Genomic DNA, 144179 nt, shown 5'->3' with positions numbered 1-144179 from the left:
TCTAAGTTAATCATCAGAGCGTTTTATGAGGGCTCTAAGTTAATCGTCATGTAGCGTTTTATGAGGGCTCTAAGTTAATCGTCATGTAGCGTTTTATGAGAGCTCTAAGTTAGTCATCGTAGCGTTTTATGAGAGCTCTAAGTTAATCATCATGTAGCGTTTTATGAGAGCTCTAAGTTAATCATCATAGCGTTTTATGAGAGCTATAAGTTAATCCTCATGTAGCGTTTTATGAGAGCTATAAGTTAATCATCATGTAGCGTTTTATGAGAGCTATAAGTTAATCATCAGAGCGTTTTATGAGAGCTCTAAGTTAATCATCATAGCGTTTTATGAGAGCTCTAAGTTAATCATCATGTAGCGTTTTATGAGAGCTCTAAGTTAATCATCAGAGCGTTTTATGAGAGCTCTAAGTTAATCGTCATAGCGTTTTATGAGAGCTCTAAGTTAATCATCATGTAGCGTTTTATGAGAGCTATAAGTTAATCGTCATGTAGCGTTTTATGAGAGCTCTAAGTTAATCATCATGTAGCGTTTTATGAGAGCTCTAAGTTAATCATCATGTAGCGTTTTATGAGAGCTCTAAGTTAATCATCATAGCGTTTTATGAGAGCTCTAAGTTAATCATCATGTAGCGTTTTATGAGAGCTCTAAGTTAATCATCAGAGCGTTTTATGAGGGCTCTAAGTTAATCGTCATGTAGCGTTTTATGAGAGCTCTAAGTTAATCATCATGTAGCGTTTTATGAGAGCTCTAAGTTAATCATCATAGCGTTTTATGAGAGCTCTAAGTTAATCATCAGAGCGTTTTATGAGAGCTCTAAGTTAATCATCATAGCGTTTTATGAGGGCTATAAGTTAATCAAATTATTAGCAACTGGTAATGTTTAAAAAAAAAGATGATCTGGGCAAGTTAAACCACACATGTTTACTGCGTTCTGTTCTGATGGCTGCTAGTAACTAGTTTGATCCTTACAATGAATTTAGCTTTATTGAATTATATACATTTTGTATATCTATAGATATAACTTTATTGAACTATATATGAATATCTATAGATATAGGCACACGTTGTAATAGCATATGCCAATGGATTGCACTACCCAAGCTGACTTGAATTGTATTGTATGAAAATGTATATAAATCGTATCGAAGAAATGTATACTCTCAAGATTAATAAAGAATTGAATTAATAACTTTTTTTATTTCAATTTATTTATTTCACTCAGGCGCACTTTATATTGTGCGCGACAAGAGGTCAATATGAAATACAATGATAGACAGTAAAACACACATCTTCATCTTCTACACCCCTCAAAGATAGACGCGACATTTCAATATTCATAGTCAATATCCATATACTGTTCAAATTAAAACAATCATCCTAAAGTGATATACAATTACTGTATTACATTTTACAATAACAGAATGCGTTTTATTTCCACACACGTTGAAACGGGGGGGAACTACCAGTGCCTTATATGTTTACCGTAGTCTACGAAATTTAAATACCGAAAACGACAAAGAACTTATCACTGAACTTGTATTATTTAACTAAACACAGACCGAATGACAATTCATTTATCGTAACATCACGGATACAATTATCAAGATCTTTTAAACTGAACCAAAAAAAATCAAGCCAAATATGATCGCTGCATTGATGGAATATAACAAGACATTACTAATTACGTTGTACGTTATCTTATGGCAAAAGAATTAGCCGGTTTCTGAATCTGTGCTGGCGAAGGAAAGAAAATTTACAGCTATATGGTTTCAAAGTGATCAAAAGCCAGGATTCTGACCTGTCAATACCCTGATAAGTAAAAAGGGATCGATAATAACACCCTTTCAGCCCAGGAAGATAGTCCGATAATTGGATTATTTGTCACCTGGTGGAAGATCGAACGACGGCACGCGCCGAGCTGTCGACTGCTCGCTGCACACCAGGTAAGTTTTACTGATCGCAGTCATGGGGTCATTTGACGTTAATTAGTGGTCTTTGAGACTGTCAAAAGTGGCCGTAATTTGAGGTGGTCGTTGAGTGAGGTTTCACTGTACCAATGCACTACATTATTTAATATACAGCTACAAATGTTAAATTTCGAAAACTGTTACTATAAACGCTTATTACAATCTACGAAAGTCAAATTCCGAAAACGAAAACAGAAAAAGAAAGGGAAAAAAAGAAAGAATTTAAAATACTGCTACAACATACGTATATTACAGTCAACTAAAACTACCACTACACACCTTAAAAAGCCTTAAAATACCTTGAAATAGAGTGTCGACACTCAGTGTCGGAATCATTTTGGCGGCAAGTTTTCATGATTTTTCTCTTGTTCACAGCTATTTAGCATCACACGTAATTTGGAGACTGGCATTTACATTTCCAGCTAAAACGGCATCTATAACTAATTGTAGCTATCAGGTATTGTGAAGGAAAATAACTGTGTCATCAGTATATTTTTTCTAATGAAACAATATATCTATGACATAATGACCCCTCTCTTTACTCTACGATAATCATCAGGTAATTTAATGGCTGACATAATAAATGTACAATAATGTTTATCGTGATTTATAATCGATATCTGATTATGATATTTCCCAATGTCTTTATTGGGGGCGATATAACACATGTGGTTTTCGTAAAATGTCTCGGCATAAATTTACAGAGTATCTACAAGCATTACTCTAAATAGGACCATACACTAATTTTTCTCCATGCTATACATACCCCTTCTACTCGATTTCCTAAATGTTCTCGTCAGCTGAAAGTCCGTAAGTCCGTAATAGCGGACGTAAATCTCATTAAATAAATAAATAAACAAACAAACAAACAAACAAACAAACAAACAAAAATAAATAAATAAATAAATAAATAAATAAATAAAAAGTAAATAAATAAATAAAAATGAATAAATAAATAACCTGTGTCGTTTTGTCAGTGTTACACTATGTTAATTGTATTACCCACGTCATCGTCTCGTCCTCTAAGTGTGTCTCGCTTTGCTAAATTATAAAGTTAAGGGTCGTAGTGGCATAAAGGGAAGTAACTCCAGGTCCGTGATATTCTCAGCATAGCAATACTGTATGAATTTTGTATCAATATATATTATTATCGATTGAATTCCATTTATGCAACTAACTCCATTTTGTCGATATTGCCTCCCCTATACCTCCTGTCTGATTGCAAAGAGTATGTATGTACAACTGACCAAGTAATCTTGTTGCCTTGACAACTATTTTTTACGAGTTTTTTCATGAACGGCATGCTCTCAGTAAAGTTGACCAATACTTTGAATTTTATCGTCGGACGTGAGTCAAGCACAACTGCTGAGTGATCGTGATTACTGAGCTCGTGTAATCTCCATTTGGCATCAGCCAGCAATCACATGTCCAAGTTCGATAACGGATAATCTCTCAGGATTGATTCAATTCTCAGTGGCATATTACCAATGCTATCATTTCCGTGAGAGCTGTCAGTTACTGACGGAAAACGACTTGAGATCTTTGAGAGATCTCTACAGGTTAACGAATACAATGAGGATTTTTTTATCTATTGTCCACACTATGATCAGACTAAGAGATATTTCCTTGCGCAAAGTGAAATTTGACATGTTCGATACTCGATGGTTATGTCTTGTGAAATCGTCATTACCACCCCGGCTCACATTTTGAGAGCGTGGACTTGACCCAATAAAAGACGCTGTCGATTCCTGAACGTCTGGTCTCCTGTTATTTCTATATTATCAATGTTCCCTTACTGTTTTCGTGTCAAAATTTGAGGATGATTTCTGCTTCGACGAGTCAAGTCCCTGGTCCAATCGAGCGGAATCTTACAATATATGAGCATTTGCTCAATATCCACATACATGTAGATGTCTTATGTGTTCGAACACAATTAATTAAAGGAATCTTGTACAACAATTCCGCTCATTCCCATACAAAAAAATCTTGTAATTTCTTCGGATCATCGCCTAATTCTCAAATAAAGCATGTGATGGAATATTGCTCATGTATGCAGTCATGTGTTAGCCGTCAATAAATAAATCGCCATTAGCCAGAATTGACCACATCTGCACTACTAGGAGTGCTCCGTCTTGTACTAAGTCTTCGCCCCCGAAGACATTTGCAGCTCAGGTTCTAACTCCAGGAAAGCCCTTTAATCTCATATTGCTTACAATTGAAGCGGTCCAAAGTACCAAATCTCTTATAGGAAGGAGAAATGAAAAAATATCCCGCCGGGGTCTCGAGCTAGTGACCCCTCCTCTCGGAAGCAATCATCCTAACACAAGGCGAACGGGAATTTCTCGCTAGCATATACGTTAATTGGTTCGATTACATTTTTATTCACTCCACTTCCGCATTTTTCACAGGAAGATACATTTTGGCTTGAGTTGTTGCAGAATGAAATGAACACATATTGAGGATTTCAAACCTAACGATTGTTGTCTTCATGGGTGATTGACACTGGTTGGCGTTTTAATGAGGTTACTGAGTATCTCTTAAGAGACATTCTTCCCTTTTATTAAAATTGAAATGATTTGACGAGAAATTAAGTTGTTATAGTATCGCAATTTTTATGGCCTGTCAAACGTTGCAACATTCAATAATTCCACATTTATATTTAATATTTTATATATATATTCTTATTTTATATCAATATATAACTCAAAATATTTATGTTTTTATTTATATTTATATATAAATATAAAATATTGAACATAGATATGAAATATTGAATATAAATATAAAATATTGAATATAAATATAAACTATCGAATATAAATACATGTATATGATATTGAATATAAATATATTGAATATAAACATCAAATATTGAATATAAGTATAAAATATTGAATATAAATATATTGAATATAAACATAAAATATTGAATACAAATATAAAATATTGAATATAAATTGTTGAATATAAACAAAATATCGAATATAAATATAAAATATTGAATATAAATATATTGAATATATAAACTATTGAATATAAATATATTGAATATAGACATAAAATATCGAATATAATATAAAATTTTGAATATAAATATATTGAATATAAACATAAAATAATGATTATAAATGTAAAATATCGAATATGAATATAAAATATTGAATATAAATATATTGAATATAAACATAAAATATTGAATATAGATATAAAATATTGAAAATAAATATGGAATTATTGAATATTGCAACGTTTGACACGCAATAAATGTTCACGTTCTTTGTTAAATATGATGATCAGATTGCGTGTACATTTTGCTCTCCAGTGGTAAGACCTAAACAACGTCAGGGAAACAATGCCAAGATGATTACTATAAACTATCATTCAATTGTTTTAAAAGACGGATCGTCACACTAGGAAAACATAGGATATGTAAAGTACTATTACTCAGTGTGGAACGTTGATGATGGTTGATATTCCAGTAGAGCTTTTTCGGCATAGCCGTATACTTTTCGTTTGGTCCCGGATATGACACGACAGGTGGCGTTACTGGTTAAGATGAAGTATGTGATTGGTCAATGTAGCGGTAAATGCAAAATGCAGGTATACACTCAAAAACGAAACAAAGTTAAGATTGAATGCAAGCTGAAAAAGTCGATGTACCTTTCACATTACACGTCAATGAGAAAAATCAGTCGGATGTTTATGGTATCGATGCGACAAACGTTTCACATTACACGTCAATGAGAAAAATCAGTCGGATGTTTATGGTATCGATGCGACAAAGCGACAATACGACAATACGACAAAATTCACTCGCCAATGCGAAAATGAAACAACGCTACAAAAGGAACGTGCAATACGACAACTAAAAATCCAGAAATGGAAGTCACAGTCGTGTTTGTAGTGTCAAAACAATTTAAACACCAACGCCATTTCTCCAGCACTTCTAAACATTTTACAAGGCAATTCCGCGAAGTCAAAAACGAGAAAATGAAAACTCCAAATTATGTAGCTGTACGGGAAATAATAACACGCAGATTTCTTATATATTATATATTATCACTCACAAACAATGAGGAGCAGGTCGACGTCATTGTAAATTATTAATAGAATATGTCTGTATCCCATTGCGTTCATACCACCGTAAACGCAGTAAAATACCATTCAATTCCCTATTTATTATTGTACCAAGCCAGCTGATGAAACCTGGCATTACATTCCTTTCGACCAGCAGTTTTTGAAGTTTTAATCAGAAACTATTTAGACTTCATTGGACACCATTCATAAATATTTTTTAAAACTTGACCGCAACACTTGGAAGTATTTTCACATATCACTATTATAAAAGAAGCTATGATAACCTTTTATTATTATTTATCAGTAGCAACGATCTTTTTTCTTTTTCTTTTTAGAAGTTGTACATTAAATTACTTTTATATGTCTACTGGCCCACATTATAACTTCTGGCAAACTGCATCAAAATCCATATTTGTTTTGATTTCTCTTTAATTTTAACAATAAACCTACCCTGTCAGAAATTGTCAAGTATCTTGAAAGCTTATCTGTCACCCTGCTTTTCTTCGCCTGTAACGTGTTTTATTAGTATGATGCCCATGTTTTTGAGGAAATGGCCGGATACGAGTCTCAGACACTGTTTGGTCTATTGGAAAAATGAATATAAGTTATTACTTATAATAATGTGTTACGTTTCATATGTTTCGTAAATACAATCTATTATATTGTATCGTGTCTTTGACAAAAAAAAATAAAGTAGTAAAATATGTGCATCGGCCGGGAATCGAACCCGGGCCTCCCGCGTGGCAGGCGAGAATTCTACCACTGAACCACCGATGCGCTTAGATAACTTACAGTCATTAAAATATATAAAGTAAATGCTCAAATTTGTGACACTGTCAATTGATTTTTAATTTTTACCTAATCATTTTAGACAGTGTTTATTCTGATGTCATAATCCAACATCATTTAGATCCAGCCTTGATAATGAAAAAATATTATATTTTGACTCGCTAACAAAGCGCCATCTTGCGAGAGAGAAAACATATAAGTAAAGACCGATAACCTATGAACTCTTAGTTTGGAACTCTCTAAGTTAGAGGAAGATAAAGCTATTTGTAAACATGGACCCGTGGCAGACTCTTTTGCATGTGGCTGTATTACTCATCTTATTTAAGAGCAACATAAGCACTGAAACATGTTCAAAAGATGCGAATGAATGTCAGAAAGACGAGCCAAAGTCATGTGGATGTTCAATTAGCCGTGACACTTCCAAATACTCCGAAAATAATGAACCTTCTGGGGAGTCGCAGGATCAAACTCAAAAGCCCAAACCGGCTTCTAGTTCCTTTCCTCGGACGCATGGAATGGTCAGAATCCCCGGTGGATCATTTATGATGGGAACGAATGAACCAGTATTCGTCGCAGACGGAGAAGGACCAGAACGACAAGCTAATGTTAACTCATTTTACTTAGATAAATATGAGGTCAGCAATGCCGAATTCGAATTATTCGTCCATGCAACGAGTTACAAGACCGAGGTAATTATATATTTATGTAAACACGTGCTGGGTATTCTTGGTCAGATTAGAGCAGCCAAGTAGTTAGTGTAGCCTTACTTGTAACTTACAAAAGTATCAGTTAAAAAACGACATAAATTTAGTAGCAGACGACAAACTCCAACGTACTAAATAATGACCTTAAAAATACTATTATCACAAGATTTTACAAAGGTTATAAATTGGAATGCCCAAAGTGAAGATAGATAGTATCGGTCACGAATTAGATCTAAGAAGGTATGACTTTTTTTCCTATATGCAGTTAGGGATGGGTTCATGATGACATTAACCCTTGTTGATTTAGATGCTCATTTCCTAATAAATGCGATTACATCCACGAAAATACATATCACAGTGTTATTAGTAATTGTCGTAATTGGCTATGTACACTTTATATAAAATTTTTGGGAAAAGTGGCGTTTTGAAGATCCAAATTCAAAATTTCAAAAAATCACAGAAAATTCAATTTTTATGATAATATTGATCTGATTGCTTTTTTAAGGAAAATTACTCAAAAAAACCATCTGTAGGTCTGTGATTTTCCTTTAAAGTGTTTATTATATCCAGTACAATGCAAAGCCATTGTATCAATTATGTTTTTCAGTCATTAAGAGAAAGAAATCTTTATCAAAAACTGCAATTGAAATGATAATAGCTAGCCTGGTATATATACTGACGGTGTTATTTGTGGTCATGCAGGACTGTTCTTACAATATCACTTAATTCAAAATGCCATTTTCCGCCAAATCTGTTCAGGAAAATAGTCAAGAAATCAAACACAAAATGATGATTTTATTTCTAGCCTAGACTTTGACAGAAATTAACAATTTAATAAGTTGTTTTAATTTTGGCAAAGACATGAATATAGGTACAGGCAAGGTTTCTACCTTAAGCTTGCAACATCAAATTGCCAAGGACACTTTCTTATGATGTACGGGACATGTTTATTGCACAAAAGTCTTTTTAAGAACTATAAAATTCTGAGGTACCAGACTGGGACTTGAACCCAAGTCCTCTCAACTGAAGACTGACGCTCTAACGATTAGTCCTGCCTGGCCAGGGGCATTCAGCCCAGTCTATTTCTGCTACATCCCTCCCTCCTTCATTAAACTTCTGAAGACACACATGATACCCTAAACTGCCTTCATAGGTATTAAGTTGGGTGCAAAATGTCACTGGAGAGGAAAAAATGCTGTGACCAGACCAAGATGGAATCCAGACCTCTCGACTCTAGACGAACGCTCTAGCCACTTGAGCTACCTGGCCACCAGCGTTCAGCCCTGAGTCCAGTTCGGCTACACAATTAACTTCAAACTTTTATTTATTGCGAAATATTAAATCAACACATTATTTCCCATAGCCAACAATATGCCCACAAGCATGATAAGAACATGGTGTCTATATGACAATAATGGTGTATTTGTTGGATTCTTGGAACGTTCTTCATGGACCGTTCAAAATATTTCCGATTCTCCTTTGCCTCCAGTTATGTGTATTCTATATTGAGACTGATTGGAAGGTGGCAAACAGGTGGCCATTTTGAATTTTGTCAGTTAAAGTTGACTATTTCTCAGAAAAGTTTTCATGGATATTTCTTGAATTTCATTTAGATTCTGCTTGTATTAGTTGAAGTTTGTTAACATTATTTCATAGAGAGTTCTTGATGGATCTTTTCTAGATCTAATATGTAGGTTCAGATTGTTTTCAAATGATTAACAGGAAGAAAGAGAAAAGTAGACAAAACGTTAAGTTTTATAGAGACCTAATACTGTTTAATTGATGGTGGGTACCAAGATCCATCTGGAATTTCTTCTTTAAGTCTACTTCTTCTGTGTGGATGAAGGAGTTTTGATGAAATTCGTTCTACAGTAATCTTTAGTAATGGTATTCTATTGCTGTGTGATCTGGTCAAAACTTTGAGGTCATTTTCATTGTTTGCTGATGTTGAATAGGAAGGGATATTTGCTCAATGACGAATTTGTCAGCATTCTTGACTGAATAGGTGATAACAACGATACATATGAGATTCGACATTGTGTGGGAACTATTGTTCAGCCATTGTGGGAATCTTTCTGATATTGTGTGGAGGCCAGACAAGTGATTGTGTCAGTGACTGTAACACGTATGAATGATCGTCATTTTGTTGTGTGACAGGTCAGTCACACAAATTTATATGACTTTGCTGATCTTGAGGTTTCCTTCCTGTCTTCTGTGTACTGTCATACCCAGCATCAATCAAACATAATTCAGATCTCTGTAGTCCTTCATATTGTGAAATGTATTGTGTGAAACAATTTGCATTGTTAGACATTTTTTTCTTTCTTTTTATTGTATTTACATGTGTTAACATGCTATGAATAGTTGTTTCAACATGTAATGCTTGATTATGTGTTACTGGAATCTCTCATCTGTTTATGTCTTACAATAACAAGGGGATCCCTGGCTTAATGAGGTGACTAAATCTAAAAATAGCAAGGAGATCCTCGGCTTGTTGAGGTGACTTAATCTAAAAATAGCAAGGAGATCCTCGGCTTGTTGAGGTGACTTAATCTAAAAATAACAAGGGGAACCCCAGTGTTTTGAGGTAAATAAATCTAAAAATAGCAAGGGGATCCCAAGTTTTTTGAGGTGACTATACTGGTATGCAAGAGGATGATTGGGTTTCGAGGGAGGAAAAATAGTATTTCAACCAGATCCTATCTCCAGCAAAACCTCTCAATCTTCTTCAGCTTCCACTTGGAGTGGTCAACGGCACCAAATGTAACAGGAAAGGAAGTAGTGTGTCTCCAACACTCGGCTTACGAGTGTACCGCTCTACAGACTTGAGCTAAAGGAAAATTTCCAGAGAGAAGTTAGAAAGCAAACTTGTACACTATCCACAATCAAAACACGGCACAATTTGACGTGTCACCCTATTTGTTACAAACTGACATAAGCCATCACAAAAGACTGCAGAAAGCTCCTAGAATCCATTGGTTTTACGTTTGTGACTCCCTTGAACATTTTTAGCTGCAGACAGTAATATCCGTAGGTTAAACAGACATGAATATTGATTTGCTTTTTAGGGTAATTATATTTACATGTCAGTCTAAATTGACCCCAAAATTTTGCAATGATCGTGAGGGAAGTTATATTGATTTTTAAAAAACTTGTTCATTGATTTAACAATTAACATTGATTTTGTTTCCTTGTAATTGTTCCCAGCTTTCACTGCTCGTAGATTACCCGACTGATACCGTACTTCCTTCAGCTCACCCGACTGTCAGACATTGAGTAACAGTCACAGTTTATTGTTTATTTCCGCCGGGTTTATTTTAAGTGAAATGACAGTTATTTGGGCAGTCTTTGTTCAATATTGTTGTACCTCTTCCTTATCCAACAACATCCCTGCCAGGGCTCAAAGTGGCGCCTATTTTAGTGGCCATGGCGCCTTAAATTCACTATTGACGACCAGTTATTGACCTATAAGGCGCCTGCGCATGCATGGCCACTAAAAAAACAATTTAAATTTGCAGTTTGGTTAATTTATATATTAATAGATAGAGGAATTTGTGTGGGAAGTAGAAAAAGTGTCCATATTTTCCATGGCCTGTAGATGTCCGACATCTTGGATAGAGTAATTTGTGTGGGAAGTAAAAAAAAATGTCCATACATTCCACAACCTGTGTTTGACATTATGGACGATAGAATTTGTGTAATGATTCGTAGAATGAGAATCGAACATCAAAGATTACAATAAATTGATCAAGATCTGTTCATCTGCACAAATGGTCACCATTAAGTTAAACATTTAGGAAGCTAAATTGACTGCATCAAATTATAAAATCATGACTTCTTATCAAACCTTGAAAAAAATCCTGCAATAAAAAGTCCTTAGAATCAATTTAAGATATTATACTAGCACATATATATTGTAACATGACAAATTTTGCAGTAAGAGTTACCTCCCTTGCTATTGAGTAAACCAAGTGGTCACCTGGCTAATGGTTGTAATGAGAGCTGCATATAACAATAACTATTCAATTCAATTTATTTCCCAATGCAACATAGCATATAGGATTCCAAGATACATTTATATCGTACAACAACTCATGCATAAAAAATCGCAGAGAACACGGTTGAATTAATTCTGTCTTATACAGAAACACACAAAGATTATAAAATAAAGGTGACATATGTCTATAGCATGCTAATTACACTCCAACTTCTGGCTAACTTACAAATTTCGCCAATATTATTGACACACAGTAATTGGATAAGTTTATATATAGACAGTTTGCGCCATTAAAATGGTTTTATGTAAATTTGTTCTTAAATCATGAAAACTTTTGCATACTAGAATAAAATGATACTCGTCTTAAATATTTTATGTAAGGCCCCAGGAATCTCGTTATAAATATCTTGTACTATATATATACAACCTATACATTGTATGTATATATAGCTATTGTGACCAGCATTAGTGGTGGCCGAGTGGTTAAGGTGTCCCGACACTTTATCACTAGCCCTCCACCTCTGGGTTGCGAGTTCAAAACCTACGTGGGGCAGTTGCCAGGTACTGACCGTAGGCCGGTGGTTTTTCTCCGGGTACTCCGGCTTTTCTCCACCTTAAAACCTGGCACGTCCTTAAGTGACCCTGGCTGTCAATAGGACGTTAAACAAAAACAAACCAAATCAGCGTAAGTGAATGGTACAACATTGAATGATTTCACAAACTTTTTATTCCGTCAATATTCTATAATGATTGATTTGAATATGCAACATCTCCAATTGTTATATATATTGTAGGCCGAGACATTTGGAAACTCGTTTGTCATGGACAAACATGTGAGTGAAGATGTAATGAAGGGTATCAGCCAGGCGGTAGGTACCAGCTACAATTTGTAACTGTATTACCATACATAGTAACTGGGATGTATAATTTGTAACTATGTAATTGATCATCTTTGAATTTCACAGGGCTCGATCAGATGTGTTGAAAATATTAAATTACTTACTTTTAATTGGCTCATATACTTTCAAGGTCACAAGGGTCAGGTTTATAATGTCAAACAAGTCTGGGTCAATTACTGCTTGAAGGAAGGGGTACATAATTATTTAGTGACCTCAATAAGCTTTAAAAATCACATCATGATCTGCAGTACAGGTGAATGATACAGGTCTATTGGGACTCTTGTTCAATGTCTAATTGTAATTTATTAACAGGTAGAAGGAGCCCCCTGGTGGGTGCCGGTAGATGGGGCTGACTGGAGACATCCCTACGGTGTAGACTCCTCTATAGAGAAGATGTGAGTATATTCATCATCATACAAATACTATGCATAAAGATGGGGTATATTATAGAAAAAAAAAATATATAATATGTAATTTTTTTGTATATATATACTGTGTTCAGTACACGGGACAGAGAGGTCTTCAGGTGTTTACGTTCAAATTTTCAATTACATAGTTTTACCTATACAAGTAACAGTGGTATCATTAAGTGCCTCGATCCTATCTTAGATAGGATCATAGTCCTAGGGGTCAGTGAGTATCAAAATAGTGTTTCTCGATTAAGTCACCATTCTCAAGGTCACAGCTAGGGGTCAAATTTGTTTAAACGCTCACACAACTTGTTTTTAAATTCACTGTAAGGCCTATAGAATTGTATTTGGCTGGAAGCTTATTGGGATGAATCGGAACATAATGTGTGTTCTGTTTGAGATAACTACAGAATACTTTGATTTAAATTTTGTTTTCGACCATGCCTGTATTTATTAGCTCACCACCATCAAATGGTGGGTGTTTCAAATCCCCTAGCATACGTGGTCTGTGGTCAATCCATCTGTAATCAATCCTGGTTAACAATATTTCTTGAAAATGACTGTAAAGATTTTTTTAAAACTTCATATGTGAATTTCCTTTGGTCCCTAGTTCTGCCGATTTGATTTTGAGTTTGATCCAGAAAACAAAATGGCCACCAGGTAGCCATCTTTGATTTTGACAGTTGAAGTTTGTTATCACCATTTCTTCAGAAGTATTGGGAGAATTTTTCTCAAACTTCACTGATAGGTTCCCTTGGTCCCTTGTGATGTCTATTTTAAATTGAGTCTGATCAGAAAATGCAGATATTGGCCCTGACTAACCTCTGGCCCGGCTGATGGATGATACCAACGTGGGTCAAATGGACCGAAATTTCAAAAATCTTCTTCTCTAGACCCTTGGGATGTATATGAATAAATGTATACTCTTCATAGGTGAAAGTATCTTATGGTGCTTTACCAAAATTGTGAATTTCATGAACATGGGGTCTTACATGTCTCCCTCAGAAAGTGGAAGAATTTACTATAGTTTGTATATAAGGAAAGTAATATTTCGAGCATCGTTTGCAAACTTTGTTAGAATTATCAGCATTAATTCTTATGTATGCACATAATGGCCCTGATTGTCTCCCATGGGCTGATGGATGGGGCTAAGATTGTTCAGATATTACAGAACTCAGGTGACCGCTTGAATGCTTTTCTCAAATCCAGTTAAACCTGGCAATGCCAGGAAGGAAACATTGGGACAGGAAGACAATTTTAACATAAACAAATACTAATATCTAAGCTAGAAAAAATAATATATGATACTCGAACTGCTTAAAGAAAACTATCAGTGGTAATGTTGCATTGATATTCTCACATAAAATTGATCTTAGACTAGTGATCAGAAATTTGTCATTGAATATTGAATTATGAATTAGTGTTTGGGATTCATTGTTGTTTATTTAATGATGATTCATCAATTAATGTTTTGAATTTATTGTTGTTTATTTATCCAGCATGGACCATCCAGTGTTGCATGTGTCCTGGAATGATGCGGTGGCCTATTGTAAATGGATGGACAAGCGTTTGCCTACGGAAGCTGAGTGGGAATATGCCTGCCGTGGAGAAAAAAAGGACAGGTTTGTTTGTGTGTGGTGATACTAAAGGGGGCAGTGGGGCTACCATGGGGGGGCAAGGGGGCTATCATGGAGGCAGGGGGGCTACCATTGGGGTAAGGGGGCTACCATGGAGGGCAGTGGGGCTACCATGGGGGTAAGGGGGCAACCATGGTGGTAAGGGGGCTACCATAGGGGTAAGGGGGCTACAATGGGAGTGAGGGGCCTACCATGGGGGTAAGGGGACAACCAAGGGGGCTACCAGGGGGCTGTTTCATACATCGTCAGAAGTCAGGGTATAGAGTGGACTGTGGTCACCCAAGATCATGTTGGTAGAGTGGATTGTGGTCACCCAAGGTCATGACGGGTAGAGTGGACTGTGGTCACACAAGGTCATGTGGGGGTAGAGTGGACTCTGGTCACCCAAGGTCAAGTCAGGGTAGAGTGGACTGTGGTCACCTAAGGTCATGTCAGGGTAGAGTGGACTGTGGTCACCTAAGGTCATGTCAGGATAGAGTGGACTGTGGTCACCCAAGGTCAAGTCAGGGTAGAGTGGACTCTGGTCACCCAAGGTCATGTCAGGGTAGAGTGGACTCTGGTCACCCAAGGTCATGTTGGTAGGGTGGACTGTGGTCACCCAAGGTCATGTCAGGGTAAAGTGGACTGTGGTCACCCAAGGTCATGTCAGAGTAGATTGGACTGTGGTCAAGCAAGTTCATGTCAGGTAAAGTGGACTGTGGCCACCCAAGGTCAAGTCAGGGTAGAGTGAACTGTGGTCACCCAAGGTCAAGTGGGGGTAGAGTGAACTGTGGTCACCCAAGGTCATGTCAGTGTAGAGTGGACTGTGGTCACCCAAGGTCATGTTGGTAGAGTGAACTGTGGTCACCCAAAGTCATGTCAGTGTAGAGTGGACTGTGGTCACCCAAGGTAAGGTCAGGGTATAGAGTGGACTGTGGTCACCCAAGGTCATGTCAGGTAGAAGTGGACTGTGGTCACCCAAGGTCATGTCAGGGTAGAGTGGACTTTGGTCACCCAAGGTCATGTGGGGGTGGAGTGGACTGTGGTCACGCAAAGTCAAATGAGTGTAGATTGGATCATGATCACTCGAGGCTGTTTTATCTCCATCACCTCCCTTGGATAATCATCTGAGTGCTATGTTTTAACATCGATACCTTTGGTAATTTGAGATGTAATTTTGTGAATGAACGCACACCCTCTGATATAGCATTACACAGGAAATATAACAAATGTGGAAGGTGTATTCTGTCTGTGGCATGTAGGATAAAAGGAATTATATAAAATGTGGTGTTATTGTTACTACGGTGGCTGATTTGTGCCATTTCGTCCTTTTGTCAATATATTAGTTCTCGTTCTTTCGTCTTTAACCAAGTAAAAAAGACGAAAATAATGAACCCTAAAAGACGAGAATTTAAGTCACTAATTTGCGTGCATTTATTTCGTCTTTTTGCGTATGATGTTTCGTCTTTAAGTTTTGTTAATTTTTTGTCTTTTCGGCTTAGGACGAGAATTAAGATACTTGATTTTCGTATTTTCGGGGGAAAAAGACAAAAGGACGAAATGGCACAAATCAGCCATTGTATTTTACAGTAGTACCATTATTTAATTTGCTTTCACAGATTGTTTCCCTGGGGAAACAAAGAAAACCCTCATGATAAACACTGGATGAACATTTGGCATGGCAAGTTTCCCGACTCCAACACAGCAGACGACGGCTACGAAATCACCGCTCCGGTAAGTGACACTCTAATCAAGATGTCTGCATTTCCAGGTAATTTATTTAAGAGGCTACATCAAAATAATAACAGTATCCTGAAAAATGATCAAAAGTTATGTACCGTATTTGACCTAATAAGGGCGCCTGCCCTAATAAGGGCGCCCCCCCATTTTTTACATGAAAAAAATCTTTGGCTGCATATGGCGTCATGATTATGGTGTTCAGAATTAATAAAAAATATATATAATACACTTACCATTTTCAGATTTTTTTGTCCAATTAAAATCACAAAATTAAATCGCACAAGCACTTCACAAATTGTCATTAACGTTGAACGTATCAACTGCAACACAACCACGGGAAAAACTTAAATAAAGGCTAATGGCCAGGACTGGCGCAGTCGTAGTAATCATCAGCGTCGTTCATATCACTGTCGGAGTCATCACTGCTTTCAGAAAGTTCAATGTTTACATTATGCACATCGGCATTTCAGAAAGTTCAATGTTTACATTATGCACATCGGCACTTGTGTTCTCATAAACAGCTTGCGCAACATCAACATCAACTTGATCGAAGCCTTCAAACACCTCATTTTCCGATTCCGACTCTGCCATGAATATATCGTCTTCTGTTCCATCTAACACGTTAGTTATTCCACATTTTTTAAATGATTTCCGAATAATTTCTGGTGTTATATTTATCCAAGATTCTTTGATCCATCGGAGAATGATTTTTTTGGATGGTGGCCGCCGATTTCCATGTACAGTAAGGCTCACTTCTCCGTTGAACAACCACTCGTCATACTTTTCAGCGAATGCCGATTTAAAAGGTCTATTCCACGATACATCAGCAGGCTGTAACTGGCTTGTACAGCCACCCGGAATGTAGGCAAGATCAGTATTACATCTTTTCCTAGCAATATCTTTGACCTTTTCTGTGAGGTGACCTCTAAACGTGTCCCATAAAAGTAATCGCTTGTCCGTGTTATTTCTGCCCCACACGGTTTTCAGCCACAGCGAAATTGTGTTTTCGTCTGCCCATGATTTCTTACCGCTACCACACATGTGCACGATGACTCCACTAGGAATATCGGTCTTCGGTAGGGGTTTAACTCCGGGTAACAAGACGAAAGGTGACATTTTTGTTCCATCCGCGTAAGCTGCTAACATTACCGTTAGTCTTTCTTTCTCGTGACCCGTAGACATTACGCTTACACTTTTACTTCCTTTGATATCGAGGGTAGATTTTCCTGGCATTTCCATCCAAACGGGGGTCTCATCCATATTGCCGATGCATTTTAAATCATAATTACGAGACCGTCTCATTCTGTTAACGAAACGTAGGAAATAATCAATGCGGTCATCTATAGCCGATACACTTTTTTGGGCAATGTGTGTTGTTCGTCTCATACTGATATTGTGTCTTTTTTTGAAGCACCGAAACCATCCGCTTGAGGCTTTGGAAGACTGACAACCGTTTTCTCTATGTAGTCTAATCGCCTCTATTTTTAGGGCCTTCCCAGTAACCCGAACACCGCTTTCGCGATGTTCCTGGAGCCATTCCATCAATTTAATGTCAATATCCAGACTGTGCACTTTTCTTCCGCCACCTGTCAATTTTTAGCCCACCATCATCAGATGGTGGGCTATTCAAATCGCCCTGCGTCCGTGGTCCGTCGGCCGTCCGTCCGTCCTTCCGTCCGTTCGTCCGTAAACAATTCTTGTTATCGCTAATCCTCAGAGAGTACTGAAGGGATCTTTCCCAAATTTCATATGTGGGTTCCCCTTGGTGCCTAATTATGCATATTGCATTTTGAGACCAATCGGAAAACAACATGGCCGACAGGCAGCCATCTTGGATTTTGACAATTGAAGTTTGTTATCGCTATTTCTCAGAAAGTACTGAAGGGATCTTTCTCAAATTTCATATGTAGGTTTCCCTCAGTGCGTAGTTATGCATATTGCATTTTAAGACCAATCGGAAAACAACATGGCCGACAGGCAGCCATCTTGGATTTTGATAATTGAAGTTTGTTATCGCTATTTCTCAGAAAGTACTGAAGGGACCTTTCTCAAATTTCATATGTAGGTTCCCCTTGGTGCCTAGTTATGCATATTGCATTTTGAGACCAATCGGAAAACAACATGGCCGACAGGCAGCCATCTTGGATTTTGACAATTGAAGTTTGTTATCGCTATTTCTGAGAAAGTACTGAAGGGATCTTTCTCAAATTTCATATGTAGATTCCCCTTGGTGCCTAGTTATGCATATTGCATTTTGAGACCAATCGGAAAACAACATGGCCGACAGGCAGCCATCTTGGATTTTGACAATTGAAGTTTGTTATCGCTATTTCTCAGAAACTTATGAAGGGATCTTTCTGAAATTTCATATAAAGGTTCCTCTTGGTGCCTAGTTATGCATATTGCGTTTTGAGACCAATTGGAAAACAACATGGCCGACAGGCAGCCATCTTGGATTTTGACAATTGAAGTTTGTTATCGCTATTTCTCAGATACTTATGAAGGGATCTTTCTCAAATTTCATATGTAGGTTTCCCTCCGTGCCTAGTTATGCATATTGCATTTTGAGACCAATCAGAAAACAACATTGCCGACAGGCAGCCATCTTGGATTTTGACAATTGAAGTTTGTTATCGCTATTTCACAGAAAGTACTGAAGGGATCTTTCTGTAATTTCATATGTAGGTTCCCCTCTGTGCCTAGTTATGCATATTGCATTTTGAGACTATTCGGAAAACAACATGGCCGACAGGCAGTCATCTTGGATTTTGACAATTGAAGTTTGTTATCGCTATTTCTCAGAAAGTACTGAAGGGATCTTTCTCAAATTTCATATGTAGGTTTCCCTCAGTGCGTAGTTATGCATATTGCATTTTGAGACCAATCGAAAAACAACATGGCCGACAGGCAGCCATCTTGGATTTTGACAATTGAAGATTGTTATCGCTATTTATCAGAAATTGCTGAAAGGATCTTTCTGAATTTCATTTGTAGGTTGCCCTCTGTGTCTAGTTATACATATTGGATTTTGAGACCAGTCAGAAAACAACCTTGCTGACAGGCAGCCATCTTGTATTTTGAAAATTGAAGTTTGTTATCGCTATTGTACAGAAGGTACTGAAGGGATCTTTCTCAAATTTCATATGTAGGTTCCCCTTGGTCCCTGGTATTGCATTTTGGGACCAATCGGAAAATAACATGGCCGACAGACAGCCATTATCGCTAAATCTTAAATTTTATATATAGGTTCCCCTTGTTTGAAAAGTACTAGATCTAGAGGGCTGTTTCTGAATTTACACAGATTAGTAAGACTTAGAAGAAGGGAAAAGTAGAGAAAAGATCAATCTGACATGGAACCTATAAAGATCATTCAATGGTGGGCGCCAAGATCCCTCTGGGATCTCTTGTTTCCTTTTCTTTTCGCTATTGATGATTTTTTCCTCATTTTTTCGCCACCGCTGAACACATTTTCTATCAACACGAAAATGCTTAGCCGTTTTCCTGTTGCCATTTTCTTTAGCAAATGTAATTGCAGTTTATATCTATTTTCATAACTTTTCATCTTGCCAAGGTGACAGGTTGTCAATGAAAGACGGCACGCGCTAGAATTCTGTCTAGACAGCAAATAAAAGGATTTCGCGGGAAGTTCGCTATAGTCTGTTTCAAATTTCAACGTATATTTATTCTTTGATCTTAACACTGCCTGGTGCTGCCTATAGTCTGTTTCATAAAACTTCGGAATTTCTAACCTTAATAAGGGCGCCCCCGCCGTCAATTACCCGCGCCCTGCGCCCTTATTAGGTCAAATACGGTATGTATCAAATGTAGAGTATGTTAAAGTTTCTATTTATGCATCTATCATTATCTATTATTTATTCTCTTTCAATGTAAAAGATAAAAAGCAAGTTATGTAATTTTTGGTATTTCATGAAGTTATACATTAATCTTTTCTTGTTTTCAATCGATAATAATCACTTTCTTAGAGATGGCCGAGTGGTTAAGGTGTCCCGACACTTTATCACTAGCCCTCCACCTCTGGGTTGTGAGTTTGAAACCCACGTGGGGCAGTTGCCTGGCAGGCACATCCTTAAATGACCCTGGCTGTTAATAGGACATTAAATGAAATAAACCAAACCAAAATCAACCAAATGTCCTTAATAAACGCCATATAGATCAAATTCAAATTTGAGTCTTCAGCTCAGTGACGTGTGTGTATGGTCTGATGACCTTGGTTACACTTGGCTGGTTATGATATTTATACAACACCTCCAGTGATTCGTGATTTTGATTTAATATTTCCAGGTTACAGCATATCCCGAACAAAACAAGTATGGACTGAAGAATATCATTGGTAATGCTTGGGAATGGACGTCTGATTGGTGGGAAACTCAGCACTCCACGGAGCCCAAGGACAACCCTGTAAATATATATATACATTGTATATATCACTTCTGTGAAAAAGTCCTTGTCAGATTGGAGTGGGCAGGGATGGGGGGGCAGGGGCACTGTTTGTCCATCGCCCATTGTTAATACACCCATATCACTTTGTAAACATTCATTGCTATCACTACTTCTCAAGAAGTACCAGCAAAATCTTTCTCGAATTTCATGTCCAGGTTCCCATTTGTCTCTAGCTATTCCTATCTAATAAGAAAACTGATCTGAAACATGCAGACTTAGTTATTGCTATAAGTCAGAAAGTAATGTAAGAATATTTATCAAATGTTGGTCCCTGGTTGTGCTTGTCAGTATTTGTTCAAATAATTTTAAATATTAAGGAAAACAAAATAGCCAAATAGCTGACATCATGAATTTTGAAAATTGAGAAATGTTATATTTTATACATATTTTTTCAAATTACGTAATTATGTAGATTCCCATTGAACCCTAGTTGTACTCGATCAAATTTTACACTTATCGATTCCTCTAAATAGAATGGTACACATATGACTTTTGGCGTTGGTTATAACTGTAGCGGAACTAGACTGGGCTGAATGCCAGTAACCAGGTAGCTCAGTTGGCCAGAGCATCTGTCTTGAGTTTAGAGGTCCCGAGTTCAAGTCCCGGTCTGGTTGTTTAATTTTTCCTGTTACGAGCTGTTTCTCAGGAAGTCCTCCATGGGTCCTTCTTATATTATATATTTAGATTCCTGTTGGCCCCAACATGTACATGAACAATTTTTTTTTTATTGGTATAAGTGATTGTAATATTAAAATGGCTAAGAGGCAACCATATTTTAACTGTTATTACCATTTCATAGAAAGTTCTTGATGGGTCTCATTGTACAGATTAAATTTTTGGATGGAGGAACAAAAATTCATATTCAACCAATACAATGGGTCAATTTAGCAGGTCTTTAAAAAATGTATATCATAAAAAAATCTAACTTAACAAAAAATATATGTCACAAAATAAACTAACTTTAAAAAAATATATATCACAAAAAAAACTAACTTTAAAAAATATATATCACAAAAAAATCTAACTTTATAGAATCAATTAAGATCGTGATTATGGGTGCTAAGATCCCTCTGAGATATCTTGTTGATTTGTAAAATGTTAATAACTTCAATGATATTTTTGTCACAGACGGGCCCTGTGAAAGGAACTGACAAAGTCAAGAAAGGAGGATCGTTTATGTGCCATAAGGTAAGTTTTATCTCAATTGTAATGTTGACAATAATAAATGTGACCTCATCTTAAAGAAATAGAGGCTACGCACTCATGAAAAATATCAAAATATTAGCCCCACTCATGAAATATATTTGGTATTACTGAAGACACTGTTAGATATTCTGTTTATTACATTTTATAGCAAAATATACCGAGGCAGCTCAATCTCTCCCAGAATTCATTGCTGTCACCTCTCAATGGCTCATAAATGTACGCCAAATCATGACGTTATGTATTCTGTCTTATGACGTCATATAACATGACGGAGAGCTATATGCAAATCTTAATTTTCTCATTTGTAAGCTGTGATCTGATTGGTCAAATCAAAAAAAGTATTATTTTTTGATATTTCACTGGAAAAAATGTAATGAATATGCATCTGCTTGATGTTAGCTTACCTAGTCCAAAGGACCAAGTGAGTTTATGCCATGGTGCAGTGTCTGTCATCCATTTGGCTTTAACTTTTCCCTTTAAACAACTTCTTCTGAAACACATGAAGGCCTAAAATCATGATATTTGACTGGTAAGCCCTACAAAGTCTGCGAAAATGAATGACCTTGACGCGTATTCAGGGTCACAAGGGTCAAATTTATTAAAACATTCAACTAACTACTTCTGATTAGCCAAAACACATAGATTCATATTTGACTGGTAGGTTTCAGAGATGACATCCGACAAAATTTGCAAATAGAGTTGACCTTGACCCTGGCAAAAGGCTTACCAAACTTTCTAAAATTTCACATGATACACTTCGATATGTAGATGTGCTATAGAGATTTAGAAATGTTTCTACAGTCAAGATTGATGTTACTTAAATTAGAACCGGAAATATTATTTCCAAAATACCTTAAGGCCCGTACCAGAAGGCCAAACTTTCTTCCACATTTAAGATGTAGGATGATTGATGAAAGATACAGGTCTTTTTGTCCTCTTGTTAAAGTTGATATGGTTGTTGTTTTCAGACGTACTGCTATAGATACCGTTGTGCAGCCAGGAGTCAGAATACACCAGACAGCTCAGCAGTCAACCTCGGCTTCCGGTGTGCAAGCAATAAACTTCCGAAATATCTACAGTCGTAACAACCTTAGATTTATGTAACTGTGTTATGTTAAGTAGGGTTTTATATTATGAAGTGCAATAGTGATGTGTATAACTTTTGGGATCACTGAGAGCATTCTAGTGAGAGTATTCTTGTGCGAGTCACTGAGAGCATTCTAGTGAGAGTCAGTGAGAGTATTCTAGTGAGAGACAGTGAGAGTATTCTAGTGAGAGTCAGTGAGAGTATTCTATCGAGAATCATTGAGAGTATTCTTGTGCGAGTCAGTGAGAGTATTCTAGTGAGAGTATTCTAGTGAGAGTCAGTGAGAGTATTCTATCGAGAATCATTGAGAGTATTCTTGTGCGAGTCAGTGAGAGTATTCTAGTGAGAGTCAGTGAGAGTATTCTATCGAGAATCATTGAGAGTATTCTTGTGCGAGTCAGTGAGAGTATTCTAGTGAGAGTCAGTGAGAGTATTCTAGTGAGAGTCAGTGAGAGTATTCTATCGAGAATCATTGAGAGTATTCTTGTGCGAGTCAGTGAGAGTATTCTATCGAGAATCATTGAGAGTATTCTTGTGCGAGTCAGTGAGAGTATTCTAGTGAGAGTCAGTGAGAGTATTCTAGTGAGAGTCAGTGAGAGTATTCTATCGAGAATCATTGAGAGTATTCTTGTGCGAGTCAGTGAGAGTATTCTAGTGAGAGTCAGTGAGAGTATTCTAGTGAGAGTCAGTGAGAGTGTTCTAGTGAGAGTCAGTGAGAGTGTTCTAGTGAGAATAGTGATGTGTATGATATATGATTTTTATTTCTGATTTCAAAGGACTTGAAAAACTGGTTCAAAAACTATTTCTGAAAAAACTCTAAAAAGTGAAACATATTCATTTCATCATTGTTCAGAAAACCATTAACAGTTTGATTGCATAAGCATGTGATTTGCTGTGAGTTTTCATTTTGTAACAAAGATTTGAATTCCTGTCATAAGAAGAAGGGTTTCAATGCACAGTTTTGATATTACAATCTTTGTCAATTTTTCACAAAATATGATATACTTTTGTAAATAGTCTAATTATTCAGATGCTTGCCAGAAAGCAAAAGCCCACAGAGAATAAGAATTAAATCTAAAGGATGAGTCCATTAAATTACAGGGGAATACTTGTATATGATTTCTGTGATTTCGAAACATTTATTATTTCAAATATTGTCTATGATGATCAAATTATTTGAAAATACATTGTAAAATATAAGCAGAAAATTATTTAAACAGAGTTAAATATCAAAATGCTTTGCTTTGATTGCTGAAATATCTAGGTAAGAAATCCAGGCCCTCTGGGCCTCTTGTTTGAGATATATGTAAAAGTTATCGGAGTTTTAGGAATTACTGTGTATGTTGTACTTGTACACTGGTGTGTACATCTCTAGGTTTTATTAGTTTCATGAGGTCATACTATGAATTCACCCCCCCCCCCCTTTCAGTTTGAAGCTCACCCATGACTGAAGATACAGTTATATTGTACCATGAATTCACCCCCCCCCCCCCCCCTTTCAGTTTGAAGCTCACCCATGACTGAAGATGCAGTTATATTGTACCATGAATCACTCCCCCATTCAGTATTTTAAAAGTTCACCTGACTGAAGATTTGTACTCTGTTTTGTGTGTAATATCACAGAAATGAGGATGAATTCATGGTGTAACATGGTATGATATAATAAAATATGATATAGCATGATATAACATTTTATATAACATGGTATATGACCTTTTCTAACGTGGTATATAACATGGTATAACATGAATTCATCTTTATTACTGTGATATTTCTTGTCCCATTATCATCAATCTTATAATTGTGCAGAAACATGAAAATTATGATAGATAGGATGCTGTGACCTAGTTGTGACCTAGATTTCCACCTCTATAAGTTCTGCATGAAATTATTAGTTCACCTACAGGAATGGCAGGTGAGTTTATGCCATTGTACATCATATGTTGTCCGTCCGGTGTTAACTTTTCCCGATAAACAACTACTTGTCAATAACTAAGAGGTCCAGAGACCCGATATTGGGCCTGTAGCATACCGGGGAAAGGGCTACCAATTTTGTTCAAATGAGCGACCTTGACCTACATTGAAGGTCACTGGGATAAAATATGCTACAAATTTATGAAGAATTTTTTTTTTCAAAAACCAAGAGACCCAGAGACCAGATATTGAGTGAGTAGCGTGCTGAAATAAAGTGCTACCCAAGTAGAATAAATAAACCTAGAGTACTCTTATATTTGAATCAAGTGGATAATAGCAGGTGAGTGACACAGACCCATTGGGCCTCTTGCTTTTTCATGTTCTGGTTGATAGTTTGTAAGGGAGGTTAGTCACCAAACTCTGCATAATGAGGATATCATAAATTACATCACATCTCCTGCCCAGATATATAATGTACATAAATTACATCACATCTCCTGCCCAGATATATAATGTACATACATTACATCACATCTCTTTCCCAGATATATAATGTACATAAATTACATCACATCTCCTGCCCAGATATATAATGTACATACATTACATCACTTCTCCTGCCCAGATATATAATGTACATACATTACATCACATCTCCTGTCCAGATATATAATTACATAAATTACATCACTTCTCCTGCCCAGATATATAATGTACATAAATTACATCACTTCTCCTGCCCAGATATATAATGTACCTAAATTACATCACATATCTCCTGCTCAGATATATAATGTACCTAAATTACATCACATCTCCTGCTCAGATATATAATGTACATACATTACATCACATCTCCTGTCCAGATATATAATTACATAAATTACATCACATCTCTCTTGCCCAGATATATAATGTACCTAAATTACATCACATCTCCTGCCCAGATATATAATGTACCTAAATTACATCACATCTCCTGTCCAGATATATAATTACATAAATTACATCACATCTCTCTTGCCCAGATATATAATGTACCTAAATTACATCACATCTCCTGTCCAGATATATAATGTACCTAAATTACATCACATCTCCTGCCCAGATATATAATGTACATACATTACATCACATCTCCTGCCCAGATATATAACGTACATACATTACATCACTTCTCCTGCCCAGATATATAACGTACATACATTACATCACTTCTCCTGCCCAGATATATAATGTACATAAATTACATCATCTAACATGACTCTAAAGTCATTTTGAAATTGATCCATTGTCGGCCATCTGTCTATTTTTTCCCTTTGAACATCATCTGGTAGAAAACAATGAGAAAATCCAGTGCAGATCTTTGGTCAGTTGCCAACTGGAATATAGTGCTATAAAGTTTCCATCTAGGGCCTTTAGTATCAAGAGACCAAATATGTTAATGTGTTAATAATTTTCTTCTACAATTTAGAATATCTGAGGATCATGTCATTTGGCCAGCAGGTTTTTGGGATGGAGAGCTTTCAAGTTTCCTTGTCTTATTCACCTTGACCTACTTTCAAGTTCACTGGAATCAAATATATACAAAAGTTTCAAAAATCACCTTCTCCAGTTATGTAAGACTCAGGGACCATCTAATGATCTCAGAATTGGTGACCTATGACCTTGTAGTAAGTCAAGCTACATGTTATAGCTTGTCTAACATTATCTTAATTATAATGGGATTAATTTTTATACATTTCAGACTAATATAGGCCGCTGTCAACTTATATGTTTTGCTTGAATGATTTTTGTTAGACATACTATGTTTTGCTTGAATGATTTTTGTTAGACATTCTTTGTTTTGCTTGAGTGATTTTTGTTAGACATTCTGTATGTTTTGCTTGAGTGATTTTTGTTGGACATATACTGTATGTTTTACTTGAGTGATTTTTGTTGGACATATACTGTATGTTTTACTTGAGTTGTTGTTAGACATTTCCTGTGTGATATGATTAGACTCCTTGTTAATTATGTATAATATTAAATGTGTCATGTCTCATATTAAATTAAAATTTTAAATTTGTACATATATATATCACTATAGATTTGTATTTCATTATATCTATCATTAAACACAATTTATACAAACCCGAATGGTGCTTCAATGTATCACGCAAGACAATAAAATTTAACATAAAAATATTGGTTGTCATATTTTGTGCAGTCATTGTCATATGACTTCGCTGTGATGTGATCATCAGTCGTCAGTGTGGTGTCAAATATTCCTTAATAAAGGACTTCTCCTCAATAAGGCCCCGCGATTTTAGCTAAGCTGATTAAAATTTCGGCTAGGTAATCTAGAGGTGAAGATCCGAGGTGCATGGGTCAACAGTACCTACCCCAAAAAAAAAATTGTCGGTTAGAGTTTCTTAGGAAGCTGAAAAATAGGCCGGTCTGTGCTGTTGTGGTTGTGTCCTTTTGCAAGACGCTTTAACCTAATTGCTCTGGAAGACAAGTGACAGGCCTCCCATATGGTGTTCAATGAGGTAGTTACCAACTACTACAAGGAGACCTTTCCTTAAAATGACCATGGCTGTTCATGGGGTGATAAACCCAGCAAACAAATCTTCTCAATAACAAAGGGTCATAGTATTGGGCCAGACACATTCTGGGATGAACAGCTATCAAGTTTGTTGAAGTGAATGACATTTGACATACTTTCAAGGTCACAGGGGTTAAATGTGTAAAAACCTTTAAATAATTCTTTTCAATATCCAAGATGCCTAGGACCATATTAGGTCAGCAACATGCTTGGATGAAGACCTGCCAGTTGTGTTTAAATAAATTACCTTGATTTAATTAATACAAGTTTAGAAGGGTGAAATGTATGTGATAGTGGAAAAAGAAACGGCAACCCTTTGCTTCCTTCGATCATTTTATTTGGTCAAGAGCATCGCCACACATGATACTGGGAAATAAAACCCCTGTAAATACAAAAGCCATATTGTATAATTGACAGTCTGAAAAAAAACAATGTAATATGTAGTCACGTACAGTTATAAATTGGCAGTGTCCTAATGATATTTAACCATTAACAGATACATATTTGTAACACCTTTGACTAACCTCATGGTGACACATTTAAGCATTGAACTGCTTTCAGCTGAAAGTTATGGGCTGATGAATGCCAACTGGACAAAGGCAAATTTAATGAAGGGCACTAGTGCTTCATGTTGAATTTGCATAGCATAGTATCTGCAGAAATGACCTCAACTTCAAATTTGCTGAAGAGCCAGGTGAGCGATATAGGCCCTTTGTGCCTCTTTTTCCTTATTGCATTTTGTCCGACTTAGTCCATCAGCCATTTGAAACAATTTAAATTTCCAACCTCTTGGAAACCCTTGAATAAATTTGGATTCCTCCCTTAATATAGCCCCTTGCTAACTTTTATCCAAGCCAGCATGAGTGCTTAATTTAAGTTGGTATAACATGTTTCACAATCATCATAATATAAATAAACTTTGAAATATCAATGTATATTGCATAGTCATAATAAAATACATCTCGGAAATCTTAACCTGGCTGAGTGATTCAAAGATATACAAATGCACTTAAAATGGGTTATTTATGTGAAGTCTATTTTTTGATATGGAGACACCAGCAGTGATTTTTACCTTTGACATTTTTATTGTTTTTCTGGGCCATCAACATTTACTTTTAACGTAAAATTATTTTGTTTTAAGTTGATTTCCTAGAAATTAAGTCTCAAGAGTTAATATCTGTATTGATTTCTAATAAAATGTGAACACTGGAATTTGAGATGTTCTCGGACAATGTCCCCAACAACTAGGGAATCGCTCAGTATTTCCTGGAAGACGTCATTTAGCATTTATAGTGTTTTTTGGAATATCCTACTATTTGAGAAAGCTGATAGAATAAATGTCATTGGCAAAGACAGTTTATGTCTAATCGGTAGCTTTGAGAGTCTGCTGAAGAAAATCGGTTAAATCATCGAGTCTATAATATCCTGTACGTGTTGTGTCTCTAGACTGTCGGCTTCCCAGCAGCACTCAATCCTATCTCAGTAATCTCTACAATACCCTAGATGTCCGACTTAAGAATCTGAGCACGTCCTGTCTAAATCATAATCCAGTTCAACTGGCCTTTTTGTGTTTGTTAATAAGAGCAGACATAGAACAGGAGATGTTATTGACAAGGACAATATAGAAGCATGGTTATAAGATAATCTGTACATTTTCCATGTCACAAACACAGCCTGGTCTGCATGAGATGTTTGTTTGACCATTTCCACAGCATCTCTTTTACATGATAATCACAGAGTATTGATTTTTTTATATACAATATAAAAATATATAAATATTGATTTTTTACTTAGTTACATAGAACAATTACATGTCTGTTTAAAACGTATTTGCTGTCAATGTTTCAACAATAATTGTATTTAGTAATTTGTATGTTGGTACTATTTGTTTCTCATAATTAATGCCAGTTTTAAAAGAGAAAATTTTCTTTTTGAATACAGCAACAACTTGCTTGAGGCATCCTCCTCCTCATCATCATCATGGATCATCATCATCATCATTGTCGTCATTCTTTCTGAGAAACACACTGGTACTGTCAGTATAATAATATATATTTTACAGACAAGAGGCTCGCTATACATGAAGTAGGAGTGGAAAATGCACGGCTTGACCGGGGTTCGAACCAGGGACCTCCAAACACTAGCCAGGGCCCAGTTGTTCAAAATGTCATTAGGCTAACATGGTTTAACAACAATTTTAAAATCCTGATAAAATCATTTCTATAGTAAAACTAACTTGATAAAATTTTATAATTTCAGTCTTTTCCTACCTATTTCAAGGAATGTACATACATACATACAGAATGTACATAGATTTTGAAGTAAAGGAGAAATGAGATTTTCACTAATCAAGTGATTACGTAAGCTATTCACCTTTTGAACAACTGGGCCTGGTCGCTGATGATCGACCCGGTCCAGTTCTGCTACACTGTTCCCTCCATTTTAAATAAAGTCTTCGACCCTGAAGACCTAACAACTCACAACCCAGGTTCAGGTATCACCTTGTCAAGTATTCACCTCACTTGAAACAAGGTTTGGTCATGGCACCAAATGTTATAGGAGTGGGGAAAATACACAGCCAGACTGTGGTTCGAACCAGGGACCTCCCAACAATAGCCGGATGCTCTACCAATTGAGCTACCTGGTTGCTGAGGATCGATCTGATCCAATTCTGCCACATACATATGGAATCTGTCAGTATGATAACTCATCTACGTGTTTTCTTAGAGTTTTTCAAAGCTTTACTATCTTAATTCATTTCACTATTTTAATCTTGTTCAAACATCTCCTGTCTAAGGTTTTGAAACTTGGTTTGCTTTAAATTTATAACCATATGATATGCAAGCAGCAATCTTTCCTATTTTTATTTCATAATTTTTGAGGGGCCGGGGTGGCCGAGTGGTTAAGGTGTCCCGACACTAGCACTCCACCTCTGGGTTGCGAGTTCGAAACCTACGTGGGGCAGTTGCCTGGTACTGACCTTAGGTCAGTGGTTTTTCTACGGGTACTTCCAGCTTTCCTCTACCCCCAAAACCATGCACGTACGTCCTTTAATGACCCTGGCAGTTAATAGTAAACCAAACTATAATTTTTGACAGAGTTACTGCCCATTGATTATTTCAGTTTGATCTTACTTATCAGCTAGAAACTTACTTGGCTTTTAAAATCATAATATGCACTTGCTTTTTTACTGAGTAGCACTTTTATCTTATTTTGATTTCATAATTTCTGTAAGAGTTACTGCCCTTTAATCATTTTAGTTAAGTCTGTGAATTCTCTGAAGATCACCCTCTGTAGCACCCAACCACACGTGTGATGTACCATTGTTCAGATTTGTCCAATATTAATTTTATTGCAGGTTTCCTAATAATTAGGGACCACTGTGGCCAAGTGGTTAAGGTGTCCCGACGCTTTATCACTAGCCCTCCACCTATATATATGTGTTTCGGGTTCGAAACCTACGTGGGGCAGTAGCCAGGGACTGACCGTAGGCCGGTGGTTTTTCTCCGGGTACTCCAGCTTTCCTCCACCTCCAAAACCAGGCACATCCTTAAATGACCCTGGCTGTTAATAGGACGTTAAACAAAATAAACCAACTAAACCAAAATCTCATCATTTTCAAATACATAAAATTTGACTGTTGTAGCACATACAAAATTATCTGGTATCAATACTGCATTTCACAATCTGGAGATGACTAAAGTGTGAATTAATTTTCCATGAACAAAATGGACGACGGACAAAAGGCAATTAGATAGAGAAGGTCACATCAGGGTCAGGTAAACAGAACAAAGATTCAGCAGATGGATGAAATAATTTATTCAATCAAAATTTAAGTACTTTAAATGTTTTACATTAGCAATGTATAATTGACAAATAAAAATAAGCATCTATAATAACAATTATTCAACAATTATGTTTGGTGTCCAATGTGAGGTGTGTGTATCTTCCTTGACATGCCTGGTATTTATTAAAATCAACAGTTTTTAACAGTAAAAAACAGTCTCTTTTCTCTCCTACCAGCAACTCGTACAGAATCACAACCTTTCACCTTGATTTTCCTTTGAACTCTTATTTTCAATGTCTGGAAAACTATAAATGAAGGCGACGCCATGGAAACATCAGAATAGGAAATATTCCTACGTAACTGAAATACTTCGGGAAGACTAGGCATTAGGGGGTACAGTGGAACCTCTCACACAGACCTCGTACAGTACCGTCTGCTTGGCCGGGTAGTAGACTTGGTGGTAGTGATGGGAATAATATCTGTTAGCACAGATAGCCCTGCTGGTTTTAATTTGTTTATAACAATTTTGGACATCATTTTCCTAAACAATGAGTAAAATAAGTCCTCAAAAATCATGTATCTGAATTTGAATTTCATTATTTCATTGAAACTGCAGTTTACCTACTGTTTGAAGATAGGAAATTTACAGGAGGGGGAAATAATCGTGAACATTTTCTCCACACATATCATTTTTATATCAATTTGTGTCATCTTGAACTACAAACTGAGGTAGATCAATTGCCAAAATGACCCCCACGAGTATAGTTTACATATCGAAATGGCATAATTAAATTAAACACCCGCGCAAAAAACCAGGTTTACGGTATAACAATTTGAATCCATACTTTCATTTACTATGACAAAATTTGATTGCAGTTTTTACTGTATTTGTAACCTATATAGCTACACTACACTGGGTGAAGTATCACGCACCACCCTCTAACAAACCTCAGCCAAGCATCAATTATCACAAGTTTAACTCGACATCTCCACTGGTCCAACGCCATTACTGTTGACTAGCCTTTCTGGACGACCAAGACAACAACACAATACAAAATCCTACTTCCCTAACAAAATTAAATATAAAACATATACCTAGATAGAAAATCAGCCAAGCTCAGTAACTTACCAAGGTAAAATACATTGTTAATTGTGAATGAGGTTAATCGCATTGACTGTTCCAACCTTGGTCAGTAAAGCAAACAAATGTTTTTTTAACAATGGTTCCAACATGAACACCATTTTAAACAATGGGTCCAACATGAACACCATTTTCAACAATGGATACAATATGAACACCATTTTTAACAATGGATACAAAATGAACACCTAGGTGTGCTTCTCAAATCATCATCTATACACACTATCTTACTATGACATACATCTTAATGAACTTTTCGTTTTGTTCAGCATGGACATTACCAGTAGGTTCAAAACATATTGGAAAAAGTATAATGATGTTGTAAATATACAGAGAATGTCATTTCATCAAATTTCATTACAATACAATAGATCGGGTACTTAATACCATTATCTATCGACCTCTGAGCTGGACATGTTGCTCAAATATTCCCGATGTTATAAACTATGCCCTATGTATTGGCAGGATGATGCTTCCGATTGGCTTACGGTAAGTCCGGGGAACATGGAGACCGCTCCCTGGACTCCGGATCTCTACTCGAGTCCACATAGACCCGGGATAAAAGACGACCTGTTGTTGTTCTGTAAAAATCAAACCTGGCAAGAAAGCATATAAAATATAATTTCTGTCTCTACACTTTCCCCCTGTCACTATTGCTATTTGATAAATACTGATAATATAAATAATTTGCTACGATTTAAATACAATTTTTTTCTTAATTCTTTATCTCACCTATATGTACAACTAATATCATATTGTAAATGCCGTTTTTCAAATTACAAATTACGTATACAAGTCATGTAGAGATTTTACTTTTTTTTTAAATTACAATTAACTTCTCCAACATACCAGTAGATTTAATTGGTGTACATTATAATCATTTTTTGTGTGTCTTGAATGAATGTTTAAATGGACAAGTACCTCTACCCAAAAATATTATTCTGAAATATGGTTTAGCACTAATTAATTACAACAATTGGACACTTGACAAAAGATCAGGACAAAATATGTCATAGCAACAGTTCTGGTTTTGATACAGTCTCAAAAAATTCTCCACATGTTCACCACAAAAACAGGACAATATCGACACAAAGATATTCCACATGTTTCTATAGAATTCTTCAGAGAATCAATACAAATTCACACCGCGCACAACAGATTTACTTAAGTAAAATCCAATAATGATATTTTACAAGTCTTCCACTTTCCTCCAAAATCTCCAATATGGCATTATTGAACCAGAGTGTTGTTTTTCTAGACTAATTAAACATAAAATCCACAGATAGGAAGACTTCCTGAACTAAAATAAGAAAACTTTGTAAGTAAAATACGGATGAAGACAACTTATAGATCCAATTAGAGCCTGTGTAAGGTAGACAGATATAAATTTACATTTTCTTAGAAAAATAAACAATATCAACATCAGCTTATATTCTTTAAACTACTATATTTACTAACATAAGTAACAACAGGTGGAAAGGGCCTGCACCATTCACTACAATGTCCCAGCAAATATACCATGGAGACAACATGTCTTTTTCATAAAATGAATTTGGGTTTCAAATATTCAACATTAAACACTCAATTTTCATACAAATTTTGAATCTATATTTCCTAGATTCTCAATTTATGAATGAAGTCCCCTTGACCTGAATTTAGATGATAAATCTATTGATCAGTATAGAAAGAACAGGATTGAATTCAAACCTCTATTTCCTATGTTGGCGCCCGCCATTCTGAGCTGAGGGGGGCAGACACAGACTTATTTGAACAAATTCCTATGTATATATTATATCCTCCATATTAAATTTCATCCAGATCCCCTTCATCTGAAGAGAAGAAAGTGAAAGTGTCCCACCACTGCCCTTAGGGGCCCAGAACTTACACTTATTCAAAATTGAGCCTCCTTCAAATTAAGTCCAAATCCATTCAGGTGTTCAGGGCTTATTAATCCAACATTTAAATTAAAGTTGACAAAAGGGTGACAGATGATGTGCCCTGGCATAAGCTCGCTGGTTCTTTAAGGATTAGATGAGCTAAAAAGCAATCTCAATGTTAGATTTTCACTACAGAGAAAACAGGGTTGAATAGAGTATGTGAAAACCAACAGCGAAGTAAAATGGTGTGTGCTCCAGCAAGTTCTCTGCTTCTACGTGTTTCTGCACTATCATATTACAGGATAAAAAGAAAACTAAAGTTAGACCTAAGAGAGTATTGTTGGGTTGCTACCAATGGAGTATATGACTATATACACAACAGTTAGTTAGGAGACTTGGGACCACTTACAAGAAATGTAATATCTTTTCACAGGAATAGCATTGAGAGCATGAAATCTTTCAAACTTTTTTATTTTATACAGAGAAGTTGTGCATGCATGTTCACCTCGATTGTAATACAGAACATCATTTCTATTTGGAATATGTTTTCATTTGATGTCTAGGTATGAAGAAATGATATTTAATATTGAAAATATTTGTAATACTTTTTCATTTTTTACCATGTTTTGGACCAAACTTCTCTGAATTTCGATACTTCTATTAAATTACTTGGCTAACTAGACCTGCTATTGATTCTCTCTTGTAGTTCTAACACATCTTTATCACAACCTACCCTTTCGCTTTTTATGACCTTCTGAACCCAGATTTTATCAATTTTTCAATATCCTCTCTATAGTTTTACTCAAATACAGCTAATTTTGTGCGTATAAACATCAAAGCTTATAAGGGGTTAAAATATTTGTTGAATTGCTTTTCTTGATTTTTATCAAAGCACTTGATATATTGAGTGCAGGCTATTTTCTCAATACTGGAATAAACAAATACACCTATCAGCCGAGAGGAAAATCCCTAAGAGGGAGGGAAATCTCATAAAAGTTGTAAGAGTATTAATTTAAAGTGATTTGTTAACCTGAAACCTCTGTGGAATAGCGAGATGTGGAATTGACCAAACACACAAGGGGAGTGATGTGATGTATTATAGGCAGACAGGAATGCAATCTAGATTTACCCATTAATTTTTCTCCGTCTGCTCCGACTTCCTATAAGTGTTGAGTTTCAATCTACAACAATATTAATCAAAGTCACTATCTAATCAACACAGGCATATATACAGAGTTAACCTTGACCAACGTAATATTACCCATAATGCCACATTCTGTTACCGGTGTAAGACCATCATGGTCCTGCCTCCCCAAAGATTAAATGTCACTTGCAGATCTCACGTCAAGGCCTGGTCAGACCAATAACATTCACGCCACTTTCTTACCAAGATGATGACACTTATGAACGCCTCAGGTTTCATCAGTAATTGGATAAAAGTCGCGACAGAATCAGTGGATCTCCAATTAACATTAAAATGGTGTTGTTGGGTGTCTTTCTTACAGGTGTGAAAACAAAATCTGTTTTGTTCTTTTCTTGTTTTTTTGTTAGAATCGAGACAAAATAATTTACACAGCTTAAATTTAACATATTCTGTATAAAAATCTGAGTATATCAAACTTAATATGGCACAAAATAACTTTATTCAATGGTCAACGATGGAATATTAGAATCTGTAAAAGATATACACCACAAGGTAAACATGTCATTTATGGTGATCTGTTGATTAATAACAGATTCATTTCAAACTGTTCAATAACAGTGTTAGAGAAAATGCCCACCGACCAGAATGACCAACATATCTAAAATACAACGTACAGAATTTACAATGGAATTGATAACGCTACATCTAATTTTTTCCCACAAAAGCAGTTGACATGATGATGTGCAAGGTTTTTTTTTGTGAATAATTTTAGAAGTTTGTGTCAATTTCATCAAAATTTCATTCAACAGCTTTTGATAATGTCCCATCAAAGTCCCGATGTTTAACCTACTGTTGAAAATGTCTCTTAATGTCCCATCAAAGTCCCAATGTTTTACCTACTGTTGATAATGTCTCTTAATGTCCCATCAAAGTCCCAATGTTTTACCTACTGTTGATAATGTCCCATCAAAGTCCCGATGTTTGACCTACTGTTGATAATGTCCCTTAATGTCCCATCAAAGTCCCGATGTTTTACCTACTGTTGATAATGTCCCTAAATGTCCCATCAAAGTCCCGATGTTTGACCTACCATTGAGAATGTCCATTAATGTCCCTGAATGTCCAATCAAAGTCCCGATGTTTGACCTACTGTTGATAATGTCCATTAATGTCCCATCAAAGTCCCGATGTTTGACCTACTGTTGATAATGTCCCTTAATGTTCCGTCGAAGTCCCGATGATTGACTTACCATGGATAATGTCCCCCCCCCCCCCAAAAAAAAAACCTATACACCTATATGACTAGAGTATTTATATGTTATACAGTATTAAGGTAGATTTCTGCCCCGTTTATATTTCTTCTGATAAAACAGCTGAAAAATGAAAAATGCACAACTTATAAGAACCAAGTCAAATAGAGCTATGATATCTAACAGCCCGTCAAGTACTTTCTGGCTTAGTTATAAAAACTGTCAAACTCCAGGTAATTCAACTATTGGTTAATTTGTTTCTGAGATTGGGGCCTAAATTGAAAGTATACAAACGGAGGTCGAATGGTTGGGGAACAAACTCGCGAAATTTGATAAAGGTTTGTGTTGTGCTTCCTGAGAAATTACTTGCAAAATTTATTAATTCACTTTTTGGGCCAGACGAGCTAAAAATAATCAATGATAAAAAGGTTAAAAAATCAAAGTATATAAAAATTAAATGCGAGAAACAAGAAAACAGATGAAGTACCGTAATCCAAATTACAAGTATAAACTTTCCATTCACACAATATTTATTTCCTAGCCCACAGGAGTGGGTAAGTTTTCCTATTATATCTCTACACACTGAACTCATTCACCCCTGAAGTGTCATAATGAACTATTCCAATGTTTGAATTGGAAGAGTTCAAATGTGTCTTTAGGGGTGAATGAGATAAATCCTATGTGAACAGTACACTTATATATAATTACAATAAAGGACATACAAATGCAGTCATCTACTTCGTTTGTGTATAATATTGGAAATATATCTACTTCGCTTGTGATAACCGGGTTATCAAAATTTTACACAATATAATTATTATTCATGAAACAGCCAATTTAATATCTTGATACAAAATGAATATCTGGTTTTAATATATATATATATATATTACGATAATAAATTTTAACTGAAAAAACATAAGAAACAATAAATAAAACAATGTTTTGGAATTGTGGAATTTTTATTCTGAGTGGGTGGTATACTGAAGACATACACCACAAGAAATACTGATGATGTATACGTATCGGATCTGTGGAAATATGAACATCAGCTAAAATCGGGGATTTACATCATAAAACCAAAGAGCCTGTATTTGGGATCTCTGTTATTCCCATGTTATCACAGAAGGATTACATGTAATTCCCAAAGGCGATGGCCAGACTCCCATGCCAATCCTGTCATTTCACAGATATTTTTGGCTCTTAATAGCTATGTTTCTAGTTGTTTACAACCACGTGGAATCTCAAACTTTGAAAATAATCAAATTATTAGATTGACACCTTTCTCGTTCAAGAAGTCGCATCAACTTTATTCAAACCAAATATTTTTATAATCTGCAACAATTTGGAATGAGCAGAATGCTGAGGTAACAAGAGGTCACAGGGAGATCTATATAGGCACTCATTATCAATCAATCTTTATTTAGTTTGATGAATATTTGATCTTCTTTTACTTGTAACATTCTAAAATTCATTCTTCTGTTTTTGGAGTTGACCTTATTTATGCAGTTCCTCGCGAGAGAAAATGAGATTCTAGGTTACTACTCTCCCAGACTCCGACTCTCACCGACCCTGAATTTACATTATTCAGTTTCACATCTGATCTCTGATCCTATTGATGTTGAATACCTAATTTGGTTAAAAATCACCAAGATCTTCAGGAAAAATGACTTCACTCTGAGATCTGTCAGATTTCCATTTTTCTTTTCAAAACATTTGCTCCCCTGGTCGCAATGATGCACTATAGCATATTTTGATGATCAAGGCGAATCCAGAAACTGAGAAATTAATACAAAAGGATGAATGACAAAGATATGAGATTGATCCGTATTTAGAATTTTGGCTTATATTTTATTCAAAATAAATAATTAAAAACATGCGATTTTTTTGTGAAATGCTGACAGGAAAAATGAACACCCCGTTACTAGTGCCTCGGTACTGTGATGCTGCAATACCTTCAAACGGCTAGGAATATCACTGTATTTACATATCATATAAAATTATCTTTTAATTTATCATATAATTCAATCATAAAATTATATACTCTCCGTTTTAACAGTACACAATATATTAAAATTTACAAACAACTAACAAAATTTATTTGTAGCCTTGAAATCATAACCTTTCAAGTACCTGTTCGGTTCGTTATATAACAAAACATCTATTATATACATATAGCATAAAAATAGCTGGGCACACACTTTACGGTTTTTAGAATGTTTGAACACACCATAATTAAGTCAAGATTGACTCTAAACGTCTACCCAATCAAGTTAATAGTTTTGTAGACTCTACAACACTGCCAGCACTGTCACCAAAAATACCTATATCCAATTACAACCGACAAACAATTTCAACAGCTAAAATAATAGCTTATTACACTGAAATTTACATACTAAATATAGAGGCAATCAAATTTGTTCAGGATGAATTATCTATCTATTCCCTTTGAATTTAAAAGAGAAGCCCAAATTTTTGGAGTTTAGTAATAGTGTAAATCATGAAATTTGGTATTGTATAGAAATATATTCTTGTCTTCAATCGATCATGCCTTAATCTGGGCCTACGATGTACATGTGGTATCTTTAGAAGGAAGTCAACGTATCCGTAGTTACAAGTAAGTTCAGATAATTGAGAGGTCAAATCTTAAAAATATTGTTAGCTGAAAGTTTATGGAACAATTAATAAACATTTTGTGCAATCATGGTATAGTGTGCAGGTGATTAAAATCTCTAGTGATTTTAAGACACATTTTTAAGTGCAATGCTACCTCTATTGTCTCATTGTAAATCTCGCTTCATATTTATCTTAAATTCTAAAGGAAAATTTAGTTATGTAACACCTTTGAAAATCACATAATCTAGAGGGGGCATATAATCTGACTATACGAAACATTACAAATCTAGTTTGATTAAAATCAGTTCACCCATACCAGAGGAGTAGCATTTAAGATGATACATTTGTAAAATAACATTCGTCCATGTGAAATGATAGATATATAGATACAATAGCAGTATTCACCAATTGATGTAATTATCAAACAATGACTACAACAGAACGTTAAAGCAAAACCAGAAATATGTTTGTCATGTTTTACAGCAGTTTACATACAACTCTTCAGACAAAAAACTTATTTCGTAAGAAACAACCCCTCCTTCATCTCTCATTAATTTCTATCTTTTTTTTTTTTTTTTTTGCTAAAATCAAGAAAAAAAAATATAAATAAAAACAAATATTCATATTATATTAAAGAAAGATGAGGTCTGCAAACCAGCACCAAAAACCAGACTATGGTTTTGGAGTCCGGTGGAATAGCACGGCTGATAAGCCACAGTCGACACACATGTTAGTTGAGTTTTTGTGGTTGGACATGAGGATTTTGATATTGCAGGTGGGTAGGAGATGAGCACTCTTTGGTTTGGTAGCAGGGAAGGACGTTCATCTTAGGTCTGTGATATTGGCCTTGTCTCCAAATACCTGGACTAGCTGTTCCTCGTACTGGTCTATATTCCTCTTCATAATGTCCATGCATGGCCCCAGTAACCTCTCAAATGCCTGCACGTCCAGCACTGCAGCACAAACACAATGAGGCCTCTATAGGTTATATTTACACTTGGGTTGCACTGTGTTTAAATAAAGCTAATCAGACCTAATGTATGAAGTTATCAATGTTTACGCAGTGGTGATATAAGATGTGTGAAAGACTGCCAGAGACAAACATCTAACAAAAGTTAGACTTAAAAAAGAAAACATTAAGTACTGCTTATTGAGTATGATTTGAACTTACCTTCATGCTTATTGCATATATAGAGGTTACACAACGAGTGGTTGTTGGATATGGAATTTATTTCACACGAGTAAGTTATTTTTTAAAAGTTACAAAAGACACGAGCTTTAGCGAGTGTTTTTTGCAACTTTTAAAAAATAACTAACGAGTGTGAAATAAATTCCATATCCAACAATTTCGAGTCGTGTGACCTGTTTCTAACACAATAATATCGGCTTGAATCAAAGGGAAACGTGGCCAAGTATAATTTCGCGTATGCAAATAAAGTGTACCGTTGACGTCCGGGACCCGGTGATGTGACGTCATTAGATTATTGATGACGTCAATAACAATTGCAGCTTGGGTCAAAGTTCACCGTGTTAGCCAATCGAAATGCGTACAGAGTTTATACCACGTGTGGTATAAACAGATTGTTAATCAACGGCTGTAATGATTAACTGATGGTCTGAGAGTTGAATAGCACAGGGTATTGTGGTAGAAAATGTATTATTACCTGCACATTTAGTACTGCTTATTGAGTATGCAGTAGTCTTACCTGCACATTTTGTACTGCCTATTAAGTAAGCTGTAGTATAACTTGCACATTTTGTACTGCCTATTGAGTATGATTTAGTCTTACCTGCACATTTTGTACTGCCTATTGAGTATGATGTAGTCTTACCTGCACATTTTGTACTGCCTATTAAGTATGATATAGTCTTACCTGCACATTTTGTACTGCCTATTGAGTAAGCTGTAGTATAACTTGCACATTTTGTACTGCCTATTGAGTATGATTTAGTCTTACCTGCACATTTTGTACTGCCTATTAAGTATGCAGTAGTCTTACCTGCACATTTTGTACTGCCTATTGAGTAAGCTGTAGTATAACTTGCACATTTTGTACTGCCTATTGAGTAAGCTGTAGTATAACTTGCACATTTTGTACTGCCTATTGAGTATGATTTAGTCTTACCTGCACATTTTGTACTGCCTATTAAGTATGATGTAGTCTTACCTGCACATTTTGTACTGCCTATTGAGTATGTTGTAGTCTTACCTGCACATTTTGTACTGCCTATTGAGTATGCTGTAGCTGCTCTTGGTTTGTGTGTAACTAATGCCAGTTCTGTAACACATGAAAACAAACCACAAAATATAATACACGTTATCTAAGTCATAATAGTTTAATATACAATATGGACTGCATACATTATGACTTTTATAGTTTTCTGAAAAAGTGTTAAACTTCTTACAGTTGATGACAATGAAAATGTGTCAGAAGTTCCACTTTTCTTACTGAATGAGCAAAAAACATGCTGTATATGTCAAAGGACATTATTTTTTGAAAGTGTGAACACAATTTAAAGTCAATTTGGATATTTGAGTCATTGACGGCTAGTGCTCAAAATCTTCAGAAATGTCACCAAAAATTTTGATTAAAGAATTCTGAATCTCTGTTTAAACCCCCCAAAACACTCAGATAATGGAGAGCATAGATGGTTTATGTCCCGTTATATACAACAATGGTAAAATTAACAATGACAAAATGAAGCATAACTTGAAAATTTGTGAATTTTTTTTTTTCTAAATCTAATAATTATGTTGAAATATTTGTTTCTTACCTCCAAAGTAACCACCCTTTTCGTATCTTTTCACTTCTAATTCTTCACAATCCGGATCACTCTGAAATCAAGGGTAAAGCAGATATTTCAAACTACTACCACATCAGTACTAAGTCAATACAACACACTTCCCATAGAGACAGACAGCTGTTGAATGTCATAACAAGAAAACATCTGTCATCTAAATAGTACTCCCTATATTCAGAATGGCCTAACCAACGTGGTATGTTCTGGCACTATACTTGTTTTGATTTTAATCAAATCTACACCATTTCCCAGCATACCTCTGGCTTGTTTTCCAGTGTTTAACATATATATATAGCATAACTGAGCCAGGGTCACCAACCTGTAGTTTATATTTGGTCACAGCCCTACAAATCCATGAAAGGGTTCAACTGTCACCAAGTTAACCAATATTGTATCAATTTTATATCTGTCACATTTGTACAGGGCTTTCTCTCACTGGGTTGGGAAAGAGCCCTTTTGTCTCATTTTGGGAAGAAAATTGGTATTTTGAGAAAGATTTTTTCAGGAGTAAACTGCAAATTTTGGGAATTTGGTTTAAATATGAAATGATTTCAATTGGTAATGGGGCCCATTAACGGCCCCAAAAAGCTCCCAGAAAAAGCTCTGTTGTATGTATGCAGATAATATTATACTCTATATCTAAACACTTATCAAAATAATTTAGCTTCCAAAATTGATTTTATATTTGATCTCATAGGTAACAAGACTTGTAGGAAGACAACATAGCTTGCTGAGTGGGTTGAAATTTCAGAATTATTTTTTAGCAGAAGGTCAAAGGTCATGGTCAAGGTCAACAGGTCTGTCAATTTATGCCTTGTCACAAGGAACACACATGTCAGATATTGAAGCCCTATCTCACACAGTTAACATACTGTGGCAAAGGTTCAAGGTCACGGTCAAGGTCAGCAACTATGCAAATGTTTGGTTTGGTTTTATTTTATTTGTTTAATGTCCTATCAACAGCGAAGGTATTTTAAGGACAGCCTCCCTGCAAATGAAGTACCGGTGGAAAGGTCTTGTCTCAAGGAACACGCATGTCGAAAACCTAAAGTGTATTCTCATTAGAACTTAAACCTAGCTGTCTACGGATGCCTCTGACACCGACACCCACACTGGGGGCTTATAACATTATAGCAAAAGCTCCCCTGAAACAACTCCCAGTGAGCTTATTTAATAAGCCCTCCCCAAACTTTAATACTAAGCTATATCCACTAGAGAAGAGGGCTTATTTCAGGATAATTATGGTATAAAATGTGGTTATACATACCTTGTTTTTGACTGTCACTCTAACATTTCCTTCCTCAATAAAATACATACAGTCTGCTTCATCACCCTGTAACAGAGACAAATCCATCGACGTCAAATTGGAAAATACTAGCAATGTGTAAAAGCTACCTCAGGCTCCAGATGACCTGTCATCAAACCCTTGGTATTTCAGCAATCATTATATTAGGTTATAATGAACTAGGTTTAACTTGAAATATTAAGACGGTGGTTATGAGGGGTGTAAAGATGGCACACCTGTTTAATGATATGTCGAGATACATAGCCTTTCAAATTCATACAGTGAAAAAGAATCATACAGCATAATTTTAGCCTTATAATGTTTAAGCCTTATAACGAGAGTTCTGCAAACCTATCCATGCTTCCGAGATCATCTTGGTCTGTTAGACCCTTTAAAGTATAATACAAACATGTTGATATTTTGATACAGACACACACAAGATGCACTGATGTTCACTAGCTTATACACTGGAGTTCATACAATGGAAGGAGTCAATTCTTAAATAGGTCAAGGTCATTTCAATGAGGAAACTACACCACCATGTCCTCGGTTCTTTCCGGCAAAATATCTCCCATCAGATCTAGGCCTGCTCGAACTTGAGAAAATATCTTGAGAGTGTTTAACATGTTGGATCCCTGTGATCTAGAAAATATGTCAAGGTCATCTATATGAAAAAAGTTTATACCATTCTGTCAAAGGTACCTGCTGGCAAGGTATCAGGTTTCTGGGTCTTCAGGAACTTGAGAAAATGTCAATCCTGGTTCAGAATTGACATTTTCTCAAGATATTTGACCCCTGTGACCTTGAAAACAGATCAAGGTCGTTGCAGGTGGGAGAAGGTGAGTGAAGAAATTCACAAATGAATTTTTTACTTTTTGGCCCCGTCACCCTCAGACCTTCACTTTGTGCCATGTGAGCTAAAATAATGGTTAATACAAAATGTAAGAAGTAACTAATGTTTTGAATTCTGTATGTTCACAGGTAACTGGAAACAGGTCAGGTTGAGAAATACCAGGGCAGAAGTTTTGTAACTATCACAGCTCTAGTCAAAATACACCCTTAACTTTCAAATCCAAGATGCTGCCTGGTTGAGATCTTGTTCTTCATGCTTAAATTTTGACAATTTTGGTTTATTTTGTTTTAACGTCCTATTAACAGTCAGGGTCATTTAAGGACGTGCCAGGTTTTGGAGGTGGAGGAAAGCCGGAGTACCCGGAGAAAAACCACCAGCCTACGGTCAGTACCTGGCAACTGCCCCACGTAGGTTTTGAACTCGCAACCCAGAGGTGGAGGGCTAGTGATCAAGTATTGGGACACCTTAACCACTCGGCCACCGCGGCCCCTTGACAACTTTGACTCTGATACCTTTAAGGTATAAAAAAATCAATTTATCTATTTTTTATCAGATCGAAGCTTACCTGTGTTATGATAACCTCTCCGTCAGTAAATGATCGGGACTGCAAGGCATCTGCTACATTCATTCTTTCGTATGACTGAAATGAAAAAAAAAGCCAAATTATAAAACTGCTGTTATATTTAAAACTAAATTACACTGATATTCCACCCTAATATGTCAAGTCACATATAGCTGTTAGCAAAGACTTCAATGTTTACATTCAAGCCTATCTTTTCCACGAAATTAGGAAGGATAAAGAAATTTCATCCTTCAGTAGTTGCATCCATTACAGGGCTGTAAGATAAATGAGTTCTGTATAATTGGTTTGAATGGGGTAGTGTTACCTATCAGATAATCAGTACATTGATCAGTTGCAAATGACCATTTTGGTGTTATTTAATTTCAAACCATAAGTTTCCCATGTAAATTTACTCAATAAGATGGTAATAAATTACACTGTATTTAAAGTATTCAGGTTTGTGGAACTGCATAATTTTAATATAAAATGTAATTACAACTTCCAACTTATTCATATTCATCTGTGATTTATTTACATTAATTAACATATGTACAATATAATGTAGCCAAGATTTGAATACAATGTTCAGAAAATGCCAGCAAGAAGGTATTTAATGGACAATTATAATGAGAATTTGTAAAATAATTGGGCTTGATGCTTTGTGATTTATTTTAACTATCAACAAAAGAACCCATCGGAAATTTCCTAATGTAACCACACAAATTTTAAATCAACTAAAATATAAATATATCAAGTTAAAGTTTCATGCTTCTTATTTCCTTTTGTAAAGGATACAAGGCATTGCAGGTGATAATAAATATCACCTTGCATACCTGATGATATCCTGCAATTAATAAGCCCTGATGCCAACTCATTGGAGTTATTGTCGTACTTGAACATTATATCAAAATATGATTAAAAATGAAGTCACTACAACTTGCATGACAAAATATATTCCATAAATAGTAAGAGTGACCTTGTCCTTGACCTTGGCAGTCTGAAACATGAACTTGTTTGGGGTATACTCATACCTGACCAATATATGAAGTTTGATTGGAATCAGGGTAAAAGTGAAGTCGCTAGAGTGCTGATAAAGATTTTCTATAAATAGCAATAGTCATCTTGACCTTTACCAAAAACAGATAAGTAACTTATTGGACAGCTACAGGTAACTTATTGGACAGCTACAGGTAACTTATTGGACAACTACAGGTAACTTATTGGACAACTACAGGTAACTTTATTGGACAACTACAGGTAACTTTATTGGACAACTACAGGTAACTTTATTGGACAACTACAGGTAACTTATTGGACAGCTACAGGTAACTTATTGGACAACTACAGGTAACTTATTGGACAACTACAGGTAACTTACTGGTCAGCTACAGGTATAGCCTCTGAATTATGTTCGATGTAGCTAAATATGCAAATAACAAGAGACCCAATTGGCCTGTATCGCTCACTTGGCTCTACAGCAACTTTGAAGTTGATTGAGGTCATTTCTACAGATACTATGCTGATTACCACTTCATTCAAATATCAGAGTGGGCTAGTTATATTCATGTCAATAAACTATCTGGTCCTTCATTCCAGCATATGGTCCTTCATTCCAGCATACTATTGGCCTAATATCGGGGTCTCGGAGACTCTTGGTCATCGTAAAAATTATTGTTTACATATTTAAGCCTATTTCACTCCAATGACCTTGAATGTAGGTCAAGGTCATTCATTTGAACAAACTTGGAAGGCCTAATACCAAGTCCCTGGGCTTCTTGGTTGTTGAGGAGAAGTCGTTTGAAGATTTAAACCTATTTGACCCATGACCCTTTGACATACGGTAGGTCAAGGTCATTCATTTGAACAAACTTGATAACCCTTCACGCCAGCATGCCACAGGCCCAATACCAAGTCCCTGGGCCTCTTGGTTATTGAGAAGAAGTTCTTTTAATATTTTAGCCTATTTGACCCAAATGAAAGTCAAGGTCATCTATTTGAACTCACAGGAGTAAATCATTGACAGTTGTAACCATTGCTTTTGTAACGAGATTTCCTTAATGCTATCATAAACTAATGTTAAACACTAGTAAATGACCATGTCAATTGCCAGATAGTTGATCATAGTTCAGTAATTATATTATATAAGTGTAATATTCAACCTAGACACACCATGTGTTACTGACACCTCTGAACCCGAGTTGTTAGGTCTATTTTGTATACAGTATTGCTACCAAGTGCTGTATTCTCCTCATACTAGGTACAACAACCCTCACTGTGCTATAATGCAAATTTTCTAACACTGATTAATTATGAAGTTTTATAATCAATCGTCAACACCTATAAAGTTTTTTCAAATATTAATAGATTTTTGCCGATCATGACCAGAATATCATGACACTGCAAATCACAAGTCAGGAATTACGCATATCGATTTGGTTCAGTTTTAAGGTTTGAAACAAAACAAATCATGACAAGAAAGTCACAATGGGAGAATTGGAAACAGTTTGCCTTTCTCAATCTTACTGTCTCCAATTATTTGGTGTTTTTTTTTTTTCAGCTTTCAATAAAGGTAATTATAGTTGATTTACTGGGCTTTTTTCCTGAGAAATGATGAGTAATATTTTAAACCACATGAACCAATTAGCAAAAGAGATCCCTGAGGTATCTCTGATATTTTTTCTACTTTTCTTGCCTAATTTCCTCTTCATTATCTGTTCTTGTGATATATTGGTTGATAAAATATTTGATTTTAAGTATTTTGACTTTTCTGAGTAGTCCCATAATTGGACATACAAACCTCTAGCACAGGAACGAAGAGAAATGTATACCTATGAAAATTGACAAAGATTTACCAAATACTGCGGGATAAATAAATGATCACTATTTAATTTAAAGGGCATAAAAATTTGCCTATTTTAAGGTCGAAAAGAATTCCTGAATAGGGCATCCAAGTGATTGGATTTCTCGGTTGACAGAACAAGCAAATACATGATTTAAGATTTAAGCTAGCAATATCTGTTATATGAATTTGTCAAATATACAAATTGCCCTTTCCATTCACAAAACATTTGCTGCAGTTGTAATATTTTCTCTCACGTTTTGAAATGTCGATACATGAAAAACGATGTATTTCCCTCTGTATATTGACACTTAACCCCTCCAAGGTAAAATTATAACTGAAAATTAAATATAAAACACACCTGCTGAAATACGATATATACACAGAACATGTAATGTGTGTATCAGTTACTATTGGGTGTCAACACCACTTGACTTTGCTCGAGTAGTGAAGAGTATTGTTTACAAACAGATGAACCATGAACTTTCCACAATTTGATGGTTGTAGGGTGAACGCCGCCAACAAATGTCATTTGATCAATAGGTATCCCATCAGGATTCTACCTTAGATACATTGAGTAAATTATGTACCACATCGTGGATGTGATAAACTTTTCACCTGTAATTATTACCTGGCGGTCCATTGAGGGACTCACCTGTGATCAATATGGTAAGGTCACCAGAGATCATTCTGCTCTAACTTATATACCGTATGTATCAGCAAATAAGCCCCAGCCCACAAATAAGTCCCCTTATTTTTGGAAAATCACATACCACTTTTAAAATTGATTCATAAATAAGCCCTCCCCAAACTTTCATACTAAACTTTGACAAAAGGAGGAGTTTACTAAAGGATTAATACGGTACTGAACCTTTACACTAGGGGTGAGGGCCTATTTGAGAATAAATACAGAACTTAATTTTTACACTGATGAGGGAGCGTATTTGAGAATAAATACAGTACTGAACTTTTACACTAGAGAAGGTAGCTTATTTGAGAATAAATAAAGTACTAATATAAACTTTTACACAAGGGGAGGGGGCTTGTTTCAATATAAAGACAGTAGTAAACTTTTACATTTGGAGAGGGAGTTTATTTGAGAATAAATACAGTACTAAACTTTTACACTAAGGGAGGGAGTTTATTTGAGAATAAATACAGTACTAAACTTTTACAGATAAATCTATACCTGTATTCCTGTTTTCTACCTTCCAATCTCTAGCCAACAGATTATAATTACAAGTACGAACATCTATACCGTCTCAGTCGACAGTCCTCATCTTTGTCACAATTTTTATTATCGCCACAAGAAAGGAAAGAGCGTTAAGGTAAATGTCCCATTTTCAATGACCACAGCCCACATGGCTGTTCATGATCACCAGCATGAATGAAAGTTTCAATTATTTCAATACTTGAGCTTAATCAAACCCTCGGGAAGAGGAGAATCGATTCCGAGCCCAGTCTGCTATCTGTGTCATGAAAACCTTACACATGATAATGTGAAAGATCGCTATCTGTGAGATACATGAATAGACCATTCAGTGAAATCTATAGAAAACTTTCTGTGTGTGTATGTAATCCCCGACCTGACTTAATGAGGTTTTCTTCAATTACAGAAAACATACTGACAAAACTGTGCCATGACATATATACGCACAGGTAGGAAAGATTTTAATTTTTCAATAGATATCTACCTGCAGGGTCTATTTATAGCTTATGTAACCAAGACCATGAAAAAACAATATCATGTAACAATATACCATATTTGTTCAAATAATTGCTGGGTGGTTAACACAACAGGTCAAATTTAAATGTACCTGGCCTGTAGGGGGTGGGTTGTTAATGGAAACTTACACGACTGTTTACCAGAGTCCGAATACAATAACTAGTTACCTTAAGAACGATTCCCATACATACCCTTTCCCCCTCCTCTAAACTTGTACAGTATGTCGAGGGAGGGATACATGTATAGTCAATCTGACCAATGTCTGCCTGTGTATTACATTGAGATCATATTTTTCCATACTGCTAGCTGCTGTTTAATATGACTTACAGAAGCTGTTGTTTGAGCATTACATTAACTTACCAACTCTGACCTTGAACACAGACCAAATAGTCAAATATCTAGTTCTTAGGCTCACACACACCCACATTTTTTTTTTTTTTTTTTTTTACAAATTTTAAATTTGAGCTGTGTTGAGCTATTATTTTTAAACCCCAACAAGAAGCTTCAGCCCATACATGAAGACCCGATGGCTCTTTGGCTTAAGTGAAATAATAGATACACACATATATATATATATATATATACATAATGTAGTTCTATCTCATTTGTTCTTGCACCAGAGGTAATCACATCCTTAACTGAAAACATCCAAATTACAAACTTACTTCAAGAGTCTTGAGCATTGGCACATGTTCCAACAGTGCTTCGTACATTTTCCGCTTGTTGAAAGCATTCTTTAAAACTATTCTTCTAAATGTGGTTCTATCCTGAAATAACAAAACCAATTTTTTTTAATTTTGTGATAAAACATACCCCTTTAATTCATTCAACTTAAAATTCAACTTTCTACATTACAATACATGCATAATGGTAAACTCCTAATCAGTACATGTATTTGCAATTTCAATCGATTCACAACATCATAATGTTATCAATCCAATCTTTTCCTTAAATTCTGGGTCTAGATTTAGTTTGTACTCCATTCTCTTGTCTAAAAAGAATGTATAGACAAGCATTGTCATCCCATCTACCAGCTGGAATTCAGGAAATTGAACACGATATATTTTTACTTGCCCAAGACAATTATACCAACATTTTTCACTTGCAAGAGAGCACAAAAACTGGTTATTTCTGCATCAGAAAAGCAGATTACTAAACCACTGGTTGTGAAACTGATAACAAACTTTTTTTTTACCAGTCTGAAAAAATTAAACATACATAACGAGACATCATATGGAGTAGTTTTGTTAGTTTATAAGTCCAAGAAGTTAGCAATACCACAATTCACCTTTCTGTGACAGGTTTGACAAAGAATTTGATATCAAAATCCGTCAATATATTTTGTTGCTGTCCTTAAATGACCATAGCTGTTAAAAGCATGTTATACAATAAAAGACCAAAATTACCTGACCTATTTTTGTCAAGACCTTTTCAGAGTTGTTTTGTAAGGCTATTATCGCTTCCCCTATAAAACCATAAAAAGGTAAAAAAGAACCAATCCATAATATAGAAATTGAATAAATCCGCACCTTGAAATAATACTGATGACAGTCTCCGTAAACGGTGTCCCATTTTCTAAGGACCGTAGGCACAGATCTATTACCATCATTTAATGGCTGGTTAGCATTTCTCCCTCAAGGCACTAGTCGTAGCTGTTTAAGGGGAGATAATTATTTCTGCACAATTACATACAATTACACGACAGCCTATCCTACAACCTACCATTGCCCATAACGTCCCGTCGGATGTGGCCACGATCGTAGCAGCGCGAGGCATATTGTACATCAAAGCCAGCTCCCCAAAACTTCCTTTACTATCGTAGTTACCAACCAGGTTGCCATTTACAAAAATATCATATGTTCCACTGCAAAAAAAGGGAGAAAATGCCTCAGAATATCCCTGTAAGGAAAACATCTATAGAACATGAATTGTCGTTACAGACTAAACAAGCCTGATAATTGATTATTAGCAGTCTGAGTCAGGTTGCAGGAAACAATATTCAATATAACGAATGTGATAACAGATATCTAACGTATACCTATGTTGACCATTTCACCTGCTCTCTCGTGTTGTAAGAACACTATATCAACATTATCACTAATTGTAATGATGTATATATATGTGATGCAGCGGGTATTTCTGGCTAGGCGATTGGGTGCCGTAGATCGGGAGTTCGAGGCCTGGTCAGGGCACGAGTCATCAAGTTGTCTTTCTTCATCAATTGTGTTACTATGTTATATATATATATACTTTCACATAGACCGAAAGGTCCACGGAATAAAATGAACTTAAACATTACCAGTTTTAACTAAATTTAGACTGTGCATATTGCCTCAGGGCTTTTTCTGAGGGCTTTTTGGGGCCGGTAATGGGCCCCATTCCTAAATTATTTCATATTTAAGCCAAATTCTTTAATTTTGACGTTTAGTCATGAAAAAATCTTTCCCAATTCATCAAATTTCTTCCGAAAATGAGACAAAAAGGCCCTTCTCAAACCAGTGAAAAACAGCGCTGTGCCTTAATAGCTGGTAATATTTGTGGTGATTAAATTTAGCACGAAAATAAATATCCGAAAAAATGTTTTTATATTCAGAAATATATAGAAATGCTAACTGCAGAAATTTTACAAAATATGGTTACGCGGAATTTAATCCTCGCGAAACAGGTCGGAGTAGGACAAGTCCGTGGAATATCAGCCCCCATGAAATTAAACAAAAATACAGTAAATTTTAAATTACAGTTAATATAAACAGTGAATGATATGCAAATTGTGATGAGGCACAGGCCCTGAAGATGTACACGGTAGAGTGTTGGGCGGACATTACCTGTCTATAACATAAAAGTTGTCTCCATCATCCCCCTGGTCTATAACGTGTTCTGCCGGCTTTACCTGCAACATAAAATAGCACTTTATATCATCAAATCAATATTAATTTATCTCCATTACGGTGTTAAATAGTGCCAGGCAGGTCATGATATCTTCTGTACTTGTTATCAGGCCTTCAGCCTCAAGTTCTCTGGGTTGACAACAGTAGATGGGACAAGCTGATATCTCTGTAATTGACAATCTAACGCAACTGATTTATCTGAAGGCGGCAAAACAAATTTCAACAATGGGCACTAGACAAAGCTAGCAAAGCTGCTTACGGCTTCCCACGTACAGGAGTGGTGAAAAATTAGGTATAAACCTTGATCAATGTTAATAGAGTATTTCAGGGGTTTTTGTACTTTCTTTTCTTTTTCAAGATTTTCAATACAACACATCATCATAACAGTACATAGATACCATTTCACATGAATACATAGCAAAATTTGTCATCAAAATCATCATCATCATCATCATCATCATCATTTGGAATGTACGTAGGTTGTACTATTTGACCCAATTTTGTCACATTAATAACTAAACATATTTAGTAGTTATATCAATTACTTCAACAAGAGATCCCAGAGGGATCTTTACATCCACCATCCAATGGTGATCCTATCTCTGCTTTTCTCTCCTTCCTCTTAATCATTTGAAAACAAGCTGAGCCTACATATGAAATCTGAGAAAGATCAATCAAGAAGTCTGAGTTATATAAGAAATAATAATAAAAAGAAGTCTGAAAAATAAAGAAATAAAAAAAAAAGGAGGCTGAAAAATAAAGAAATTTTTTTAAAAAAATGTTAAAATCAGCTTCAACTAACATAAGAGAAATCTAAATGAAATTCCCGAAAAATCCATGAAGAACTTTCGAGGAAAAGTGATAAACTGATAAAACTCAATATGGCCTCCTGTTTGCAATCTTACTTTCCAATCAGTGTCAAAATGGAATATACACGACTGGGGCCAAGGAGAACCTACATGTGAAATTTGAGAAAAATCCATTAAGAACTTCAGAAATATAGCGATAACTTTGACTGTCAAAATCAAAATGACAGCTATGTCGTTCATTTTGTTTCCAATCAGTCGACAAATTCATTATGCACAGCTAGGGACCGTGGGGAACCTACATATAAAATTTGAGAAAGATCGATACAGTAGTTTATCAGAAACAGCGCGGTTACAAGACCTGTTTATGGACAGGCTGACAGGACAAAAGGTGACAAAAAGCTCACCATCTGATAAATGATGATGATGAGCTAAAAATACCAGAGTGTAAAGATATTTCTTAGGTGCAATATTTAATTCCCACAAATTGTTTTAAACTTTACTCAAATGAATATTGGTGACATGGCCACATGCTATCAGCACAGCCATCAGACTAAATTCCCACCCACTAGTTTGCCAGATCGGGTGAAAAAATTGGAAAAGTCATCAATATTTTGCAAAATCAATCAATGGATGAAATAAACAATCCACTCTTGGGATGAAATAAACAATCCACTCTTGGGATGAAATAAACAATCCACTCTTGAAGATTTCAATTTTCCAGAATGCTTATATTACAAAGTCCGACATGTATACACTTTCTAATAACTGGTAACGTTGATTGAACATTAATTCATTAACGAGAAGCCTGGTAGGTCCAAATGGTGAATCAGTGTTGCCAACCTCTCAGGATGAAAAATTATAGGTCATGACCCTTTAAAACAAAGGTGAAATGGTCAAATCAAGGGCCATTTGTGTAACGATATGGACAACATTTTCTTGGCTTTGTTCACACGAACATGGAATATAAAACACAATAATACACAATTCACAGTTCTATTATTTTAGAGCCCTCCCAACAGATTTGTTTAAACTCAACAAGCTTAAGCAGATGTGCATGCTTATAACACATTTTCATATGATCCACAACCTCAAGATTAACATTAACCAACATTTAATTTCATTGGTCTACTGTCTTGGATTCAAGGAAGCCATTGTATATGTAGCCTATTGTTTGAATATTCAATTCGGCTCCCGTGTATTCAGATATAACATATTGCATAGTCAAATACCAATTCAGTACTATTTAAATGTTTGGGAAATAATTATTTATTCGTGAATGTATGACCATTCCTGTCATCCAAGCTGTCACTAAGGCAGACTTGTATAAATATAAACATTCACCAAGTACCGGAGAAATAGCAATGATGTTACGTTCTGGACAGATATTGTTGGTACCTCTCACCCAACCAGACAACACCATAACAAACAGGTCCCTTCACAGACTATGGGATATCAAAACACAGTACACAGGTTAAAATGGATTTGGGATGACCCCAGGTATAATTCAATGTTATCAGGTTGAAATGGTTTTGAGATGTGCCTGGCCTGGTCATAACATAATACGTGTGTACACATGTACACAGAGTGGCCATCGAGCAGGTAGAGGGTTGCTGACCACCTGATAACGGTCCCACAACAGATTATTATTGTAATGTGAGTACAGGCACAACACAGAGAATCCATTAATGTACTTTAGTGTGACTTTAAATGGTATTATTACAGTTAATCTCCTTATCCACTGTCTGAAGAGCTGGGGCTGAACACTGCATTAGAAAATTACCGTAATGACTCTACTAAGCTATAAATCACACCTACACCTTCATTGGACACCTACACAATGTCACAATTTGACTTCGCTTCAATCTGGTGTAAACTTACGGAGTAAAAAACATTTGCTCAAAATTTACCGAAACAACTTTCTGTTTTAATAGAATGTTTTTTTAAGAAACAGTCCTCTTTGGAAATACTTTATACAAAGAATTTCAACGTTAAAACTACTGTTTAATCCCTCCTCCTAGACCTCTTATGGGCAATTGTGTATACCCCAATAAGAGGCCTTGAGGCCAGTAACCTGTGAGCTAATAATGGATATAACAATATCAAGGTTTTAGTTTAAGGTTTATTCAGAAGGCTGTTAGTCCTGAAAACAACTCCAGTCTAGTTAAAATAGTGCTGGCCTTCTTGTATAAGGCTTACTAATCTTAGTACAGTGTTTAACATAACAATATATATATTAAACTTGTTTTCTATGATGAATTCCTTTACACATATTCATTTAAAGAGTGTACATGAGCTTGTAAAGATATATACATGTAATATCAATAATCATGCCCATCAACCTGTCCTTTTGGCTCTTCTACTCCCTGTTTATATATAAAAACATAGTCTTTAATTATTGCCCCATGGGCCGAAATACGTCAATAAAGAAACTGAATTGAATTGTTAACAAGACTAGTGTACACAAACACAATTCCCTTCTTTATGACATGCTTAAACTTTTCTCTAAGTCCAACATCTATACTTTTTCCATCTATCTTCAAAATTCATTAAACCTCTAGAAACAGACTTAAAAATGCTCATTATCTCAGAAAACAATCTCGCTGATAATGGACGTATTTTTTCTATGTACATCTCGTATGTACCTTGTGCGTGCATATGAAATCAATTTCTGTATTTTGACTGTGAGGGCTGTCTGACATTTATATACGTATACTCTCTCATGAAAACGTTACAAAATTTTCTCTAAGGGGTTTATCTTAGCTATTCGAATGTGAATTACATACAATACTAAGCCCACGATCAGTTCATTATACAGGAACAGTGTTGTTATGTCCAGTAACGGTGACAATGATATCTGACCTTCTCATTTGTCTACTTGAACTAGCGCTTTTGTCCGGACAGACGGATAGACTGAGGGAAGGAAGCAGTACAATACTCCATTCCTATCTTTGATTAGAGGATAATTATTTGTGTACAGGTATGAGAGTGTAACAGATGTTCGACCAGGCCAATGCATTCATTCAACCCAACCAGTAACAAGAGTTGAGAGAGGAAACATAGGTCACCAAGTTGGTTGAAATATGGGATTAGTTTTTTGAAAGTAGGTCACAGGTCACGGTCAAGGTCATCAGGTCTTCAATTGTAGTACCAATGGAACACACATTGTCAAATTGAAAGCCCTATCTGATACTGTTAACATATTGTTGCCATAGTAAGCTTGTAAAAAGTAGGTCACAGGTCATGGTCAAGGTCATCAGGTCTGCAAATGTAGTACCAATGAAAATGCTTTTTAACAAGGAACATACACATCAAATATAAAATCCCTATCTGATACAGTTAACATACTGTTGACAAAGTTAGCTTTTAAAAAGTAGGTCAAAGGTCGCTGTCAAGGTCAGCAGGTCTGCAATTGTAGTACCAATGGTCTTGTCACAATGGAACACACATGTGAAATACTAAAGCTGTGTCCACATTAGTACTGACACAACATTGTTTTATTGACAACACTGAAGTTGACTTCAACCTTCACGAGCTTTAAATATGTATGCACATTTATACTATAGAAAATTATCCCTGGTTATGGGAAGGCAACCCAATACTGTCGAAAACAAAAAGAGAAGATGTTTTGATGACATTACAAGCCGAGAAGCTGGTAGTCTTTGATGTTGGTGTTCTGATATACAGATCACCAGTCTGTACTTACTCTAATTAAAATGATATATGTATATGTTGAACAAGTGGTCGAGTTATATATGTACATATATATATATATGTAATTACCTTGAACTTCGCTCACATGGACATTACAGCAGTCATGACAGAACAATCTTGTTGTATTACAAGCAATTTCAAATTTTAGTATCTACAGCATCCTCACAGAACTGGAGGGGATGGTAAACTTTCATTCTGAGAACACTTTTTGATTTTTCTTGGTTCGAAAGACAATTCATAACGTATGAGGTCACTCAACATCGACATCTCTTTTCATCTCTCAGAGAGGGTCAGATCCCAAGTTCACTCAAATTTTGGTTTAAATGCCTTCATATGTATATACTAAAAGATTTACCTCTATTTCATTCCAAAGGACTTTTTCATAAACCGTATTATCAAAATCTATTTCTGTATGGAGGAAGACAATTTAAAAGATTTACTTCTGTTTCTTTAAACCTTTTCCCCAAACCTTCTGTTTATAATGCTCGAGACCAAATTTTGTGGAAACTACATAATGATAATAACTTGATTGAAAGTGAGTCCGAATTTGTTTTCCTGCCCTGTTTCAACAGAAGCTTCCAATTAATATGGAAAGTATTTTTGACCTAATTGGACCCATTTTTACCAGACATTTGTTTGATCCTCTGCACATAGTTTCGAACACACTGCCTCTGCCCAAAAGATAGTCAGACCCTCCTTTTAACTCAATAACAACCCTTCACCCAATGATGCTGCAGACTAAACATGGTCAGAAGGATATTCAAGATTTACCTGTAAGTATTAAATCTGTAACTATACTATTAAATCTGTAACTATTTGAACAACTCACCACTTAAAGTAAGAGAGACCATGCAGACCCTCTGTTAAAGCAATGAGTTTTAATTATCAAATAATACTCTAGGCCACATTTAGCCAAAATATGTTTATCTGCATGGCAGACAGGTCACATTTAGTCAAAATCATTTTATCTGCATGCATGGCAGACAGGTCACTTTAATCAAAATCATTTTATCTGCAAGGCAGACAGGCCATATTTAGTCAAAATCATTTTATCTGCATGACAGACAGGCCACATTTAGTCAAAATCATTTTATTTGCATAGAAGACAGGCTGATTCACATTGTCCCCCTCAATCCTCTTATCCCAGAGGGTCAGAGTCCTGTTGATATTTTTCTAGTAACCAAGCAATACTCTCAATTTGGTATTCGGATATTCATTGTTAATATCTGGCAAATATTTGGATATTCATTAACAAAATTGAACAAGTTACCTTAACGACTGCTGTTTGTACGCCTGCAAATTAATTGAAAGAACAACATCTGTGCCTCTAGTATGTGTGCATGGTGTTATTACAACCAAACAACTCCTGCTGATGTGAAACAGCACATCAATATATTTTTGCACTGCTAAGTACCTAGACAATTCAATATTGGCAAACCTCAGCAACAAGACAAACACAAACTGGAATTGTTCACATCAGCACTTTGAAAGTGCAGTCACTCTGAAGCCTGATTTTATAAACCATTGACTTTAAAGACACCCTGTAACATTCAATACCGTGTCGGTAAAGCCAGGTTTTACTCCAATACGTGGACTCAGACCCATACAGTGTCGGTAAAGCCAGGTTTTACTCCAATACGTGGACTCAGACCCATACAGTGTCGGTAAAGTCAAGTTTTACTCCAATACGTGGACTCAGACCCATACAGTGTCGGTAAAGCCAGGTTTTACTCCAATACGTGGACTCAGACCCTTACAGTGTCGGTAAAGTCAAGTTTTACCCCGACACGTTGACACAGTCCACGACAGTGTCCGTAAAGCCAGGTTTTACTCCAATACGTGGACTCAGACCCTTACAGTGTCGGTAAAGTCAAGTTTCACTCCGACACATTGACTCAGTCCACGACAGTGTCCGTAAAGCCAGGTTTTACTCCAATACGTGGACTAAGACCCATACAGTGTCCGTAAAGCCAGGTTTTACTCCAATACGTGGACTCAGACCCATACAGTGTCCGTAAAGCCAGGTTTTACTCCAATACGTGGACTCAGACCCATACAGTGTTGGTAAAGTCAGGTTTTACTCCAATACGTGGACTCAGACCCATACAGTGTCGGTAAAGTCAAGTTTTACCCCGACACGTTGACTCAGTCCCCGATAGTGTCGGTAAAGCCAGGTTTTACTCCAATACGTGGACTCAGACCGATACAGTGTCGGTAAAGTCAAGTTTTACCCCGACACATTGACTCAGTCCACGATAGTGTTGGTAAAGCCAGGTTTTACTCCAATACGTGGACTCAGACCCATACAGTGTCCGTAAAGTAAGGTTTTACTCCAATACGTGGACTCAGACCCATACAGTGTCCGTAAAGTAAGGTTTTACTCCAATACGTGGACTCAGACCCATACAGTGTCCGTAAAGTAAGGTTTTACTCCAATACGTGGACTCAGACCCATACAGTGTCGGTAAAGCCAGGTTTTACTCCAATACGTCAGGTTTTACTCCAATACGTCAGGTTTTACTCCAATACGTCAGGTTTTACTCCAATACGTGGACTCAGACCCATACAGTGTCCGTAAAGTAAGGTTTTACTCCAATACATGGACTCAGACCCATACAGTGTCGGTAAAGCCAGGTTTTACTCCAATACGTGGACTCAGACCCATACAGTGTCGGTAAAGCCAGGTTTTACTCCAATACGTGGACTCAGACCCATACAGTGTCCGTAAAGTAAGGTTTTACTCCAATACGTGGACTCAGACCCATACAGTGTCGGTAAAGTAAGGTTTTACTCCAATACGTCAGGTTTTACTCCAATACGTGGACTCAGACCCATACAGTGTCGGTAAAGCCAGGTTTTACTCCAATACGTCAGGTTTTACTCCAATACGTCGGGTTTTACTCCAATACATCAGGTTTTACTCCAAAACGTTGACTCAGTTGACAAAATGACGAAGATGTAACAGATGCTATAAAATATTTTCTTTATATATTAAACATTAACTACACATGCCTAACGACTTATCAATGTGATACCCTGAATAACAGAAAGACTTGTCGAACATCTCGTCAGCGGTAGCCTGTGATCAACATTCAACATGGCATAAATACCAAGGTATCAACATTATGGTCTTCAAAGGTCTTTAGATGATTAGATCATTTTTTTGAAGTTCTCAATATATACATAATTTTAAAATACCAGTGAGTTTCATTTCACAACACTGATATATACTGTAGAGCTGGTTATTTTTTTCGCAGGTCAACATTTTCGTGATTTTCATATAAAACAAATAACAATTTAAAATTTCACCATCTGGCTATAATAGGATTTCTAAATTTCATTAATACTGCTTTCGATGTCGAATAACAAAGTGTTTTACACTTTGGTGTTTGTATACATTTATCCACCTATGAACTGATCCCCATGTTTTAGTTAACCTTTACAAACTACTTGTGGGAATCCGTCGCAGCTAATGACAGTAAGATATGATGACAGTCTTGATCAGAGTTTATTTCGTGGTTTTTATTTCCCATGTCTTAAACTATTTCATGGATCAAATTTTCCGAGACCCCATCAATGGCCTCTGAAATAGCGAAAACATCATTGCAGCGAAAATAACCAGCTTTACGGTATGTCTGCAATATATTTATCTAATGAGCTTACCTTCTTTTCAAACATGGCATCTAATACTTCCTGCATCTGTTCCTGAAAAAGGACAAAAACAAAAAAATAAATAAATAAATAAAATCCTTTTAAAACATTTTAAAATAAGACACGATGAACAAGAAAGTGGAACTATTTTGGTCAGCCAGTCAAAATGGACCTTTATTATGTATACATCAATAATGGTCAGGATCATATCCCCCATTTTCTCCTTTATGAGATACATGAAACCCAGCTCAGTAATTTATGAGATGGTAATTTATGAGATGGTAATTATGAGATAGTAATTTATGAGATACATAGGCCTATACATGTTCCAGCTCATCATCCACTTTCAAATATCAATTTAATACCAGCTGGTAAGAGAGACAATTACCAACAAGCTATAACTGTAATAATCCAAAATTGTCATAGTCAACCATTTTGTTATTCTGATCAGTCTGAAAATGTACAACTACAACTAGCTAGGGAACCTATAGTGTGAATTTTCTGAAAAAATATTTTTAGCACCTCTTAAGAAATAGCAAAATAAACAAGGAATGTAGGGGATGAATGACCAGCATGTTGATTTGAACAGCCCACCATCATTAGAAATACATATTGTATCCACTTAAAAATTTAAAATATCACAGCTATTGTGTCGGATTGAGAATTCATCGATGGAAGTTTAAGTGTACAATTCATAGCATCATATATGGGCAATATATGACAATATACAGATTTATAATCTATATTTATAGTCGGATTTATGACATGTGCCCCGGATGCCGTCTTTAAATTCTATTTTCACTATCGACTCTCTATCACAAGATCTCCCCTCATGTCCACAGACTACAAACCTGCATACAGACCATACATACCTGCATAAAGAGTATTTTGCTTTAGACTATCATGCATTGTACATAACCTTTTGTTGCACAAATAAATTGTACCTGAGTGAAATCGAGAACTTCGGGGGGAAAACTGAAAATATGAATCTTACTGCAGGAGGCTAATTACAACATCTAATGATCTGAGAGGAGGATATAATAATTTCCCCCGAAATTGAGAACTTCAGGTGGAAAAACGGAAAATTTGAATTTTACTGCAGGAAGGCTACTTACAACATCTAATGATCTGAAGAGGAGGATATGACGGACTGCCTCACTCAATCTCTTCCTCTGCTCGTCAGACTTAGGATAAACAATCTGAAATTATTACATTTAACACTGTTTGATACTTTCTGATTATATAATAATATAGGTAGCAGTGTAAAGTAGTTCGGCTGGTTTTTGGAAAAGAAATGGTATGTCTTACAAATGTTAACATAGCAGGATAACGGTTCAAAATACCGGGTACTTAAATACATTTATATTTATTAACTACATCAATTTAGAAATTATTATAAACAAGTGAAAATTGTGTACAGAGGTGTTCCTTTCTATATTTCACATTTGTGAAAACCATGGTTTCCAAATAAACAAATGAAAAAAAAAAAAAAAATTTAACCCAAAATTGGATCCCCACAAAATGTTCTCCTCAAACCTGTCTAAAGGTCAATAGGTCATCAAAGATCATAAGGTCACATTGATCATCTATCAAAATCAGTATTGAAAATTGCACAAATGTAAAAGTTGAACCAAATGTCAAAACATGTACATGATGTATGTTTGTTACGAGTCATCAATACCCAACGATCAATTCTTCGTATTCTGGATTTGAAAATTAAACAAGAACAACTAGAAATTGGGCCCAAGGGGCAAATCTATCAAGTGTTTCTTGAGACGTGGCAATAAAACTACAGACAACAATTACACTTCAACGTTCATGAAAACTACACTTCAATGTTCTCGATTGAATTAAATATCAAATTGTCAATCTAATTTCAAGAATTTAAAACTACATGTTTTACAGAAATCTTCCAGGTGGTGTACGGACTCGTAAAGAGCTAATCAGACAGCGTCCATTAAACAAAGGAATGAGCTGATAATTATCACTAAGCATCATAGCCACCATCCAGTTGGTAAACTGTCACATGTTACACCCAGCTACGATTAATGAATGCGTACTGACCTTATCTTCACCTTCATCTGAGTCTGCCTCAGGGTCATATCTTTCTGCAGAGACTGTAAAGAAAGTTGAAATAGAATTGATAAGATCGTCCAGAATCTAGAATTGATAAGATGTCCAGAACCGTTGTGGAATATTGTAGTAGTGTTATTGGTATAACTCCAAACAGTAACTCAATTTTATAGGCGGTAGACATGGCAGGAAAAAATCGTTGATGAAATAACTTCAAAAAGACCATTCCTTCCTGGGGCATGTGAGTTGTACATAAACACGAAAGACACATTTCCATGCATTTTTCTTTCGCCTATTCAACTGACAAAATACCAGTTCAATATAACTGTATATTATCACAAATTTAAGTTAAGGCTTTCATGCTAGAACAGTTGTCATTTAGAAAAATGATATCCAAAGCTTATAACTGTATAATATTATACAAATATATCATGGGTGTCTGTGCAATAGTCCAGAATATTTGACTCTCGAGGTACTGGTAATCAACCAATGTTCTATTGCACGAGGCCAAACGCCAAGTGCAATAGAACATCAGTCGATTACAAGTACCAAGGGTCATGATCAAATATTCTGGACTATTGCACATGTACAGAAGCTCATTATATACTTGTTTCATTACATAATCACTAACACACACTTAGAATCACTGAAATCTCGACTTTCCTGTAGGACTAAAAGTCGTCATGACTTTCTTCTGGCAGTGTTGACATCTGAGTGACTTAGATGCTTGAAAGGGAAGGATTAAATTCGAAACGTTCACAGGTGTTCAATAGTTCGCACGTGACCATGCAATAGTTTAAAATATAGCTTATGCGTATAGTTAAAGAAAATCAAAGGCATTATGTAATAATTCACTCTAAATGACAACTGTTTTAGCATGATACCCTTTACTATACAACAACATCTAAAGCTTAAAACTGTATTCCATATTATATAGTATAGGGTATCATGCCAGAACAGGTGTCATTTAGCGTAACAGCATCCAAAGGTTATGTATAGGATGTATACTAAAAATAATTATGTAATATGTCAATTAGCAAGCTAGAAACCACTTTCAATCATTTTTTTTTCATTTTTTATTTTTTTTCAAATTTTTGATAGATAAATTATTTGTGCATTTCAAATACATTTATGTATCTTCAATTTTAAATTCATTCTATGTCATTTTGAAAACGACTTGAATAATCAGTGTAATAAAATTGACAGTCAGAAGTTGCATGACTTTTAAATATGGACTTCAAGTATGCCCTAGGTATATATCATGGAAAGATGTACAACACATTTCAAAATACATGTATAGAAAATTTGAACTGTAAAAGTTGAAGCAATCACTAGTGTGGGAGGATAATTCTATCATATCCTTGGCTTCAATTCCCTCTAGTGACATCAAATCTCACTGATATTGACAGGTATAACATTAACCGAAGCCGTTCTTGCAGTACTGGTGAGGAGAGGGATGCGAGATCAAGATCAATGATCGTCAGACATTTCAGGAACATAAATGTTTGATATTGATGAATAACTGCACTCAATGACATGTCCTGCCCAGCCAGCTTCTATTTCGAATTCATCGTCTTTGAAATACTGACATCCATTTCATAACTAATATCTCTGAAATACTGACATCCATTTCATAACTCAATGTCTTTGAAATACTGACATCCATTTCATAACTAAATGTCTTTAAAATACTGACATCCATTTCATAACTAATATCTCTGAAATACTGACATCCATTTCTTAACTCAATGTCTTTAAAATACTGACATCCATTTCATAACAAATGTCTTTGAAATACTGACATCCATTTCATAATACATATGTCTTTGAAATACTGACATCCATTTCATAACTACATGTCTTTAAAATACGAAATACTGACATCCATTTCATAAATAATGTCCTGACATCCATTTCATAACTAAATGTCTTTAAAATACTGACATCCATTTCATAACTACATGTCTTTAAAATACGAAATACTGACATCCATTTCATAACAAATGTCTTTAAAATACTGACATCCATTTCATAATATATATGTCTTTGAAATACTGACATCCGTTTCATAATATATATGTCTTTGAAATACTGACATCCATTTCATAACTACATGTCTAAGAAATACTGACATCCGTTTCGTAACTAGTGTCTTTGAAATACTGAGATATCCAATTCATAACTAAATGTCTTTAAAATACTGACATCCATTTCATAACTAAATGTCTTTAAAATACTGACATCCATTTCAAAACTAATGTCTTTAAAATACTGACATCCATTTCATCACTAAATGTCTTTAAAATACTGACATCCATTTCAAAACTAATGTCTTGGAAATACTGACATCCATTTCATAACTAAATGTCTTTAAAATACTGACATCCATCTCATATCTCAATGTCTTTAAAATACTGACATCCATTTCATAACTAAATGTCTTTAAAATACTGACATCCATTTCATCACTAAATGTCTTTAAAATACTGACATCCATTTCAAAACTAATGTCTTGGAAATACTGACATCCATTTCATAACTACATGTCTTTAAAATACTGACATCCATTTCATATCTCAATGTCTTTGAAATAATATGACATCTATGTCATAACTAATGTCTTTGAAATACTGATAAGGTGGTACTTGCCTTAGAATGACATCCAAAGTATCGTATTCGAAGCAAATTTCAATGCACTTATGATTTGTGTAAGAGTACATCAAAATGAACAATCAAGAGCATTTGATTCATTATTCAGAAAAAACTTACATTCATTAGGTTTATCATTTTAAATGGAATTAGCAGCTTGAAATTCAATATAACAACCAAACTGTTTGACAATTAAGTGCTTCTGATGTTGATGGGAACTTATAGTGAAGCTGCGATCGATGATGTTGTTGTAGTCTGCAGACTTCTAATAAACTAATTAGCTCAGATCTCGTATTCCAATTTCTGTACAGTACACCCTTTAATGGAGATCTATATATAGAAACTTGTTGGTATTGTTGTATTTTAGCAAGTATTGACCAATAGCTGTCTCGGCATCTTTATTTTTAACGTCAAGAATATTTTAACAAAAAGTCGCCAAAAATGGCTGCCATCTCTGTAACAATCACTTCAATGCCATAAAAGCATCTTTCTAAAAAAAAATTGTCATTGCAACTAAGATGTCATAGTCAGAATTAATCTTCATCAAATTTAATCCACACATTATACGAGCATTCTTTAAAATACAACATGGCTTCGAATTCATCAGCCTCATCTTTTTGACTTCCTTTGTCAGTCAGCTTTCAAATAATGACGAATATATAACTTCTGAATTCTATTGTTTGGTTGGGAACCCAGGGACAGAAATTTGATTGGTTGATGGATATTTGACCCCAGGTCATCAGAACAGCAATTCCCACCTGTAGGATTCTTTCAGATCATCATGGAACATATATATGAGATGTGATTTTCATTAGATAGGTTAATTTCCCAATACCCAGGTTACTTGAATTTCAAAAAGAAAACTGTTACATTTTTTTATGTTTTCAATAATAAAGATACAAATCTAGCCAAGGTTTTGTTCGAGTCTTTAACTCGATCCTTCTGAAATTAATGTTCCTTCCAGATTCCGCACTGGAAGTAGTTAGAAGTTTCGAAAGACTTGGACACCTTTTATAAGTCATTGTTATGGACAATTGCATCTGTCAAGTGCTGTTTTCAACAAATCAACTCTTAAATAACGTCAGCTTAGCCTGTCGACATTAGTCAACAGTGTATACATTATATATTGTATATACGCGACCATGTGGAAGAAGAAATTTGAAATCATGTCAACCATAATGGGGAAGAGGGAGCACATGTCAACTATAGTCGACAACGGTACAGAAACACTTCTACAGCATACAGGACATTGCTAAAGCAATACATGACCCCACATATACTCGCCATACTAAAAATAGTAACAGTGACCTTGACCCAAAAACCATGAAACTCAAACTTGCCCCAAGATATTACAATCCTTTAAGATTGAGTGAAGTTTGATAAAATTGCCTCAAGAATGAAGCCCTACAAACTTTGGTGTTACGTACATACGTCCGTACGAGAGGGGTACGAGAGGACGGAGAGAAAACCTATAGTCCCCTCCAGTTTCACTAGTAGAGGATCTGGACTGCATGACTAATAACATATTTTTCCTGGCTGACAGCTGACTATTTCACCAGCCTTACCTGAACTACTTACAACTACTTACTGTTGTTAGTACTCTAATTAAGTCAGGATTAAAGCACAGTCATATTATGACACGATAATACTCAAGTGGAATAAATGGGTTTATTCCAAGGACCATTTAATCAATTCTGATCATCCATTCTGCACAATCATTTCTCCTTTATATATATATAATTAAATAAGAACATTTGATTTTTTTCCACACAATTTGTCCTCAGCCTTAACACATTCATTCCCTTGTTGTAAGATCTATCTTTTCAAGGTGAATAGTAATACACAAAGTAGTAATAAACATATATTTAATAACATTATTTCAGGTTGAATAAAACTTTTGTGAGTACAAATTTCTCTGGTCTGTATTTACCGTATTTATCCTCAAATAAGCCCCATCCTCTGCTGTAAAAGATTTTTTTTACATATTTAAGATTGGGGAGGACACATTTGTGAACCATTTTAATTTTAACCTACTAATTTAAAACTGGTGATTCTGCAACAATAAAGTATGGAGGCTTATTCGTGGTTAAATACAGTACATCAGTGTTAAACGACCATGGCTAATTACCTGATTGTCTTCTCTGGAATCTGTTTGTTGGGGGCTCTGCAATGGAAAGAAACAATTGTAAAAATCAAGAAATATTAAGACTAATATATCTAAGTGTTGAGATAATTTTGATTATAATTGATTATCATCTAGTATGACAACAATATATATAGAGTATTCTTTAATATTTTCATAACACATGACTAAATAAATTTTACAAACTGCCTGAAGTTTTATGCTATTTGTAATAGTCACATACAGTGAACATAAATATACTATATACTCAAGCACTAAAGCGCTTTTGCCAGAAATGTTTCAGAAACTCAGACCAAAAAAAAAAAGAAAAACAATTTAATCATGATTTTTATGCATGTACACTGCAGTAAAAAAAATGTTTGACCCCTTATACCCAAATATGGACAATACTTGAATTTGCTTTTGAGATACCCATGCAGGTATCTAAATCTACACACACTATTTGAACCTGCTTGGAAAAACTTCATTAACACACATGTTTATGCATAACTTTCAGCAATTTATAATTCTTCTTTTAAGAACGGATGATATGTGACGTCATAAAAGTGTGACACAAACATAGGGACTTGCCAGTGTATATAGATGCTATCATTTCTACAACACAATCGAGATAGGGGCTTCCTATTGTATCCATGTGGGTTTGCCAAATCAGATACAGAAACATAGCTCCGTGTACTGTTGTGTAATACTGGCAATTCCCCTTGAGCTAACCCTGAGCCCAGTTTATCCGAATCAATGTCACACCAAGATCCTTTATTCTACAGAGGTAGCGATAACATCTTTTTGAAGATCTTGAAAGTGACAGGTACATTTGTATATTTACTTTAAGACGGCCAAACATAACGATTTTTCTCTATATTTTCTCCACCATGCATCAGCATATGGTTATGCCAAAAACGATCAGACATTGAAGAATTTTCTCTGTTCTGTTATCAAACAAGCAAACAGTCCTTCCACTGTCTTGATTTTTTCAAAAATAACCTGCTACATACATGCACCTTAGGCAAATCAAAGACACATTTAAATATTTCAAAATTGGTAGCAATAAATATTTACTTATTATATTTCTGGTTTAAATACATGTTTTATATGCATAAGCTTTTACAAAATGTTTTTTAATGTCTATATGTTAGCATTAGCAGACAACATAAATAGGAATTAATGTTATATTTTGGCATACACATGTAGAACGTTGAGTTTATTAACATGTATATATGTTAATATGTTTATAATGAAGATCCGACCACAGGGTATAGTTCGCAATTCCCTAAAAGGCTCGAGTGTGTACATCTATGTCCAGTGAGGTGGATATAACGATCCATACAAGTACAGTCGATTGTACTGGGGGTAGATTAAGTACACGATTAAACAACCTTGACATCAATTGTTATATTTTATCGTAATATAATCACCATTTTAATTTAGAAATCTTGAAACATTATATTCAGAAAATACACCAGAAAGACAATTAGAATCCAGAACAAGAGCTGAAGGGGCCAGTCAGTCGGGCCATGCTAGGTATACAATTGGTACCTCCCTATCACTGCGTTAGAGGGCCATATCAAATCGGTGCTCGTCGCTAATTGTGTTATTACCTACCTGGTGTTACCTATATACACAGTCCAAATATCTTATTGTCATTTCCTCAGGAGCAGGCCATAATACTTCTGACGGCCAGAATGTTATAGCATGCATATGTCAAGAAAATTGATCAGTACGTTAACCAGCTGACTAGTACTGCGGCCAATGTACTAAGTTGTGTATATACTTGTATATAAATATACAGTAGAGATCAAGGAATATAAAAGGCTGTCACAATTCATCACAATAACATTATACAGCTGTACATTTATGCAGTACTAGTATTATTTGCAATAATTTTGACGCCCGATACATTTTTTCAGTTACCCCCTATATGTCAATCTTTATTAGATTAGGAGATTGGCTCTTTAAATGTATGTATACTTTAAAATCATATTTTTATGGTTGTTTTTTTTTAATTTTCATTCATTTGGTGGGAAGCCTTAATCCACAAAGTCAAATGTCCACAAATAAAGCTGTTATTTGACATAACCTGTATTTTGATATTTGTGGGTGCTATGATCACGAAGTATGGGAACAGAGTGAATGTTGTGTTATCCAAATAAGTCAGAGAATCTGAGATGCATTCAATTGCAACTGATAAGTGTCCCCAGTATAAAACTGAAATAAAACATTACTTTTCATTTTTATATATACATGTATATCAAACATAGACTGTACACTGCAGGTGTCCATATGTATATTGCATGCTTTATGAAATTATTCAGAAGAAGGGCATTGCCCTTCATTTTTTGAACTACATAGTATTGATGTTAAAACCTTACAGAATGTTCATATAAAATACCAGCATCCCATCACCATTATTGAATGAAAGAAAGAAACAATTTTGCAAAAACTTCAAATTCAATAAACAGATGGATGGACCAACAATGAAAGGACATACTTTATAACTACAGACCACTTCATGGCAGGACATAAAATTTCAACAAAATGCCACACAAAATTAATAAATTTAAGCAATAATTATTTATAAGACATTTTATAATCTTATTGCATTAATGTGTGTTATTTAATTTGTCTGCAATCTTGGTAGAATTATATACAGAACAAGAAATAGATTCATACATAAACTATAAATATTTTCAAATTCTTCAATTTGACAGAATTACCTCCCTAATGGATAATGTTTCAAAAGGAACAAGTGGACATGACCTCATATCTTATATCAGTATTTCACATGGTGTTAAATGTTATCATCATGGGACAAAAAGAAAAAAAAAGAAATGCCAAAAACAGAAGTATTTAATACCAGCAGTTAATGTATGACATCTCACTTTCTAACGATACTTGAGCCATCTTTTACAAAATACATCTCTGTAGTGGTGAAATTAATGGTGCCAATCTTGTTTTACGAGCTTCCTCCTCCTCCTGTTTCCTCTTAAGGAGACAAGGAACCACCTATTGAGAAGCCGATGATCACATGTCCAATGTACACATTTCATGGCTAGTGCTGCTGAAAGCTTTTTTCTTGGCATTCACAGCTAAATGTTCCAATAGAGATTAAGATTGCTTCACGAGCTGTTACCTTTCTGATATAAAACCGTAGCACACTTCTTAAGGAACTGATTTAGTCGATATATCTCAGCACTCTGAATCAGAATGTGTATTATAGACATTTTATAATAGAAAAATAGGTAGCATTGTCATTAAAGTGACAATATCTATCTGTGACAAATCCGTATCATTCACATTCTATATATATATCTCCAGAAAGACATATCTTATTCAGTCAAACGTTAGTCTGACCGGATATCAATGGGACTATCCATATATATATATATGGCATGTTGGAAATTTGTGTGCTTTAGCTGAAAACTCTGCAAGCACAGCAGCACATGTGTACACACAGACCCTGATCAACGCAGGAGTCAGCAGGAATCAATGATTCCCAGCCTGAAGCTTTACCAATACCAAATCTGGTGTAAATCTACATTTCCGACTGGAAACCTTTACCAACCTGAATGGCTCCCACTCGACACAGCTCTTCGTCTTTCCTTAGAGTGTTCCATCTGTACAACTTTAACAAAGCTGCATTTCCTCAATTCATTTTTCAACACTTAAATGTTAACACGTACCGCACATTGTATGTCACTCAAAACATGTTTGTATCAATTAGTCATTACAAGGTCAATTATCACAACAGGGCTGTCTCACATGGCACCAAATGCTGGTTTTATCCCAGAAAAAAGAAGGTCAAGTAAGCTCAACAGTGTGCTTAATAAATAACTGAAATATCGGTTGGTCGAAATGTGTTCAATAATCGTCTTGCAGCTCCCCGCTCACAGTGGTCCTCACATCAACAGCCAGTGCTAGCCAACAAGCCACAATTCTAAATCTACTGGCATTGTAGAAATTCGGAATACTTTACTATGGTACTGTATCATTATCACCAGAAAAGGATTGCTTCTGAGGAGACCTAATCCCAGCTTTAAAACATCTCCTACAAGAATGTGGATCTCCGTGACACTGACTCCGATAACAGGCTTCCGAATGACAATCCTATATAGCCACAATAAGCTTGTTCCTCCAAACATCCCCTCATTTGGTAATGGAGAATTTTTGACCTTCTCTGTTCAATGTAAGAACTATAATTACAATCAGAATATCGTGCCAAGTTTCCTCAGTTGCCAGCCGACCATTACACATGTACATAAATTAACTGATATGGACAATAATGGTAATGAATCAGCCTCAGCATCTGCTTCAATAGAAAACATCAAAACGAGAGAGATACAGTGGACTTTTGGGAGCTAATTCAGAAAAGAGATTTTTTCAAGAAATTGGGAAAATGTATAGATATATTATACACATTGTATATACAATGTAATTAACCAAACAAATTTCACATTACTGGCACGATAAAATCTGCTGATTCAGATATATATATATAAAAAATGTACTGCCATCTAGAAAATCAATGCATCGGAGTACTGAAATGTTTCTCCTGTTAAAAAATAAAATCAATTTGATTTCCAAATTACAAAAAGACTGGGGAAGATTAGATTCTGTTTCTTTGAACATCCATGCCACATTAGACAACACAGAGACAGCCCAGTAGCCCTCCGGTTCAACTTCCAATCACCTTGCAAACTGGAAACGATCTGAACACTACTAGATACACCAACTCTTTACCAAGACACCATCATGGCCACTTGGGAGTAATGTCCAAGGGCAATTGTTGCATCCCCAGTCAGACACATTATTAAATTTGATTTCCAGTTTTTGATCTATACTAAGCACTCATGTGACCCAGTCTAAACACGAGTTGAACAATTGTTCAATACACAATCTGTTGATGTTGAAGATTATATGACCAATTCTGAATTGATATACTATTACTCTAGCTACATGTTCACTAGAGTCTGATCTAGTAAGGTATTTTAATGATGCAAAGTTACCAATGGCTATAAGTATGCACTACCAATAAACCTGACAATGGCATACTGCAGACGCTCAATTCTGTTTATTACCAATTTAATTGCATTTAATAAAACAATGGGATAACAGAAGTTACAAAAGACATATGTCAATATATATGCCCCAGGTTAAATTGTTCATCAAAGTTCATCATTTTGTTATTGTTTATCAAAGTCCATCATTTTGTTATTGTTTATCAAAGTTCATCATTTTGTTATTGTTCATCAAAGTTCATCATTTTGTTCAATTATTTCTATTTACACAAACTTAAGCATCAGTAAGTCATCAAAGATCACGTCAAATTATCGTAATTCTGTTATATTGGAACTTATATCATAACCACAAATTTTAGCCTTTCAGGTACATCTTAAAAACCTGTGTAATTTATGCACTATTTTTTGTATGGAGTGGGAGTTAATGCTGTGTATATATTACATCGTTCAGGCTTTTTTCTTCATATCGGCCTTGGCTGCCATGACAGTTTACAAGATTCCTATACATGAATCCTGGTTATTATGATGTTTTTTCTGTCAAAAATTATTTCTATAACTAATTACATTATTAGTATAAGCTGTATGTAGCCCCAGGTAAGCTGCCGTATTTGACACCTGGACAAATTTATTAGAGTCATCCCTATTTTACGTGCAGTGGTGATGGCCCCTGCCTGAGAGCACTTACACACCTGCACAACACCTCTCAATCAGAAAACAATAGAGGTCAATTACAATATATGTTGGTCACGGCATAGGGTCGTAGCAGGCTGCCAGGCCGACAAGTAGGTTATATCATAACATTATATGAATGTGTTTTGTTTATCAAATGAAAATGAAAGGTTTCCGTTGAATTCATTTCAGCGTTTACAGCAGCAGGGTTCATTTTAAATGCTGATGAGGTAAATATGCTGTAAGACTGATTAAAGATCTACAATATATGATATCTTATTTCCATTTAAACTATGTAACTATAAACCTATATCATGAATCAGTCATTTAATCAACAATGAATTTTGGCATTGATGATTTTTTATATAATCAAATATTAATACTTCTAAAAACAATCTGCTATCATCAATGTATAAATTATTTCTTTTATGTTGATTTTTAATTTCGTCATGTCAAAGTTCAAAATTGCAAATTTGATTGGAGCTTATACTGACACTATGTACATATACAGATCACAAAGAAAAAAATCTTTTACTAGGGTTTTAGCTCATGATACAATCAGAATATATATACAATATTGATCTGATAATGTATCAGATGTGACATATATATGTAGACTAACATGCATGTACAGCTTGTCAATGCAGTAGAGTTGAAATATATTCACTTCCGTAACTATATACAGCCGTACGCGTCTAATGCTTTTAGAAAGTTGTGACATCTGTTGAAATGTTCAGATTACATCTAATTATATATAAATGCATGATATCCTATCAAAATGCTTCTAAAGAAACCATTATACTACATGTCATAGTAACAAATCCTACCAAAATATTAAAATGAACATTTCAACTAAGTCTGAAAATTTCCAGACCAGATCAAATTAGTAAGATAAACAAATTAAAGAGCTTGTTTCCTTATAATCCCAATTCAACAAAGTACAAGAGATCAGGGATCTAATGATATGCCGTCAAAGGAACTTAACTGGTTATATTAAGACTGGTCTTTTCTCTACTTTTCCCTTCTTTTATCCCTTCACCTTACGGTGAATTTGAACCTGTATATGAAAATTTGAGAAAGATCCATGAAGTACTTTCTAAAAAATTATGATAACAATCTTCACCAGTCAAAATTCAAAATGGACGTCTGTTGGGCATATTGATTCAAAAATCTTAAATGGATCAGCTCAATTAGGGACCAAGGGGAACATATCAGTGAAATTTGAGAAAAAAATCCTTTACAAGTGTACATGTGCTTCTTCAAGAAATAGCGCTAACAAGCTAAGGATTGTTTACGGATGAACAGTGACTTGAATATAAGCCCATCATCTAATGATGGTGATCTAAAAATGCTGAATCAAAATGCAGAGATTTTCAGGAAAACACATCTTCATATTGCTTATAAATCAAAGCCTACAAATTTTCAAAGAGATTGAATTGGTCAATTTTAACCTGAGGGACAAGATATATATATCATACTGAAAAGAGCAAACATGATTTGCCTTTTGTATTGTAGTATAGTATAGCTACCATTAGTACTGGGCAAAGAAATTACACATACATATATATTGTATTGATAATAAGTATCTGGCATAAAACTAATGATTGATTATATAAATACAGCTTTGCCATCCAATTCCCAAAACCAGTATAAAGTATTATTATTTTATGAAGAAACTAAAGAGTAATACGTACGCCATCTACCCAAGGTGTCTATTGAATACATCAATATGTCGTAACCCTCAGACTTATATATAAACATTACCCAATCATTCCCAAGATGTCTATTGGCTAGCCATATGTCATTATCATAACCCTCAGACTAGACAATTAAGAAATTAATTACATTATGGGGTTAATAATTTCAACACTTGTTTCAGCCATTTTGATTTCTCAACTTTCCTTCTTCTCGACTTGTAATATAAACACACTTCTGTCGTACTGGCATATATAGCCTCACTGATATGTCCAAGAAGGACAAAATAGCTGTACAATGCAGTTTTCACATTTAGAGTTTATAGTACTACCATATATCTTTTACGATTTACCAAATTCACCATTTGAAGGTACAGCTCACTTGAGAGCCTTTTCACACCTGTTTTCTGTATATATACCCTTCACTTGACCTTTTAATTTCATAACAAAATATTGCCATGATAATATTGTTATGTCAAACAGTATCTTCCTCAAACCAAAGGGGAATTTTCTCGATCACCTTCCAAAGTTATATCTGTTGAAATCAATGTAACTTTTCCAACATTTTCAAACACATCAATTTATCATAAATCTTCATATCACAACCTCCGTAATTGAGAACAAATTTTATACAGTAAACTAGCTACAGTGTACTGTGTACACAGACCCAACATAAGTCTCTACTCAGCAAAGTGTCCGATCTACTTACACAAATGTACACGATAGCTTTTTATGCAGCCAAGAGGGTTATGCTGTGTAATATAGAGGAAGAAATCACAGAGTTGTTTTGTGTGATCATGATAAACCTGCAGATCTTGAATATATTATACAAGTATTAATTGCAACGATATCTTTTTTACTTTTGTTAACATAATACCTGTACCACGAACATCAACGATATCATAATTCTGTTTGTCTGTCGTGTAGACATTATATACAGCAGTATCGGTAAATCAATGACTTCTTGATGTAACCCCAATGTCGTAGAATCATTATTACTTTCTTCCTCGTTAGTGACAAGAATATCAATATTGTCCTTTAGCTTCCTTTTTGTAAGAGATTAATCAATTCTATAATACCGGCAATATGGATTTTGTACAAAGCAAAATATATACAAATATTGGAGGCTGACATATAAATATTCAAGTAAATTTTCACAAAATCTAAAGATAAATGGCGATTATTTCGTGAATATATCTTAGCTAAAAAAAAAAGAACCAAAACAAAAATACAGTAATCCCTCGACCTATCGCCACTCGATAATACCGCCACCCTCGGATACCGCCACCTTGTCCCCTAGGACAGATTTTTGCACTCTTTAATTCCCCCGTTAAGTCCGCCACCCTCGCATATCACCATCCGCCATATGCTTTCAAGAACAACTGTGCCGAATCACTGTATATTTCCCTCGATTTCACCGCCATGTTTTTATCGCCGTGGAACTCTTTAGTGTTCTATTTTTAGATACTGGTACTTCTCCTTTCAAGCACAGGTGAAGTTACGCTTCAGTGATTCTATTCGCTGATCGAATCGTGATCGATATAGACAAGAGGAATGTTTGTTTTGTAATAAAACAAGTTATGAATTCTACTCACATTGTGTATGTGTTGTTTATTTCTGAGTCTCGGCCATTCACAATTTGTTGACGCGGATAAACAGACAGAAATTACTGAAGTGCAGACAGAAAGCGACATCATTGACTCCGTTACAAGTTTTGACGACAGTAAAAAGGACCTTAACACTGACGATGATGATGACGAACCACAACATATTCTGAGTGGAACAGAGGCAAAAGCCGCTATAGAATTCAAATCCATTCGTAACTTTATGACAAGTAGTGATTTAAAGGAATAACCTCTATTTCCTCTAGATCTATTGGGCCCCGTTTCTCTGGCCCCTTATAATTAGGGGTTAGAGTTATCATTTATGCAAAAATCTATTCCCCTTCCTCCTAGGATCTTTCTGACCAAACTTGGTTCAAATCGTTGCAGGACTTTTTATTTACTAGTAGCGATTTAAAGGAATAACCTCTATTTCCTCTATTGGGCCCCATTTCACTGGCCCCTTAATTGGGCATCAGAGTCACCGTTTATGCAAAGTCTATTCCCCAATTACCCCAAGGATGATTTCTGACCAATTTGGGCTAAAATACATCAATAACTTTATGACTAGTAGCGACTTGAAGGAATTACCTCTAAATATATTTCCCCTATTGGGCCCCGCCCCTTTGGCCCCTAGGGGATCAGAGTTACCATATGCAAAATCTGTTCCCCTTCCCCAAGGATGTTTCTGACTAAATTGGATTCACATTCATTCATAACTTTATGACTAATAGCTATAGGGATTTAAAGGTGTTCCCCTTCCCCAAAGGATTTTTCCGACCAAATTTGGTTAAAATCCACTAAGTATTTCATGACTAGTAGTGATTTAATGCAAATGTTGACGGACGATGGACGCCGCGCCATGGCATATTAGCTCACCGGACCTTTGGTCCAGGTGAGCTAAAAATTAATTCCACCCCGGCAATCCTTCATTTCTAAATAACAGGTGTTACCCAATCATCTAGCAATACATGTGCCAGAGCTAAAAGGGTTTGACCAAAAGGCAGGTCAAGGTGAAGGACATATGATTTATTGATTAGCATAGATCTCTGTCCAGTCAAAACAATATCCACAGGTGTGCCAATGAGTTACGTGTAACTATATCAATCAGCATGCCCCATCACGTACAACTGTACGTGATTCACGCATCAAAATTAGTATGCACGTACAAAGTTTTGATAACAGGGGTACAATGCACGCACGTAATATCGGGTATAAAAACTTAAATTATAAACAGTCGACAGAAGAAAGTACGATAAGATACAGTATACGTACAACACATTATGAATTGTTTTCGATCATTCTCGCAATGTTTTATCAGCCACAATTGCTTCCGGTTCCGGCGAATCCTGCATTTCAATTGGCTGATATATGGCGATCCACATATCTCTGTTATTTCCTAACCTGAATAATGTTACGCTGCATCTCATCTAGGTCGCAATCTTTCGCAATCATATGTTACGATCGTACAGCGTGACATCATTCCCGTTTATGCTAAAGTTAACATGGCTACATCAAGTATTGAGTAAGTACTTTCATAAATTCAATCAAAAAGATAACTTAAAGTTTTAGGGGGGGGGGGGGGGGGGTGGAGGGGTATACTAAATAGCTTTAAGCAGACATGGCGCTCACGGAACATTTCAACTATTTATTTATGCATTTTTGCCTGTACCCGTTGATTTCAGCCTGTACCCCTGAAATTTTCTGTAGAGGGGTACACTTTACCCCTGATAAGAAAAATTGATGGGGCATGCTGTATATGTAGGGGTGAAATACGCCAGCTAGATATGTATACATTCACGCTAGTCATTTTAAAAGCATGCAAACCTTCTTTTCTTACCTAATTTAACTTAGCGATTCCATAATGCAGTAAGCTATACATGCAAACTCTAAATCACTTTACCAGGTATGTTTTATATTTAAAAACATATTAAATTACAAACTTTTCAGACATAGTAACACAACCCCTTCTAATACACAAATGAAAAGTCAAACTGTTTAGGGACAAATATTAATTGTGAAACTTGTATATATGTAGAATCAAATAAATCTTTTATATATTGAACACATGTTTGTGAATTTTGCCTAGATTAAGATTGCTTAAACTCTGGTTCATTTTCGATAGTGTAATTTTGTAAAGTATATCAACAAGTCCAACAATATTCATTTGATTTCGTTTGATCTGACCGAAGGTTTACTGTAATCAATCTTCTTTGTGTATCATTGTACTGTTCAATCTACTGCAGGTGTTGCATGCTTCATCTTTCTATTTCCCGAGTCCAATATACCGGTATATTTATTTTATCAGACTATTTGACAATATCAACATCAATGTATACCTGCAAGGTTATTAATTACCTCCATTTGCTTTTAAGGTGAAACTGCCCTATATCTCCAGATCCATAACCAATAGAATAGTCTTGCACAATGTAAAAACTTAAATTAGTATTCCAGTATATAAGAAAACAACACTTAATTCGGAGCTTTAGCATTTGAAGGAGATAATTGATTTTTAAATGAAATAGTATATATACTAAAAATTGAATTGAATAATCAAGTAATTAAACTGATACTCTGTCTAAAAACACTACCACATGCGTTTGTTAACTCTTTGAACATTATTAGCTTACTTTATAAATTAAAATGCAGTACAACAGCCTTCAAGTGTGAACTAGATGAACTAGATAGTAGATTCAATGGAGCGTACATAACTCCCTTGACACAGAAACATCAACACCTTGTGTACACAAACAAATATAATAATAAATGTTATATTAAGATAAACATGATATGTTGTCATATTAAACTAATAACATATTTGCACATGTCAACAAAAAGAGCATTCTATCCTTCTACATTTTATCATGATCAAAATATCATTTACAGTATAAAATATTTATGATTATTTCCTATGTAACCTGGCTTCATCATATTTTATAGGGCTCAAAAAGCCACATTTTCCTCCAGGCGCCTCGGTGACTCCTACATCGAAAAAGGCAGTTGCCAATGAAAGAAGTGAGGTGCCAGCTGGTAACTTACAAGTTTATAACATACTAGAAATGTACAGCATTTCTTGTATTCAAAATAACAATATTCTGTTTTGTTATTAATTTAAGTTAGGAATAAATAACGGAATTCAAATTTTCTTTAGTTTATTTTAAAATAACATTCCATCTCATCTTTGTGATATACTGTAAAAGTGGAAATATTCGCGTGTGGAAATTTTCGCTTATTTCGCTATCAGTAAATCTCCGCGAAAATATCCACTTTTACAGTATGCTGTTAACGTTGTTGTGCCCTGTTTCCTTATTAAGTGTTGTACGTATCTTGTCATAAAGTCACTCAGACTTGAACGATCAGGTCTTTTATCAGAGGTGAATACCTATTTATTTAGGTCATCATTGATTACTTGACCATCGAAAAACAACCATGGAAATGCATTTTTCCATCAGGGCCAGAATGTCATTCTCTTTCATGTGTTTCTCTGAGTCAACATGCCATTTTGAAGAAGAAGAATGTTAATCAAGGAAAGAGCAGATTGGCTTTTTGACCCTGCATGCTATGTTGTCATTGTGGTCAAAACGTTACTAAAAGATCAAAGGGAGGTGCCTCACAAGTAGATAGAAGCACTGTATGATTCAGATTTTATAGTTATTGGCAATTTTCTAAAAGATTGACAAGGGATCCGAATAGCTGGCAAAAATGTCCGGATTTCAATCAAAAAATAATATTTTGACTTAAATCTGGTCAGACTGCCAGAAAATCCAGACCAGGGCTGCCAACAATTCCAGCAAAATGAATGATGCTTTGCTGAAGTTTTCTTCATTTTCCAAAACTTTTTAGAAAACTCCATGGTGAAAAATCTAACATTTTATGCACAGAATGAATCAGAGTGCAGGAAACTGCATCTAGAATTCAATTCTTTCCCTGGGCGAGGGTTGGGGGTTCAAGGGACCCCCCACCCCTACCCCCAATTCAATTCTTTCCCTTGGGTAGGGTTGGGGGTTCAAGGGACCCTAGCGGTGGTACACATTTGGCTGGATGAAAAATACAGTCCAGATCTAGACTGCCTCATTTCGAATCCTGACAGCCCAGTGGGCTGTAAGTGTAAAGGCAACAGAATTAGTGTCAACCCTGCAAACCATCATTATACACTACGTAATGAAAATGAAGACTGACAGAAGTCAGTAAGAGGTCAAATTTATTTGACCGCAATGCATTATTTACCACATACTTTTTCAGTCAATCAGAGTGTGTCTCTATTTATATCATATTTATATGCCTGTTCGACAGTAAACATTAGTGAGTGAATTGAATGAACAATTGAATAGCGAAACAAGTGTTGAATTAATAATTTTAAGCTTGCCTCTGATTGATCAGTTTATATTTTGTGCTATATTTATCTCCTGTCCTGGATATACGTTCTAAACAAAACCAAAAGCCATTGTTTTTGGTTTGAAGTGACTGGCGAAGTGCAAGGCCATGCATCTAAGTTTAAGTTACCAGTAATGTCCAGTGTATGAAATTATATATGAAAATTCCTTAGACAATATGTCTACAGAAAATTCAAATCCCATAGCCCAAGTCATTTTTCGATAGACCAATTGAATTTTTTAAAACATTGTTGAAAGTAGCATTACTGTCATGCTAATGCTTGCATCATCCAGTAATTACACACTGTTATATATATATGGGTAAAATAAACTCTATTGTAAGCTCTGATTTCATATGATCATTTGTCAGAAAATAATGGAATGTTGTTTTCATGAATTGTAATGTATGTCAGGGTTCAAACTTTTCATAGCCAATGGGGCCAACACTTTGAAATTTTACATAGACCGACCAGGTTTTCTATAGCCTCGGACCATCTTTACTTTCGAACACTGAATGTCAAATTGGTGTTGCAGAAAGTTCATGTTGTAAATAACTTTTGATTTCACTAGGAAAAGGCAATAGCAAATATGAAAATATTGGAAAAAAAGGAATTTGAACTTCAAACCAATATCTTTCAATACAGTGTGCAAAATTTTGTTAAACTCCCATTAATTAACAAATTATAAAAATTCACTAAAAAAAAAAATTGCCCAACATCTAATGATGGTTATAAAAATAACACTTATATTTAAAGGCTTAAATTCGAGTTGCATTATAATTTTTTTCAACAAGTTTCGTGCTTATTTTTTTTGTCAGTCGATCACTCAAGCTTTCTAAAACCCAGAGTTTCCTCCGGCCCTGACACCATTACCAGACATGGTGTCAGGGCCAGAGGAAACTTGGGCTAGCTTTTTCTAGCTGCAATATTTTCGGGGGGGGGGGGGGGGGGGGGGGGGACACGGACTGTTTTAGTGTTTTACTACACATGTACAGGTGATCTATAATACATTGTTTACTCCCAAACGTCATGAAAACCATACATGTATTTATGTATCGAGTAACACAGTTAAAACTGAGATCATTAGCATTCACAACTTGCTGCTATGCCAGCATGAACACTGCACGTTAGGCCCTATTGCCTATGTAACCTAGACTGGTATGTATGTCAACACATGTATGTATACAATGATTGAGTACAAATGTTAAACATAAATATATTTACACATGCATTCGCCAAATTCTTCAATTCGAATCCAAAGAATCTATGTCTAATTAGGGCTTATATTGTTGTCGGGACCAAATACTGCATAAGGGCGCTAAGCCTACCGGCTTGGCTACAAATCAACATTTGTAATACACAAAATTTACCCATAGGCTCGTCATCATCGTCGTCGTCTTCATCCATAGGCTCTCCCGGGGGAGGGCTAGCACCAGCAAACCGTACTCCGCGTCCTCCAGAGTCGTCTTCATCATCCTTCCCAATGTTCTTCTGGCTGTTTAATTTCACGAAATAATCTGCTGCAAACTGGACAAGATCCGGGGGTCGTTCTTTTAGTACAGAAACAGTAAAATCTTGCAGAAGATCCGTCAATCCTGGTGGTATTTCGAAGTTCATGATGACAATTTGAGCTGAACAACTAAAATAATATGGTCTCGAAGAGAACGTTTACATTCACCGTTTACTACCTAACACACACATACATGTGTGTTGTATGTGTATTCCGTATGCATAATACCATTCGCTGAGACTCGGGTAACTAGCCCTGATGACGTCACATACATGTAGGTGAACACCGATATATTCCTCCGTATGAATGTTATCTTAACAAATATCTATTTGATGCAGTTGTTGTTTGTTTATTGAAAAGATAAAGCTATATATTATTGTAGATGTCCATAGATATACGAAACTACCGAAAACACAAGGAATAAGTGAGTATTTTGACTTTCTACGAAGGACTATATTCTGTCGCGTTGTAATAGTCACTCTCTCGATGATGGCGGGAGAGTTGACAGCTACCGTAATTTACCTAGTAACTTACAAAATGTCACATTTCTTCATTTTACACGGTCACGTTCTCGTTTCCTACTAATAAGACACACCGATTATTTATTTTTTAACTGTAAGATCGTCCTTGTTCAAAATTAGAAGCTCTGAATTAAGAAACAACTTGGAACACTGTTAATTTTAGTAGACTACATATAATATTGGCGTACTTTTTAGTGCAAGTGCCCTAAACAAGGTTATTTTACTCCACCGGTGCCATTAGATTTCGTTCTTGTTCTGCGGCCAATGGTTCAGTTTGGATGATTCTCGGACAAGCGTTGGGACATTTGAAATTAGATTATTTTCAAACGTATAGTACTTTTGTAAGAAAAAAATGACATACAAATGTACATGTAAATAAGCTTACCCGACTATAGATCATTTTCATGGTTTTAATTAGTAAAAACGTTAATAGAAAAAGTCTGTGCGTCAAAATAGCGAGGGAATCCGTTATATACTCTTCATGACGTTACCTTAACAAAAGAATGCCATCTTGTATTGAAGATATTTCTAGTTGAATGTCATTTTAAAATATTTCAAAACTACAGTAGAACACACCAATGTTCTTCGCTCTTGATAATTCTGCAATACTCGTAAAATATCATGGTATGGTATGCCGTGAACGTGAAACTGTCATAATATCTTCTCTTTATCAAACTTAAAAAAAAAATAGTTTCAAAAACAGATAAGATCACCTCTGGGAAAACCAAGATATCTTATACAATTACAGAGTCGATGTATTAATATGAATATTTAACTAATAGTTTACGCAACTAAACACTACACATATTTTGATGTGACTTGTACATACTAGATTTTATTTATATGATATATCATGTATACATATTGTATGTTTTTGAGTTCAAAGTAGAAGACTAATAAATCCTTTTCTGGAAAATAAACTTAACTGAAACTTACAATTTAAGTTTTTTACTGGTAAAACATCTATTTATATTCTAGCCTGCAGGCTTTGGCCACTCCAGTGTATAGTGTCTTATCTAGCAATCCTCAATATTAAATTATATGGTTCTATGAAGCTCTGAATCACCAGTTAACTTAAAATCTATTTTATGAAAAGTCATAACTTTTCAGTTTTTATGGCATCGCTTGACGTCCAGTGAGGAAACCTATGCTTTTCAATTTACAATGCCATGTTTGACTTCTGTTTTAATTTGCAATTTTAAAAATCTTACACATACAGTGTAGATTTTTTTTTTTTTACTGATTTAACACAAATGCTGGTGACACGAATATTTCTTCTGTTTAGCTTAGTGATGGGATGTCTACATAGAAAAGGATATGTTTCATTGTATCTTCCTATTACAAGTAGTGATGTTGAGTTGAAAACTTTTGGAAAAAAAGGTTCTGGATAAAAGAAACTGAATATTGATATATTGACACTGTTCTTCATAAACGTTAGAAATTTTCACCATTAGGGATACGAGGATAATAGGCCTATACGACCCGGATGTAATCTTTGGAATAGATAAAAAATAAAACACGGATGTGTCGGTTGTCAATGAATGTAAGGTGGTTGTGTTGGAACCGGTGCCATTTTTGATCTATAATTTTTTTTTTCTCAGATAAACTAAAGATTTCAGTCTGGGCACTTAGAACACCAAATTTCATCCGTATTGAAATTATCGTCTCATCTCGATCAATATTTTTGCACCCCTGTCAAAGTTCGGGTTCCGCGGACTCTCACTGTGGCAAAACAAGTTGTCATTTCATTTTTTCATGGATCAAAGCTGATCCAGTATACTTAACTAAATTATATCAGATATACAATTTATTAAATAAGATATCTTATGTGTTTATCTCTCATCAAAGATATAAAAAAAATCTTATATAATGTATAAGAAATCTAATAAAGAAAAGTATATAATACATCTCTAACTATGTCAAGATATGTCTTTTAATTATATAATTAAGATATTTCATTAAGTTTATATAAGGTATATCATAAAGTAACTAGACGAAAATTCAGAATGCACTTGCGGTAACCCTTGTGAAAATGCCTTGTCATTTGTTGTTGTCGTTGTTGTTGTTGTTCATATTATGATATGCAGGGGCGTTTACTTTTTCTTTGTCTAAAATTTAGATGCAGTTATTAACTTAGAGTTACTTCTCTCTCTGTGGAAATGAACATCTGCCCTAAGACAAAAAAATAATAATTATATTCAGAAATGTGCAAACGTTTATGAAAACCAGCAATAGATTTAATGTGTAAAATTTAGTATCTTCTGTACTTCACGAAAGCCTTTGCCTTTAAACGGAGAACAATATTACAAACATATTTGATTGATGACCTTTACTTTTTTGCCAGATGTTGAACTTTCGTAATTATTTCGGAAATGGCTTTAATAATACTGTTATAACTCGCGCCCACTTCTATTTGCTTTGATTTATGGCAATAAGAATATGTTCTAAATCCAAATCAAATAAATCATAAAGTATATAAGCTATATCTTATATAATCATAAATCTTACATAATTTGCTTGATACTGGTTCAATAATGCTTCATACATAAATGATAACTTGGCTTGCCATATCTCGCGGCTGTTCCAGGAACTAATTTGTAACATTCAGATCACTATTGGTGATGACGGTTTTGGCCCATTGTTTTGGCCCTTTATTTTGGCCCTTTGTTTTGACACACTTTTTTGGCCCATTGTTTTGGTCCTTTGTTTTGGCCCTTTGTTTTGACACACTTTTTTGGCCCATTGTTTTGGTCCTTTGTTTTGGCCCTTTCAACGTAAAACATTGGGTAAACGATATATCAAGTTCCCCCAATTCACCATTTTCTTACTTTCAACACGGCATATACGCCATGTTCGCGACCTATCTTGTAAACTGCCTTTCTGTTTCTTCTATCAATGCTGTTTTTATCCCTTTGTCTCTCTTCTATTCCAGCCGAACAGCTTGTAGTTCGGCCTCATTCATTTGGACAAATCCTCGAGTCCGAGATGTGACGCATTTCCAAGTCATACATATTAGACTAACAGCTTAGTACAATATGTAGGTACCCCTAAAATACATGAGATTGCTCAGGACACGAGATGATGGTATATTCCTCAAAGTCTTAAGTTTCGGTACATATATTAAATCTGTGTCGCCTTCTCCGAGCCAACGTCGGATATTCGAGTTCCGGTTAATGTATCTGCGTTTGAACGAGTCTTTGTCAATTAATGAATTTCTGTCAAAATGTCGGATATCTAAGTACCCTGGGTACCGGTACATGTCTCTGAGTCGCATTTTTCTGAGTTTTTATCAATGTCAGATAACCAAGTTCCTTTTATCTGTGTCGCGTTTTTGTCAATGTCGGATAAATGAATATCGGATATCTGAGTTTCGGTAAAGGTATCTATGTCGGTTTTTCTGTATAAATATCGGATATCTGAGTTTCGGTAAAGGTTTCCATGTCAGGTTTTCCGTATCAATGTCGAATATCTGAGTTTCGGTAAAGGTATCTATGTCGGGTTTTCTGTGTCAATGTCGGATATCTGAGTTTCGGTAAAGGTATCTATGTTGGGTTTTCTGTATCAATGTCAGATATCTGAGTTTCGGTAGATATCAGTGTCAGGTTTTCCGTATCAAAGTCGGATATCTGAGTTTCGGTAAAGGTATCTATGTCGGGTTTTCCGTTTCAAACTCGGATATCTGAGTTTCGGTAAAGGTATCTATGTCGGGTTTTCTGTGTCAATGTCGGATATCTGAGTTTCGGTAAAGGTATCTGTGTCAGGTTTTCTGTATCAATGTCGGATATCTGAGTTTCGGTAAAGGTATCTATGTTGGGTTTTCTGTATCAATGTCAGATATCTGAGTTTCGGTAGATATCAGTGTCAGGTTTTCCGTATCAAAGTCGGATATCTGAGTTTCGGTAAAGGTATCTATGTCAGGTTTTCTGTATCAATGTCGGATATCTGAGTTTCGGTAAAGGTATCTGTGTCTGGTTTTCCGTATCAAAGTTGGATATCTGAGTTTCGGTAAAGGTATCTATGTCAGGTTTTCTGTGTCAATGTCGGATATCTGAGTTTCGGTAAAGGTATCTGTGTCAGGTTTTCCGTTTCAAACTCGGATATCTGAGTTTCGGTAAATGTATCTATGTCAGGTTTTCTGTGTGAATGTCGGATATCTGAGTTTCGGTTAAGGTATCTATGTCAGGTTTTCCGTATCAATGTCGGATATCTGAGTTTCGGTAAAGGTATCTGTGTCAGGTTTTCTGTATCAATGTCGGATATCTGAGTTTGGGTAAAGGTATCTGTGTCAGGTTTTCTGTATCAATATCGGATATCTGAGTTTCGGTAAAGTTATCTGTGTCAGGTTTTCTGTATCAAAGTCAGATATCTGAGTTTCGGTAAAGTTATCTATGTCGGGTTTTCTGTATCAATGTCGGATATCTGAGTTTCGGTAAAGGTATCTGTGTCAGGTTTTCTGTATCAAAGTCAGATATTTGAGTTTCGGTAAAGTTATCTATGTCTGGTTTTCCTTATCAATATCGGATATCTGAGTTTCGGTAAAGGTATCTGTGTCTGGTTTTCCGTATCAATGTCGGATATCTGAGTTTCGGTAAAGGTATCTGTGTCTGGTTTTCCTTATCAATATCGGATATCTGAGTTTCGGTAAAGGTATCTGTGTCAGGTTTTCCGTATCAATGTCGAATATCTGAGTTTCGGTAAAGGTATCTGTGTCAGGTTTTCTGTATCAATGTCGGATATCTGAGTTTCGGTAAAGGTATCTGTGTCAGGTTTTCTGTATCAAAGTCAGATATTTGAGTTTCGGTAAAGTTATCTATGTCTGGTTTTCCTTATCAATATCGGATATCTGAGTTTCGGTAAAGGTATCTGTGTCTGGTTTTCCTTATCAATATCGGATATCTGAGTTTCGGTAAAGGTATCTGTGTCAGGTTTTCCGTATCAATGTCGAATATCTGAGTTTCGGTAAAGGTATCTGTGTCAGGTTTTCTGTATCAATGTCGGATATCTGAGTTTCGGTAAAGGTATCTGTGTCTGGTTTTCTGTATCAATGTCGGATATCTGAGTTTCGGTAAAGGTATCTGTGTCTGGTTTTCCGTATCAATGTCAGATATCTGAGTTTCGGTAAAGGTATCTGTGTCAGGTTTTCTGTGTCAATGTCAGATATCTGAGTTTCGGTAAAGTTATCTGTGTCAGATTCTCTGTATCAATGTCAGATATCTGAGTTTCGGTAAAGGTATCTGTATCAGGTTTTCTGTATCAATGTCGGATATCTGAGTTTCGGTAAAGTTATCTGTATCAGGTTTTCCGTATCAATGTCGGATATCTGAGTTTCGGTAAAGGTATCTGTGTCAGATTCTCTGTATCAATGTCGGATATCTGAGTTTCAGTAAAGGTATCTATGTCAGGTTTTCTGTATCAATGTCGGATATCTGAGTTTGGGTAAAGTTATCTATGTCGGGTATTTTGTATCAATATCGGATATCTGAGTTTCGGTAAAGTTATCTGTCTGGTTTTCGGTATCGATGTCGGATATCTGAGTTTCGGTAAAGGTATCTGTCTGGTTTTCGGTATCAATGTCGGATATCTGAGTTTCAGTAAAGGTATCTATGTCAGGTTTTCTGTATCAATGTCGGATATCTGAGTTTCGGTAAAGGTATCTGTGTCTGGTTTTCCGTATCAATGTCGGATATCTGAGTTTCGGTAAAGGTATCTGTGTCTGGTTTTCCGTATCAATGTCGGATATCTGAGTTTCAGTAAAGGTATCTATGTCAGGTTTTCCGTATCAATGTCGGATATCTGAGTTTCGGTAAAGGTATCTGTGTCTGGTTTTCCGTATCAATGTCGGATATCTGAGTTTCGGTAAAGGTATCTGTGTCTGGTTTTCCTTATCAATATCGGATATCTGAGTTTCGGTAAAGGTATCTATGTCAGGTTTTCTGTGTCAATGTCGGATATCTGAGTTTCGGTAAAGGTATCTGTGTCAGGTTTTCCGTTTCAAACTCGGATATCTGAGTTTCGGTAAATGTATCTATGTCAGGTTTTCTGTGTGAATGTCGGATATCTGAGTTTCGGTTAAGGTATCTATGTCAGGTTTTCCGTATCAATGTCGGATATCTGAGTTTCGGTAAAGGTATCTGTGTCAGGTTTTCCGTATCAATGTCGGATATCTGAGTTTGGGTAAAGGTATCTGTGTCAGGTTTTCTGTATCAATATCGGATATCTGAGTTTCGGTAAAGTTATCTGTGTCAGGTTTTCTGTATCAAAGTCAGATATCTGAGTTTCGGTAAAGTTATCTATGTCGGGTTTTCTGTATCAAAGTCGGATATCTGAGTTTCGGTAAAGGTATCTATGTCAGGTTTTCTGTATCAAAGTCAGATATTTGAGTTTCGGTAAAGTTATCTATGTCTGGTTTTCCTTATCAATATCGGATATCTGAGTTTCGGTAAAGGTATCTGTGTCTGGTTTTCCGTATCAATGTCGGATATCTGAGTTTCGGTAAAGGTATCTGTGTCTGGTTTTCCTTATCAATATCGGATATCTGAGTTTCGGTAAAGGTATCTGTGTCAGGTTTTCCGTATCAATGTCGAATATCTGAGTTTCGGTAAAGGTATCTGTGTCAGGTTTTCTGTATCAATGTCGGATATGTGAGTTTCAGTAAAGGTATCTGTGTCAGGTTTTCTGTATCAATGTCGGATATGTGAGTTCCGATAAATGTATCTGTGTCAGGTTTTCTGTATCAATGTCGGATATCTGAGTTTCGGTAAAGGTATCTGTGTCTGGTTTTCTGTATCAATGTCGGATATCTGAGTTTCGGTAAAGGTATCTCTGTCGGGTTTTCCGTATCAATGTCGGATATCTGAGTTTCGGTAAAGGTATCTGTGTCAGGTTTTCTGTGTCAATGTCGGATATCTGAGTTTCGGTAAAGTTATCTGTGTCAGATTCTCTGTATCAATGTCAGATATCTGAGTTTCGGTAAAGGTATCTGTATCACGTTTCTGTATCAATGTCGGATATCTGAGTTTCGGTAAAGTTATCTGTATCAGGTTTTCCGTATCAATGTCGGATATCTGAGTTTCGGTAAAGGTATCTGTATCAGATTCTCTGTATCAATGTCGGATATCTGAGTTTCAGTAAAGGTATCTATGTCAGGTTTTCTGTATCAATGTCGGATATCTGAGTTTGGGTAAAGTTATCTATGTCGGGTATTTTGTATCAATATCGGATATCTGAGTTTCGGTAAAGTTATCTGTCTGGTTTTCGGTATCGATGTCGGATATCTGAGTTTCGGTAAAGGTATCTGTCTGGTTTTCGGTATCAATGTCGGATATCTGAGTTTCAGTAAAGGTATCTATGTCAGGTTTTCTGTATCAATGTCGGATATCTGAGTTTCAGTAAAGGTATCTGTGTCAGGTTTTCCGTATCAATGTCGGATATCTGAGTTTCGGTAAAGGTATCTGTGTCTGGTTTTCCGTATCAATGTCGGATATCTGAGTTTCGGTAAAGGTATCTGTGTCTGGTTTTCCGTATCAATGTCGGATATCTGAGTTTCAGTAAAGGTATCTATGTCAGGTTTTCCGTATCAATGTCGGATATCTGAGTTTCGGTAAAGGTATCTGTGTCTGGTTTTCCGTATCAATGTCGGATATCTGAGTTTCGGTAAAGGTATCTGTGTCTGGTTTTCCTTATCAATATCGGATATCTGAGTTTCGGTAAAGGTATCTATGTCGGGTTTTCCGTATCAATGTCGGATATCTGAGTTTCGGTAAAGGTATCTGTGTCAGGTTTTCCGTATCAATGTCGGATATCTGAGTTTCGGTAAAGGTATCTGTGTCAGGTTTTCTGTATCAATGTCGGATATCTGAGTTTCAGTAAAGGTATCTGTGTCAGGTTTTCTGTATCAATGTCGGATATCTGAGTTTCGGTAAAGGTATCTGTGTCAGGTTTTCTGTATCAATGTCGGATATCTGAGATCAGTAAAGGTATCTATGTCAGGTTTTCTGTATCAATGTCGGATATCTGAGTTTCGGTAAAGGTATCTGTGTCAGGTTTTCTGTATCAATGTCGGATATGTGAGTTTCGGTAAAGGTATCTGTCTGGTTTTCTGTATCAATATCGGATATCTGAGTTTCGGTAAAGGTATCTGTGTCAGATTCTCTGTATCAATGTCGGATATCTGAGTTTCGGTAAAGGTATCTATGTCGGGTTTTCTGTATCAATGTCGGATATCTGAGTTTCGGTAAAGGTATCTGTGTCTGGTTTTCCTTATCAATATCGGATATCTGAGTTTCGGTAAAGTTATCTGTGTCAGGTTTTCTGTATCAAAGTCAGATATCTGAGTTTCGGTAAAGTTATCTATGTCGGGTTTTCTGTATCAATGTCGGATATCTGAGTTTCGGTAAAGGTATCTGTGTCAGGTTTTCTGTATCAAAGTCAGATATTTGAGTTTCGGTAAAGTTATCTATGTCTGGTTTTCCTTATCAATATCGGATATCTGAGTTTCGGTAAAGGTATCTGTGTCTGGTTTTCCGTATCAATGTCGGATATCTGAGTTTCGGTAAAGGTATCTGTGTCTGGTTTTCCTTATCAATATCGGATATCTGAGTTTCGGTAAAGGTATCTGTGTCAGGTTTTCCGTATCAATGTCGAATATCTGAGTTTCGGTAAAGGTATCTGTGTCAGGTTTTCTGTATCAATGTCGGATATGTGAGTTTCAGTAAAGGTATCTGTGTCAGGTTTTCTGTATCAATGTCGGATATCTGAGTTTCAGTAAAGGTATCTATGTCAGGTTTTCTGTATCAATGTCGGATATCTGAGTTTGGGTAAAGTTATCTATGTCGGGTATTTTGTATCAATATCGGATATCTGAGTTTCGGTAAAGTTATCTGTCTGGTTTTCGGTATCGATGTCGGATATCTGAGTTTCGGTAAAGGTATCTGTCTGGTTTTCGGTATCAATGTCGGATATCTGAGTTTCAGTAAAGGTATCTATGTCAGGTTTTCTGTATCAATGTCGGATATCTGAGTTTCAGTAAAGGTATCTGTGTCAGGTTTTCCGTATCAATGTCGGATATCTGAGTTTCGGTAAAGGTATCTGTGTCTGGTTTTCCGTATCAATGTCGGATATCTGAGTTTCGGTAAAGGTATCTGTGTCTGGTTTTCCGTATCAATGTCGGATATCTGAGTTTCAGTAAAGGTATCTATGTCAGGTTTTCCGTATCAATGTCGGATATCTGAGTTTCGGTAAAGGTATCTGTGTCTGGTTTTCCGTATCAATGTCGGATATCTGAGTTTCGGTAAAGGTATCTGTGTCTGGTTTTCCTTATCAATATCGGATATCTGAGTTTCGGTAAAGGTATCTATGTCAGGTTTTCCGTATCAATGTCGGATATCTGAGTTTCGGTAAAGGTATCTGTGTCAGGTTTTCCGTATCAATGTCGGATATCTGAGTTTCGGTAAAGGTATCTATGTCAGGTTTTCTGTATCAATGTCGGATATCTGAGTTTCAGTAAAGGTATCTGTGTCAGGTTTTCTGTATCAATGTCGGATATCTGAGTTTCGGTAAAGGTATCTGTGTCAGGTTTTCTGTATCAATGTCGGATATCTGAGATCAGTAAAGGTATCTATGTCAGGTTTTCTGTATCAATGTCGGATATCTGAGTTTCGGTAAAGGTATCTGTGTCAGGTTTTCTGTATCAATGTCGGATATGTGAGTTTCGGTAAAGGTATCTGTCTGGTTTTCCGTATCAATGTCGGATATCTGAGTTTCGGTAAAGGTATCTGTGTCAGGTTCTCTGTATCAATGTCGGATATCTGAGTTTCGGTAAAGGTATCTATGTCGGGTTTTCTGTATCAATGTCGGATATCTGAGTTTCGGTAAAGGTATCTGTGTCTGGTTTTCCGTATCAATGTCGGATATCTGAGTTTCGGTAAAGTTATCTGTGTCAGGTTTTCTGTATCAAAGTCAGATATCTGAGTTTCGGTAAAGTTATCTATGTCGGGTTTTCTGTATCATTGTCGGATATCTGAGTTTCGGTAAAGGTATCTGTGTCAGGTTTTCTGTATCAAAGTCAGATATTTGAGTTTCGGTAAAGTTATCTATGTCTGGTTTTCCTTATCAATATCGGATATCTGAGTTTCGGTAAAGGTATCTGTGTCTGGTTTTCCGTATCAATGTCGGATATCTGAGTTCCGGTAAAGGTATCTGTGTCTGGTTTTCCTTATCAATATCGGATATCTGAGTTTCGGTAAAGGTATCTGTGTCAGGTTTTCCGTATCAATGTCGAATATCTGAGTTTCGGTAAAGGTATCTGTGTCAGGTTTTCTGTATCAATGTCGGATATGTGAGTTTCAGTAAAGGTATCTGTGTCAGGTTTTCTGTATCAGTGTCGGATATGTGAGTTCCGATAAATGTATCTGTGTCAGGTTTTCTGTATCAATGTCGGATATCTGAGTTTCGGTAAAGGTATCTGTGTCAGGTTTTCTGTATCAATGTCGGATATCTGAGTTTCGGTAAATGTATCTGTGTCAGGTTTTCTGTATCAATGTCGGATATCTGAGTTTCGGTAAAGGTATCTGTGTCTGGTTTTCCGTATCAATGTCAGATATCTGAGTTTCGGTAAAGGTATCTGTGTCAGGTTTTCTGTGTCAATGTCAGATATCTGAGTTTCGGTAAAGTTATCTGTGTCAGATTCTCTGTATCAATGTCAGATATCTGAGTTTCGGTAAAGGTATCTGTATCAGGTTTTCTGTATCAATGTCGGATATCTGAGTTTCGGTAAAGTTATCTGTATCAGGTTTTCCGTATCAATGTCGGATATCTGAGTTTCGGTAAAGGTATCTGTATCAGATTCTCTGTATCAATGTCGGATATCTGAGTTTCAGTAAAGGTATCTATGTCAGGTTTTCTGTATCAATGTCGGATATCTGAGTTTGGGTAAAGTTATCTATGTCGGGTATTTTGTATCAATATCGGATATCTGAGTTTCGGTAAAGTTATCTGTCTGGTTTTCGGTATCGATGTCGGATATCTGAGTTTCGGTAAAGGTATCTGTCTGGTTTTCGGTATCAATGTCGGATATCTGAGTTTCAGTAAAGGTATCTATGTCAGGTTTTCTGTATCAATGTCGGATATCTGAGTTTCAGTAAAGGTATCTGTGTCTGGTTTTCCTTATCAATATCGGATATCTGAGTTTCGGTAAAGGTATCTATGTTGGGTTTTCTGTATCAATGTCAGATATCTGAGTTTCGGTAGATATCAGTGTCAGGTTTTCCGTATCAAAGTCGGATATCTGAGTTTCGGTAAAGGTATCTATGTCGGGTTTTCCGTTTCAAACTCGGATATCTGAGTTTCGGTAAAGGTATCTGTGTCTGGTTTTCCGTATCAATGTCGGATATCTGAGTTTCGGTAAAGGTATCTGTGTCTGGTTTTCCTTATCAATATCGGATATCTGAGTTTCAGTAAAGGTATCTGTGTCTGGTTTTCCTTATCAATGTCGGATATCTGAGTTTCGGTAAAGGTATCTATGTCAGGTTTTCCGTATCAATGTCGGATATCTGAGTTTCGGTAAAGGTATCTGTGTCTGGTTTTCCGTATCAATGTCGGATATCTGAGTTTCGGTAAAGGTATCTGTGTCTGGTTTTCCTTATCAATATCGGATATCTGAGTTTCGGTAAAGGTATCTGTGTCAGGTTTTCCGTATCAATGTCGAATATCTGAGTTTCGGTAAAGGTATCTGTGTCAGGTTTTCTGTATCAATGTCGGATATGTGAGTTTCAGTAAAGGTATCTGTGTCAGGTTTTCTGTATCAATGTCGGATATGTGAGTTCCGATAAATGTATCTGTGTCAGGTTTTCTGTATCAATGTCGGATATCTGAGTTTCGGTAAAGGTATCTGTGTCTGGTTTTCTGTATCAATGTCGGATATCTGAGTTTCGGTAAAGGTATCTGTGTCTGGTTTTCCGTATCAATGTCAGATATCTGAGTTTCGGTAAAGGTATCTGTGTCAGGTTTTCTGTGTCAATGTCAGATATCTGAGTTTCGGTAAAGTTATCTGTGTCAGATTCTCTGTATCAATGTCAGATATCTGAGTTTCGGTAAAGGTATCTGTATCACGTTTCTGTATCAATGTCGGATATCTGAGTTTCGGTAAAGTTATCTGTATCAGGTTTTCCGTATCAATGTCGGATATCTGAGTTTCGGTAAAGGTATCTGTATCAGATTCTCTGTATCAATGTCGGATATCTGAGTTTCAGTAAAGGTATCTATGTCAGGTTTTCTGTATCAATGTCGGATATCTGAGTTTGGGTAAAGTTATCTATGTCGGGTATTTTGTATCAATATCGGATATCTGAGTTTCGGTAAAGTTATCTGTCTGGTTTTCGGTATCGATGTCGGATATCTGAGTTTCGGTAAAGGTATCTGTCTGGTTTTCGGTATCAATGTCGGATATCTGAGTTTCAGTAAAGGTATCTATGTCAGGTTTTCTGTATCAATGTCTGATATCTGAGTTTCAGTAAAGGTATCTGTGTCAGGTTTTCCGTATCAATGTCGGATATCTGAGTTTCGGTAAAGGTATCTGTGTCTGGTTTTCCGTATCAATGTCGGATATCTGAGTTTCGGTAAAGGTATCTGTGTCTGGTTTTCCGTATCAATGTCGGATATCTGAGTTTCAGTAAAGGTATCTATGTCAGGTTTTCCGTATCAATGTCGGATATCTGAGTTTCGGTAAAGGTATCTGTGTCTGGTTTTCCGTATCAATGTCGGATATCTGAGTTTCGGTAAAGGTATCTGTGTCGGGTTTTCCTTATCAATATCGGATATCTGAGTTTCGGTAAAGGTATCTATGTCAGGTTTTCTGTATCAATGTCGGATATCTGAGTTTCGGTAAAGGTATCTATGTCGGGTTTTCCGTATCAATGTCGAATATCTGAGTTTCGGTAAAGGTATCTATGTCAGGTTTTCTGTATCAATGTCGGATATCTGAGTTTCAGTAAAGGTATCTGTGTCAGGTTTTCTGTATCAATGTCGGATATCTGAGTTTCGGTAAAGGTATCTGTGTCAGGTTTTCTGTATCAATGTCGGATATCTGAGATCAGTAAAGGTATCTATGTCAGGTTTTCTGTATCAATGTCGGATATCTGAGTTTCGGTAAAGGTATCTGTGTCAGGTTTTCTGTATCAATGTCGGATATCTGAGTTTCGGTAAAGGTATCTGTGTCAGGTTTTCCGTATCAATGTCGGATATCTGAGTTTCGGTAAAGGTATCTGTGTCAGGTTCTCTGTATCAATGTCGGATATCTGAGTTTCGGTAAAGGTATCTATGTCGGGTTTTCTGTATCAATGTCGGATATCTGAGTTTCGGTAAAGGTATCTGTGTCAGGTTTTCCGTATCAATGTCGGATATCTGAGTTTCGGTAAAGTTATCTGTGTCAGGTTTTCTGTATCAAAGTCAGATATTTGAGTTTCGGTAAAGTTATCTATGTCGGGTTTTCTGTATCATTGTCGGATATCTGAGTTTCGGTAAAGGTATCTGTGTCAGGTTTTCTGTATCAAAGTCAGATATTTGAGTTTCAGTAAAGTTATCTATGTCTGGTTTTCCTTATCAATATCGGATATCTGAGTTTCGGTAAAGGTATCTGTGTCTGGTTTTCCGTATCAATGTCGGATATCTGAGTTTCGGTAAAGGTATCTGTGTCTGGTTTTCCTTATCAATATCGGATATCTGAGTTTCGGTAAAGGTATCTGTGTCAGGTTTTCCGTATCAATGTCGAATATCTGAGTTTCGGTAAAGGTATCTGTGTCAGGTTTTCTGTATCAATGTCGGATATCTGAGTTTCGGTAAATGTATCTGTGTCAGGTTTTCTGTATCAATGTCGGATATCTGCGTTTCGGTAAAGGTATCTGTGTCTGGTTTTCCGTATCAATGTCAGATATCTGAGTTTCGGTAAAGGTATCTGTGTCAGGTTTTCTGTGTCAATGTCAGATATCTGAGTTTCGGTAAAGTTATCTGTGTCAGATTCTCTGTATCAATGTCAGATATCTGAGTTTCGGTAAAGGTATCTGTATCAGGTTTTCTGTATCAATGTCGGATATCTGAGTTTCGGTAAAGTTATCTGTATCAGGTTTTCCGTATCAATGTCGGATATCTGAGTTTCGGTAAAGGTATCTGTATCAGATTCTCTGTATCAATGTCGGATATCTGAGTTTCAGTAAAGGTATCTATGTCAGGTTTTCTGTATCAATGTCGGATATCTGAGTTTGGGTAAAGTTATCTATGTCGGGTATTTTGTATCAATATCGGATATCTGAGTTTCGGTAAAGTTATCTGTCTGGTTTTCGGTATCGATGTCGGATATCTGAGTTTCGGTAAAGGTATCTGTCTGGTTTTCGGTATCAATGTCGGATATCTGAGTTTCAGTAAAGGTATCTATGTCAGGTTTTCTGTATCAATGTCGGATATCTGAGTTTCAGTAAAGGTATCTGTGTCTGGTTTTCCTTATCAATATCGGATATCTGAGTTGCGGTAAAGGTATCTATGTTGGGTTTTCTGTATCAATGTCAGATATCTGAGTTTCGGTAGATATCAGTGTCAGGTTTTCCGTATCAAAGTCGGATATCTGAGTTTCAGTAAAGGTATCTATGTCAGGTTTTCTGTATCAATGTCGGATATCTGAGTTTCAGTAAAGGTATCTGTGTCTGGTTTTCCTTATCAATATCGGATATCTGAGTTTCGGTAAAGGTATCTATGTTGGGTTTTCTGTATCAATGTCAGATATCTGAGTTTCGGTAGATATCAGTGTCAGGTTTTCCGTATCAAAGTCGGATATCTGAGTTTCGGTAAAGGTATCTATGTCGGGTTTTCCGTTTCAAACTCGGATATCTGAGTTTCGGTAAAGGTATCTGTGTCTGGTTTTCCGTATCAATGTCGGATATCTGAGTTTCGGTAAAGGTATCTGTGTCTGGTTTTCCTTATCAATATCGGATATCTGAGTTTCAGTAAAGGTATCTGTGTCTGGTTTTCCTTATCAATATCGGATATCTGAGTTTCGGTAAAGGTATCTATGTCAGGTTTTCCGTATCAATGTCGGATATCTGAGTTTCGGTAAAGGTATCTGTGTCTGGTTTTCCGTATCAATGTCGGATATCTGAGTTTCGGTAAAGGTATCTGTGTCTGGTTTTCCTTATCAATATCGGATATCTGAGTTTCGGTAAAGGTATCTATGTCAGGTTTTCCGTATCAATGTCGGATATCTGAGTTTCGGTAAAGGTATCTGTGTCAGGTTTTCCGTATTAATGTCGAATATCTGAGTTTCGGTAAAGGTATCTGTGTCAGGTTTTCTGTATCAATGTCGGATATGTGAGTTTCAGTAAAGGTATCTGTGTCAGGTTTTCTGTATCAATGTCGGATATCTGAGTTTCGGTAAAGGTATCTGTGTCAGGTTTTCTGTATCAATGTCGGATATCTGAGTTTCAGTAAAGGTATCTATGTCAGGTTTTCTGTATCAATGTCGGATATCTGAGTTTCGGTAAAGGTATCTGTGTCAGGTTTTCTGTATCAATGTCGGATATGTGAGTTTCGGTAAAGGTATCTGTCTGGTTTTCCGTATCAATATCGGATATCTGAGTTTCGGTAAAGGTATCTGCGTCAGATTCTCTGTATCAATGTCGGATATCTGAGTTTCGGTAAAGGTATCTATGTCGGGTTTTCTGTATCAATGTCGGATATCTGAGTTTCGGTAAAGGTATCTGTGTCTGGTTTTCCTTATCAATATCGGATATCTGAGTTTCGGTAAAGGTATCTGCGTTAGGTTTTCCGTATGCATGTCTGACATCCGAGTTCAGGGAAATTTCAACAGCTTAATCTTTTTACCACTATTTCTCAGAAGTTCTTCATAAGGACTTCGATACTCTGTTTTAATTACATTATGTACCTGTACAATGGACTTGGATACTGTCTTTTAATCATCTGTACTTTAGCCTTGGATACTCAGCATTAATCATATATACATTTGTACTATGGATAAGTATTAATTATCTGTACTATAGACTTGGATACTCGGTATTAATTAGCTGTAATACGGACTTGGATACTCGGTATTAATTATCTGTATTATAGACTTGGATACTCAGTATTAATTATCTGTATTATAGGCTTGGATACTCGATATTAGTTATCTGTATTATAGACTTGGATACTCATTAATTATCTGTACTATAGACTTGGATACTCGGTATTAATTATCTGTACTATAGACTTGGATACTCGGTATTAATTATCTGTAATACGGACTTGGATACGCAGTATTAATTATCTGTACTATAGACTTGGATACTCATTAATTATCTGTATTATAGACTTGGATACTCAGTATTAATTATCTGTAATACGGACTTGGATACTCAGTATTAATTATCTGTACTATAGACTTGGATACTCATTAATTATCTGTACTATAGACTTGGATACTCAGTATTAATTATCTGTATTATAGACTTGGATACTCGGTATTAATTATCTGTACTATAGACTTGGATACTCGGTATTAATTATCTGTACTATAGACTTGGATACTCGATATTAATTATCTGTATTGTAGACTTGGATACTCGATATTAATTATCTGTATTATAGACTTGGATACTCGATATTAATTATCTGTACTAAGGACTTGGATACTTGGTATTTGTACTAAGGACTTGGATACTTGGTATTTGTACTAAGGACTAGTTGAGGTGATAAGGATATTGTGATGGGCTTGGCTGTATTACTCCGATTACCAGTATTCATTTCGTATTTAATATAATAGTTATCTTAACAAAACATGCATCTAAATCAAGTGCCTGGAGTACCAGTTTCCTGTTATGCACCTACATAACAAACTTCAAGTGTTCAATTTTTTTTCTCTCACATGTACTTGTTGCAAAAAAATAACTGTATTGATAAATCATAACACCGACATATTGTTCAAAAGATAGACTTTATTTTTTCAAACTCAATCTATCCTGTTTACAGAAATTCAATCATCTGATTTCTTTCAACAACTCTTCAGATCGAAGGAAAAGAGAATTGATATGTAGCATAATTCTATAATCTAGAAACTGTAAAAAGTTTATAAAAATTTTTTTTTTGATTGAATCAAAATTGAAGAAACTACATTTCACTTTAACAATTTCCAAACATTTATCACACACTTCACCGATTCATGGCTCATACAGATATGATCAAATTCACATGGATCATACAGACATTTTCAAATTCAAAGACATTTCTGGGACTTTCTGTCATTAAATTCAAGGATTTGTTCAAGACTAGTCCAGCCAGTGACAGACTACTGGTAAAATTCAGCTATAAAACATAGAACAAAGTTTATTATAATAGAAACTGCCCTCCATAGGTTCGGAGACACCTTGCAGAAAATATTTCGAAATTCAGTAAATCTGATTTAGAATTTAAAACACAATGGCGATGTCATCCATTGTTATTTGTATACTAAATCCAGCAGAATTCAGCAGCATCACCTGTCTATTCTAGAAATAGTTGGATATTGCAGTTTTTGTCTGATAGCTTGTTATCATAATGTCTATCAACTGTCAATATTGACCATAAAAATCCTCAAAATGTAACATTTTTGCAATATTTTGTCTTTTTTTTTTTTTTAGAAATTGAGAGCATAATTATGTTCACAGAATAATTTTTTTCCGAGGGATCATTCATAGTGTAATATCATATGTCTTTAAAAAAAAAATCAAAAAATCTGGAACATCTTTGAAAACAGGTCCCTCCTTGGGCCCCCCCTGAATCTTCATTGAGGTTGGTTGGTTTTATAAGAATTTGGCTTTGTCATCGACAAATTTAATAATCTTCATGAAATTGCAAAGTTGATATTTTTGATGCACTTAAAATATTTTAACAAGTCAGAAAAATATGAATAATATTTGTGGATTACATTGTTGTCTAATTTCTAGCTACATCAACAATACTGTAGAACAATTTGTAAAACATGGTTGCATACAATATATCGCTCAAAATTACATTGCAATACTAAAAATTTGCTTTTGTGAATATTTTTTAGAAATATGTAACTATTTGCCCACAAAACACATAAATTGAAGAATTTTCCAAGGACAAATTCAAAGACTTTTCCATACAAGTGTTTTCTAGACAAGGGTTTTCCAGACAAATTTAACTGCAATTGAAGGACTCTTATCAATAGAAAGTCTGCAAGGTGTGATAACGACCGTATAGTTTACCGAACCTGTCCAGGTGTTTTACACGAAAGATTTCTGTATCTCGTTCACAATTTTTGTTTCAAAATGTAATCATGTAAAGTTGAACTCCCCTCCAAACAAACTAACAGAATTTGAATTACCAAGACTACATACAGAGGGATAATTTTTGTTTCACAAAAACATGAAATTTACCAAAAAACGACAATAATCTACAGTAAGTGGAACGTAAAATACTTAAGGCCTACCATCTTTAGTTATAGAAATTAGCGACATTTGAAAGATTATTCGGATACATTAACAGTGATGGTTTTGCCCTTAGCATCATCAAACTTGTCCATGGTCCTGATGTCGGCGAGCATGGTGAATCCATACAAGAGGATGAGAGTAAGAAGAAGGACGGACAAAAGTCCCATCCAGATCCCCTCCGTAAAGAACGGGATACAGTCCCAGCCGTCGGAGAACTGGTTGTTCAGGATGTTGAAGGCCTGCAACTGTAATGGACAGAAACAAAATTTATTTACAGCATTATTTGGGAAAGTCAGTGAAATGAAATGGGACTAATTTGGTTTCTAATACAACAGGAACAATTCTAAATTGACAGTTAGTAGTGATGGGAAGTCGGTTGCGAATTCTTAATAGATCATCGGTTATAATCGGAAAGATGTAGTTTATCAGTTATATAATTTGGATGATAGTTTATTCAAATTCTCTATAAAATAAATAAAATTATCAGTTGTTGTTAAATTATTAGTTGTTGTTAAATTATTAGTTGTTGATAAATTATTAGTTGTTGTTAAATTATTAGTTGTTGATAAATTATCAATTGTTGTCATATCATGATCATCTGTGTAAAATTAATCTTAAAATGCTTAACTAGGATTCAATAATGAATTGAATAATTTAACAACTGAAATCTTTATTATATATTGCAAGTAGGAAATACAATTCATTTGATCTTGAACAAAGGAAAGTATAATGTAATGTTAATTAATTATTAAATTTACAATCTATTATCCTGAAGTTGATGTTAAAGGGGCATTCCTTCGTTCGGACATCAGAAACATACACAATTTCTATTGATGAAATCTGTGTCCGAACGATGATTATATGAGTGTTCGTGCCTAAATGTAATGAAATTAATGCCAAAATGTACAGGAAAAAGAATTTTCAGGACTTAATACTCAAAGAACTTTGGTTTATCTTGAGAGTAAAACTGTCTCATTAATGTAAAGATTATAACTTTTACTACTTGGAAAAAATACATATTTTCCAGTGAGTAGGCATTTCAGCCATTAAAAATGCTCCTATATAATACATTTAAGACATCTGATTATAGTAAGAATGACCATTTTAAGACAAATTGTCAAACTGGTGAGTTTTGGGCCTTTTTCAGAAATATATATCTTTTACCCCAAACTCAACGGATGAACATTTTTTCCTAAAAACAGTCTTCCTGCCATGTCTAGAGTTCTCTATAGTATCTAATATGAGCATTTTTGACGTTTGAAATACCTTCTTATATGCCATAATTGTCTGACCTTATTCACAACCGCCATTTGCATTTCAAGGTCTAAATAAAATCAGGGTTAATACATATCATAAAGCCCAATCTAGTCAAACCAATGCTCCTATTTTGTGCTTTAGACCCTTGAGAGCAAAACGACATGACTGTTTTGCACAATAAATGAGATACAAATGAGTAAATTATGTCCCCCTGAAACATGCATTTTTCTCATGTTTTGTTAATTCTGACGACCTAAATTTTATTCAAACAAAGGAATGTCCCTTTAAACACTTAGTTACTTGATTAAATGTGATCATCGTTTTCCATCAATAACTGGTATTAAATTATAACATAGTGTAGTCAGTAAGGAGTCTAACATTTCACAGGTTATAAACCTCTAATTTACTTGTTCAGTGTAAGCCGACATTAATATCAAATTGATGGAACATAATTTTCTGTTAACAGGATTTATCGCAAATTCTCAGAATCTACCAAATTTTGGTGCTTTAAAACTATTTCCAAGGTTGAATATTGTGGGATGAAAAATGAAATTAGGACAAGTGTACTGGACATTTTTTTTTTTACAAATATTGACATTTAACGAAATGCAAATATGTAAAAAAAAAAATGCAAGAAAACCCCAATATAATAATGCAGAAATAGTGTGTAAGGTTTGGGAGAAAGAATCTGCTTCAGTTATATCTACCCTTGACACCATGATACAGCCACTTCAGTTATATCTACACCTGACACAATGATACAGCCGGACAGATTCTAATATTCTAACATCAGAGGTAATATCGCGGGAAATAAAATCACTAAACCTTGGTATTTTTTGTAAATAACAAACCCTATTTCCCATGAAGGAAACTACAGGTAAATATTTCCAGCTATACATAGATACCGTACCTGAAAGCCGTTCAGAATGAGGCTGACGTTGACAGTGGTGGTGTTGTCGCCTGTAGCGTTGACGACAGGTAAACGTGAACAGTGATACGAGAAATCTTTGGAGCCCAGACCTTCATTTTCTCAGTGTTCATGTTGGCGTCACCTGTAAAATCCACCCCTGATACTTGTCCCTGTACACCCACTTGGAACGATTCCACCTGCCAATCGGATGTGTTCTTGTCCGATATGTCCAACCTGTTCAAATTTGGACATTACAGTAAGTGAAAACCTCTATCCTTCTTCAGGGCCGTGATCAGTTAAAAGCAAAAGATATGAAATAACACACTTATATATGAAATGTTTTCTAAGGGAAATTTTACAGTAAACATTTAAAACAAACATGAAAGAAAAATCTGAAGTCAGATTTTAGCTGAAAATGTCTGTTCCCGAAGGAAAGATTTGTGATCCAACATCTTTTTCCTATTTGCATGCTGAAAGTCCTACAATGCCTCAATTTTAAAGATTCAGATTTTTTTGAGAATTTAGTTCAGAACCACCAGACCGATGAAATGTTAACTAACGAACTGAGAAAAAGACAAGAGTGACACCATTGCATTACGGTCAATGATAGACATACATTTAGTTTAGTTTATTTAGTTTAACGTCCTATTAACAGCCAGGTCCATTTAAGGACGTGCCAGGTTTTGGAGGTGGAGGAAAGCCGGAGTACCCGGAGAAAAACCACCGGCCTACTGTCAGTACCTGGCAACTGCCCCACTTGGGTTTCAAACCCACGACCCAGAGGTAGGCTAGTGATAAAGTGTCTGGACACCTTAACCACGCTGCCATCGCATCCCGATAGACATACAAGAAATACAGATTTGGTTTCAAGAGTTCTTAGCTAAAGAACTGTTTTATATTCTCTCTTTGTTGTAATGTAAACTTTAAACAATTTTCCAGGTATTACTGTAAACGTACATATTTTAGCGGTAATTTTATTTTAGCGCTTTTCGCGCTGGAAGCCTTGCGCTAAATTATTAGAAAGTTCTGTGGATGCGCTAATTCATCATTGCGCTAACTGGCTAAAATCTGCAAATGCGCTAAAATTTGATTGCGCTAAAATAAGTACGTTTACAGTATTCTAATATTAACAAATAATAATTTGGAGTTTATTATACCATTATATCACAGCAACATAGCCGTCTCAAAGGGGTTCACAAATTATTATCCGAGGTTTTTATTTTGGGCCTTTAGCAACCAGCCAATGTCTTTCTCAACTCCCTAGGGAGCATACAGTTGGAGTTGCCATTTCGGCACCAATAGCTTAGACACAACATTTCTTGCACTGCCCTACCGGTACCCATTTATAGTTAAGTTGACTAGAACACAACTTAGTAAAGTATCTTGTTCAAGGATACAACACAGTTCCAGTGCCGGGACTCGAACTAATGACTCTAATGTCACGTAACCCTGCAACCTACCACTAGACTACCTTGCCTCCATAATGAGTTTTATTTCAGACGTTTCCCTTGATCTCATCCCTGAATCAAGGCGTTTTTTATCACACTGATGTCATGACAATTTTTTTTTTTAATTCCAGCATCATTTTATTAGTCTTTATGTAAACCATTATCTTTTATAGCTTAACCTTGGTTAAAGCTAGAAATGTTGGTAATTTTAATTATTGGGCGAGATAAAAAATACCGGTAATGTATTAATGTGATTCTAACATTCTGTGACACAATACTTACATCATGGTCAGTTTCAAGCCAGCAGTGTCTTCATAACTGAACTTCAATCTGCAAGGTAAAATCAGAAAAACATATCAATCACAAAGAGAAAGCCGGTTTTAATTGGAATTTGTTGACAAGTGATAAAGCCACTCCTTTTGTGGGAAAGGTGAGGAAATGGCAGCATGTATAGATACAAATCATTATTAATATTGCTATAAAAAGATGGAAAACGGTCAAGGCTATTCCATTGAAATATCTACCAGACCCCAGGACTCTAAAATAAATCACTTATATCCATGGTTGAATTGCCTTCCCATTACTTCTATGTAATTCATTAAATATATTCTATAGGTGGTACCCCTTAACCAAACCTGGAGTCCTGGGGCCAACTCAATTTGCACTCTTCTCCTTTTAGAATATAACTTCCGGTCACTCGATTTGTAGCTTTTCTGCTATTGGAAGATCTTCTACCTCTTCCGTCTCGAAGCTGGAAGATTTATCTTCCAAAATGGCGGCGGCCATGTTTAAGTGTGTGACATGCGGAGTGATGAGTTTCACTAGAGAATGATTTATGACACATACATGCACAGGTTTGTGTTACAGTGTTTGAGAAAACTTAAAAACTTGTTTGTTCTTGGGTTATGTTCTTCCGGTTTACTCGATTTACATATAACGGAATGCGATCTTCTGAGAAGGCTTCTCTTTTGAGAAGAGTGCCAATAGAGTTGGTCTCTGGGGTGGGGGAGATATTTTAGTGGGAAAGACCTCCAACATTTTGGTTTTTCCACCAGTCCCAAATTAGAATTTTCAAAACTAGAGGCCAAAGTAAACCTACATACAAAAACACATACAGGTGACATGGATAACTTCAACAACCAAAGATGTCATCCATGAATTTATGTAGTTATATTGAAATAACAACTTACAAGGCTGTTGAATTTCCACATTCGGACCCCTCATCAATAAACTTAGATGTGTCGTTGAGTTGAACAGTGACATTTTTGCCACCTTTGTCCAAGTATGCGGTGATGGTTCGGACGTAGAAGAACATGCAGGTCGCATTAAGAAAAGTTCCATTGTTGACATCAGTAACTGTGTCGGCTGCCAGAAGGTGGCGCTTCACACCAGCGAATTCCTTGGGAGTCTGTCGTGAAGATAAACCATGTTATTCTAGATTTGTTCCAACTCCCTAAATATTTCATCTCGAATCAGAAATCTGGATTTTATTTAGAAAACATTTAATTTTAAATTCTCAAGTCAGAATCAGCTTGTTCAAAGGCAAAGTAGAGAAAATGAAGAACAATTATCTATTTTACTTGGTTGAATATTAAAATTCCTAAAATTTTTCAACTGGGTCATGGCCAGGGTCCATTGAATTGGGAATTACAACGGAACAAAATGTGATATTGAGAAAAACAAAAAATAGTGAAATTCATACAAATTTCAGTTTTTCTTTGATGAATATTGCCTTAACATTACTTTTTATTTCATTTTTTTTTTTTATCTTTAGCTGTTTTTTATTTTTAAAATTTGCCTTAATATAGATCTTTGTATATAAAGCATACTTAATCACTGAAAAGTGACTTCAAAATTGGGAATGTTTTAGTGACAAGTTTCACAAGTTTTTTAGGGGAATGGGTCCTTTTAACGGACCCTGTTTCTATAGGAAAATGCCTGGATATTTTACCTGTGTTGCTGTCTTTGCCGTGTATAAGGCTGTGTACTTGATCTCCCTCTTGTTCAGCCTCTGTACCACATCTCCAATTTGACCATCTGTCAATTATCATACAAAACAGTTATAGACGACATTCACACTAATCAAAGATGATGGACTGTTACAAAACAGCACATATTCTGATATCTATAAATTAGTGGGAGTTTTGCTAATTATGAAACAAAATTCAATCATTGCTGATCGCACAAAATTGAAATCCTCATAAGGTAGAATTTCCACATATCAAACTTAAACTTGGCATACATATAAAATATAAACTTGGTATAAAAATATGAAAGTAACACCAACTGTATAGACTTGATAAAGGGGCGGATTGCCTTAAAAATATGACAATTTACTTGTTTTATTATTTTGCTACGGCAGCTGTTTTATTATTTTGCTCTGGCCGCCATTTTATTATTTTGCTACGGCCGCTGTTGACATCACATCTTTTTAATATTCAGTAACATGTATCCAGTGAACGTGTTTGTTAGGATCCAACCTATATTGGACCATACTGTTGCTATTACTAACTAGACCATATTATATTTATATGTATATACATGTGTGTGTATGCGTATACCCAAATTCAGACTCCATTCCTAATTGCGTATGTTGTTTATATCTCTCATAAAGTCATAAAAATTAAAAATCAAATTTTTAACAACTTAATTTTGTTTTATGAAAATGAAAGAAATTGATAAAAGTATGAATGAAGAAAAATACTAAAGACCCTCACTACTTAATCCACTATGTGGGGTCCGTGTCGATCCCCTCTTGTTTATTCTATCTCACTATCACTAATGTACCTGATACAGTGATTACCACACTATTATCTTACCATTGTGTGCAAGAGAGTCTTCCTCAGACTTGACATCTTTGCCTGGAGTCAAGTTAACGATGATCAAGTTCATGACTCCTGACCCAAGGTCAAGGTCATCAATATCTGCTGGGGTCGTGACCTCATGAACTTTGCCCTCAAATGTCTTCTTCAGTGTGCTGAGAGAAGTGACTGGTGATCTGACTGCTGGTAGGTGGACCGAGAAGTTCTCATCCATGAGGGCCTGTAACATAACAATCAAATTCTCCATCAAAAACTTCTCAAGCCCCTCTAGTGTAAAATTTTAGTACATGTATTGAAGTTTGGGGAGATCTTACTTCATATTTGTGAACCACAATTAACATACTATTCTAAATTTTATGATTACGCAAAAATGATAAAAGGCATATTTGTGGATGGGCTTATTTCTGGATATTTTCCAACAATAACTGGATCATGATGAAATTCTTTTTTTTTTCTAATAATATCCAGGATTGAACGTTGAACAGACATAAATTTTTTTAGCTTTAAACTGGGATTTTTGCTTCGCAACACACAAAATATAACAGTTGTATATCATAGATTACACATGAACACTAGACTAAAATGACATGGCCTGTTATTTGGGCATTTTCAGTTGAAGAGAAAATCTTAAAATGTATTACAAGACAAGACAATGATACTGGATATCCAGAATAATAAACGGTATCCCCAGTATGTAACTTAATAATCCTCAAAATGTCTTACTAAAAACAGAGAAAATGCACATTTTTGTGAATTCTTGTTCTTACCTTAACATTTTTAAATGCTCCGCCATCACTGAATGAATTGTAAACATCGGCATACTTAGTAAAGTCTTGGAGGCTTAACTGTGAAAGAAAGTAAACAAACATTTTATTATAATTAGAGCTGTGGGTAGCGATACGATTCATATCACGATACGATAGGTATCACAATAAATGAGAAGCTGATGACCCATCAGATATCTGGTATTCCATCGTACTGTAGTCATGTTTTGTTTGTGGTATTTCCGGAATATTTTCTGGAGTCTTTGTCTACATTCATTACAGAAAAAATATGTTTCTCACAAAGCGTTCTTGAATTTAGTTAATTTGGATTTGAAATAACTTTAACGGGCAGCTTCATAAGCCGCTGGAACTGCATTGTAAGTCATGCTGTTTACTACAAAACGTAAGCTAACGTTGGTCAAGGGAGATAACAAATTTTCAAGTATCGCGATACAAATCAAGGATAGACGATTCATCGTTACACGACTCATCATAATACCACATACAAAAACCTTTTATCATATAACAGGAATAAATGTTCTATTATATGATTTTATAACAGAATATAAATATTCTATACGGGGACATGATGTGTGGTGTTTTGATATTCAGTCATCATCAATATACATCAGTATTGTATATATATGAAAACCAATGTTTAAAGGGGCATATTTCTTGGTTTGAATAAAGTTTAGGTCTTCAAAATGGAACTTAATAGAAAATGTATTTTTCCCAAGTACTTACAGTTATAATCTTTACATTAATATGACAGTTTTACTCTCAAGATAAACCAAAGTTCTTCAAGTACATGTATTAAATCCTAAAAATTCTTAATTCACCCCAAAGTGTCACTAATCAACGCAAAGATAGACAATATTTGTGTATGATTTGTCATTGTTCTGTACATTTCGGCGTTAATTTCATTACTAATAGCTATAGGCACAAACACTACTCATATAATCCTCGTTCTTACAGATTTCATCAATAGAAATTTTGCATGTTTCTTCTGTCCAACTAAGGAATGCCCCTTTAATTAAAACAAAATGTTAATTAGGTTTTCCATGATTTATCTGTGCCTTATTAAATATTACCTTCTCCTGAAGGAAAACCACCAAGTTTCCATCTTTCTGTGATGTCAAAGGTTTCAGATAGTTCTGAGAGAATTCCGCGGCTTTAACCGTGTTCCCAAGGTTGACCTGAGGTATGTGGCTCATACGACTACAAAAGAAATAGGCAATCAGAATGAGGTTTATCCTCAGATACGTGTTAATATTCTCACCCCCGATGAAATTAATCAAATACTTTGGGGGAAAAGTAAAAATTTTACAAACTCAATTTAGAATACGTTGTAGCAAGGTACTATTCTTAATGTCATAGATGAAGCCTCCAGGTTGAGAGCTCCTTTGGAAGTCAAGACAGTCTCGATTTAGTGGGATGGCTGTGTATTTTATAGATATCAAGTTTTTATTTTTTGACACATTATATCTTGTTTTTTATATACCAGGTATACGTTCCGAATTAAAAAAAAAAAAAGTATGGATGTCAACTGAAATCAAACCATATTCTAATTCTTCAACAAGTTGAGCAACAAGTTCTGCGAAACAATATATATTCAGCGGAATTGGACCGGGTTGATCATCGGCGACCAGGTAGCTAAATTCGTAGAGCATCTGGCTAGTGTTCGGAGGTCCCTGTTTAAACCCTTTTCTCGCCATGCATTTTTCTTCTGTTACATATATATATAGTGAATCATATCTACCAAATTGAATTATAAAATAAATCATGTCAATTAAGACATTGCCCATTTCAGATTTCTAACAAGTCGTCCTGAGCGGCTTATTGGCAATCTCATCAAGTGTGTCGTTCAACTTTCCTTAAGTCGACAAACTTTGATTAACCTAGTAGTATATTATGAACAAGGAAGTGATCTTTTGCCGGACGCACTCGCCATGTCTGAACAGCACTCTTTGACGTGTTACAGGCCGGCCGGGTTGGCTTTCGCGATTCTGACTAAGTTACCACCCCCTTCCTACATCATATTAAAACAGATACACTGTGTGGTTAGTCAGAATAATTCGAATTCGAACCCCGTTGTATTAAAACCGAAAACGGGTACGTAAACGTATCGATTTTACATAACTTAAGACAGTTAGTCTATTGATAGTGAAATTATTTGGTGTTATTGCATCCCAGTCGGTTCATTCTTTGTGACGCCGTAATTCAATATCATATATGAAGATTTTACCTGTTTTGGGACCATATTAGTACAGGTACATCAGATGCACAAGTACACGTTCCAACGAGGAGCAATATAGCACACACGGCCAACATTTTCGAGACGACTTCTTTCCTTCCTTAGAATCGATGGCACGTAATCATGTGACAACGTTAACGTATCGGAATGCCTCGGGCTTTATCATCCGATCGGTCGCGGTGCATAATAATAAAATAGGGGGAGACGGTGAATGGGCCGTCCGTATCTTACAAGATATAAAATAAAATAAAAATGAATGTACAAATGTACCACACTTCACCCTGTGACAGAGTAGTGTAATTGTTATGCACTGTGGCGGATCCAGAGTGGATGATAGAACTAAATAAATACTATAATAATAATGATATAAAAACTCATGTATAAACAGAGACATATATGTCTGGTATAATGTGGTTTTATTTATTCATTTATATTTATTTGTTTATATGTTTATTTATTTTATTTATTTGTTTTATTTATTTATTTATTTATTTATTTATGCAGCATTAAAAATACAAATGGCAATGGTTATGGATTTAAATGAAATGGTATCGTGCGACAAGAATTTAAACAGAAGCAGATACCGTTAAAATGAATAATTGAACGAATAAGTGACCAAAATTAATTCAACTTTTATCGGAGAAAATTTTATTTTTAAATCTTATCAATTTACAAGTTCAAGAATGCCAAACTACGAGTTGAGGAATCCTGGACAAAAATATCTGACTGTGAGAGAATTGCTCAGAAGTTCAATGATGAACACTCAAGCGACAAGTAAAGCAGGGGAAAGAGGAACACTCCGAGCAGCCGTTGACTACCGTGAAGAAAGGACAATGTGGATCTTCTAAAACTGTTACACCACCATCTCCATCACGTCCTTCGCCGATAAAATCCATTACCAGTGTATCCAAAGATACACAGTGTAAAACTCCAGAACTTGTACGCGATGTTACGGAAGATGAAACATCCATCCCGCCTACCCGTGGCCACTTCATTGAAACTGATAAAGATTCAGACAATAGTTATTTGAAGGAACCCATAGCCGCGATCCCTGTTCATTTTCCTTCTTCCGTGTGTATCTCTAATAATTTGGAAAAAATCTGAGAAACGTAAATTATCACCGGTGGTTTCCTCTGGCTCACTGTTAGTTGGAGACATTCCTAGAAAGAAAAGGAGAGGCCGACGGTATCATATTCATGGAATTGATAAAAAGGTGTCACCCGAGAATGCTTTGCGCGATTTCTTGTATGAGAACTCCATCACATACACTTATTTACGATACTTCGCTCGGTCATGGAAACACACTGCATCTGCGCAATTGAATGTAGTGAACGTTGAAGTCATTACCAAACGTATCGAAGATCCCATGTTCTGGCCAAAAGGTGTCCATGTCCGGGAGTGGTTGCCAAGAACTGTCTTCCAGAATCAACATGGAGGCACCTACTAACTTTAACTTCATGTGTGGAAACATTGACCGGTATGCCCTTCCTTCTTGACTGTTTGCATAAACATGACATTGATGTATGTGGTTTCTTTGAGCATTGGATCAGGGAATGTAATATTTCGTTTTTTTAATCTTTTAAAAACACCGGATACTCGTGTTTTGTGAAACCTGTCAATGAAATCGATCCTTTCCGCTATAGATGTAATATCAGAGGCGGTGTTTGTATATTATTTAAAGATAATTTGAGAGTACAAGAAATTATTGTCGATAGCCCACGAATCTTAGGTCTCGAAGTTCAAATGCCAAATAGTGAGTACCTTTATGTTTTCTCAGTTTACATGCCTGCTGCCTCCAGATCAATAGATGTTTTAGAATCTGTGGTTTCCGTATATTCCGAGAAGGGAAAGGTTGTTATACTCGGAGATATGAATGTACAAACCTAAGGTAGTCGGTGTCAATTTGCTAGTAACGACAGATCTTAAAGTGTCCAAAAAATTGAATAATACAAATATGGCGTCTGTGAATGTGACGCAAATATGCAAAGGTCCAATGTACACGTATTATCCAACAATCTAATTAAAATCTAGATGGTCATTATCACTACGTTACATGAACATCTAACAACATCCCATAAGGAGTCACGTTCTGATGACCTCTGAGATGGTGCGTATTTCACTTTCAGGGCGAATTGGCATTTTGTCGACGTCATCGAAGCAAGAGATTTCGTCACAGCTTGCCTCTGACGCAAACCATATCGGTACAGTATATAGCTATATGCTTTATGGGACGAAATGACTTGAAACAAATTGACAGATTATACAAGCTATGCATTCTAGTCATGCTAATTCGGACATATAAAATTCACTTCCAAGATTCTGGAAGTAGTCATTTGATTGGCTAATCCAAAAGGTCACCCTGACGTGACCCCTGATGATGTTGTTAGATGTTCATGTAACGTAGTGATAATGATCATCTAGAATTTTAATTAGATTGATTATCCAACAACTGGACATGTCTCTACTATCGATCATATTATCATTAATTCAAGTTATTTAGAATTGGTTGAACATTGTGAAGTTTTAGATGGGCACGAGTTAAATGTTTCTGAACACTATCCTGTAATTTGCATGGTGAATATTCCCAAACAATCTCGCAAAGCTTTAAGTCCCGAATTTTAGAAAAGCTGAAGAGAATTGGTCTATCGACCTTTATAGGTATCATTTAAATGGTCTCCTCAACAAGGTTGAGATTCCTGAAGATGATGTACATACTAATGATATTAATATATATTTTCAACAAAATCAAATGTTTACTTCAGGCATCAGACAAGTAAATTCAGAGAAGTTCGTTTAAGAAGTATTTATAACCATATTGACACAAGGAATTATCTGGGTTGCACAATGGAATGGTTTCCAAGAGGTCGTTTTGGAATGCGGCTGGCAGACCAAGAGGGAATAATCAAATGTTTATTGCATACAAGGCTCTGAAAACAAAATTCAGACGAAATCTTCGTCGTGTTTTTAATCTATATATGAAAGAGCAATTTGCCGAAATAGATAAATCTGGAGACGTTGACCAGCATCTCTTTTGAAAAACTACTTAGAAATCGTACAAAAATGTTGGTTGTTGTCAAACTGTAATGAAATACAATGGTACCACACTTCGTGAACCCGAACAAATTGTAAATGCATGGGGCCACCATTTTAGTAAGTTGTTAAATAATGAGATACTTGATTCGTTTGATGAAAACTTTTTTCAAGATGTACTACTTAAGTTTAATGAAATTCAAAATAAGTCTTATAAAAAAAAGATATCTTTTTGTCAGAAATTTTTACCACGGACGAAATGCAGGGAAATATGTAAGAAACTTAAGAACGGCAAAAGTGGGTGGGTATGATTGCCTGGTTTATGAACACATTAAGTTTGGAGGTGATAGACTATTAAGCTTCATTACCATATTGTTCAATTTAATTGTACAATATGAGCATATACATGAAGATTGGTAAAGAGGAACAATTTTCACTTTGTACAAGGGTAATGGAAAACCCAAAGACGACCCAAACAGTTATAGGGGTATTTCTCTTATACCTGTCTTTTAAAAAATATTCGAGTCAATTTTATCTGTCAGAATGGATTTTTTTTACTAGATTCTCAAACATTTCCTAACAGACAACAATCAACTTATATGAAAAGTGTGTGGATTCTATGCGCTTCCTTTAACTTACAGGAATGTGTGAGATATAATCTAGAAAATGGCTGATTCTTTCGTTGCATTTTTAGGTAGCAATAAAAAACTTTTGATACTGTTTGGCACGATGGGTTCCTGCTCAAACTGTACAAAACGGGATTTTGACTATATTGAGAAATATGTATACTGGTTTTGTAAGTCATTTAAGGGTTACAATCATTACCTGTTCTTTTTTTGAATTTGTTTTATTTTTGCCAGATTTTCCACATAATCAAAAACAGTACAGAGACAAGATATATAGCACAACAAACACCAACAGACACACACTCACACACACACACCCACACCCAGACACACACACACACACACACACACGCACACACACACACACACACACACACACACACACACACACACACACACACACACACACACACATACCCTCTCACACATACATACACCAGCAGAGCATCTTATTTGGCAATTGCCCTCATCATCGTCTTCATAATTATCATTCATGCCAGCACTTATGATGCTCATCTAATAACATGTTCTTTTTCATATCAAACATACGCACATGTGTACTAACACACATCCTTATATGCACCTACTTACATGTGCACTACACACAACCTTATATACACACCGTCACATGTGCAATTAAACATAGCCTGTACACATACTCAAATTACCTGTTCTTATAGAGAGAGGGATCTTGCAAGGGGGGTCCTTATCTGCTAAAATGTATCTGGTTTTTATCAACGATTTATAAAATGACGTAGAACCGTCGGGAAAAGGAGCATTTGTTATTGATACCAAAGTTAATATCCCCACACAAGCGGATGGCATACAAAAGGCAGAAAACAAGTTTTGGTAAAATATGTGTATTTATATGGTAAAGCATTACCAGTTGTTGAGAATATTACGCACGTTGGTGTTGTTTGAATTTTAAACTGTGTTCATCAGACAGAACGGAGTCTAGTCTAGATACTATTATGAAAGACCAAGTACATTCAAATTTAATACCCTTTTTGATTTTGTAGTAGACGATGAATTGAAATCACTTGTGAAAGTAATCAAGCAAATAAGTATACGACTCAACAATATTTCAGATAATCTCTTGCTTAACAAATGTATCCATGTATTATATCATTTGTCCTGTACAATTTTGTATGTATGTTATTCTCTACACTTTTTATGTTTATGAGAATAAAATATTGTCATTGTCATTGTTATTGTCATTGCATGCAAGAAAATGAAAAGTGGAACCATTGTTCTTATTCTATCTGGTGCTCATCCTAGGACCCTTAATCCTTTAACAGTTTCAAAGAAGATTAAGACTAAAGTTTTCCCGTCTGCCCTGTATGGGTGTGAACTATGGCAATTATCGAGAACCGAATTAATCAAATTAGAGCGCGCTCAAACTTTTATCGTAAAATCCATTCAAGGATTAAACATTAGAACTAGAACTGATATGGCCATTTCCCTAATTGGATGGACCACTATAGAAGGTTTTATTGACATCAGAAAACTTTTATTTCTTGGTCGTCTTTCTAGACTGGACAGTAAATACGTAACTATATTTCTCAAACGTCTATTCATGTATATTTTGAAGGAATCCGGTCAAAATGGTTTTAATCCTGATATTGTGAGAATATTCGCAAGTATGATTTGTTTAATCAGCTGTTGCAGTATACCAGTACTTCAGATACAGTTTTCCCAAGTTGTTCAAAATGGAAGTCAATCGTCTATAAAGCTGTTTTAATTGGGAAGAATGAATGATGTACAATAGAATCAATAACGATTCAGATTTCAGTAGGTTTTTGCTGATTCAAGATGTAATTTCTCCACATATTTTATGGACAGCAGCACTAGAATTCACTGAACATCTAAGCAAGTTTTGATGCATATTTCACACAAACAAGTACCTACAACTTAATAATCTGACGACTAAAAAAGTTAAGGTATTAGAACAGACGACGAATGTTAAAATTTTTGGACTTTAATAAACATACTTAGTAAAATGATGTGCAAGCCCGGGCCCTTGATGACTTGGATTATTTGGACAATGGGGGTATGGAACACGTGACGCAAAACGTCAATGGAGGAGAAAATAAAAGACAAAGTCTTACGGCCAATGCTCACAGCTATCAGAGATAAGAAACGTCATAGACGGAATCTGTCTTTTGAACATTCCAAGCTTCTGAAATATCTTATCAAGCTATTCTAGTACTCCAATGTATCGATGTATCTATTGCTTTGGATCAAGTAATTTAACAGTGCTATATAAGTAATGTTAAATAGATAGCCTCGTTATATGTAAAAATTGCCTAAATATTTGTTTGTAATAAGATATTCTAATTTGTTCCTCGAAAGCCAGAGTTGTGTCCCTTGGTTTAGTACAAAAGAGGTTAATTGTCTTTGTTCGTATTGATGTTTTACATGTTAAAAAGGACGAAATCCACGTGAGGAGACAGCGTCACACTAGCTAAGGATTAACTAGAATATGTTTTTATGTCATGGAGGTATTGAAGCTTTTTATGATGAGAGTACACTCCTTTTTTGCGTTATACCTCCGTAACATAAACATATATTCAAGTTAATCCTTATAATTTAATCTACATCCTGCATAAATTCACTTTATTGATGGACTCTTTTCTCTTACAAATCATTACGCTGGTCCATCCGCCAATCAAAAGCGACGTCATAAACGTTGACGTCATTTTCACGTTATGGACCGATACCATAAAATAAGCCATTGAAAATGCTTGTCATAAACAATATTGAATTATTCAATATCATCGCAAAATATAGTTTTGACCCTATACATATTTTATATATGACATCATAATATGCAGTTGGAAAGGATAAGTATAGGCTTAGCATGTTGTCTAATCCATTTATTTATATATCTATATGTAATTGTACATGCATATATCACTTGATAATAAAATATTTTGAAATTGAAATAATATGTAGTCACCATGCGAGATTCGGCGACGGAGGAGGTTTAAGTTTATCAACTTTACTTACATTACCAACTTTCATAAAGGAAATACAGTGCAGAAATTGGACTTATAAGTGATTGTAAATAGGCAACAGTCGGTGGGATATATAACCTAAAACCCAGAATTACTAAACTACTTCAATAATTTTGTATGTCATGAACCTTTTTTTTAGAGTTCAATAAGTAACACATTTATTTAACCACGAGTGTAGGCTTGTGTTTATCTCATAACTTTAATTTTCGAGTTTATTTCTTTATATTTACAGGATAAGTAGGATGTAACATGTGTTAGAAATTTTTATATTGTAACACACAACAAAGCGATCTCTAACACAACACATCGTTTACAAGTGTATTAACACCAACTTTGACGCGTAGGAATACATTGTTCATAGCGAGTGACTAGTGCACACATGTGCAATTAGTGTGAATGCGCAATGACTGGACATTTTTCATTGCAGAAACAATCAGTGTGACGTATTTTGTGACGTTATGACATGGTGGAACAGGCCAGTTATGCAATAAAATGCCATCCGTCAGAGGTAGACGTAATTCAAAGTTACAGTAAGGGATTTTTATTTAATGCATCTTCTTTTAACTGTGGTCTCAGAACTGACACGATATGATTTGTATTGTAAATTTGATGAACTGTACAGATGCCAAAAGGGAAGAAAAACACTTTGAAATTTATTTTGGCATTTATCAATTTGTTTCTTGGATTTATCGGCCCGTTAACAGTCAGAATCATTCTGCTGTGATGTCTCCTTGTAGTAGTTGGTGACTACCTCACTGAACAACGTACGAGATGCCCGTCACATGTCATCCACATGAATTAAGGTAAGATGTCTTGACCAATGACAGAACGACCTACTTACAACACAAACCGTCACCGTTAGGGGGCGCTTCGGATCTGATCACCTGAGACTACACAGAGACAATTAATATTTTTCTTATTAGTTTCAGTGCTAGTACTATATATATGGGGCAAAGAAGTAATTCAAACAGTGTAAACAATAAGGTTTGTTAAATTTTCGAGGCAATCCGCCCCTTTATCAAAACACAAAAAATCACAAATACAATCACATAATACATATAAGAAGTACTGGAAATACAATAAAATACAATAAGAATAATGTTTTAGTAACTGGAGAAACCACAATGAACCCTTCGGCAAACGTGGGCCGAAGGCGGATACTAGCGTGACTGCATCATGTTCAAACACTAACGTGAAAGTATTCCGAAGAGTTCAAAGACGATTCGTCCCTAAACACTGCTAGTGGACGACATTGCATTTATATAAAAAATGTTGCATTATCGTCTCTACAGTGATTGATTAAATATCGTGTACAAAGTCTGAAAAACTTTAGAAAAATATGTGTTAGATCATAAGAATTATAGAGAGTGGTGTGAAAAAACTGCTACAAATATTTATCAAGACTGAAAATATAAGAAATACGAATGCCGAAGTGTCCCTACAGGACGCTACGGGAAACAGACGATTCGGACCAACTCGGACCAAGATGCTTTTGCATGATGGCGGGAGGCGACTAAATGTGAGTCTCAAGATGCTGTTGCATGATGGCGGGAGGCGACTAAATGTGAGTCTCAAAGAGCAACAATGAATAGATGCCCCAAAAAGTACAGCAATTATGAAAAATTTAACAAATTGAATAATTAACTACATGAATAGTTAGATATAATGGTCAGATGGAGAGTATATCCAGAAGACGTCTTTAACGTTCGTTCATACCCCGAGGGTAGCAGGTTTGGAGATTGGTGATCCAGTATCTTTCTCTGGAACGACGTTTCGTTTCATTCCAGGTAGGACAGTGATCAATGGCGACCACCTGCATATCCTTCCAACTGTGACTAGGTAAATTAAAATGCCTTGCCACAGGAAAGTCTGGTCTGTTTTGCTTGATGGAGCAACGGTGATTGTTGATTCTGATGTTGAGCTTTGTGCTGGTTTCTCCAACATACTGCATTTTGCATTTATATATATATATATATATTTGATATGCCTGACAATCTGTGGCTTTGAAGTAAGAGTAACGTCGACTTTTTACAACCTCACTGAACAACACTGGACGCCCGTCGCATACAATGCAGAGCAATAAGGATAAAATATCTTGCAAATGGACACAACGACAGGCTCAAAGAGGATCCGTTTGTACCGGGTTTAAAGAAAAATAATATTTGAAATAGATTTAGGCCAGTCAGTATCCTTCCACGTATACCCAAAGTATTTGAGAGGGTTTTAAATAATGAACTGGCAAATTATTTTAAAGAATTTTCAAATGTTTTCTAGCAGGCTTCCTGTCAGGATTTGGACGTCGGTCAACAGGCAGGGACTTGATAAGAATCGCCGAAAGGCCCCAGACAGCCTTGAATCCATGTCGACGTCATACTGTTGGATAGCCTGCTGATGAGGATGGTGGGAATCTATAGTGGCACTAGTTTTGCTGGAGTCGGTGTCCAGCTACTTGACCATCAGAAATTCGGTGACTTGTTAGAAGCACAGGGACTTGAGAATTAGTTACAGTCTACATGTATTTGGACCCTCCTTAGTGTGTATAACACATTTTGAGACGTTTTGGGGGCAAAATTAAAATTCGGTAAAAATGACACCCTAGGTGTTCATTTCGGTAAAAATTTCTGAGTTATTTTTACCGAATTTTAAACTAATGAACATCGGGGGTGTTATTTTTACCGAATTTTAATCTAATGGACACCGGAGGTGTCATTTTTACCGAATCTTAATCTAATCATACAGACATCAACACTTGTAGTAACTTATACAACACCCCAAGCCTGACTACATCATGTATTTATTTTTACGACAGAGTATCGTTGTCATCAGTTAGAATAGCTCCCGGCATTGACTAAACGATCCTGTTTACATTTGATGCGACAACTTGCTGTATTCCTACACTAGCCGAATCGCTGTAAATTTAACTATACATTCCTCAGTAGACTACAGTTTGTTTACTAACGACATAATGGCAAATACCGCACAGAATGTAAGCATAAATATTTGTTCTTCCTCGCAGTTCATGGACACTTTTATCAAATACTAATTTACGTTTTTTTTTTACAACAGAAATTGTAAAAAAGAAAAAAGAGAAAAGAAACTAAATTTGGAATATGATACATTGATACGCAAACCTTTATGCCAAACAATCATTTGATTATGTACAAAAACGAAAAATCTGGAACCCCTGTTTCCATAGCAACACGACAGCGTTTCACGTGTTTACAAATCTCTCCATAGACCTTGTTCTTTTATGATTTTATTATAAAGCATTACACTACTAACATATGATTTACATTGGTCCTTTTTGAGTACGAACGGCTCGTTCCACTCACTGCCTTCAAATGTAATTGTAGTATTTCCCAATGTAGTAGATATTCCAGAACAGAAATCACGAAGGCTCGATCTGACTTCTCTAAAATAAGCAAGTTCGTCATAAAAATCCGGATGTTGACGTTTAAGAATTGTCTGGAACTTAAGCAGAAAAAAGTCATACAGTGCGTAATCTAGGTAGGATCTCACTTTATACAGATTTTCTTCATTTGATCCAAAATTCAATCGAGCATCTCTGCGCTTGTTTACATGAATATTGGCATGTAACATATGTCTGAGATCCCAGTTTAAAAGTCGTCGCATTAGCACGAGAGATTCATCCAAATATTCCACCACTAAAACGAAGTCCATCTCCATATCAAGTTTGCGTAAATAACTTTCTATTTTTGTTTGATTCTTGTTGAAAAATAATTCCTGGGGAAATCCGAACTCATTTGCCATCAAATTAAAATCGTGTATCTTGTGCATGGCTCTGCCAACACTGTATCGTTCAAATTGTTCATGCTTTTCATTCTCAAGATATTCCAACACTGGATTTATTCCCGGTAATTTGACAACATTTCTGGGACGAAAATAACTTACAAATGATTTAAAATGGCTAAATGGCTCCCTTACAATTCCTATATATTTAGTATCCTTATGAAATACTTTATCAAATTCTTCTCTGATATAAGGGACATGCGCACAGCAAATATCGTATTTTCCGTTTTCTCGTGGAGGATAAAAATAGCGTGGTGATGTTGAAGGACCGCCCCCACCACGGCCTTTTGGCACAGCAATGACAAGATGGTTTTCATAGCCATAGCGTACAAAGATGTTTGCAACCGTTGTACTGGCAGCTTTGTGAATCTTTAGAAATACAACATGATTGACAGGACTTTGGATGTATGGGTTGTGTTTGGATAATTTTCCAGGACTGATGTTGTTTTCATACGCCGAGTCTTTTTTTCGATCAGGTGGCGGATCCAAATTTGTCAAAATCACGGATGAATAATCAGGAGGTTTGTTGATGTAAAAAATTAAACCGTACATTGCCACCAGTAGACACAATCCCACAAGCATGTACCTGAAAATCATAGAAAATTTTCTGTGAAAATTATGAAGAACTGGAATACAAAGGACCTTTTCGAAACCAATCGCCCGTGGTACATGCCCATTTGACCGGTTTAGGGAGGGCTCGGTTTGGAGAAGTGATCCATTTTGACATATATACATTGTACATGTAGTTGAAACATTAAACACGGGTTTAACAGTTCATGACTGACATCTTAATGTTCTAAATTAATTTGGTTACATATGGGAATTTCAAGGTACTAAAATCTAAATATAGAATCGTACAAGTTATCAAGCAGATTTTAAACAACCAGTATTCAATTTATCCAAGTCTCTGTGTTATAGGATAGTAAAGGAAACTTTAGAATTTGATTATTAGCTTGAACATTTAGATGATAGAGAGCTGATCACACTTTTTAGAACAGCTAACCATATATTTATGATGGAAACAGGAAGGTGGACTAATGTTGCCCGAACATATAGTATTTGCACATATTGTGATAATGGACAGGTTGGAGACGACTTTCACTATTTCTTAGAATGAACAACATACGTGATGTCTGTCGCACGCCATCCACGTCAAATAGGGTAAAATGTTTATTCCAACGACACAACTACGACAGACAGATTGACCAATTTCTCAAGATTTTAAGATTTATTTATTTTTCACTCAGCCAAAAAGAGATTATTTTACAAAGTAGATATAGGAACTTGTTGTTCTCAGCATTCCGAGAAACTCCGCCACGAAGCTAGTATCTTCAATACTTGTTTTCATATATTATTATTGTTGAAGCGCTGGATCTATTAGTAACATGCCTGATACCAGGTATTCTGAGTTTGAAGTTACAGTAATGTCGACATTTCACTCTCCAAAAACACTGACAAATTGTGGTAAATATTGTAGACGAAAATGTTGTTCTAGACTAACGTAATCACCAGCAAATATGCTCGTTGACAGGCTCGCCATGAACTTTGCTCAGAAAAGTACCTCGCATTTTAGCTGGCTCTTAAGGCTCGCCATGAACTTTGCTCGGAAAAGTACCTCGCATTTTAGCTGGCTATTAAGGCTCGCCATTAAATTTATTCAGAAAAAGTACCTCGCATTTTAGCTGGCTATTAAGGCTCGCCATTAAATTTATTCAGAAAAAGTACCTCGCATTTTAGCTGGCTAGTAAGGCTCGCTATGGACTTTGTTCAGAAAAGTACCTCGCATTTTATCTGGCTAGTAAAGGTCGCCATGGGCTTTGTTCAAATAAGTACCTCGCATTTTAGCTGGCTAGAAAATCAAGCAAACACCTGTGGTTGGTATTTTTTGGAGATGAAAAGAACCTTGAAAATATTGAAAATTGAATATTTACTTACCGAAGATTTGACACCATTACCGCGGTCCAGTAATAGAAAATGCGACGAAACATACAGACGATTTCACTCGTGTTGAACAGGCGAAGTTGCCAGTCCTGTTTTAAGTAAGTATACTATCTGATCACCTGCAGCTGAATAAAAAATCCATTTGTATATTTAAGCAACAAATAGAAATATGTTTATGAAATGTGATGTATACAGCTATGTATTCGCATCGACAGATAGCCCGTGGCTCACACTACACAACTCTAGTAAACTTTTGTTTTCTTATCAAACGTGAGTGGTATTGCTTTTATCCAAATTAAAACATCGCTATGTAATGGCTTTTTAAACAACATTCAGAATTCTGATTTTTTATTAATACATGTACGATCTCATCGATATGAATTATTTGAAACAACGGGCATATCAAACATGAGTCACAAAGAAAACAGAAAGAAAAAATATTAAAACCGCAAAATTGTATCGAAATGGTGTGAATTATCTAAAGGCGTGTGTAAATATGAAAGCATACTGGCTACATCAGACACCTATCTGTCAGAATGTCCAAGTCAGGGTCAGAGGAAACTCGGACTTCGAAAGAGCAGCCTTGAGTAATATCCGCGAGGTTCTTGCCAAAAGCGTCCGTCATTAACGCAATGACATGGATGGTTTGTCTCGAGACTAGGACAGTCCACAGGGACTTGAGAATTAGTTATAGTCTACATGTATTTGGACCTCCCCTAGAGTGTATAGCACATTTTAAGACGTTTTGGGGGGCTTGATTAAAATCCGGTAAAAATGATACCACCGTGTTCATTATGGGGTGTTCATGATGAACACCGAGGTTTTACCGAATTTTAATCAAAGCGTTTCAACAAGTTTATGCTCATCATGGGGTGAAGAATAACTGGGTTTTTTTTCTATGACATAATTCACATGATTACGATATGTAAATTTGTGACGTCACGGTTATTGGCTATACACTAATCGATGACGTCATAGAAATAAACAATATAGTTAAGACCTTATATCTCATTCTACTTTGTTTTCCAACCTTGTTGTATATAACAATAACAAAAACAAACGTGTGATACAAAAGTATTTCAATTCAATTGAGAACAATTCTTGTATATTTCGGGAACCTGTTTTCAATTTCAACCCGAACGTTTAAAAAAATAATGTACATAGACTAAATCGAAACAAATGTAAACAATAAATATCTTTAAAAAAGATAAACGGCATAGTTTTAATGTTATAATGTAAAACTGATGGTGAAATAAATTAATGAACTAAAGCGTTTTAGCACAAATAACAAAATTATATCAGTTTGAATCATTTTTGGTAATAATAAGATGCATTTGAATCAGGAATATAATCTTATTAATGTGTCATTTGAAAAGTTACACCCACTTATTCAGCATGCATACAATCTTAACTTTGTTTCGTTTTTAACTGCACATCTACATTTTGCATTTACCGCTACATTGACCAATCACATACTTCATCTTGACCAGAAACGCCACCTGTCGCGTCATATCCGGGGCCAAAAGAATATTATATGGCTATGCCGAAAAATTGAAAACACTACATGCGAAACACTGAGGGCGTTAGATGTAGACTAAGTCCACAAAGACGCCAACCATTTAAAGCAGAACAAAAATTATATAGAAACACACATAGAGTACTTACAGTCGAGGCCATCCCATACGGAGCCGTCTGCGAAATTCCATATAATTCCCGACCTTGCGCAGATCGTTCGACAGACAGTTCCATATGCGGAATGCCTCATATTTGAAAGACTTGTGGCCATACCTAGTGGTGCTAACCCTTGGTGCATGCACATGTACCATAGTATGGTGGCCGGTTAGGGCCATCTCGTAATCTCGCGACCTCGCAATCTCGACCTAAAGTCGAGGTTGCGCGATCGCGAGGTTAACCGGCCACAAATGGTCCTTCTGCCTTGAAAGAATACAGAGATTCTTTTGTAGTAATAAGACTGCAAATGTAGTCTGGAGCTAAATTGTTAAAAATTCTGAAAACTTAACGTGTCATTAGCTTCATTCTATGTATATATATAGGAATGAGGTATTGGACTGTGATAAAAGTTCCTTAGTTAAAATCATGAAGAAAAAAAAGCACATCTCTCTCCTGTACTTTCTCTATTTTCCGTGTTGCTGCCTGGCTACAAAAATGCCATACCAGAGGACAATAATCAAAATTTGAGAGTACAAAAGATTCATATATTGAAATTTTTATGCCCTTTGGTAACATATGACCAATTCTCTTTGAAGGTTTTTATGCGGACATAAATGGCATTCTTGATCAATATTCAGTTTCGAACACAAATAATTTCTGGAAAATTATCCGCAGACTAATAAAAACAGCTGATACTGCTGATATTATACCTCACATCAGAAATAAATTTGGGCAAATTGAAAATTCAGACGATGGAAAAGCTAATATCCAAAATGATTACTTTGTTTCCATTTCTACTATTGACGATACTAACAGTGACGTACCAGCTGTAGAACTTAGGACGGACGCAACTATATCTGACATATCCTTCAACTTAAATGACATCGACGACATACTAAAATTGTTAAATATCAGTAAAGCAGTTGGTATTGACACAATTATTCTCCCACATTTCACAGATTTATCTCCTGTTTTAGACGTGAGAGATTTCTCTGTCAACCCCTAGGGTATGACAGATTGCACGCGCTAACCTTCTGAACCGGAAGTACTTCTGGAACTACTTTTTGAGTGACGTCACTATGGCTCCCGCGTTAAATATGCGTAAGAGACACACAGTTTTATGAAATGACGAGCTGTACTATTGTTAAAATCAGAATACATTGTAGTTTCACTGATACCTTATTTTAGTGTCTGTTTTAATAGATTTTGTGAATTATTTCTATACCTATGTTTTCTTGCGTAATGATATTGATTTGCATTTGTTTGGGACTGTGATGGGTACTTCCTCAAATGAGGATGTTTACAAACAGACATTGATCACCGATGGGATATGCATTTATTTAAAGTTGTGGGAGTGAAATAATCCTTCCCTACCTAGGTAGTGTGGCAAAGAAATCTCAACCCTCGGGGTAATTCATGAATGTCCAACCCTCGGCAAGTCTCGGATTGGACGTTCATGGATTCCCCCCTCGGGTTTTGCTTTCTCTGTCACACCCCCATGGCAGGGAAAGATTATATATTAGTCACAACATGTTAAAGAATACAGCAATATCAGTAGCATTTCCTCTGTCTCTTATCTTTAGATCTTCTTTGGAAACTGGTATATACCCAAAACAGTGGGGAAACGTTAGTAATGTCATTATTTAAAAAGGGGATAAGCATGAAGTTTCAAATTATATCATTACTTAGCACTGGTTGGAACGTGTTTGGACGATTAGTAATAAAATATTTGAATAATTATTGATTAGAACATTCCTTAGTATAAAAATACCAATCTGGTTTTCAGTCGGGTCATTCAACTGTGCACCAAATTATATAATTATATTTCTACCACAATGCGCCGTGTTATTCCACTCTCAAGCCATTGTATAAATGTGCCGACTGTTGGATAAATATATGTTATATACCACTAGTGCATGGTATATGACCTTCTGGTCTTTTGATTGGTCAAGAATTCAAACTTTAAACCAAGCTGCAATTGTTATTGACGTGGGTCATCAATAATCGAATGATGTCACATCACTGGGTCCCAGACGTCACTGGTACACTTTATTTGCATATTCGAAATTATACTTGACCACGTTTCCCTTTTATTTAAGCCGATATTATTGTGATAGAAACAGGTCACACGACTCGTGTTTGTTGGATATGAAGTCTATTTCACACTCGTAAGTTATTTTTAAAAGTTGCAAAAGACATTTGCTAAAGCTCGTGTCTTTTGTAACTTTTAAAAATAACTTACTCGTGTGAAATAAATTCCATATCCAACAATCACTTGTTGTGTAACCTCTATCACACTTTATGTGAAAATTTAGAACAAAACGTCCGACATGTTAAGTTTTTTGTGATATATCAAAAGCGTTCCATTGTGTGTGGCACAAGGGGCTGATGGTGAAACTGGCAAATTACGGGATTTCAGGGAAATTGTTAGATTGGTTAGGTAATTATATTAGTGATAGACAGCAGCTAATCTTTGTTGCAAATAACAAGTATTTAGTTAAATCTACAAATGCCGGTGTCCACAAGGCTCGGTATTAGGCCCTCTTTTATTTATTCTATATATAAATGACATAGCCGATAACCTTGAAAGTTTGTGTAAATTATTTGCAGATGATACTGTCATACTGTAATCGGATACCTCTCCTCAAACCATTGAAACAAAGATAAATAGCGATCTAGGTCAAATTAAACACTGGGCAGATTAGTGGTTAGTAAATCCTGCTAAGACGGAGGCATTACTTGTAGTCCAATCAATGCATTTATTTTTGCATTAGAGGTTGAACAAAATTTTAACAAGGGATTTTTAACTGAAATGATTTAAGTAATGGTCCACTAGAACACAGAAAAAAATCCACTGGAATCCTTCCATGGCAAAACCTCGTTTTCGTACAAAGTCCAAGATGGCTGCCATTACAGAAGGGCCAATATTCAAATGGACATGCCAGGAGATACAAGGGGACTAGAAATACATCCTAGGTGTCATTTCCAACTAAATTTGAGTTGGTTATTAGTTTGGTGACACTTCTGAAGTGATTTTAGATCATTTTTTTTTCAGGAGCAATGTCAATGTGAAATTGGATCAAATTTTGACTCAATTTTTGGCGAAATTTGTGTATAATGATCCGTAATATTGTTTGTTTCATTTTCAGGTGCTGGTCATGATCCTATCTTTACTATAATTCTATTAGGACTGGTTGAGTATATTGTAATGCATAGATAAATCTAAATCATCTGGCATTTTCTATTTTTGTTTCAGAAATAATAAGTGTATCTACAGTCTTTGTGTGAGATGCAGCCATATCTTGCTGCTGCTGGGCACAATACTTACACAAAAACTTTGTTTGAACTAGAACGTACCCACCCGTACATGCAGCTTTCATGAATGAACTCTTTCCTGTCAGGAGAACTGAAAAAAAACTGAGAAAGCTTCGGCCATGCATCGGTGGTACCATGACTCCAACACCAAGGATGAAGCCCATCGGCTTCGGGAAGGGTACGATGTTGGTGTTTCAATGCCAGTGTCTTCGGAAATACGTTTAACATTGACCAAAAAAGCTTACCTGGTTAATACATCAAATAGCAAAGCTTCATATACCTGCTTGCAGAATACCTGGTCAAAGTCACCATTAGTGTTGAACACGCAGAAGGCGACGCTGACTACAAAATATGCACACTTGCATGTCTTTCTGCGGCTACAAAGCCAACAAGCGTGGTTGCTGAATATTCCTATGTATTTCAGCTCCTGGTATATCATGCAGATATCCGTGTCCGTAGCGATAACCTGTACATGGTGGCATCAAGGCAGACGGTTTCCACACCTACCCTGAAGAAGACTCCGAAGCTTTACTTTTCCTGCACGCATTTAGTGGATGCGATACCACGTCACGGCCTTATGGAATCGGAAAAGTAACCGTCCTAACCAAGTACAAACCACTACATGGGTCTTCATATCCGTTTCCATGTCTCCATCTTCATCAAAAGATGACATCGAAAGAGCAGGGGAGGCATATATCAACACCAAACCTTAACGCGGCACGAGTGACAAAGTTTCAGCTAAAAGTGGCAACTTCTGCAGGATTCCTGCCTCCTGAAAAACTGCCTCCTACCAGCAATACAACCGCTTATCACAGCCATCGGACATGTCATCAGGTGCAAGATTGGCGCGGTAATAACATCTGTCCTGAGAGGATGGCAAAAATCCCCTACGGTTGGTCTTGTACCAATCCGGATGACCAAGTCAAACCGCACCAGAACGATTAACTTCAATCATAAGGTGTAACTGCAGTGGGAAATGTAACAAGAAAACATGCACTTGCTGTAGGAATGGACTTCTATGTACTCCAGTGTGTGGTCAGTGCCGAGGCATCACATGTTTAAACAGACGTCCCTCATGATCAGAGAGCAAGGACGATGAAGACGTGGATGTAGACGATGATAACGCGGGATGTTAGTCAGGATGGGTGTTTGACTAATAAAGAACGCCGATGTTTAAACAGACGTCAATAATATGTATGATATATCATTTGATTATATTTACCATTGTATGGCACTGCCACTATATAACCCTACCAATTCAGTTGCGAGTTCACCAGCTTATGAACTGCCAACTGAAATTTGAATTTGAAAATTTCAAAAAAAAAAAAAATCGCACGACAAATAAAAAATCGCAGATGGTAAATATAAGCATTGAACGGCTTTCAGTTGGCATTCATAGTCAATATGAAAAAGCTAGCGCTTCATGTTGAATTTGCCTCTGTCCAGTTGGCATTCATATTGACTATGAATGCCAACTGAAAGCCGTTCAATGCTTAAATGAATTGATACAAGTAAAACAGTTTAAAACAATTTGCAACGACATCATGTGTTGGTTCTTCATATTCCATTTGACATAATCTCTGCATTTTACGTTGTAAAACATGGCTTTAACATAACTTCATCTTACATTTATGATATTTAACTGTTAAATATCTAACTATTAAATATCAAATGAATGGCTGTAAATGGCAACTAGTCCTGTCTGGAGACCGACAAAGTGTTACAATAGTCGAACTTTGACTTATTTTGGTCAAATAGCTTGCAAATTCTATTACAAATATGTTCTTGAACTCTGATGACTTTGAAAGTATCACCAAACAATTTGTTAACCTAAAATTAGCTGAAAATGACATCTTCAATGGATTTCTAAGTCACTTAGTTCCAATACTAATACCGTTTGAAAATTGGCGGCCATCTTGGATTTTGGACGAAAACGAGGTTTTGCCATGGAGGGATTCGGATGGATTTGTTTTCTGTGTTCTATTGTACCATCACCTAGCCCATTTCAGTTGAAAAAACCTTTGTTAAAAATTGTCCAAATTTGTAAGCCTGGACTGTTGTTTCCAACTTTGAGCTTGACCATGTAATTGAAATAAGTTTAATAATGTAAATATTGACTTTGTAGAGAATTATAAGCACCTAGGAGTAATATTAAATGAAAATTGTAAATGGAGTTGCCATATTAAAAATAATTGTAAAAATGTGTCAGAACAGGAAAGTGTTTTACGAAAACTGAAGTATGTGTTGAACATACAAACTTTAGACAAAATATGCAGATCAGACTTTCTTCCTTAATTAGAATATTGCTGTGAAGTATATGGGACGGATGTACTATCGGTGATGCGGACAATTTCGAAAAAAACTCAAGCTTGAGTCTATATTTTTTGTAATTACTGGATTACCTTTGTATACAGGTAGAGAATCATTATATTCTGAGAGAGTACTAGAACCATTAACAAATAGAAGAAAAAGGAGAAAATTACAACTTCTCTACAAAATTCACGCTTCTATCTTACGGCTTTACTTCCTCCTTTAGTTTCGCAAAATATAAAATATAACCTCCGAAATGCTAACAACTACTGTTAACATAATTCTAGACTTCATCTTACTAACACTTGTCCCCCCCCCCTCTACTTTTCGACTTTGGAACAACTTAGAACCTAACATAAGACAGAGCATGTCAGTCTCAGAATTTAAAGACACTTTTCGTAAGTTTAATGACATAAATATTCCTATTTATTATTTGATTGGTGACAGGAAAACTTATATTTTGCATGCCAGATTAAGATGTAGATCGAGTACTCTAAATGACGACTTAGTTCATGCTAATTTGATTGATTTCCAACTTTGTCAATGCGGACACTTTATAGAAAATGCTTACCGAATTGTAACAAGTATGTAGATCTGAGTAAAATTGTATCGCGAGTTTAATGACTTCATCCCACTAGACCTGCAACTAATATTACACGGAAGTCCTGATTTAACAAAGGAAGACAACGAAAAAATATGTCTGCACATTCAGCAACATACTCGTGATATAAACAGATTTTGATTTCTGTATCTCCCTCCGCACTATTCTTCTCCCTCTATTACTCTCTCCCTATCAGCTCTCTTCCTCTTTCTTTAACCAAATCATGTCCCTTAAATGATTATTATATGTATATACATGTATAACTAATGACAGCGTCTTTGATCGTTATCGATTCATATGGCATTTGCGAAACGGATATATCAGAAGGAAAGGAAAGACAACGTTGAAAGCTGTGCCGAGTAAGATCACTCAGTCGGTCTAAAAAATATTTTAAAACTTTCCTGTCAAAATTTTCTTATTATTCTTAAAAAAATTGTAAAATAAATTGTAAACGAAGGAGACTTCAACATTCTCTCCCTCCATTTCCGTCTAATTATCACCCTATCTCTACTCTACTTAAACTAACATTTTCAAAAAAAAACAAAAAAAAACAACAGAATAACTTTATGTTAATTCTAATGTTATCTTGTGTAAATATTTGTGTTGTATACTGTTTTTGGGAGAGGCATTATATATAAGTTGGAAAACTTGTACCCGATCCGTCTGTATACTTATGATACAAAAAATATGTTTAAACTAAAATTCTCTTTAAAACTACCAGAAGTTTGGAGGCTTTCCTACATATTACAGATATAAGTACATGGTTGTCAAATTTCAATAAAAAATCTATCAAAACACCTAAAAGTTTGACACTTTCTTCTGATTTGATAGCCTAATGTTTCTCTGGGTTTGCTTACATACCATTACAACTTAACCATTCAATAAAGACTGTAGCCTCTCTTAACATCTTTCAAAGTATGTATTTTTTTGTTGATATTACCCAGAGTGTTACTGTATCGTCAGCGTAGTTATACTGTAGAGTTTTGATTCTTGAATACAGTAAAATGTCACTGATGAAAATATTAGAAAGGAGAAAACACATTTTGCTATTTTATTATTTTGTCTTAATATGTGTTTTAGGCCGTGTGGAAAAATGCTTTTCAGTGAAAAATAGACGTAAATATTAGTCCGGCCTCGGTTTTCGTACAAACTTTTAGTTTCACCTTCACGAGGCATTCCGAAAAACAAAACGAGATTTCACGAGATCGGTCTTTTTCACGAACATCCGCCATCATGGGTATGTTGCCTACCGCACGTGGTCATAAAATAATGTAAAATAAAGTCACTTTTATGAAACTGAACTTTACCAGCCAACGCCAGAGTACCTCTTACTCCCCCATAGTAATGCTTTCAAAATGAGAAGGGATATTTAGCTGAAGATTGTATCGTTTTTTCTCTATCTGAAGTGGGACCCTTGTACTAAAATCTGCTTTCAGTCGCAGACAGCATTGAAAGCAGCATGCCTAACCGGCCAAGACTTCTGTATCTTCGCGTTGAAACAAGATTTATGGCATATTATTAACGTTATGATTTTATACTAGATATTTGTTTTATTTGTAAGACGCTAAACGGAATTGTGAAAAAATATTTACATATACTTTTGTTTCCTGTATGCATGGGGAATTTACTGATTAATGGGAAAACAGGCAATGCTTGAAACGAGCACAACATCTTCAATACACACATGCAGTGCGCTTATCTAATAACCATATTTAAACATTTATCTATCTTATTCGTTTAACCATGGACTCTTTGTTAAATAGATTAAAAGTAAGTAGCTATTTAAAATTTATAGCTGAAAGCAATTAAAACAAAAGTGTTCGAATGAGTTATACGGTTCAGAGGAAATACAAAATGAATGTCGTTGGAATTTATAAATGGACTTGGCATACTGTTATTGTTGTGGGAAAAGTATGGCCTAGCACTGGTTTTAGCAGTGAGAGTAAACTTGAAATTTTTTAAAAGAGCTAGTGTAAACTGTTTTAAAGAAGCAAACATTTTACAAATTCCCAGATAAAAAAAATCACCTAGACTACAGAATTTTTTTTAGCTTTGTGAAATTCAGATTGGCATAACCACAAGAAGAGCTGGGCTTTTATTGCGCTATAAAGTTGACATCAGTTTCACGCTTTCACAAGGAGACGAAAGATAACATGCAGCCTCTCAAAACATGTACCACACTGTTGCATCTTGCACACAGTGAAGGCCATTCTAAAGTGATCTTAAATTTACATGTTGATAGTATGTTAAACAATAAAAAACTGAGCTATATACAGTCATGGTCATGTCTAGTCTGTAATGATACAATTAAAACCACAAATTTCTGTCTAATCTAATTATTAAGACTTTCACAAGTCCCTGTGGCTGTGGTGTATTATTGTTGTAAAGTGATCACAAAATATTCAATCAAAATTATAGTAAAAAGGTTTTTAATTAACATAAATAATAAAAAGTATGAGCAGATAAATTCATAATTTGGTTCAAAATCAATGTATTCATCTGCAACACTGAGAATTGCTGTTATTAACTTTCCCCTTGACAATTTAAAGTGCAAATATTTAAGGACATTTTTGAAATAATGGGGTTATATCATATGCAATAGACCTTAATTGTGGGATTGTGGTGTTCAAGATTTTGCATATTGACGTACATTTATCAACCAATTTTCAATTAATGTGCACTTTACAGTTATCAGGGCAGTGTCAAATCTGGCTTAATGGGTAGATTTAGCTATAAAGTCAAATTTGATAATACAATAACATAAGCACAGTGTAAAGAAGTATGTGCCAAACTCTGTCAATAATTGTACACATACATTTAAAATGTGAAGGACAAGACGGAAGATGTCTTAATGCAAAATTGGAAAACATCACAGTGGCTTAATTTATATAGAAAATAGACGGGTGGGGTCAGGTGAAGGTTCATATTCAAACATAACATCTTAAGTTCTAAATTTTCTCTTCAGGAAAACCAAGGGGATTGAGGACAGCTCGTAAACTGAAGAATCACCGTCGTGACCAGAAGTGGCACGATAATGATTACAAAAAGGCCCATTTGCCCTCAAGATGGGTGAAGCCCTTCCAGGGTTCATCTCACGCCAAAGGAATTGTCCTCGAGAAAGTGTAAGTAAAAATATTGGAACACTTTTGGTATCGGTGTCGGCCAACAAGATCTACATGTGTAGACCAAAGGGTTAAAATGATGATTGAGTCAACCCACAATGGATAATTTAACCTACATACATAATATTTCATAAATCTTAACACTTATTTAAGTTACCAGTCAGTAAGTTATACTTAGATGATTAACTAATAATGTGGGATAATTTAGATAAGATCTTTACCCTTTTGCCCCTACTAACCATATTGGACTTCAAATAATGAATGAATGGCAGAGTCCACTAAAGTTTCTTGGGGTTGAAAGGGTTAATAATAATGAAGTAAAAGTTAGTGGATAATTAAGATCAGAACTTAACTATGAAGTAAAAGTTAATGAACTTATCACTTGGATTGTGTAGATATATGAAACTAAGTGAATTTGATGATGTTGAGATTGAAATAAAATCTATGGTGCTACTGTTTTGAAAGATGAGACAGTCGCATACATTGTAGAAGACTAAGTCACACTGTAGACTTTCTGAACGAAATAGGAAACTCATCAAAAATATATACTCGGAGTACTTGACAGATGCTTGCAACGTTATCTTGAACAATAGATTTCTCAGTAATTTTTGTCAGCTTTTATTTATGAATAAAACATTGTATTGGAAGTTTCCTGAATCATAAAAAGTGATGTTTATTTCATTGATATTGGACCGTTTTGTTAAAATCCAATGCAAAATTTTTACTAGAAAATAATTAACAACATTTGTGATTTTCAACCCATGTCCCGCGTGACACTACCAGTTATTTCGAGAAATTAAATATTTTGTTACATTCAATGCTGTAATGATATACGTTTTGTTACAGTGGTGTGGAAGCCAAACAGCCTAACTCTGCTATCAGGAAGTGTGTCCGTGTCCAATTGATCAAAAATGGAAAGAAGATCACTGCCTTTGTACCCAACGATGGCTGTCTCAACTATGTTGAGGTAAGCTACTACACAGTGGAGCTCATCATGAGTAATGGGTACTAATAGTACATGTCTTGTGCATTCATGATGAGACGTAGAGGTATATAGGGATCTGTGTTCATAACTCCTAAATATCGGAGATCGAAAGGAGATTTAAAGCTGTTGCCCACCTGAATCAATATTTCTGGACAAGTCGTGTTGAAGTGGACCTATTAAGCTCAAACTTCGCACACTGCTTCTTCATCAAGAGTGTTTGCTTGGGATTTCTTTTTGGGTCAAAGTTCACTTTCAATACAAACTTGTTTTCCACACAATAACTAAAATTCAAACTCAAACTCCACACGCTGCTTCAAATTGGATTGCTTGTTTGGCATCTATTTTAATGTTAAACGGACAATAAACTGATCAGGGATTGGTGTCATTCATTGATATCTTGTTTTATACCGACCACCATGAAACTATGTGTAAATTCACCACCGTTTCCCTGTAAAAATATGAGCACCATATGCACCTGTTGTCAGAAATGAGGTCGCTGTTCCAATAAATTTGATGTCTTAAGCTATACAGACTTCATCGTGATTGTCAAAACCGTCTTGTTTGAATTCAAGATGACAATTATTGATAAGAAATGAAATACATATGTAAAGAATATTTACATGGAAAAAGATACATCACCAATGTCAATTGCCATCATTAATTAACCATTAATGAATAAATTAATGTGCTAAGTTAGTGTTTCATGTTTTAGCTTCTCATATTATTAGTTTTTGCTGAGATTTTAACTCGATATTTTTTTACGTACAGGAAAACGACGAAGTATTGGTCGCTGGATTTGGACGTAAAGGTCACGCTGTCGGAGATATTCCCGGTGTACGTTTTAAGATTGTCAAGGTCGCCAACGTATCACTGCTTGCTCTTTTCAAGGGAAAGAAGGAAAGGCCAAGGTCATAAATTAACTCGCTCCATGTACAGAGGGAAATAAAAAAAAATTAAAAAAAAATGAAGCATACAGTTATTCTTTTAAATTAAAAATGTCAGATCAGATTTTGAACAAATTTGGTGTGGAGGATTCTTTGGTGAAGGCAACTCAATTTTATGTAAATTGAGGGGGTAGGGTTCAAAAGAGGAAATCCAGATTTGATGTGAAATTATCCAAATTGAGCGTTTTCAACTTGAACTCAAAAAATGTATTCCAGGGCCCAGATGCTCAAAAGGCGTTATTTAGCTAATAACAGGTTAACAACAATTTTAAAATCCTGATAAAATCATTTCTGGTATTAAAAACGGAACTTAAAATTTTTTTTTTATGAAATTGACACTGTTGAGTCTCTCCTTACCTGCCTATCATAAGGAATACAAACACAGGTTTTGAAGTAAAGAAGAAATGAATTTTTTACAAATCAAGTGATGAAGCTAATCACATTTTGAACATCTGGGCCCAGGTGTATTCGAACGATATTGCCATTTTGTCTTTGGTTCTCTTCCCGTCTGGTTTCCGACGCTTTTCTCAAAAAGTAGAAGTTGGATCTTCATCAAACTGAGCGATTGTTATTGAAGGAATCTAGATGTTTCTTGAAAGCTTAACTATAAACTGGAGGTGTAATTTTGGGGACTTCCAAATGGGTCCATAACCATTTTATAGTTATTAAATTTTGAACAGCAGATTACCTCATTATTTCATTGAAAAAACATCACTGGATTGCTTTTACTTGATTTCTTTATCATGACGTATCGTAACAATATCTCTAAGGAACATGATGTTTACTCAGTTTTTATGGTAGCCGCACCATTAATATGAGGCGAGTTTGAAAAATTTGGTATAGCTATTAGCGACCTGGCTCGCATTGAAAAAAGGCAAATGTCTACTTCACCTAATGTAAACATTTCAACTTGTTCAAACTTTGCTTTTGTCATCAGAACATCATTCCAAATTAGGTTTAATATGATTATATCAAAGTAGGATCACAGCATGTAAAATATAAAAAGTACAATATAAATTATTGTTTTTCAGTTTTACCTACTCTGGAGTTACTTCCCTTGATATGATAAATACATTTTTATAAGCCCCTGGCTTAAGATTCCCTTCATATTAACCCACATGAAACAATTTTACACAAGTGTAGCAGGCTTATTTGAGAATGAAATGCATATACCGGGGTATATATATGTGGCAGGTTTTACTAATTGTAAATAGTGTACATAGCGATATGGTCACCTAGCTTCGTGCTCAGTCTGTAGAGCAGCGGGCTAGTAAGCTGAGGGTTGCTGCATGGTTCAATCTCCGGCGGAGACGCACTACTCTCTTTACTGTTACATATATATATATAGACTGTGCATTGGGAATTCATGGCAAGCTCCTATTGTAAATATGAAGTTGGTCAGCCAAAAGCTATGATGCCATTTGGAGGACAGGATTTCGACAAAAAGGTTGAAACACCTTGGAGGGAAAAACTTATTGGGGCAAAAGGAGGCATTTTCTTCTAAGAAAGAAGGAGACTGTCAAAGTGTCAACCTACCAGATACCATTATGTTTGACAATTCTATCTAATGGACACTAACATCCATACACACAAGCACCTGGATGTGTTAGAAAAAATCTGGGATACATTTTGATCTAGTCTGAAACATTTCACTCGGATTTATTGATATTTATATTGTGAAATGACAACAAACAGTTTTGTTGTCTATAGGTTGGTTTTCTGAAAAGCCAGTCAAATTACTCTCACACTCCTGGGGTTGTGTATATACATGCTGAGATACAGGGCATGGTATGGGTCAATCTGGAAAACTGACCTATATGCAAAATTTCATTCTGATAACGAGGTCGGTCAGCCTCCTACGTCACAGGTTCACTGCTGCCGAGATGATAGTATAACTAACGTTATAAACACCCAAATGTGTGTCGCATTAAATCACTATTTACACACTATCTACCAAAGGTTTTGTGATGTGGGAATACTTTACATTAGTATATTGTTACATGTACTCCAGTGATGATCCCGTTATTCATTAAACAACTGTATTCAATTCAACTTTATTCCATAATTAAGTTTTACAACTTATTGGATAAAATAGTATATAACATTAATGGACAAAGGCATCCAATCTTACATGATTTATAATTCAATAAGCTAATTTGTCAGATTTGTTACAGGGAAACAGAGAAATAATCATTAACAAGAGGCCCATGGGGCCTGTATCGCTCACCTGGTTGGATTTGACCAAATGTCAAAATAATGTTCATGTTCAATTCCTTTTGTTTGTTAACCTCAAACAATGCTATTTATGGTTATAGCGTGGGGATCCCAACTGCTTTAAAGAAATAATGAAGTCCAGACTCTCTGAGTTTACAACATGCATTTATAACTTTATGACTAGTAGTGATTTAAAGGAATTACCTCTATTTCCTATATGGGGCCCCGCCCCTTTTGTCCCTCAGGGGTCAGAGTCACCATTTATGCAAAATCTGTTCCCCTTCCCCCAAGAATGTTTCTTACCAAATTGGGTTCAAATCCATTCATAACTTTATGACTAGTAGCGATTTAAAGGAATTACCTCTATTTCCCATATGGGGCCCTGCCTCTTTGGCCCCTCGGGGGTCAGAGTCACCATTTATGCAAAATCTGTTCCCCTTCACATAAGAATGTTTCTGACCAATTTGGGTATAAATCCATTCATAACTTTATGACTAGTAGCGATTTGAAGGAATTACCTCTATTTCCCCATTAGGCCCTGCCCCTTTGGCCCCTTGGGGGTCAGAGTCACCATTTATGCAAAATCTGTTCCCCTTTCCTAAAGGATGTTTCTGACCAAATTGGGTTCAAATCCATTCATAACTTTATGACTAGTAGCGATTTGAAGGAATTACCTCTATTTCCCCATTAGGCCCCGCCCCTTTGGCCCCTTGGGGTCAGAGTCACCATTTATGCAAAATCTGTTCCCCTTTCCCAAAGGATGTTTCTTACTAAATTGCGTTAAAAACCATTCATAACTTTATGACTAGTAGCGATTTAAAGGAATTACCTCTATTTCCCATATGGGGCCCCGCCCCTTTGGCCCCTTGGGGGTCAGAGTCACCATTTATGCAAAATCTGTTCCCCTTTCCCAAAGGATGTTTCTTACTAAATTGAGTTAAAAACTATTCATAACTTTATGACTAGTAGCGATTTAAAGGAATTACCTCTATTTCCCATATGGGGCCCTGCCCCTTTGGCCCCTTGGGGGTCAGAGTCACCATTTATGCAAAATCTGTTCCCCTTCCCCCAATGATGTTTACGACCAAATTCGGTTCAAATCTTTTCATAATTTTATGACAAGTAGCGATTTAAAGATATTACCTCTGTTTCCCCATTAGGCCCTGCCCCTTTGGTCATTTGGGGGTCAGAGTAACCATTTATGCAAAATCTGTTCCCCTTCACATAAGAATGTTTCTGACCAAATTGGGTTCAAATCCATTCATACCTTTATGACTAGTAGCGATTTGAAGGAATTACCTCTATTTCCCCATTAGGCCCCGCCCCTTTGGCCCCTTAGGGGTCAGAGTCACCATTTATGCAAAATCTGTTCCCCTTCCCCAAAGGATGTTTCTTACTAAATTGGGTTCAAATCCATTCATAACTTTATGACTCGTAGCGATTTAAAGGAATTACCTCTATTTCCTATATGGGGCCCCGCCCCTTTGGCCCCTTGGGGGTCAAAGTCACTATTTATGCAAAATCTGTTCCCCTTCCCCAAAGAATGCTTCTGACTAAATTGGGTTCAAATCCATTCATAACTTTATGACAAGTAGCAATTTGAAGGAATTACCTCTATTTCCCCATTAGGCCCCGCCCCTTTGGCCCCTTGGGAGTCAGAGTCACCATTTATGCAAAATCTATTCCCCATCCCCAAAGGATGTTTCTGACCAAATTGGGTTCAAATCCATTCATAACTTTATGACTAGTAGCGATTTAAAGGAATTGCCTCAATTTCCTCTATTGGGCCCCGCCCCTCAGGTCCCTTGGGGGTCAGAATCACCATTTATGCAAAATCTGTTCCCCTTTCCTAAAGGATGTTTCTGACCAAATTGGGTTCAAATCCATTCATAACTTTATGACTAGTAGCGATTTGAAGGAATTACCTCTATTTCCCCTAATGGGCCCCGCCCCTTTGGCCCCTCGGGGGTCAGAGTAACCATTTATGCAAAATCTGTTCCCCTTCCCCATAGGATGTTTCTGACCAAATTGGGTTCAAATCCATTCATAACTTTATGACTAGTAGCGATTTAAAGGAATTGCCTCAATTTCCCCTATTGGGCCCCGCCCCTCAGGCCCCTTGGGGGTCAGAGCCACCATTTATGCAAAATCTGATCCCCTTCTGCCAAGGATGTTTCTGACCAAATTTGGTCAAAATCCAATAAGAACTTTTTGACTAGTAGCGATTTGAAGCAAATGTTGACGGACGGACGACGGACGCTGCACCATGGCATAAGCTCACCGGACCTTCGGTCCAGGTGAGCTAAAAATGAATATATTCTAATTAAAATCTTATAAAAAATCTTCCCTTTAGTTTATTTGCTAGCTTTTATATTTTCTACTTTGAGTAACTGAATACGTTTAAACATACTAGAGTATTTAAAATGATACGTTTTAATCAAATCAATACGAATGTCTGCGTAACATTTTCACCACATCAAATACATTTCCTTCATAACCTTCATAAAACATTCTTTAAGGAAATTGTCAAAAAAGGACATTGTTTGAATACATTACTGTAAAATTGATCAGAACCGTAACTGATTTCTTCAAACATTTACCCAAGACTGACAGTTCAAAGTTCCTGATTTAATTAAAGAATCCAAGGATCTTTAGTTTCCAACATGTCATCATAACATGCTTTGAGTAAACAAGAGGCCCATGGGGCCTGTATCGCTCACCTGGTTGGATTTGACCAAATGTCAAAATAATGTTCATGTTCAATTCCTTTTGTTTGTTATCCTCAAACAATGCTATTTATGGTTATAGCGTGGGGATCCCAACTGCTTTAAAGAAATAATGAAGTCCAGACTCTCTGAGTTTACAACATGCATTTATAACTTTATGACTAGTAGTGATTTAAAGGAATTACCTCTATTTCCTATATGGGGCCCCGCCCCTTTTGCCCCTCGGGGGTCAGAGTCACCATTTATGCAAAATCTGTTCCCCTTCCCCAAAGAATGCTTCTGACCGAATTGGGTTGAAATCCATTCATAAATTTATGACATGTAGCGATTTAAAGGAATTACCTCTATTTCCCATATGGGGCCCCGCCCCTTTGGCCCCTTGGGGGTCAGAGTCACCATTTATGCAAAATCTGCTCCCCTTCCCCAAAAGATGTTTCTTATTAAATTGGGTTCAAATCCATTCATAACTTTATGACTAGTAGCGATTTAAAGGAATTACCTCTATTTCCCATATGGGGCCCCGCCTCTTTGGCCCCTCAGGGGTCAGAGTCACCATTTATGCAAAATCTGTTCCCCTTCACATAAGAATGTTTCTGACCAATTTGTGTATAAATCCATTCATAACTTTATGACTAGTAGCGATTTGAAGGAATTACCTCTATTTCCCCATTAGGCCCCGCCCCTTTGGCCCCTTGGGGTCAGAGTCACCATTTATGCAAAATCTGTTCCCCTTTCCCAAAGGATGTTTCTTACTAAATTGCGTTAAAAACCATTCATAACTTTATGACTAGTAGCGATTTAAAGGAATTACCTCTATTTCCCATATGGGGCCCCGCCCCTTTTGCCCCTTGGGGGTCAGAGTCACCATTTATGCAAAATCTGTTCCCCTTCCCCCAATGATGTTTTTGACCAAATTCGGTTCAAATCTTTTCGTAACTTTATGACAAGTAGCGATTTAAAGATATTACCTCTGTTTCCCCATTAGGCCCCGCCCCTTTGGTCCTTTGGGGGTCAGAGTAACCATTTATGCAAAATCTGTTCCCCTTCACATAAGAATGTTTCTGACCAAATTGGGTTCAAATCCATTCATACCTTTATGACTAGTAGCGATTTGAAGGAATTACCTCTATTTCCCCATTAGGCCCCGCCCCTTTGGCCCCTTGGGGGTCAGAGTCACCATTTATGCAAAATCTGTTCCCCTTCCCCAAAGGATGTTTCTTACTAAATTGGGTTCAAATCCATTCATAACTTTATGACTAGTAGCGATTTAAAGGAATTACCTCTATTTCCCATATGGGGCCCCGCCCCTTTGGCCCCTTGGGGGTCAAAGTCACCATTTATGCAAAATCTGTTCCCCTTCCCCAAAGCATGCTTCTGACTAAATTGGGTTCAAATCCATTCATAACTTTATGACAAGTAGCAATTTGAAGGAATTAAATCTATTTCCCCATTAGGCCCCGCCCCTTTGGCCCCTTTGGCCCCTTGGGGGTCAGAGTCACCATTTATGCAAAATCTATTCCCCATCCCCAAAGGATGTTTCTGACCAAATTGGGTTCAAATCCATTCATAACTTTATGACTAGTAGCGATTTAAAGGAATTGTCTCAATTTCCCCTATTGGGCCCCGCCCCTCAGGCCCCTTGGGGGTCAGAGTCACCATTTATGCAAAATCTGTTCCCCTTTCCTAAAGGATGTTTCTGACCAAATTGGGTTCAAATCCATTCATAACTTTATGACTAGTAGCGATCTGAAGGAATTACCTCTATTTCCCCTAATGGGCCCCGCCCCTTTGGCCCCTTGGGGGTCAGAGTCACCACTTATGCAAAATCAGTTCCCCTTCCCCAAAGGATGTTTCTGACCAAATTGGGTTCAAATCCATTCATAACTTTATGACTAGTAGCGATTTGAAGGAATCACCTCTATTTCCCCATTAGGCCCCGCCCCTTTGGCCCCTTGGGGGTCAGAGTCACCATTTATGCAAAATCTGTTCCCCTTCCCCAAAGGATGTTTCTGACCAAATTGGGTTCAAATCCATTCATAACTTTATGACTAGTAGCGATTTGAAGGAATCACCTCTATTTCCCCATTAGGCCCCGCCCCTTTGGCCCCTTGGGGGTCAGAGTCACCATTTATGCAAAATCTGTTCCCCTTCCCCAAAGGATGTTTCTGACCAAATTGGGTTCAAATCCATTCATAACTTTATGACTAGTAGCGATTTAAAGGAATTACCTCTATTTCCCCATTAGGCCCCGCCCCTTTGGCCCCTTGGGGGTCAGAGTAACCATTTATGCAAAATCTGTTCCCCTTCCCCAAAGGATGTTTCTGACCAAATTGGGTTCAAATCCATTCATAACTTTATGACTAGTAGCGATTTAAAGGAATTGCCTCAATTTCCCCTATTGGGCCCCGCCCCTCAGGCCCCTTGGGGGTCAGAGCCACCATTTATGCAAAATCTGATCCCCTTCTGCCAAGGATGTTTCTGACCAAATTTGGTCAAAATCCAATAAGAACTTTTTGACTAGTAGCGATTTGAAGCAAATGTTGACGGACGGACGACGGACGACGGACGCCGGACGACGGACGACGGACGCTGCACCATGGCATAAGCTCACCGGACCTTCGGTCCAGGTGAGCTAAAAACAAGAGGCCCATGGGGCCTGCATCGCTCACCTGGTTGGATTAGGCCAAATGTCAAAATAATGTTCATATTCAATTTGTTTTATTTGTTAATCTCTAACAATGCTATATATGGTTATAGTGTGGGAATCCAAACTGCTTTAAAGATTAATGAAGTCCTGACTCTCTAAGGTCTGAAAGACCTCAAGAATTGCTTTTAGAACATGCATTCCTCACTTTATGACTAGTAGTGATTCAAAGGAATTACCTCTATTTCACCTATTGGGCCCCGCCCCTTTGGCCCCTCGGGGGTCAGAGTCACCATTTATGCAAAATCTGTTCTTCTTCCCCCAAGGATGTTTCTAATTAAATTGGGTTCAAATCCATTCATAACTTTATGATAAGTAGCGATTTAAAATAATTACCCCTATTTCCCCTATTGGGCCCCGCCCCTTTCGGGTCAGAGTCACCATTTATGCAATATCTCTTCCCCTTCCCCCAAGGATGTTTCTGACCAAATTGGGTTCAAATCCATTCATAACTTAATAACTAGTAGCGATTTAAAGGAATTACCTCTATTTCCCCTATTGGGCCCCGCCCTTTTGGCCCCTTTGGGGTCAGAGTCACCATTTATGCAAAATCTGTTCTTCTTCCCCCAAGGATGTTTCTGACCAAATTGGGT

General features: G+C 35.9%; 5 protein-coding genes and 1 non-coding gene across 10 annotated transcripts; 2 read left to right on the top strand and 4 right to left on the bottom strand.

Moving 5' to 3' along the window:
* Positions 1–6756: 6756 nt before the first annotated feature.
* Trnag-gcc lies at positions 6757–6827 on the bottom strand. Its single transcript has one exon. It is a non-coding gene; the product is annotated as a tRNA-Gly (tRNA).
* A 264-nt stretch (positions 6828–7091) lies between these two features.
* LOC117330960 (formylglycine-generating enzyme-like) lies at positions 7092–23078 on the top strand. The gene is made up of 8 exons (XM_033889542.1): positions 7092–7528; positions 12335–12409; positions 12752–12834; positions 14349–14471; positions 16085–16199; positions 20508–20624; positions 21795–21854; positions 22841–23078. Exons 1-8 carry the CDS (start codon positions 7112–7114, stop codon positions 22955–22957), a joined length of 1107 nt encoding a protein of 368 aa, XP_033745433.1. The 5' UTR covers positions 7092–7111; the 3' UTR covers positions 22958–23078.
* Positions 23079–31262: 8184 nt separating this feature from the next.
* Positions 31263–82400, bottom strand: LOC117330959 (cAMP-dependent protein kinase type II regulatory subunit-like). 5 transcript variants are annotated; one of them, XM_033889541.1, is made up of 15 exons: positions 81985–82399; positions 67252–67287; positions 62466–62518; positions 61517–61600; positions 60414–60455; positions 52168–52232; positions 51065–51206; positions 50008–50109; positions 44781–44855; positions 43345–43410; positions 42051–42111; positions 41486–41554; positions 40137–40228; positions 35395–35446; positions 31263–32984 (listed from the first exon to the last, which is right to left on the bottom strand). In XM_033889541.1, the coding sequence occupies exons 1-14, from the start codon at positions 82229–82231 to the stop codon at positions 35426–35428; spliced, it is 1155 nt and encodes a 384-aa protein (XP_033745432.1). In that variant the 5' UTR covers positions 82232–82399; the 3' UTR covers positions 31263–32984; positions 35395–35425. The 5 variants fall into 5 exon arrangements, 3 of the variants coding, with proteins under 3 accessions (XP_033745432.1, XP_033745431.1, XP_033745430.1); XR_004533427.1 differs by having other exon boundaries at positions 35395–40228; positions 81985–82400; XR_004533426.1 differs by having other exon boundaries at positions 31263–36255; positions 36356–40228; positions 81985–82400.
* A 17198-nt stretch (positions 82401–99598) lies between these two features.
* Positions 99599–110717, bottom strand: LOC117331247 (V-type proton ATPase subunit S1-like). Its single transcript, XM_033889847.1, has 9 exons — positions 110562–110717; positions 109408–109534; positions 108320–108397; positions 107550–107772; positions 106682–106767; positions 105921–106138; positions 105013–105060; positions 103297–103516; positions 99599–101360 (listed from the first exon to the last, which is right to left on the bottom strand). The coding sequence occupies exons 1-9, from the start codon at positions 110645–110647 to the stop codon at positions 101151–101153; spliced, it is 1296 nt and encodes a 431-aa protein (XP_033745738.1). The 5' UTR covers positions 110648–110717; the 3' UTR covers positions 99599–101150.
* Positions 110718–120046: 9329 nt separating this feature from the next.
* Positions 120047–128419, bottom strand: LOC117331246 (galactose-3-O-sulfotransferase 3-like). Its single transcript, XM_033889846.1, has 2 exons — positions 128226–128419; positions 120047–121639 (listed from the first exon to the last, which is right to left on the bottom strand). The coding sequence occupies exons 1-2, from the start codon at positions 128417–128419 to the stop codon at positions 120463–120465; spliced, it is 1371 nt and encodes a 456-aa protein (XP_033745737.1). The 3' UTR covers positions 120047–120462.
* Positions 128420–132043: 3624 nt separating this feature from the next.
* Positions 132044–135952, top strand: LOC117330958 (40S ribosomal protein S23). Its single transcript, XM_033889538.1, has 4 exons — positions 132044–132128; positions 133857–134013; positions 134860–134980; positions 135767–135952. The coding sequence occupies exons 1-4, from the start codon at positions 132125–132127 to the stop codon at positions 135911–135913; spliced, it is 429 nt and encodes a 142-aa protein (XP_033745429.1). The 5' UTR covers positions 132044–132124; the 3' UTR covers positions 135914–135952.
* The last annotated feature ends 8227 nt before the right edge of the window (positions 135953–144179 follow it).

Source organism: Pecten maximus, chromosome 7 (assembly GCF_902652985.1).
Source record: "Pecten maximus chromosome 7, xPecMax1.1, whole genome shotgun sequence".
Lineage (NCBI taxonomy): Eukaryota > Metazoa > Mollusca > Bivalvia > Pectinida > Pectinidae > Pecten > Pecten maximus.
The sequence above is the reverse complement of the archived record's forward strand: the minus strand, read 5'-3'. Positions and strand labels throughout refer to the sequence as shown.

Bases quoted from the DNA above. Each gene is read 5' to 3' on its own strand.
- LOC117330960 (XM_033889542.1), top strand. From the start codon at position 7,112: ATGGACCCGTGGCAGACTCTTTTGCATGTGGCTGTATTACTCATCTTA. The intron at 12,835-14,348 runs GTGAGTATATTC...TTATTTATCCAG, and splicing joins GACTCCTCTATAGAGAAGAT to CATGGACCATCCAGTGTTGC. The intron at 21,855-22,840 runs GTAAGTTTTATC...TGTTGTTTTCAG, and splicing joins GATCGTTTATGTGCCATAAG to ACGTACTGCTATAGATACCG.
- LOC117330959 (XM_033889539.1), bottom strand. From the start codon at position 82,231: ATGAACTTCGAAATACCACCAGGATTGACGGATCTTCTGCAAGATTTT. The intron at 67,288-81,984 runs GTAAATTTTGTG...TTTCCATTGCAG, and splicing joins CGATGATGACGAGCCTATGG to AGCCCCCAACAAACAGATTC. The intron at 43,411-44,780 runs GTAAGCTTCGAT...TCTCTGTTACAG, and splicing joins GAGAGGTTATCATAACACAG to GGTGATGAAGCAGACTGTAT.
- LOC117331247 (XM_033889847.1), bottom strand. From the start codon at position 110,647: ATGTTGGCCGTGTGTGCTATATTGCTCCTCGTTGGAACGTGTACTTGT. The intron at 106,768-107,549 runs GTAAGATAATAG...GATAATTGACAG, and splicing joins AGACTCTCTTGCACACAATG to ATGGTCAAATTGGAGATGTG. The intron at 105,061-105,920 runs GTAAGTTGTTAT...TTTACCTTGCAG, and splicing joins TGTGGAAATTCAACAGCCTT to ATTGAAGTTCAGTTATGAAG.
- LOC117331246 (XM_033889846.1), bottom strand. From the start codon at position 128,419: ATGATATACCAGGAGCTGAAATACATAGGAATATTCAGCAACCACGCT. The intron at 121,640-128,225 runs GTAAGCTTTTTT...TATGATTTTCAG, and splicing joins CTATTTGATGTATTAACCAG to GTACATGCTTGTGGGATTGT.
- LOC117330958 (XM_033889538.1), top strand. The intron at 134,014-134,859 runs GTAAGTAAAAAT...GTTTTGTTACAG, and splicing joins GGAATTGTCCTCGAGAAAGT to TGGTGTGGAAGCCAAACAGC. The intron at 134,981-135,766 runs GTAAGCTACTAC...TTTTACGTACAG, and splicing joins GCTGTCTCAACTATGTTGAG to GAAAACGACGAAGTATTGGT.